Below are 144,179 nucleotides of genomic sequence, written 5' to 3'. Positions count from 1 at the left end.
CTCTAGTGCTTCCTGATTTGTTCAGTACTAAGTCTTCCCTTCTGTTCCAACTCCTGCTGCTGTGTGGTAAATTACTACAGAGCTTAGTGGCTTAGCATGGTGATCACTTTATTACGTCTCTCAGTTTCTGTAGGCGAATGACTCAGCAGAAAGGCTGCGCTGGATATTTCTGGATGGTTCTGAAGTCCTTTCTTTGGTTTCCGTCACTTGGCAACTGCAGCTGAAATTCTAGGGGTCTGAAGCGGCCGGGGTCTGAAAGCTGGGGTCTGAACCTCTCAGGTGGCTCCCTGCCTTATATCTCTCCTTCTCTGTAAGTCCCGGGGCTTTTCCAGTGCTCTCTTCACAAGAACTAGTTTGACTTCCTCATGAAATCGTGGCCTCAGAATAGTTGGGCTGCTTACACAATGATGAAGACCCCTGTCGCAGGCATTTCAGTGGATGAGGCAGAGGGATGCTCACCTTTTCTGAACTAGCTTTGGGTTTACCATCATGGCATCCAATTGGCTCTGAGTCACATGCCATTCAAATTCAAGGGCAGGGAACGTAGAACCACCTTTCTTTGGGTGGAGTGCCAAAATCACATTTTAAGAGTCTGTGGAGTAACACTGTTTTGGTCATACTTTTGAAAAAAATTATGTCACATATTCACCTCAGCTAAGCTGCCAAAATATCTAACATTTAAAAATGTGCAATAAACTCACAAAAGTTAAAAGTCACTGCCCTAAAGCTGATGGGTTTTTAAAATCTGGTATCTTCCCATCTCTCTCTCTGTCTACTTTTACACTTTCATGGCTTCTTCCTACCCACTATCATTCATCTACTTTCCCATGTTGTGTTTCCTGATTCTCCCTTGATGAGCATGCTGCTGCTAAGTCACTTCAGTCGTGTCTGACTCTGTGTGACCCCATAGACGGCAGCCCACCAGGTTCCCCCGTCCCTGGGATTCTCCAGGCAAGAACACTGGAGTGGGTTGCCATTTCCTTCTCCAATGCATGAAAGTGAAGAGTGAAAGGGAAGTCGCTCAGTCGTGTCCAACTCTTAGCATGCAGATTTCCTTTAAAAACACTGTTTGCTCTTAGTGTGGCTGAAAGGAGGAATGTCAGATAAAGGAAGCACATATATATAGAGAAAAAACACAAATGAATAATGGAAAACACAGGTAGATTCAATGATGGAGAAAACAGAATCAGTGGTCTTGAGTGTTATGTGAGGATAGATGAAGAAGATGCTGAAAAACATTGAAGGGTGAAAGAAAGTAAGGAAATACTGAAGAACAGGGAAAACTACCCCAGTGCTAAGAACTGTCACAGGCCTATTATTTACAGAATAGTGAACCTAGAGATCTGGGGTGTTTTTTGGGGGGCATCCTTAAACCATCAAATTGTGTACAAATTATATACACATGGGAGAAGAAGATCCATAGCACTTAGAACTGCAAGAGGTAAGTGGCCAAAAAATCTTCAAAATATACTGATAGAGAATGTCAGCAGCTCAGCTGAGGACATGATCACAGGCACACACAGGTAGGAGCAGGTGTGTAAGGACCATTGTACAGTGTATAGTGTGTTAGTCATTCAGGCGTGTCCAACTCTTTGTGACCCATGGATTGTAGCTCACCAGGCTCCTCTCCATGTAATTCTACTGGAGTGGGTTGCCATACCCTTCTCCAGGGGATCTTCCCAACCCAGGGATCAAACCCAGGTCTCCCACATTGCAGGTAGATTCTTTATCGTCTGCGCCACCAGAGGGAAATCCCAAAAAGATAATAGTGTTGGTGGTTTAGTTGCTATGTCGTGTCCAACTCTTGCGACCCCATGAACTGTAGCCTGCCAGGCTCCTCTGTCCATAGGATTCTCCAGGCAAGAATATTGGTAGGAGCAGGGAGTTCTGGCAATTCGAGGTCACTTGCTCAGGACTATGAGCCACCTATGTCTCAGCTGATTTTGGTCTCATTTCGGCCACACTCTGCTTCCCCATCCTGTGAGGCACCATGCTGTCCCACCTCTGCACATTTGTGCATCTGCTTGTATTTCATTATCCATTCATTCATTTGTTAGTTGTTCTTACTGATCTGTATCCTACATCTCCACCTTTATCAATTACCATGGGCCACTCTGTTCCATAACCAAGCTCTTCCTCAGAACACCCCAACCCAACACACATACATACACTACAGACTACAAACACAATATACACTCACACAGCTTTGTTCCGCTTGGTCATTAGAAATCACTTCTCTTGTGTGTGCCCAGAGGTAAACTGGATGAAATTGCCACAAACGGATAGTGTATGACAAAATCCAGAGGTTAAGAAAGTTCAGTCCTTGGAGACTGAGGGACAGTGTTTGGTGGGTTCATGGGGAACCCTGCCAGGCAACAAGAGGAAAATCTATTTTTCTATTTTCAAAGTTTGTACAAGGGAATTATATGAGTGTGTGTATGTGTGTGTGTGTGTGTGTAGAAGGCTGAGGGATAATTTTCAGGTCAAACCACTAGATGGAGGTCCTGCCTAAAGAACACACTCTAAGGCCCAGGCACTGCAGTCTGCAAGCTTCCTTTAGATGAAAACGTGAGTTGAGGGCATCTGGTGAAGCCCCAGTCTACCCAAAGGGCCCTGTAATCTTGTTTTGTTGTGGAACACACTTCCTCTCAATCTGTTTCAGTACATCTCTCTTTTCTTACTCAGAAATTGCTCCCAATATGGGTAGCTTGGTGCCACATGGTTCACTACTCTCAGACAACCATAGAAATGTTTACTTTTTTCCGTGTTTCTTTCCTTTGAATGTCAAAATGGCCAGTTTTGTCTTTTATTCTCCATTTTATTAGCTGTAAGTGCTGCCTGTGAAGCATTTTTGTTCTTTGAAAGGAAACCTTGCAAACACAGGTAATTCTCTCAATATGGGATTTTTGAGTGCAAGCAAGGCAGTAAATAAACTCAGATAAATCTGAAGGTAGCTAGTTGAGTTTTTCTGACTGATACCAATTATGCCATAGCTAAGGAACTCAGGACGGACTTAATTTTTATTGCAAGGTTACTAGAAGCAAGTGTGCATTTACTCTGCAAGTAAAACTCCATGAATTTAAACATACTACAGATCAATTTAATGAACTATAAATTCACAAATATTTGACTTTTTTGCCATCAAAAAGCTTCACACTTGAGATTTATGAGTGAACTGACAGTTCACAGGGTCTGTTTCCCTTTTGTGTGTTAGAAAGTGACAACTTTGCACTTGACAAAGAATGATTTGTTTTCTCGCTTAGCCTGATGGAGAATTTGGTTACACTAATGTTAGTCTTAGGAAATATACTGAGTGGCTTCTGAATCCCTTCTTGCTGGGCTGCCCACTGTCACAATGGCTGAAAGACTATTGAGGGCTGAAGATAGTTCTTTACACTGTCCTCAATACTCAGGTAAGGTCCATGCCACTGTTTAGTCTCCCCCATCTTTTTTTTTTTTTTTCCTAATTATTTATTTGCCTATTTGGCTGGGTCTTAGTTCCAGCATGTGCGATCTAGTTCCCTGACCAGGGATCCAGCTCAGGCCTGCTACATTGGGAGTATGGAGCCTTAGCCACTGCACCACTAGGGAGGACCCAAGTTTCCCTTTATCTCATCACTTCCTGCAAGTCAGCAGCAGGGGACAAGGTTGTCAGGTGTATGCTCGCCTCACCCACTGTCCAAGACCGGAAAGAGGGTAACAGTGTCCTACCATCCCAGCCAACTAGATGAGAGATAATTCCAGCAGGATCTACCAGAATAACTTAAGCCACTCTGAGTATTTGAAACATAGGGAACTCAACACAGGTAACTGGTTATATGGGCTTTCCTTGTGGCTCAGAGGTGTAAGAATCTGCCTGCAATGCAGGAGACACAGGTGTGATCTCTGGGTCTGGAAGATCCCCTGGAGAAGGAAATGGCAACCCACTCCAGTATTCTTGCCTGGAGAATCCCATGGAGAGAGGATCCTGGAAGGTTATAGTTCATGGGATCACAAAAGAGCCAGATAGGACTCATTGGTTACACAAGAGATAAAAGAGCTATGAAGCCTAAGAGGACAGTAAGGCAACCCAGAGATGAGCAATAGCATGAAGTCATTACTGTCCCCAGGCCAGAAGGGACAAAGAGAGAAGGTGATACCTGAGCCCAGGGGCTAGAATCACCAGTCAGAATCTGGAACCAGAGAAGGCTGACAAGAGGAATTGGAGCCATGGAGAAGATGCATACCCTACATGAGCTGCCACCCAAAGATTTTGTAAAGATCTGATAGTAAACATTTTTGGCTCTGTAGGTCCTATATCTCTGTACAGAGGTCTATCTCTGTAAACTCTTAGGGTTAATTTGCTATTTTTTTTTCTTCTTTAGATACTTTCCCTCCTCCCCTACCCCCACCATATGATAAGGAAATAAATGATTGCTCTGCTATGTAGTTGCGAACTCCTGGAGGACAAAGAACCTGTGACAGGCTTCGTTTTCTGGCTTTTCCATCTGTCTGCTGAGTCTGCCTCTGAATTTAGTCCCACTGAGGACTTGATGTTCTAGAAATGCTTGTGGCTCCCTGCATGCCCCGACATGTTGGAGTTTCCTGGAGTTCTGTACCAGATCACCTTCTTTTTCTCTTCCCCAACCCCTGACCCATGGTTGGTATTCAGTAACACTTGTAGGATAAAGAGGGCACAGTCAGACCTTCTTGTTTTTAGACCATGAGATTCTTGTTGCCTTCCTAAAGATGAGCAGTTATGAGGTCATGGAGAGAGTGTTAGACCTCACTCCCATTATACTGCTTCCTAGCTGTGTGATCTAGGCAAGTGTTTTTATCATTTTGGATTTCAAGTTTCTCATTGTGTGGGAGAATGATAATAGGAGTTGTTGTGAGAACTAGTTGAGGGACTGCTCCTAGCAAAGTGCTGGCTGACATTGAAAAGATTCTTCTCTTTTTCAAGAGTCCTGCTTTTCTGTTTAAAAAAGTCTGTTTGTTGGACAAGCCTTGTGCTGTCCTGGGGCTCTAGATGTCTTAGTGCTCAGACCCATATACCTAAGCAGGAGTAGAACCTCCTTTCCTCTAGCCATAAGGCTGAGTACCATGTACATTCCTGTCTCCACATCTGTGTTTCAGCACTTCCCTTATCTTCAATCTCTGTTGATCGAAAATGCATGCTTTGGGAACTTCCCTGGTGGTCCAATGGTTAAGATTCCAATGCAGGGAGTGCAGGTTTGATCCCTGGTCAGGGAACTGAGGTGCCTATATGGCGTGGCCATAAATAAATACATAAAATTGTCTTTAGAAAGCTAGAAACCATCAAAATAAAAATTCCAATTTGAAAAAAAATGCACTATAAAAAAATGCATGTGTTCATCCCAGGTCTAGGTACATTTCTCCTAGACTATGTTGGGTTCACTTACAACAGATCAAACTTCCTACAAAAAAATATTAGAAAGCATGGAAAATGTTTAAAACTCTGTTGTAAGGGATCAGATTGTTACTAAGGCAGTCAAGACTCAAGAGTCAAGATGACAGAGAGCAGGGAATCCCAAGTTAAGGATTCCCCTAATTTAGCATTCTAAATGTCTTGCTCCTGGAGGTCTTCCCTGAGTTCTAAGTGGCCAGGTAGAGAGGTAGAGAAGGTGAGAGAAATGTGCACCTAAGGGGGTGGGTGTGAGGGAAGAGGGTCTTCCCAGGTGGTGCTAGTGGTAAAGAACCCACTTGCCAACACAGGAGACATTAAGAGATGTGGGTTCAATCCCTGGGTGGGGAAGATCTCTTGGAGGAGGGCGTGGCAACCCACTCCAATATTCTTGCCTGGAGAATCCCATGGATAGAACAGCCTGACAGGCTACAGTCCACAGGGTTGCAAAGAGTCGGACATGACCGAAGCGACTTAGCATGCATGCACATGAGGGAAGAAGCACAGATGCTGGCAACCTTACAATGCTGGTGCTGGGAAGACAGAAATGAGAAATCAGTCTGTCAAGGACTGACTGTCCAAATAAAAGCCCAAATCACAGGAGAAACTGCATGGTGCTTGGGGATATCTTGACTTGGGATGAATCTTTGAAGGAGCTTCTAAATTTTAGTTGGGTATGTTTATATTCTGTTCCAGAACGGACTAAAAACAAGAAGACCTATAATTCTGTAGAATCTAAATTTGGCAATACATTGAAAGAATCAGAGACAAGTGTTTTGATAACTGTTGCTAAATGGCAACCCACTCCAGTGTTCTTGCCTGGAGAATCCCAGGGATGGGGGAGTCTGGTGGGCTGCCGTCTATGGGGTCTCACAGAGTCAGACACAACTGAAGCAACTTAGCAGAAGTAGCAGCAGCCTTATAATAAAATATTTATCAAATACAGAAGCAAAAATAAAGTGTCCTTGGGCACATTTGGGATGAATTTGTATAAATTTAATAAAAAACAAAATGCTAATGTCCTCTATTTGGCAGATTTTGCTCTGAGTTTTCAAGGAACCTCAGAACTTGTAGAAAAGTATTTTAAAATTAAATACATAATGACCAACTGGAAGAGTCAGTTAAAGCCATTATCAATTTATTAACCTTAAAATGCTACTTTGAAGTTTTCAGACAATTTTCTGAAAAAATTCAAAGTAAAATCATGCAAAACAAAGTGTTCAGTAGCATATTTCATGTCACAGGATTAGACCCCTGTGCATATTCCAAGAACATCTTGTTCATTTTTTTAAGGTTCATATTATCAGTTTAAAGAAGCAAACAATTGTTTAATATACACAGGTGAATGTTGTTTTTAAAATGAACTTAAATATAGTTTAAAAATTAATCTATTTTTATAGATCCAGTAATGTGATGAGACCAATTTGTTGAACAATCAATAGGTATTAAAAAATAATCAGACTCATTTTCCTCAAGAAGTCCTCTGTGGTCATCAGGCTCAGAAGTGCCCTTTGCTGACTCTGAGCTCCGTAACAGCATCCACAGGGGAAGGCCGTAGCCTCTCATCTCATAGTCCCCTTAATTCTAACCACTTGTGGACATTGAATCTCCATGGGAAGGGGATTTAAGTTCCTAGTTCTTAGAGAGACTCTGTATTGTACTTTATTAATTTTTCACCTTGAGAGCAGGAAGCTAGTAATTCTTACTGATATCTCAGAAATCACTCACCAAACAGATTGGTTGGTCCCTGGAGGAGAAAAGATATTCCACTTTTCTTGCCTGGACTCTGGGCTATTACTGCAGATGTGCTAATAGCCTTATGCTTTCCAAGTATATCACTTTTGCGTGTACCCTTCGTCGCTAAGTTGTGTTTGACTCTTTAAGACCCCATAGGCTATAGCAAGCCAGGCTCCTCTGTCCGTGGGATTTTCCAGGCATGAATACTGGAGTGGATTCCTTACCACGTGAACCACCAGGGAAGTGTCAGTTATATCACTTAAATAACCAGAAAGGGTAAAACACAAAATAAATTGATTAGAAAATAAAAAAGAATGAAATTTACAATGAAAACAGATAGGATAAAACAAAACTGAATCATGATAAGATCCTAAAAAGCTAAGATAAAGCAGTAATAAGTAATAATTTAAAAAAATAGATTAAGGACAATGACAATACAGTAAACAGTTAAAATGAAAGGAATAAAAGATTCAAAGAATAAATCAAGCTAAGCAGAGATGGAAGCAAGGACAAGTTTAGGTGAAACCGATTTAAGATTGGATGTGGGCTTGGCAGCACAGAGTTCTTTGTCTAACCCTGCCATGTGAAAACAATCTTAGCCTTACTGGCTAAGTCAGACCAGTAAATTCTAGAGGCCTCGAGAGCTAAGTGGAAAGAACTCTTGGGCAGAGGGTCCCCAGGGCTGCAAGCTGAATGCTGGAATGCAGCTTAAATCTATGAAGCGAACCCTTTCCTTAGACCTAATTAACCATATAGGTCACAGATTAGGGTGTGGATGGTAGATGTTTCCTACAGTTCATAGGGTTGCAGAGTCGGGCTTGATTGAGTGACTGAGCACACAGGCATGCAGATAGTTCCTAAGAAAAACCATCTAGTCCAATCACCTTTCTACAAATGTGTGAACTAAGGCCTACGGCGAAGAAAGAGGCGTAATTCCAATGATGAGGGTGGAGAGATGGAGGCATAGGGAACCTTTCCCAGACACATCATTTGGTTACAAGGCCTATCCGATTAAAGATCCTACTCTCAGCACCTTCCTAAATGACCTTCTTTCTTGTACATGAAAAATAGAAATTGACGCAAGTGGGCTCGCTGAGCTGCACAGCTGAGGTGGGTCCCAGAACAGGGGTTTCCCATTAAGGACACAGAAAGCCCTGCTGGCTTGGGATGCGTCAAGGCTGATGCAGAGGCGAGGTCAGTCCTGCAGAGGGCTGGGCCAGGTTTGCTGGAGCAGATGGAGACGCTTCCAGCGGGGGAAGAAAGATGTAGAGCCAAGCAAGACCGAGGGCAGGCCCCAGCTCCACTCAGCCTCTCTGCGGTGCCTGGGTGTCTGCACGGCTGCCTGTGTAGCAGAGGCCACAAGCATGGAGCTGGCGGGCTGGGTCTGGCATCTACGGTAAGACCCAAAGGGCCTGCAGGCTTCTTCAGAGCTGCACCAGCTCTGGAGTAAGGGACCGAATTCCTCCCTATTACTGCTGTAATACATTACCATAGGCTTAGTGACTTAAAGCAAAACAAATCTGTTACTTTATAGGGCTTCCCTGGTAGCTCAGCTGGTAAAGAATCTGCCTGCAATGCAGGAGATCCCAGTTTGATTCCTGGGTAGGGAAGATCCCCTGGAGAAGGGATAGGCTACCCACCCCAGTATCCTAGCCTGGAGAATTCCGTGGACTTTTGTAGGTCTAGAGGTCAGAAGTCTGAAATGATTCCTTATGGGCTAAAGTCAAGGTGTTGGGGGAGTGGGGGTGGTGAGTTTCTTCTGGAGGTTCTGGGGGAGAATAACTTCCTTGCTTTTTATAGCTTCTAGGGACTTCCTGTATTTCTCGGTGCCTGGCTCCATTCTCCATCTTCAAGGCCAACAACAAAGCATCTTCAAACCTCTCTCCTGACCTTTCGCCCCCTCCCCTTTCTCTCCTATCTCTACTCTCTACTTTACCCTCTGGCCTTCCTCTTACAAGGACCTTTAATGATTAGATTGGACCCACTTGGATCATCCAGGATAATCTTCCCATCTCAAAATCTTTCATTTAATCACATCTGCAAAGTCCTCTTTGCCAAGTAAGGTAACACATTCACAGACTCAGGGGATTAGCACATGGCACCTTTGAGGGTCTGTTATTTACCTTTCCATCAGAGCGTTCATCCCATGTCATTTCAGCAGGTGGCACAGTGTCCTGGAGAACCACCCATACTGAAGATGTGTGTTTTCCAGCTTCTGGTCCTCACCACTATTTTGGTGGGAGCTGAAGGCAGACACTGCCTGGTATCTTCATTAAATGATGAGTGATGGAGCGAGCTGCTTTAGAGCCAGCTTGTGGCTCCACTTCCTGTGAATTCTCAGAAGCCTCTGAGGATTAGCCTCTACGGTGAAGAAAGAGGCGTAATTCCAATGAGGGTGAAGAGGTGGAGGCATAGGGAACCTTTCCCAGCCACATCATTTGGTTACAAGGCCTATCTAATTAAAGATCCTACTCTCAGCACCTTCCTAAATGACCCTCTTCCTTGTACCTGAAATTTAGAAATTAACACAAGCAGGTTCACTGAGCTGCACAGTTGAGATGGGTCCCAGAACAGGGGTTTCCCATTAAGGACACAGAAAGCCCTGATGGCTTGGGATGCGTCAAGACTGATGCAGAGGTGAGGTCAGTCCTGCAGAGCTAGGGCTGGGCCGGGTTTGCTGGAGCAGAAGCCTCTGAGAATTCTCAGAGCCTCCTAGGCCTCTGGCTGTTTAGTAAGAAGGGCACTGAGGGGTGGATGTAAACTTCTTAGTATCAAACGAATTTATTGAAAATAAAAGCATCCTCAATCCTTAGGGGTACTTGATGCTAGGCTGGGCAGCTGAACTTCATTGGTCAAACCTCCTGCCTTCAATCTTTCCCAGCATCAGGGGCTTTTCCAATGAGTCATTTCTTCACATCACGTGGCCAAAGTATTGGAGTTTCAGCTTCAGCATTAGTCCTTCCAATGACTATTCAGGACTGATTTCCTTTAGGATTGACTGGTTGGATCTCCTTGCACTCCATGGGTACATAACTGTTGACTACATCCCTTTTTGCTAGCCTGCCAGCACTTCTCACTTTTTTGGTAGATTTTATTAAATTTGGAGCCCTCTAATCTCTTTCTCCTCTGTATTAAGTCCAGATAGTTCTTGGGTAGCATTTAAGATCACATAAAAAAGAAAAAAACACCTTTCCGTTCTGATTCTGTTAAGAGTTATGTTTTCTTTATTTTTTTCCTTCAAAATAAGTTTTTTAAGCCCTATTAAATATAACACATGCTGGTTTCATTTGCTGTGATTCTACAGAGATTTCCTGACAAGACAACACAGATAAGGCACTGGAAAAATTGAGATTTGGCCTATATTTTTTCTAAACCCCAATATCACGAAAAAGTCCTCTCCCATAAAGTCAGGATGTGACAATAGTAAAATGATTATTTTTAGGCTATCGAATTATAACCAGTCATAGAAGCAGGAGGTAAACTTACAAAAAGAATACTTAAAACTACCTTTTCCTCCTTTTTCTCCTGCCCTTCCTTCCCCATTCTGTCCTTCTCTTCATCCCCGTCTTCATTCTTCCCTGATGAGCACTGATGACCATACAGTAGCCTACACACTCTTCTCTGCTTAGAATTTCCAAAATAGAAAATCAGGGAGTACTTAAGGGATGCATTTATAAAGAATCTAATGATGGAAACTGTTCAAAACTTTTCCAAATAAAATTTAGTTTCTGATTCAGTCCAGATTCTTTTTCATTTAAGTGGTTGGATCAAACTTAGGACCTCTTTAAATGAAATATTAAAAAGCAAAATCCTGAGAATTTAACAATACTAGAACCTGCTGTTTTTTGTCTTTCCATTAGTTCCACAGCCAAAAGAAGACAGCTGTATTGAACATGTAAATGTGCTTTGACAGAGAGAGTTTATGCCTATTTATTGTTTTTTAAATTAGTAGACATTTTAAAGAGCTCTAAGTTCACAGCACAAGGGAGTGGAAAAGACAGTTCATTCCTGTACACTCCATGTGTTTACACATGAACAGCCAAAGTGTGCATTTGTGATCACTGATGAACCAACATAGACTCATCATCGTCACTTTGGGTTGTATCTGCACATTATGGATTCACACGTCAGGACTCAGCACACCATTTTAGTCCTCCAAAGAGTGTTGATAATTTTTGTTCTAGTATGCAACTGATTTAGTTAAACTCAGACTGGAAAGTCTGTGTAACTGGTGGAAGTTAAAATCTCCAATCAATTCTGTTAGTTTCAGATTAGTTGTTTGAGTGTATCCAGCATATATGATTTGGAGTTCTTACCCATAATTTATGGGTAAAGAATCAACCTGCAATGCAGGAGACACAGGAGACACATGACATGTGGGTTTGATCCCTGGGTCAGGAAGATCCCCTGGAGGAGGAAAATGGCAACCTACTTCAATATTCCTGTCTGAAAAATTCCGTGGACAGAGGAGCCTGGCAGGCTACAGTCCAAAGGGTCACAAAGAGTTGGGCAATATGAAGCTCACACGCTCTTCTTTAGATTTCTCCCATGCTCCTCACTTTCTGATGACCGAGACTTGTCTAGGAAGATTCCCTGGAGGAGGAAAATGGTAATCTACTCGAATATTCTTGCCTGAAAAATCCCATGGACAGAGGAGCCTGGAAGGCTACAGTTCAAAGGGTCACAAAGAGTTGGGCAGGACGAAACTCACATACTCTTCAGATTTCTCCCATCTGAAGTTGCTCCTTACTTTCTCAGGTCCTCACATGAGCAGGAGGGAGGGCTTCCTATCAGGGGGTTACATTCTGCATCCCCCTATCAGGGGGTTACATGTCATGGCTGTAACTTGTGACAGCCCAAAGGAGTAAAAATGGAAAAACTCATCCTACTCCAATCCCTTATCCCAAATTTTGATATCCCTTCCCAATTTTTCTGTTTTGTTTATGCTGCAGACACCTCAGGTAGCTTTTCTCTTTTCCTCCTATCTTTTCCCCAGTGGTTATGGTCATCTGTTGGAGAATTATTTTGTTAGGGAGTTATTCCATCACATAGAAATGGCTCTTCCCTCCATTTTGACTACATTAAATTTTTTTTCCCCTCAAGTATTTACTAAATCACATAGCAGGTTCTGGGAACACCAAGAGGTACAAAGTTTAGGCATTGAAATATGGACTTCAGAGTAGAAAGACTGAGTTTCTATAGTGGTTCTCCACCTTAGTCATCCAGCAGGGCAAGATATTTAGCATTTATTTCTTTGCCTGTCAAGGAATAATCAAAAAACATAATATGGAATGCTAAGTGGTGCCTTTCACATTAGAGGGACATAGGTTATGTTAGTTTCTCTCACTTTGTGAAGCCCCACCAAGTAAGGAAGATTACATATATGAGATAAATACAATGCAAAGAAACAGATTTCAACACAAGGTTATACAAAAGAGCAATGAAGAAGGACTATTTCCCACAATAGGAAAAGAACTGGGAGAATTTACTGGAGAAGATATGTCCAAGCTGAGCCTCAGAGGATAAGTAGGAAGGACAGACTCAAAAGCATATATTTGGGAGATGAAATTGTTACAGGGAGAGTATAGGAGTCATAAGTGGTAGGCTAAGAAGTAGAAAATGTGTCTTGGTTGTTCATTCAAGATTTGGGACTTCATTTAGATGTAATAAAGAATCATCAGAGAATTTAAACATAGGGAGTTGGGACTTAACTGTTATTATGAGAAGGTGATTTTGTCACAATGGAACTAGTAGGTGATAAGGTTAGAGAAAAGGATATTAGTTAGGAATTTCATACAGTATCAATAGCTATCATATACTGAGCATTAAGTATGTATATTACTATATGTATTTTGTATTTGTACTATCATAAGTAATCAGGTTTTTAAATAGTTGTATCAATCATGAAGATTGAAATGCTGGGCTAGTTTTCAAACATAATTTCACTTGTTTTTTGCATAATATCTAATCTTCACAATAATCTCTAGAGTTAAATGTTACAATCTTAACCTTGTTTCATAAGTGAGGAAATTTAGGTTCAGAAAACCTGAGTAACTTGCCCAAGATCACACAGCCAATAATAAACCAGGGTAGAGAACTGAGTCAAGTTCTGACTGAAACCAGTAGTTCAGGTGAGACATGACAAGGGCATGAATTAGGACTGACTGGAGAGAATCTTTTTTGTTTTCTGAATAAGGTTTGGTTTCGTTAGTCTCAGAATCATTCTTCCATCCTTCCTTCAATTCATAATGCCACAGAATTAAGCTGCTGCTATTTAGGAATAATTGCCTAAGAACCACCACTGAAACAGATGTGCCATTTATGAGAATTCTCACCTTTCCACTTCCTTCTCCAGAGGAAACCTCTGGCAACAATTTAGATCTTTTAAGTCTGTGTTTATAGTCACACACATATACATATGTAATACATATATTGTTTATATATATGCACACAATTGTTGCTAAGCAGAGCTCATAGATATGATCATAGAGAAATGTTGCTTTGTTCCCAGCGGCTCCTCTGAGCCTTATCTGAGGAGCTAGTTCTTCCCCTGCCCTGGAGGAGAGCACATCTAGGTCTCGTCCCTTCTCTACTCACTTCAAATCACAGAATACAATACTGCACTAGTTACCACGCTAAATCGCAAGTGAAGTGAAGTCACTCAGTCGTGTCCGACTCTTTGAGACCCTGTGGACTGTAGCCCACCAGGCTCCTTGGTCCGTGGGATTTTGTAGGCATGAATACTGGGGTGGGTTGCCATTTCCTTCTCCAGGGGATCTTCCCAACCCAGGGATCGAACCCAGGTCTCCCGCATTGTTGGCAGATGCTTTACCTTCTGAGCTACCAATAATACACAAATCTGGCTTTGATTTAGAGTTGAGGCTTCCTCCCTATTTCGTTTTGGCCTTGCTTCAGGAAAGGAGGCGTGGTGGTTTTTATCCATCTTGCCTCATCTAGAACTTCTGCTTGTCCTCTCCCATCTCAATAGCCTTGTTTTTCCGACTCCTCTGGGTAAGAGTATCCATTTCCTCACTTCTGACTCATAATTTGATGTCATTGTTCACAAAAGAATTCTGCCAGTCTGACAGACACAATATCTCATTGTTGTTCTAATTTCCAGTTTCCCAACTACTAGTGAGATAGAGTATCTTTATATGCATATATTTATGTATATATATATATATATACACCAATCATTTTTTCTTCTCTGAGCTGCTTGTATCTTTTTTACCATTTATTTATTAATTGTTTTTAAAAAATGATTGGTACTTTGTTATACTTTCCCTATATTATTTGTTAAATATTTTGCAAATATTTTCTCTCAGTCTGCCATGTCTTTGTGTATGTCAATGTTCTTATATAGAATTTTTAAATTTTGGGGAGGTCCAATAACTATATAAAAAAAATCTTCATGACTCAGATAATCATGATGGTGTGATCACTCACCTAGAGTTAGACATCCTGGAATGTGAAGTCAAGGGGGCCTTAGGAAGCATCACTATGAGCAAAGCTAGTGGAGGTGATGGAATTCCAGTTGAGCCATTTCAAATTCTAAAAGATGATGCTGTGAAAGTGCTGTACTCAGTATGCCAGCAAATCTGGAAAACTCAGCAGTGGCCACAGGACTGGAAAAGGTCAGTTTTCATTCCAATCCCAAAGAAAGGCAATGCCAAAGAATGTTCAAACTACTGCACAATTGCACTCATCTCACATGCTAGCAAAATAATGCTCAAAATTCTCCAAGCCCGGCTTCAACAGTACATGAACCATAAAGTTCCAGGTGTTCAAGTGGAGTTAGAAAAGGCAGAGGAACCAGAGATCAAATTGCCAACATCTGTTGGATCATTGAAAAAGCAAGAGAATTCCAGAAAAGCATCTACTTCTGTTCTTTTGACTATGCCAAAGCCTCTGACTGTGTGGATCACAATCAACTGTGGAAAATTCTGAAAGAGATGAGAATACCAGACCACCTGACCTGCCTCCTGAGAAATCTGTATGCAGGTCAAGAAAGAACAGGTAGAACAGGACATGGAACAACAGACTGGTTCCAAATCGGGAAAGGAGTACGTCAAGGCTGAATATTGTCACCCTGGTTATTTAACTAATATACAAAGTACATTATGCAAGATGCCAGGCTGGATGAAGCACAAACTGGAATTCAGATTGCCTGCAGAAATATCAATAACCTCAGATACACAGATGATATCACCCTTATGGCAGAAAGTGAAGAGGAACTAAAGAGCCTCTTGATGAAAGTGAAAGGAGAGAGTGAAAAAGTTGGCTTAAAACTCAACATTCAGAAAACTAAGATCATGACATTTGGTCCCATCACTTCATGGCAGATAGAGGGGGAAACAGTGAGAGGCTTTATTTTGGGGGCTCCAAAAATCACTGCAGATGGTGACTGCAGCCATGAAATTAAAAGATGCTTGCTCCTTGGAAGAAAACCTATGACCAACCTAGATATCATATTAAAAAGCAGAGACATTACTTTGCCAACAAAATTCATCTAGTCAAAGCTATTGTTTTTCCACTAGTCATGTGTGGATGTGAGAGTTGAACTATAAAGAAAGCTGAGCACCAAAGATTTGATGCTTTTGAACTGTGGTGTTGGAGGAGACCTTGAGAGTCCCTTGGACTGCAATGAGATCCAACCAGTCCATCCTAAAGGAAGTCAGTCCTGAATATTCACTGGAAGGACTGATGCTGAAGCTGAAACTCTGATACTTTGGCCACCTGATATGAAGAATTGACTCATTGGAAAAGACTCTGAAGCTGGGAAAGATTGAAGGTGGGAGGAGAAGAGGCTGACAGAGGATGAGATGGTTGGATGGCATAATTGACTCGAAGGACATGAGTTTGAGTAAGCTCCGGGAGTTGCTGACAGACAGAGAAGCCGGGCGCGCTGCGGTCCATGGGGTCACAAGAGTCGGACACGACTGAGTGACTGAACTATATCTTTCCTTTATCTTCCAGGTTTTTATGCCTTGTCCAGGAAGGTCTTTACCCCTCCATGGTTATGAAATATTCTCCTGTAGTTCTTATTATATGTTCATATTTTGTACATTTATCTTAACTCTATAATCTATCTGGAACTGATTTTGTATATAAAATGAGATTGAGAGGGTGAGGGTATCTAAATTTAATTCTTTCCAATGGATAGCCTGTAGTTTTTAAATGCTGTTTACTGGAAGTCCATCTTTTCCCCATTGATATGAAATGCCACTTTTATCAAAAGTAAAATTATGGATATGTTTCTGGACTCTATCTTATACCATGAAATTGCCTTCTATTCTTTTGCCAGTACTGTGGTTTTTGTTACTGCGACACAGTTTACTTTGCCATCTGGGACGGAAGAAGCCCCCTTTCCTTCCCTTACTCTGTTTTCAGAGTTCTTGGCAATTCTTTAACATTTTATCTGTACATGAATTTTAGAACTAACTTGTCACAGTGTATCTATGATCCAGTTGGAATTATGGCTCTGATTTCATTTTATTATGAATTTATTGATTGGAACAGAACTGACATTTTTATATTAAACTTTTATATCTAGCACCATGGTGTGTCTACAGTGTTCAGGTCTTTTAAAGCTATCTAAATCTTTCATGTTTATTTCTAGATTTATTTACACCTATATATTCTAGTTTCCTCTGAAACAGTCTTCTCTAGTTAGTACTGCCAGTCTTGTTTTGGCAATATTTTACTCATCTGAGAGGAACTAATTTGTTTGCATTACATAAGATTCTGTCATTCTGAGCAATGTGCTAACATTGATTCTAAGTATTGGGTTGGCCAGTGAATTCGTTCAGGTTTTTCCTTAAGATGTTATGGAAAAACACAAACAAATGCTTTGGCCAACATGATAGAAGAAAACTTGCTAAAGTCATGAAACACAGGATTGCTCCCACAATTTATTATATATAATCATTTAATGTTTTTTTGGTTCCTATTGGTAGATCCTATATGTAAAATGGGAGCATTAATTTTGGCTACACATCTTTTCATTAAAACACTCGGGGGAAAGGTGAGTACACATTTTTATGGTCTTAAGAAACTCTGGAACTCAAATATACTTGCATGTTACAATCTCCTTGTAAGTTAAAGAGAAGTAAAAATATGTCAGAAACTTTTTCAAAAGTTCATTAGAACCACTGCATAGGTACATTATGACAGCTTCAGGCTGTATAACAGCAATGAGCATCTTCTAGATTCTAGCCAAACCACTAAGCACTTTACATGAAAGTGAAAGTCGCTCAGTCGTGTCTGACTTTTTGAGAGCCCATGGGCTATATATACAGTCCATGAAATTCTCCAGGCCAGAATACTGGAGTGGGTAGCCTTTCCCTTCTCCATGGGATCTTCCTGAACCAGGGATTGAACCCAGGTCTTCCACATTGCTGGTGGATTCTTTACTACCAGAGCCACAAGGGAATCCCAAGGATACTGGAGTGGGCAGCCTATTCCTTCTCTAGCTGATCTTTCTGTCCCAGGAATTGAACCGGGGTCTCCTGCATTGCAGGTGGATTCTTTACCAACCGAGCTCTCAGGAAAGCCCAGCATTATACATATGTTGTTTAAATCTGCAAGGCAGGTATTATTTACATTTCAAAGATTCCTTCCTTCTTTCCTTTAGCTACACGTAGAGTCATTATGAGTATCCAGTGAGATACTATTTGGGAATATGAATTATATGAATGTAAAGGATTATCAGTAGATAGTCTTCATTTCAAAAGATTCCTTCCTTCTTTCTTTCAAACTTACTGAATAGTTGTGAGAGTATCTATGTCATATTAATTCAGATACTCCAAAAGTTAACATTATACTATATTTACCTCTTCATTTTCCTGTATGTATTTAATTTTTAATATTGTACTATTATTTCTCAAACAATGGAGGATAATTTGAAGATAAAATGCCTTCTTACTCTTAAATGCTTCAAGGACCCTCTCCCGCAGAACTATGAGGCATTTATTAGAATCAAATAACATTGATCTAATATTACTATTGAAACCCAGGCTCCATTTAGCTTTTGCCTGTGGCTCTGTTATTGTTGCAGATTTTGGTGCTGAAGGGACAGGCCATGATTTTCTCAAAGTAACAAGCCTGAGAACAAGAAGAGAACTTGAAAGATTTTCCCCAGTTTTTCTTCTCACTGCTTTTCAGACCATCTTTGGCCTCAGGCTTCACTGATCTCTGTCTTCTACAACCCAGCCAAGACAGACATCATGCTCTCCAGGGCTTCTTACATTTTCTTGATGAGTCTGGGAATCCATATTTCCTTTTTATGTCTATGGTTTTATCCGGTTTAACACTTGGCAGGAAGCCAGCACCAACCCTTGCTGGTTTTCTATTCAGACAAAAAACTTTCAAAAACTTTTCAACGTAGTCAAGTGGCTATCATTTTTGCTTTATACCATCTGGGTTTTTAATGCAGATTGTATATGCCGCTTCCTAGGTTTATTTTCAATATTTTATTCTTTTTAAAAAATGAAGGTTGTGTATCCATCTGTCCACCTGTAATTTATGATTGTGGATGGTGTAAGACTAGCATATGGAGGTCTCTATTCTTATTTTTCCAGAAAAATAGTCAGTTGTTTTAATCATCACTTAAGATATTCATCCTTTTATTTCAGAATTGAGCTGTCATTTTATCATACAATAAATTCTTTCACATAGTAGGTTTTATTTTTGGATTTTCTACTCCATTACACAGGTCTGTTTGACTATTTCAGTACCAATGACATAATAAATAAAGTGGCTTTATTATTAAGCTCTTGACTCATTTGTGACTTAGCTGAATTTATTCTCTGGACAGTCTTATCATCAAAGATGAGTCTCATATCCAGAGTCACTAATGTTGACTGTGGTTTCCTATTTTAATTTAGAAATATTTGCTGAATCATATTTATATATGCCAAAATATTGAAAATAAAATTCACCAATAATAATTAGCTTTTGATGATCCGGGTCATCTGGTTTGGTTGACTCATTGACAGGCAAATTGTACCTTTTTCTGTCTTTCTTTTTAAATACTGCATTGTTTTTCAAAGTTAATCTAAAAGGCTACATTATTAATGGTTGCTGCTAAGGAAAAGCAGGTGATATCTTAGATTGTCTTATTTAAGAGGTCTGCTAGTTGGATTCTGGTTCCGTTTCTTCAACAGATAATCCCAGTGGGGAACATAGGAAGGCTTCTTCAAACTTGAGATCAGTTATTCCTTTGATTTCTGTTAAAGAGGATACATTATTTATCATCACCAATGCTTCAGTTGTATCCAAGAAAGAGTGCAGAACTTTCCAGGAATCATTAAATGCCAACTTTCACAAGGGTTTCATTTTAATGCTGATTGAACTTCACATTTCAAAGACACTGACTAAAATTTGAAAGCAAATTGTATGGGGGATAAACAGAAACCACTAAATAAGGTTTCTTTGCATGTGCATATTTATATTCATTGCATCCTGTTTCCCATCTGGCCTTGACCCATTGCTGGTCCAAGAATTAAGTCTCTATGTATGTCTTAACTCTATAAACAACTAGGACTGCAATTTTGCCCAAGTCTATTATAAAGGAAATGCTTGATTTCTGTCTTAAAATAAAACCACATATCTATATGAATTGCATCTTCTGTACCCTACTTCCTCACACCTCATTCCTTATCAAGAAATAAGTTTCTCTGTATTGACTTAACCTAGAAAAACTCAGGTGGTAAGATCTGTAATTTTGCATAAATGTATTAGAAGAGAAATCTTGTGATTTATATTTTTAAAATATACAATGAACACTAAGCAGCTGGGTCAGCACATTAATATTTCTTGGAGAAAAACCATAGCAATATTTGAGCTCATCAAGCATCATTGACATATTTTCTGTATGCTTTCCAGGAAATGCAAAGCTTAGCTCAGTGCCACTACTTACATCATATATAAATAAGCCAAAAACATCCCTTTTGCACTCGTTGTAAATGTTTTCTCATTATATTGATTTCAGCAATTTGACATTTATAGCCAGTATCCTTCCACATCACAGGATGACTTTTGGAAATGCCACTTTCTCCAGAAAATAAAAGGAAAGGAAAATTTTTCTCTCTTCTACCTACTGAGTGTGAAATTTGGATCATTTTCAAAAGAAAAATGTTTGTATCCCAAAGTGATACTTAGCTTGTGTCACCTGAGTCCCCTGTATACTGTGTTTTAGGAGTGTAACAGTGTCCAGGGAAAAAACCTGAATAATTAGTTATGCCGAAATCCTTGTATTACAGCTGTGGTAAATGTTTCCAAGGAAATGTTCAGCTTATAAGGACAATGTATGGTAGACAAGAGGCTGAGGAAGAAAGACGGCTTCTTGGGACTGACAGGAGTAGTTGCTGACCTCTGCTAATGTAGACGAGGCTAAGGAGACCCTCTCTGTGATACTTTTTTGCTACTGGTGTTCCAGAGGAAAATAAAGGAAATCATTGAGCGAGGAGAGTGAAACAAGTGCAGATGCTGTCTGACTATCAAAAGTCCCAGAAGCCTCTTCAGTAAGGGTTGCAATTCTTCTTCTGGACCACGTGATCCAAACACTGTTACTTAAAGTAGGATCCATGGACCACCTACCACCAGTTCCCTGGGATGCTTGTCAAATATCCATACTCCAAGACCTGGGCCTACTGAATCCAAATGGGTGTGTGTTGGGAGTCAGCATTCTAAACAAGCTTCGCAGTGATTTTTACATGCTCCATGATTTGAGAACTTTAGCACTCATGTCTATTAGGCCCTCAAATGACCTTTGCATCCTTTTTGGTCTCTGAATCAATTCTGGGATAACTTCACAGAAAAAGGAGAGTAAAACCATTGGTAGGATATCTGGAAGCAGCAAGGAGCCAACCTAATTCTATATGAAATTAAAATCTTCACAGTATGTAAAAATAGAAAGAGACCTGAATGGGAAACCAAAATTCATGTTTGAACTCTGGCTCTGTCACTCACTTTGTATGATCATGGAAAGTAATTTCTCCTCTTGCACTCTGTTTCCTTGTTAATAAGATGATCAGAATTTTCCCGACTTCAGTCAATGAAGTATCACCTTGTAAAGAGTGTCACTTATGCTATTAGGAATAGCTTTCTTCTAATGGTTATTAAGCTTAATTAGAAAAAGGAACTTTGCATCATTATCATAAACAGAAGCCCAATTATACTATAATTAGAAAGTAATAAGTATAAAATATATAACAATTAAAAAGTCTATCCCAGAAGCTCTAAAATAATCAAATCTACTTTTAATATTATTATTACCATACTTGGGGAAGCAGTTAATTAAATGCTATTTAAGAGCATTTTCTGTTTTATAAATCTAAGTACTTATTGGAGTATCAGGCAAATGGTTATTTCATTATTTCTGAGACAAAAAAAATGTTTACACTTGAGAAGACAGTTCTGAAAAATCATCCTTGAGTGATTATAAGACAAAATATGACATTTAATGCTACTCAACTACTTAATTAAATGTTTATATTAAGTATACAGCATGTAAGCAAGAAATATTTTCCTTAATAGCATTTGCTAGCTCCATCTGTTTCTTTTTTCAAATCATTAAAACTAGACTGGAATTAAAAAATATAGTAGTTCTAGCAGGTATAAAATTCCAAATATATTCACAGAATGCTTTGTGCATCATTTTTTCAACTTTATTAAGATATAAGTGACATATAACATTGTGTAAGTTTAAGTTGTACAACCTAACAGAAGCAGAAGATATTAAGAAGAGGTGGCAAGAATACACAGAAGAACTATACAAAAAAGATCTTCATGACCCAGATAATCATGATGGTGTGATCACTCACCTAGAGTTAGACATCCTGGAATGTGATATCAAGTGGGCCTTAGGAAGCATCACTATGAACAAAGCTAGTGGAGGTGATGGAATTCCAGTTGAGCTATTTCAAATCCTGAAAGATGATGCTGTGAAAGTGCTGTACTCAATATGCCAGCAAATCTGGCATATTGAGTGGCCACAGGACTGGAAAAGCTCAGTTTTCATTCCAATCCCAAAGAAAGGCAATGCCAAAGAATGCTCAAACTACTGCACAATTGCACTCATCTCACATGCTAGCAAAATAATGCTCAAAATTCTCCAAGCCCAGCTTCAACAGTACGTGAACCATGAAGTTCCAGATGTTCAAGCTGGAGTTAGAAAAGGCAGAGGATCCAGAGATCAAATTGCCAACATCTGTTGGATCATCAAAAAAAAAAAAGAGAGTTCCAGAAAAACATCTGCTTTATTGACTGTGTCAAAGCCTTTGACTGTGTGGATCACAACCAACTGTGGAAAATTCTTCAAGAGATGGGAATACCAGATCACCTGACCTGCCTCTTGAGAATTCTGTATGTAGGTCAAGAAGGAACAGTTAGAACAGGACATGGAACAAGACTGGTTCCAAATTGGGAAAGGAGTACATCAAGGCTGAATATTGTCACCCTGGTTATTTAACTAATATGCAGAGTACATCATGAGAGATGCCAGGATGGATGAAGCACAAACTGGAATCAAGATTGCCAGGAGAAATATCAATAACCTCAGAGATGCAGATGATACCACCTTTATGGCAGAAAGTGAAGAGGAACTAAAGAGCTTCTTGATGAAAGTGAAAGAGGAGAGTAAAAAAGTTGGTTTAAAGCTTAACATTCAGAAAACGAAGATCATGACATTTGGTCCCATCACTTCATGGCAGATAGATGGGGAAACAATGGAAACAGTGAGAGACTTTATTTGGGGGCTCCAAAATCACTGCAGATGGTGACTGCAGCCATGGAATTGAAAGACACTTGCTCTTTGGAAGAAAACCTAAACCAATCTAGACAGCTTATTAGAAAGCAGAGACATTACTTTGCCAAAAAAGGTCCATCTAGTCAAAGCTATGGTTTTTCCAGTAGTCATGTATGGATGTGAGAGTTGGACTGTAAAGAAAGCTGTGTGCCAAAGAATTGATGCTTTTGAACTGTGGTGTTGGAGAAGACTCTTGAGAGTCCCTTGGACTGCAATGAGATCCAACCAGTCCATCCTAAAGGAAATCAGTCCTGAATATTCAGTGGAAGGACTGATGCTGAAGCTGAAACTCCAATACTTTGGCCACCTGATGTGAAGAACTGACTCATTGGAAAAGCCCCTGATGCTGAGAAAGACTGAAGATGGGAGAAGGGGACAACAGAAGATGAGATGGTTGGATAGCATCACCGACTTAATGGACATCATTTTGAGTAAGCTCTGGGAGTTGGTGATGGATAGGGAAGTCTGGTGTGCTGCAGTCCATGGTTTGCAAAGAGTCGGACATGCCTGAACTCAACTGAACTGAAGGTGTACAACATGTGGACTTCATACACTTCTATGTTGCCATATGATTACCACCATAGTGTTACCTAACACATCCATCACATCACATAATTACCATTTATTTTTGTAGTGAGAACATTTATGACCTAATCTTCTAACAACTTGCAAGTATATGATAATAATACGGTACTGTTATCTATACTCAGGCTTCCCTGGTAGATCAGTGGGTAAAGAATCTGCCTGCAATGCAGGAGACCCCAATTTGATTCCTGGGTTGGGAAGATCCCCTGAAGAAGGGATAGGCTACCCACTCCAGTATTCTTGGGCTTCCCTGGTGGTTCAAATTGTAAAGAATTGGTTGTAATGTGGGAGACCTGGGTTCGATCCCAGGGTTGGGAAGATCCCCTGGAGGACTGCATGGCAACCCACTCCAGTATTCTTGCCTGGAGAATCCCCATGGACAGAGGAGCCTGGTGGGCTACAGTCCATGAGGTCACAAAGAGTCGGGCATAACTGGACGACTAAGCACACACATCTATACTCACAACACTGTGCATTAGATCTTCAAAATTTATTCATCTTCTAATTGGAAGCTTATACTCTTTGATACACATTTCCTCATTTCTTCATCCTCCCAGTCCTTGGTAATGCCCTACTCTCTCAGCATTAATTACTACAGCCAAAATATGGAAATAATGAGTGTTCATCAAAAGATGCATGCATAAAGACATACACACAAAGGACTGTTATTCAGTAACGAGAAAGAAGAAAATCCTGCCATTGACAACAGTGTGAATGGCTCTTGAGTGTATTATGTTAAGTGAAATAAGTCAGATAGAGAAAGCCAAATACTGTATGATATAATTTATATGTAGAACCTAAAATAGCCAAATGTTTAGAAATGTAGAGTAGAAGGAGAGAGTACCATATTATCATTATATATAGAGAGTAATTTCTCATGAGGGCAGACCTTGTTAAGAGAAACAGAAATTTTTGGCATATTTTAAGTGGTTCCTTTTCCCTCCCACTGCAGGAAGAGCAGGGGATATTTCTCTGATATTCACTAATGAGAATGTGTATAGTTCCTGAAGGTAAAACTCATAAAAATGTGAAGGCCCCTCTGTGATTGGAGCTCCCTAGAGCTTTGCCCTTTTAGACTTGTCCAAATTGAGTCTCCAGCAATTTGTCAATTCAGTTCAGTTCAGTCCCTCAGTCACGTCCAACTCTTTGCGACCCTGTGGACTAGAGCACGCCAGGCTTCCCTGTCCATCATCAGCTTTCAAAGCTTGCTCAAACTCATGCCCATCAAGTTGGTGATGCCATCAAACCATCTCATCCTCTCTTATCCCTTTCTCCTCCCACCTTCAATCTTTCCCAGCATCAGGGTCTTTTCCAATGAGTCAGTTCTTCGCATCAAGTGGCTGAAGTATTGGAGTTTCAGCTTCAGCATCAGTCCTTCCAATGAATATTCAGGACTAATTTCCTTTAGGTTGGACTGGTTGGATCTCCTTGCAGTCCAAGGGACTCTCAAGAGTCTTCTCCAACACCACAGTTCAAAAGTATCAATTCTTTGGCGCTCAGCTTTCTTTATAGTTCAACTCTCACATCCATACATAACTACTGGAAAAACCATAGCTTTGACTAGATGGACCTTTGCTGGTAAAGTAATGTCTCTGCTTTCTAATAAGCTGTCTATATTGGTCATAGCTTTTATTCCAAAGAGCAAGCATCTTTCAATTCCATGGCTGCAGTCACCATCTGCAGTGATTTTGGAGCCCCCAAATAAAGTCTCTCACTGTTTCCATTGTTTCCCCATCTATTTGCCATGAAGTGATGGGACTGGATGCCATGATCTTAATTTTCTGAATGTCTAAAAACCAATGTACTTGTCAATTATAAATTAGATTTTCCTACCCAGGCACTGGTCCTGTGGAAGTTTCTGCCCTGATAAGTTGTGATTCTCTGTATTTGCTTGTTTGTCTCTAGAGTTTTGGGGCACTAATTTTCCCTGTGGCCTCACTTGTTTGACAGATCTAGGAAGTGCTATTGGTTTTTCAGTTTGTTCAGCTTTTACTTGTTAGGATGGAGCAAGGACTTTGAAGTTCCTTGCATGCTGATCTGGAAACTGGAAGTTCTCTGCTGGGATGTTTTAAATTGGTGAATGGACTGATCCTGGAAGGAAATGAAAAAGCTTTTGAAGCTAAAATTGGATATATGCATAGATAACATGTGTTATACAAGTGCAAGACAGAAAGTACATGAGGTCTCGCCTGGCATAAAAACTGAGGTTTTTCTAGATGACTGAAATTCTGGGGAAGTGACGTAGGTTCATCAAAGATGTAAAGTGGAGAGTACTCGTATGCCCTAACTTCACTCATTTATTGCACAGATACTGATATACTGGGGATACACAGATGAAAATATCTCTGTCTATAGAATTTGTAATTTATTGGACACTGTTGGTTGGTTTCTCAGCTTCTAGACTCATGGCCTTCATCTCTTTTTTCAAAGGTACCACCTTACTTTCCATGTCAGAGCCCTTACTCTTTTTGCTCTGCCTTTATGCTATCCTTGCCTGCTTTTCCCCTTCAGGTAGGTAAGTCTCTCTAGAGAGAGACCAGAGAAGATGCTGATGGTTGCCAACATGTCAACTAATATTCATCTTCATTGTGACGTTTTAGTTATTTGCTCTTCTCCACACAACGTGTGCACTAGTGATGGAGACTACTTCCCAGCCAGAGGGCAGATCCTGACTCATTGAAGTTAAACATGGAAATTCCATTTTCTTTTGTCAAAAATTAGTTTAAGAGAGTTTATGTGACAGAGTTGTGATTGAGAAGACATGAGAGAAAGCTTGGAGGACGGGTTCTAGGAATGGTTTCTTTCTTTCCAAGAAACAGATATGGGAAATGTCAGAATTTTTGCTCCCTTCCACATAGTCATGTCTGAATATGATGCCTGGAACTCTTGCAGCCATTTTAGCAGCTTGAGGCCGATGCACACACATGAAGTAAGGCAGAAAGAAGCAAGAGACCTACAGAGGAGTGGGACTGAGGAAATGTTATGTGGGGAGCCTGCCTCATTCTGGGACTTCAAGTTTTGTGAGATAAAAAATGTCTTTATTGTTAGATTAGGAGTTTCTGTTGATTGAAGTCAAAACTATTATTATTGTATATCATTCTTCATCAAACCGCTCAAAAGTCGATTCCTCAGGGAAGGCTGAACACCACTCCCTTCATATTAGTTCTGTTCTCTCATTTCATGCTTTTGTAGTTTCCTAGACTTTTCATATAGAACATTTATCACAATTTGTAATCATTTACTTCTGTGATTACTTGATCAATGCCTGGTATTACCATTAGAGAATTAACTCTACAAGGACCCTTGTGTCTGTCTTGTTCACCACTGTATTACCAGTGCCCTGAATAGTGTCTGGCATGCAGTAGGTACTCGTGAATATTACTAGAATAAATAGATGAATATGCAAACATCTATACTGTTCATGGGGTTCTCAAGGCAAGAATACTGAAATGGTTTGCCATTCCCTTCTCCAGTGGACATGTTTTGTCTTTTTGCCTTTTTGAGAGTGGCAAAACTGGTTTATAGCTCAACATTCAAAAAACTAATTTCATGGCATCCAATCCCATCATTTCATGGCAAATAGATGGGGAAACAATAGAAACGGTGACAAACTTTATTTTCTTGGGCTCCAAAATCACTGTGGACAATGACTACAGCCATGAAATTAAAAGACGCTTGCTCCTTGGAAGATAAGCTATGGCCAACCTAGATAGCTTATTAAAAAGCAGAGACATCACTTTGCTGACAAGGTCTGTATAGTCAGAGCTGTGGTTTTTCCAGTAGTCATGTACGGATGTGAGAGTTGAAAGAAGGCTGAGTGCCAAAGAATTGATGCTTTTCAACTGTGATGTTGGAGAAGACTCTTGAGAATCTCTCGGACTGCAAGGAGATCAAACCAGTCCATTCTAAAGGAAATCAGTCCTGAATATTCATTGTAAGGACTGATGCTGAAGCTCCAATACTTTGGTCATCTGATGGGAAGAGCTGACTCATTGGAAAGATTGAAGGCAGGAGGAGAAGGGGATGACAGAGGATGAGATGGTTGGATGGCATCACCAACTCAATGGACATGAGTTTGAGCAAACTCTGGGAAACAGTGAAGGACAGGGAAGCCTGGCATGCTGCAGTCTATGGAGTTGCAAAGAGTTGGACATGACTTAGTGACTGAGGAACAATAAAACAAACATTTATGTAAAGCTCAGTGGGAGCCAGGGGAAAGTTTTTAAGCCTGACTGGGAGAATCAGGGAAGGAGTCACAAGAGAGGTAAAAATACTAAATTTTGAAGGGGGAAGATGAATTTTACAAGCCTAGAAGTTGGTAGGGAAGAGTGGTCCAGACAGTGGGGAAGTATGTGCAGAGACACAGAGGTATGTTATAAGCCACTACATCCAAATGAATCAAACTTTCATCGCAAGAACTTTTGGTTCAGATCTATTCTCAAAATGATATTTAACAACACAAAGTATATTGTTATTCATAAAGTCTTTCCTCTTCCTTAATTTAAATTCCTGGACAGAGAAATTACCCCCAGTGTCCATCAGCTTTTCCACAGATTTCCTCTTTTTGCATAAATTCTCACTAACAAAACTCATTTATTCACCTTTTAATGGTCTGTTGGGGGAGAAATAAAGACCAACAAAGATATCTTGTGACATGTCATTCTGGTGACCTGTGGAGTTATTCCGATTAACCAGCCAAGACACTAATATTCTACAAGTCAAATCAGAGAATAGAACAGACCGTAAGAGTCCACACTGCCAAATGGGGGTAAATTCTAATCCAAGTTACATCAGATCTATTATGAGTTTGGAGGAAAGTCAAATCTTTAGACTATTATATCCAGGAAACCTAGTCATCTTCCGTCGGCACCAGCTGCTGTAGCCCATAATATGTCATGTCCTATATAACACTTAGGAAATTGTTGCAACAGCATCCAATCCTCTGCCCCTTCTTTCCAGGGCAGAAATAATTTTTCAACAGAGAAGGAAACAGCCAGTCTGTAGGATGCTGGTTTGGAATGCTGTCTTCTAGTGACAAAATACAACATGTAATTGGTCTAGCTGATTTTGAATATAAGCCACCACTGATTCTTTATGTTCAGGGTGTAACTAATTCCACAAACTAGGCCAATATCATTTGTTTATCATCATACCATGAAGCTTGTAATTTTGGTCACAATCACTAAAAGTCTCCAGGAAAGCAAGTGATGATTTCATCCACTTTCAGAAACTTTCCAAACGCAGATCTCCAATCCAGGTCTTTGTCCTGAGCTGTATGTATATATAGAGCCAATGGCCAAGTAGATCAGCTCAAGGGCAATCCAAGTTCAGTCTGTTCAAAACTGTATTCATTGTCTTGCCTACAAACTTGCTTCTGCTCTTGTGGCTTCTCTCCTTAAGCATGGAATCACAATTAACTCATTTTTCTTAACTAGAAACCCGGCAGGCATTTTGAACATTTCCTTCATTCTTTACATGCAAAGAGGCATCAAGTTCTCTAGATTTAGCCTCCTAAGTATCTCTTCATCCCCTCTCCCAGCATTCTAATTCAGTTCTTAATCTCTCATCCAGCTTCCTACAGTAAGCAGATTTATAACCTCATAAGTAGATTTATAGCTTCTAGCCTTGCTCATTTACAATTTCCTCTACACTGTTGCCAGATGGATCTTTAAAAAATGAATATCTGACCAAGGCACTCTATCGTAAAAAAAAAAAAAAAAAAAACCCTCTAAGTGGCTCCTCATTGCTTTCAAGATAAAATGTCAACTCTTTAGTGCAGCATTCATTTTGATGTTTCATGACCTGGTCCTTATCTCTGTCTCTGGCATCATGTATCTTGTCTCATCCTTGTCTATTCCCTTCCTCTACAACCTCTGTTATTATAACTAACAATAGTTACCATTTACTGAGTACTTACCCTCACTTAGGAACCATGTAAATGCTTTACATTTATATATTTTCTAAACTTCTCTGATGATGTCTATCACCTGGGATCTTTGCTAAAGATACAGTTCTTGGTTCTTAGCCCAGACCCATCGAATCGTAGCCTTCACAGAATGAGACTGGGAAGTAGCATTAAAGGCACACACACAAACATGACTCTAATCATCTGAGAATTTTGAGAAAATTCTGCTCTCTGTGAACTTTTACTTAATCCACATATAATTTAATATGATAACTATTCTTAGTCTCATTTATATATAGAAATCTGAGGCTTAAGGGAAGAAGTTGTTTTTTCAAAGACACCTAGTTAACTGATTATTATTATTACTCTTTGAACCTAGGCATCCAAACCCAGGATTTACACCATTCCTACGCTCTGCTCTTTTTTTTACTTGTAAATCAGCACATGCATTGTGATCACTCTCAATTCTCTGTGCCTCTTCTATCTTTTGAGCTGGCAAGTAATTTTCCTGTCTTTGCCAGGAAAAACTACTGCTAACCCTCATTCAACTTGGATGCCTTCCTATGAACCATTCTGTTAATGTAACACGTCATCATCTACATCCTTATCTGTTTCCCTACCAGACCACAAGTAGGCACCTCGCAAGTCCTCCTATGTCTTTAGGCTAGCAGTGTGCCTGCCATATACCTGCTATGTGATTAAATATTTGTCAAATGAATAAAAGCATGACCACTCACCTTAGTGTTGCAATTGCCTGGAGTTGAGGTTTTGTAAGTGGATGGACCTAGGGTTACTCAAGAAATGTATTTGTTTTTAGGTACTGATTAGCTATTTGTTTTTAGGTATTATTAGCTACCCCTTCAGTTTGAGCCATGCCCCTACTGAACTTACCTATTTTCGTTCTAGGAGCCTCTTAGAAGAGATGGCGTTGAGAACCCGACCCACTCCATTTGGAGTTTGGAAAAATCAAACATATGTGGTGTACCATAGTAGCCCCATCAAGACCAGATGATTGGGAAAGGGCAATGAACACCCCAGAAAGGGCCAGCATTACAAGGGAAAGAGGAGACTGGGCTGGTGACGTGGACTTAATACCAGAGTTCGGAAAACAGAGGGGTGTGCTGACATGGGCCTCGGGCACTTTTCATCCAGATTCTCAGTGCCGTTGGCACAGTGTGAGTGTGAAACTCACGGATGGAAGTAATATTTTCATTTAGTTATAAACCAGGTAGAGCTCCACAGCAGTGGCAGTGATGAAGACTTTCCGAATAGGAGGCTTGATTAGGGCCCCAAGTGTGTAGACTAAAAATCTATATACTACCAGGATTTCAGCAAATGGAAATGCCAAGACTCCTTTTTTCAGGAGACACGGATAAGGACTGGGCACAGTAGGCATACTCAACAGGTACAACAGCTTTCATGGCTGGTGGTGACTCCTGTGTTCCACCACTGGGGACAAGGCAGTGGCCATAGAGAAAGCCGAGACCAGCAGGTGAAGCTGTCCACAGGTGAGCAGACATCATGTTCATTTGTGGGTGTTGTGTGCATCTTGGTTCTACCTTGACTAGTTCTTAGTTGAAGGCAAGAAGTGAAGGGAACAGATCAACAGACAGGGGTATGCTATCCTGGCAGTCCTTAGGAGTATTTATTTGGGGCAAGAGGAAATTTGTAAGGGCAGGGGACTATATTTTCTTTTAATTTGACATATTCTTGGGTCTGATGTCATAATTTAGGTATTACAAGAAAAGCTTAGCTCACCAGGTTGATGAGGGCTGGAAATTTGGGTCACAGAATTTGGTAATAAAAGTAAACAAAGAGATCTTTGAAAATATGATCCCAATATGCTATGCTTGGGAAAATAGCATTCCCAAGCATGCTAAAGACAGTTATATGAAGTCATGAAAAACGAGACCCTACAGGTAACAGAGCAGAAACATGTCTTACTTGAGACAAGTTTTATTTGAAACACAAACTTTATTTGAAACAAAGCTTTATTCAAAAGAAGCCTTATTTGAAGAGAGAATTTGGTTTAGTACAAAAAGATGTGAAGGCATTCTGGAGACTCTCACAGATGGGCAAAAGAAGTTAGATCATACATGCATCTGAACAGAAGAGATGCTTTATTTGGAAAAGAGGGAACATGACTATAACATCTAAAAAATCGGCATTGTATATGATTACAAAGAAAAGAGAACTCTTGTGAGAAAGATGACATGTTCAGTGTTAAAGAGATTAATACGTAACTGACATGGCTCATGGTCTGTGTAGACAAATAACCTTGTCATATCTTATAAAATACACTCATTGGAATCTTACCAAAGTTAGAAACAGGAGAGTCAGTTTCTATTCTGGACACTCTGCCTTAAGATACGTAGCCTTGACATGACCACATCCCAGTCAGCATAAGCCCCTTCTAGATGGCGGGATATCTCAGTTCCGGCTTCATAGCTTCGTCGGCCATGAAGTAAGCGCCAATTATCAAAGGTAATCACATCACCTAGACAAAAGATTTTTTACAGTGTGAATATAATCTTCCATGTAAATGATTCGCTGAGCTAGAAAATGTGAAATGCAAAAACAGCACTGCCACGTGGTTCACGCCCAGAGACAATATGTTTACTTCTTTACATGAAATTACATATTTGCTTTTTCATACAAATCAGACCACTAGATGCTGTTTGCTTTAGGCCTTTTGACATCTGAACTACATAGACGGTCAGGCCTCTGTAGACACTTTTATAATCTTACTTAAACTATTATCTCTATTCAAAACTTCTGAATTGTTCTTCCTAATTGTTACTTATCTCAGAAATACTCAGAAGTATTTTCTTTAAATTGAAATATAGTTGATTTACAATGTTATGTTAATTTCTGTTATACAACAAAGTGATTCAGTTATACATATAATACATTCATTTTTATATATTTTTCCATTATGGTTTATCACAGGATATAGAAAAATTTCCTGTGCTATAGATTAGGACCTTTTTGTTTATATATTCTATATATAATAGTTTGCATCTGCTAACCCCCAAATCCCACCCCATCTCGCCACCACCTTGGCAACCTCAAGTCTATTCTCTATGTCAGAGAGTCTCTTTCTGTTTCATAGACAGGTTCATTTGTGCCATATTTTGGATTCTGCATACAAGTGATATCATATGACATTTGTCTTTATCTTTCTGACTTAAGAAATGCTTATTTCTAGTTTAAAAGCTTCAGATAATTATAAGGATAGTAACATTCTTGGTTTGTCTTTTATGTTCTTAGTATTTATGTATATTATTTCTAAGCCTCATAAAAATCTTGAAATAAGAGTATTATCTCATCTTTTCATACATAGAAAACTGAAGCTCTGAGAAGTTGAAGCACCTTCAGAAGGTTTCTGCCATTAAATGGTGAAGCTTGAATTCTAACTCCTGTTTTTTGGGTATTTTTCTCCCATTGCATTTCCATTTTACATGTTACTGCTCTTAAAAATCAATGTGGTGTTGACTGCATAACAGTGAATTTATGAAGATTCTAGTAGTACTTTATTAGATCCAAAGATCAATTAAAAAAAAAAAAAGGCACAAGAGAAAAGTATCTTCTACTTGGCCCAGTCAGCAGGAGGGAGAAATTAGGCCTTTTATTTTAGATATCAAAAGCCTTGAGTTTCATGTCACTTTATTAAGTAGAGATGGTGCAGAGAACCCACAATGCTTTCTGCTCCTTTATCCAAGTGGCTGGAATACTTCAGTATGACTTTGTTTTAGGTAGCAATATGCCTGCCAGATCAGATAAGTGCAGTGAGTAAACATGACTCATGAACTTTAGAGTGAGAGTCATGGGGATAATTTTATCTGTTTACCAAGTTAGAAGAATTAAGTATAAGCTTCAGTTTGTATTGATTGGCTATCAGAATAGAAAATATGTCATCAGTCTTCATATCAGATACGAGATTTTATTTGGCTTGTAGCTTGTCTTTCAATATTTATTCTTAGGTTAGAGGTTATTAAATTTTGATGTGTTTAAAGATTACCTAGGAGCTTATTTAATGATGAGTATTTTAAAGTCAATTTAGAGCCAGGGTAGGAGCCAGAAGTCTGCTGTTTAAGCAAGCTGGCTATACACCAAGACTCTGTTGTAAGTTGTTCCACTTGCTATGTCTGAGAAAAACTGCTCTAGATACTGTGCTCAATGCTTAAGATTGAAGAAAACCCATTCTTGCAGTTGTTTGAGGAGGTGTGTTCACTGACCTGGATTCATCTTGAAAGTAAACTTGAAATCTTTACAGTTCATGAGGTCAACAAACTCCTTCAGGGCAGCATAGAAAGGCTGAACTCTCTCGACAGGTACATCAAATATCGTGTCTCTAGTTGCATTATTGAAGTTGATACGAACCACTTGATCTTTATCGTCTAATCTATTTTTCAAAGAGAAGAAGTTAAAATATAGAAGTCACGAAGTATTTATTTGCATTTGTAAGGGTCATTTCATCTTGGAAGCTGTTTCTGAAATACAGTATTAAAGAATCCAAACATATGTACAGAAAATATTAAGGTTATCTGTGATACAAAGTATTCATTGGTTTTTCATTTATTCATTTGGCAAGTGTTTTTGGAAATCTTACCACCAAAGTGCCAGAATGATTCAAATTACTTCAAAATAAATATTTCTGAGAAATTTAAGTTAAAATTTTTATTTGTTAGGAAAATGAATTCATTCTTCATTCTTTGAAAAAGAGTAGCTTTTACATATTAAAATATGTCTATGTTATAATTCATAGATCAATCAACTTATATGTTTTATCTATTGGGGTTTTAAGTATGATTTTATTGGATCATTATTGGGAAGAAAGACTTATTTTTTTAAATTTTTTTATTTTTATTATTTTTGAATTTTATTATTATTTTTTTATATTGTAGTGGTTTTTGCCATACATTGACATGAATCAGCCATGGATTTACATGTGTTCCCCTTCCCAATCCCCCCTCCCACCTCCCTCCCCATCCCATCCCTCTGGGTCTTCCCAGTGCACCAGCCCTGAGCACTTGTCTCATGCATCCAACCTGGGCTGGTGATCTGTTTCACCCTTGATAGTATACTTGTTTCAATGCTATTCTCTCAGAACATCCCACCCTTGCCTTCTCCCACAGAGTCTAAAAGTCTGTTCTGTATATCTGTGTCTCTTTCTGTTTTGCATATAGGGTTATCATTACCATCTTTTTAAATTCCATATATATGTGTTAGTATACTGTATTGGTCTTTATCTTTCTGGCTTACTTTACTCTGTATAATGGACTCCAGTTTCATCTATCTCGTTAGAACTGATTCAAATGAATTCTTTTTAATGGCTGAGTAATATTCCATGGTGTATATGTACCACAGCTTCCTTATCCTACCCTAGTGTTCATCACAGCACTGTTTATAATAGCCAGGACATGGAAGCAACCTAGATGCCCATCAGCAGACTTTTTTTTTAAAAAGCTTGAAATGATCTGTTCTAATTCAATCCCTAATTTATAGATGGAGAAACAAAGTCACAGGGAAAGTAGAGTCTAGCTGGAAGTACATTCTTTGGATCCTTTCATCTCTATTAACTATCTTAGTGTATAGGCTTCGAGAAGACTGATACTGTATTTCACTTAGTGTTGTATTCTCAGCACTTACATAGAGCCTGGGCATAATAGGCAGTTAAAAAATATTTGTTACATATGCAACTTTGTATATTTTTTAGTACCTTTGGAGAGTACCAAGGTCTTTTGGGTATCTTGAGAGATTCTAATATTGTGATCTCTATAGTATTTCTTAGAAGTAAATCATGATCATGATAATATAACATAATACTGTTTTTAATGTAAGAAATAATAGTCCTAAGTTTGAGTTTGTTGGTTATAATTAGCAAGGTATGAGCATTGCTTAGCCACAGAGACAAAAGGAAGAAAAACTTTTTTAGCTTATTAGGAAGATGGACTTTTAGCCAGTTCTAAAATAGCAACCAACTTTATCTTTTCTTTAGGTAGAAAGAGGACAGATAGAGAAAACCTGAAGGTGGGCAAGGATGGTGATGAAGTGCCAAGAATTACTCCTGGGTCAGCTTAGGAGGTGGTAATGTGAGCCAATAGCTGACTGATTGGTCAAATAGAACAGACTCTGGCACATGTTCCAGGGCTTGGTGACACTGATTTGGGGTCTAGATTACACTTGGCTGGCTCCTCACACAGACAGAACCAGTGGTATACAAAGTATGGCTACCTGGTCCCCATACTTTGTATCTCAGATTAATAGTCAATCCTGTGAGCCAATGGCAAGTGTAATGATAAAAGCTCTGTCTAGTCAAAGCTATGTAGTCTTTTTCCAGTAGTCATGTATGGATGTGAGAGTTGGACTATAAAGGAAGCTGAGTGCCAAAGAATTGATGCTTTTGAACTGTGGTGTTGGAGAAGACTCTTGAGAGTCCCTTGGACTGCAAGGAGATCCAACCAGTCCAACCTAAAGGAAATCAGTCCTGAATATTCATTGGAAGGATTGATGCTGAAGCTGAAGCTCCAATTCTTTGGTCACCTGATGCAAAGAGCTGACTCATTGGAAAAGCCCCTCATGCTGGGAAAGATTGAAGGTGGGAGGAGAAGGGGACGACAGAGGATGAGATGGTTGGATGGCATCACCAACTCAATGAACATGAGTATGTGCAAGCTCCAGGAGGTGGTGATGGACAGGGAGGCCTGGTGTGCTGCAGTCCATCGGGTCACAAAGAATCAAACATGACTGAGCAACTGAACTGAACTGAATGATAAACTCTTAGAAATAGTCATTAACAGCAACTCTTTGCTAATTGAGTAGTGACTGAAAACTACCTATTGAACCCATATAAGGAAAGAAAGTGTAAGAAAGAAACAGGTTTTCAAAAAAGGCTCTTAGAACTTGAATTTATATATATTGATAAAAATACAAATATGACTGAATAGGCAATGAAGTGCTCTCCCCTGCTGCCCCATCTTTTCCACATAGATAAAGGATGCTCTATAGCCTGCAGTTTGCAGCTTCAGGAACAAAGAATGAAGGAAGAGGTCAGTCAGCAGAAGAGACTGTGGATCTTCAGGTTTGAGTAATACAAAGCATAGAGCTTGAGACCTTTTGATTGATGTGTTCATACTGCTGGTTTCAGACCACTTTCACAGTTTCTGAGGACCTTTTGCCTTTTCACCTTATCTTTAAAATTCTAGCCTAACTCCTCCTGACACACATCCCTTCCTCTTCCCCTGTGTTATTTTCTGTGCATATAACAATGACAGACTTCCCTGGTGGCTCAGATGGCAAAGAATCTGCCTGCAATATGGGAGACCCGGGTTCGATCCCTGGTTTGGGAAGATCCCCTAGAGGAGGGCATGGCAACCCACTCCAGTATTCTTGCCTGGAGAATCCCCATGGACAGAGGAGCCTGGCGGGCCACAGTCCCTGAGGTCGCAAAGAATCGGACACGACTGAGCGACTAAGCACACAGATCAATGACAGCCTTTGTGTCATCCTTCGTGTCACTGACAAGGAGGTGACACCTTTGAAACTTCCCTTGGGACTCTTGCATCCCAGCCACTCTGCTGATTTGTTTCTTCTTCCTCTAACACGATGTACCATGGGATACTCCATGAAATCAGAATTTCGTATTTCATGGTACACTGTATTAAGCTTTCATTTCTAAGGGTTCATCTTTTGCTCAGATGCTCAGTTGTGTCCGACTCTTTGTGACCCCATGCATTAGAGCCTGCCAAGCTCCTCTGTCCTTGGGATTCTTCCACCAAGAATCCTGGAGTGGGTCACCATTTCCTCCTTCAGGGGATCTTGGAGACACAGGGATCGAACTCAAATCTCCTGTGTTGCCTGCATTGGCAGGTGGATTCTTTACCACTAGCACCACCTGAGAAGCCCCTAAGAGTTCATACATGTGGGCAAAAATAATCAATTCCTCTCTCTCTCTCAGTCTCTGTTTCTTTTAACCTGGTGTTTACTTTCTGTGTGAGAAAATAAGACACAAATTTGTTTTTTAGCATTCTAAAAAGTGACCTAAGGGGAAATAGTAAGTAAATTTAGTTGTGAGGTGCAGAGAAGATGTTATTCTGAGGATGGAAGAATGTTAGAGGAGATGTGTGCTTGGCATCATGAGGATCAACTTAAAATGCAAAATTGGACCTTAGTAAGCAGGATATGCTATATGTAAAAAGAGGATGAAAGGAAAGTTTTGATGCAGGATTATATGCTGTTCAGTTCAGTTCAGTCACTCATTCGTGTTCAAAGCTTTGTGACCCCATGAACTGCAGCACACCAGGCTTCCCTGTCCATCACCAGCTCCCGGAGTCTACCCAAACTCATGTCCATTGCATCAGTGATGTCATCCAACCATCTCATCCTCTGTTGTCCCCTTCACCTCCTGCCTTCAATCTTTCCCAGCCCTTTCCCAGGGCTTTTCCAATGAGTCGGTTCTTTGCATCAAGTGGCCAAAATTTGGAGTTTCAGCTTCAGCATCAGTCCTTCCAATGAATATTCAGGACTGATTTCCTTTAGGATGGACTGGTTTGATCTCCTTTCTGTCCAAAGGGACTCTCAAGAGTCTTCTCCAACACCACAGTTCAAAAGCATCAATTCTCTGGTGCTCAGCTTTCTTTATAGTCCAATTCTCACATCCATACGTGACTACTGGAAAAGCCAGAGCTTTGACTAGATTGACCTTTGCTGGTAAAGTAATGTCTCTGCTTTTTAATATGCTGTCTATGTTGGTCATAGCTTTTTTTCCAAGGAGCAAGCATCTTTTAATTTCATGGCTGCAGTCACCATCTGCAGTGATTTTGGAGGCCAAAAAATAAAGTCTCTCAGTGTTTCCATTGTTTCCCCACCTATTTGCCATGAAGTGATGAGACTGGATGCCATGATCTTAGTTTTCTGAATGTTGAGTTTTAAGCCAACTTTTTCACTCTCCTCTTTCACTTTCATCGAGAGGCCCTTTAGTTCTTCTTTGCTTTCTTCCATAAGTGTGGTGTCATCTGCATACCTGAGGTTATTGATATTTCTCCTGGCAATCTTGATTCCAGTTTGTGCTTCATTCAGCCTGGTATTTCACGTGATGTACCTTGCATATTATAAATAAACAGGGTGACAATATACAGCCTTGATACACTTCTTTCCCGATTGGAACCAGTCTGCTGTTCCATGTCCAGTTCTAATTGTTGCTTCTTGACCTGCATACAGATTTCTCAGGAGGCAGGTCAGATGATCTGGTATTCCCCTCTCCTGAAGAATTTTCCACAGTTGGTTGTGATCCACACAGTCAAAGGCTTTGGCATAGTCTATAAAGCAAAAGTAGATGTGTTTCTTGAACTCTTGCTTTTTTGATGATCCAGTGGATGTTGGCAATTTGATCTCTGGTTTCTCTGCCTTTTCTAAATCCAGCTTGAATATCTGGAAGTTCGTGGTTCACATACTGTTGAAGCCTGACTTGGAGAATTTTGAGCCTTACTTTGCAAGTGTGTGAGATGAGTGCAATTGTGCAGTAGTTTGAACATTTTTGGCATTGCCTTTCTTTGGGACTGGAATGAAAACTGAGCTTTTCCAGTCCTGTGGCCACTGCTGAGTTTTCCAAATTTGCAGGCATATTGAGTGTAGCACTTGCACAGCATCATCTTTTAGGATTTGATATAGCTCAGCTGGAATTCTATCACCTCTACTAGCTTTGTTCATAGTGATGCTTCCTAAGGCCCACTTGCCTTTTGTTCCAGGATGTCTGGCTCTAGGTGAGTGATCACACCTTTGTGGTTATCTGGGTCATGAAGATCTTTTTTGTATGGTTATTCTGTGTATTCTTGCCACCTCTTCTTAATATTTTCTGCTTCTGTTAGGTCCATACCATTTCTGTCCTTTATTGTGCCCTTCTTTGCATGAAATGTTTCCTTGGTATCTCTAATTTTCCTGAAGAGATCTCAGTCTTTCCCATTCTATTTTTTCCCTCTATTTCTTCACACAGATCATGGAGGAAGGCTTTCTTTTCTCTCCTTGCTATTCTTTGGAACTCTGCATTCAAATGGGTATATCTTTCCTTTTCTCCTTTGCCTTTAGCTTCTCTTCTTATCTCAGCTATTTGTAAGGCCTCCTCAGACAGCCATTTTGCCTTTTTGCATTTCTTTTTCCTGGGAACGTCTTGATCCCTGCCTCCTGTACAATTTCTCCATCCATAGTTCTTCAGGCACTCTGTCTTTCAGATCTAATTCCTTGAATCTATTTGTCACTTCCATTGCATAATTGTAAGGGATTTGATTTAGGTCATACCTGAATGGCCTAGTGGTTTTCCCTACTTTCTTCAATTTAAGTGTGAATTTGACAATAAGGAGTTCATGATCTGAGCCACAGTCAGCTCCTGGTCTTGTTTTTGCTGACTGTATAGAGGTTCTCCATCTTTGGCTGCAAAGAATATAATCAATCTGATTTCAATATTTACCTTCTGGTGATGTCCATGTGTAGAGTCTTCTCTTGTGTTGTTGGAAGAGGGTGTTTGCTATGACCAGAGCGTTCTCTTGGCAAAACTCTGTTAGCCTTTGACCTAGTTCATTTTGTACTCCAAGACCAAATTTGCCTGTTAGTCCAGGTAGCTCTTGACTTTCTACTTTTGCATTCCAGTCCCTTTTAATGAACAGGACATCTTTTTATATGCTGAGGAAGGGTGAAAAGCCCAAAGCTGGGGAATAACCAGCTATATACTAGCTATGCATGCAGGACAAGCATTTAAACATAAATCAGCAACATCATGACTGCAAACTAGCAAATGCAAAACCTCTTCAGTGATGTCCATAAAAGAGCCCAGTGAAGACTGGGGAATCATCTATAATTCAAGTGGGGTGCTGTAGATTCTCTTCACTAGTTAAAATATTTCTCTTTGAGAGCGATATGATGTGAATGTGTTGTGAGAATATTACTATGGTCTTGCCTACCATATCATGTTTTATGAAGAAAATTTTATATCTTAAGAGCATCTTGCAAATTCATTATGTTCCTGTCTTGCTTTGGTCATTAGAAACTCAGAGCTGAAATTAAAATCTATCACCAGTAAATAGGTTGGATTATGAAAATGATAGCTAGCTAAAATTTATTCTGCTCTTTCTGAGTCAGGCATTGTGACAAGTCTGTCTGTATATTTTCTCTATAATTCCCACTGCAGTTGTTATGTAGTAGGTATTAACACTGGCTTCCTAGGTAGCTTAGCTGGAAAAGAATCTGCCTGCAGTGCAGGAGATCCCAGTTCGATTCCTGGGTCAGGAAGTTTCCCTGGAGAAGGGATAGACTACCCACTCCAGTATTCTTGGGCTTCCCTGGTGGCTCAGATGGTAAAGAATCCACCAGCAGTGTGGGACACCTGGGTTCGATTCCTGGGTTTGGAAGATCCCCTGGAGGAGGGCATGGCAACCCACTCCACCTATTCTTGCCTGGAGAATCCCCATGAACAGAGGAACTTGGCAGGCTACAGTTCATGGGGTCGCAAAGAGTCAGACACAACTGAGTGGCCAAGCACAGTACAGCACAGGTATTCATATTACTCCTTTTTTTTTTCTTTTTACTGACAATTATTCCTTTCTGTGGCTTAGCAAGCATAAGTCAATTGACCAACAGCATACAGATAACAAAAGAAGGAGTTGTGTTCATGTGACTGGATTTGTAACCACTAGGTTGCACTGCTATAGCTTAATCGACCAATATTATTTTTTTTAATCACCATTATTATTTTTATCCTGGTTTATTTATTTATTATTGATTGTACTGCATGATATTTAATTTTCTCAGCAGCCTGCAAGATCTTTTTGTATTAAATAGGAAATAAGCATCTCAAAAGAGTGAAAAGATTTAACCACTAGGAAAATTAACCCGAACAATCAGAATACTGAAACCCTTGATTAACCGAAAACTCTGTTTCATTTTCTGTTGCTAAAAACACATTTTAAGTGAATTAATGTTAAACACATGACATTCTCTAGGGATATCTCTGAGACCTTGATAATGACCAAATTCTGGAATTTCATTACCAAAAAAAATAACAAAGCCAAATTATGATTCAGATGATGGCTATTTGGTTAACCTCATTCAATAGCTAAGTGTTTTTTTTTTTTTTTTTTTTTGCCTCTGTTCACTAGCCTTGCGGAATCTGTAATCATATTGTGTCATAAAATAAATGATAATTTGTAATGGTCTTTTAAATATTTAAAACTATCATGTTAAACCTAAGAATCCTGAGAGTTTATGCCTTCTCTTTTCCATTCTCGATGACTGACCTCTTGGATGATGTTACTTTGGACCAGGATTTATTATTTTAATTCTGTCTTCCTCTCAGACCTTTCATCCAATATTTCATGGAAATATGCTGATTAAATATGCAAAAATATTTCCCAAAGAGGACTCTTCTCCACCCTGCTGCTGTCACCACCAGGACCACTTCTGTCCGAGGTACCCTCGGCTCTGACCTGCAGTCCCATAGGAGCTCCTTCACTGGACTTCTTATTCCTGTGCTTGTTCTCCTACACTATTGAGCACGGCAGCCAGGGTGATCCACTAAAAGTGTAAATAACTTTATATGAATATAGATGTCTCTCTTTTGGTCAAAATCTTTCACTAAGAGTGAAAACCAGTGTTCTTATGATGGTTAACACAGCTTTATATGAACTGACAACTGTCTGTCCTCCTCTCTTAACACTCTGCCCCACAGAGTGGCTTCTTGTGGTTCCTTGACCACACCAAGCATCTTCTTAGGATCATCCTAGGATCTTTGCTCTAGCTATTTCTGGAAACTGCTCATTTTCTGGACAAATTCCTTAACTCTTAAGTTTTGCTCAAATATCACCTACTCAGTAAAGCTTGTCCTTGAAACACTATTTCAGTTCAGTTCAGTTCAGTTCAGTCGCTCAGTCGTGTCCGACTCTTTGCGACCCCCCTCGCAGCTCGCCAGGCCTCCCTGTCCATCACCAACTCCTGGAGTTTACCTAAACTCATGTCCATTGAGTCGGTGATACCATCCAACCATCTCATCCTCTGTCATCCTCTTCTCCACCTGCCCTCAATCTTTCTCAATCTTTCAGGGTCTTTTCCAATGAGTCAGCCCTTCACATCAGGTGGTCAAAGTATTGAAATTCAACTGAAACACTATTTAATGATATAAATTTTATCCTCCCTAAGTCTTTGGCTCTACAGGCTCCCCTAACCTGCCTTACTTTTCCTTGTTTCTTAAACACTTAAAATATCTTAACATTCATTTCAATTTCCTCATTTATTTTAAAAATTTCTAATTCTCCCCTCCCCCATTAGTAAGTAAGCTTCATGAGGACAGGAAACTGTTTTGTATACCAGTGTATCCCATGCACCAACAAGAGTGAATGGCCTCAGTAAATATTTGTTGAATGAATAAATGACAATCACGTGTATATTTAAGAAAGCTGAGTTAGTATATTGGGGATTTGATTATTTATTAGATGAGTTTATTTCATATTATTTGGTTATTTCTCCTAAAAGAAGAATACAAATTCAATTGTAAAATTGAAACACCTCAAAATTCATTAAGGTCACATTAAATCAAATATGCCCTAGAAAAAACAATGTAGGTTAATTCTCAAATAAAAGGATACTTGGGTGGCCTTTGTAGATACTGTCTTGTGAAATAATGCTAAACAAAAAAAGAACACAAAAAGTTCTGTGTAGGGAACATATGATTTTTTGTCATCAGTCTGGGGAGATGTTATTGTTTCTTTCTCTGCCCTTGTGGTACAGGTGAGGCTGACCTTTGGAGATGAACATGTGATCCAGGGACAGCCAATCAGAATTCTCTGACTTCCTAGTCATGGCAATTCTTCCAGGATAGGCTTAAACACATTCTGGGCAGCGAGTCTACATCTTTGCTGTAGCTATTGGAAAATAAGTATTTTTTGTGTCCTGTCATTACCAGCTCTAAGGACAATGAAAACTTGGAGCTTCTACTGATTATCTTTAAAAATGAAACCAACACAGAGGATGTGTTGGCTGAGACGTGAAGGAAAAAATAAAAGATCAATATCAGACGATACTTTTCAACTCCTAGACTATCCAGCTTGAGTTATATTCTTTCACTTCTGAAAGGGTCCTGATTAGTACAATCACACTGAGTATAACTATGCAGAATTTATAGTTTAAAAATGGAGAATACATGAAGTCTTAGTTACTTATATTGATTAAGAACAGAAATTTCATGGAGTTTGATTTTTTAAAATTTTTATGGTGAAAAGGTTCTTTCTTTTCTCCTTCATTAGAGAACTGGGCTAAACAGTTAATATAAAGTAAAGTTCAGAAATGAGTGGATTTTTCTGTTTAAGCTTTAGGTCAATGAAGCTTTTGCTGTCACTGTTTTATTGAGATGAGAAACTTAGAAACAGTACTTACTCTATAATTTTGTGTTTGGATTGTACAGAGAAATCACAGTAATCCACTCCAATGTCTGTAAAGTCCACGAAGGTGGAGGATAGAATCTGGAATGCTCGAGGATTTTTTTCCTTGAGCTTTTGGCATACGTTGAATCCATCTACAATTTCTGACTCACCCCCAGTGACAGTTTGCTTTATGCAGTGCAGAAGCTGAACCTAGAAATAGAAACAGAGAACCATGTTTTAAAATGGCATGCACCTACATTTTTGACAGCTTTAAAGAAAGATTCATAAAGGTAATATACTTTTATATCTATCACTTGTGTCAACAGAGAAAGAGGTTAGGGAAAAAAGTTGCTTCAAATCAAAAGTTTGCTGTTCAAATAGTGTTACATTTTAAGACAAGGATGCAATCAAACAATGTTTGTTTGTAAACAAAAGGCACAGATCATAAGAGCAGTAGGGAGTGAGCACTTCCTGTTGGCTTTACAGAAGAAGTGGAATTTAATTTGGGCAAAGTAGAAGGGATAAGATTTTAGATACATAGACTAGAACAGCGAGAGCAAATCACTTGGCAGTGTTGATGGGTGTGCAAAAACGCACACTTCACTGGGTCTCAAAATATCTGGCTTCAGTAGAGGGTTACAACTGGAAATAGTAATCCACTTGGAAAAGTAATTTGGGATCTAGTCAGGGAAAGTGTTGAATGTCAAATGAAAGATTGGACTTTCTTGTGCACAGAGAGGAATTGGTAAAGGCTTTTGAATATGGAAATAGTGTAGTCAAGACTGAGTTGAAAATTATTAGTCCAGTGGTGTTAACAAGGGATACAATTTTTTTAAGGGAATAACTTGTAAGAGAGTAACTACTTGAGAATCTAATGCAATGAAAGTGAAAGTCTCTCAGTCATGTCTAACTCTGCGACTCCATGGACTATACAGTCCGTGGAATTCTCCAGGCCAGAATATTGGAGTGGGTAGCCTTTCCCTTCTCCAGGGGATCTTCCCAGCCCAGGGATCAAACCCATGTCTCCTGTTTTGCAGGTGGATTCTTTACCAGCTGAGCCACAAGGGAAGCCCAAGTCACAGGAGAGGTAGTTCAAGTATAATGATAAAGGAATGAGGTAGGATGAGGCTATGAGGATGAATAAGCCCAAGAAATAGTGGGAATGAGAAACCAAAAGGATGGGAAGTGTTAATTACTTTTACTAAGATTTAGAGAAAAATGCGTAATATGATTTTATTTTGGAAAGCTAAATGTGGTAATATTTTAAATAATATTCTTTTGAATGGAGTTATTTTCCTTGGTTATGTGATTCCTTTTAGTAAGTCTGCATGGGTGGGTGATTTTGAATATCTAAATTTAGACTGTGATTTTCTGTATAAAGAAACTATCACTCTTCAGCTGTGAAAACTTCCTTCTTCATTAAATAAAAATAAAAACCAATGTCTGACAATTTTAATAAAAAAAAAAGAGGCAAATACGATCAAATACACAGACTAGGGGGATACCAGCATAAGTGGGAAAAATATCCATTTAGCTTGGCTAACTCTTAACTTGGCTAACTCTGAGGATTGCTAGGGCAAGTGTTGCCCATTAGAACTTTCTATGATGATGGAAATGTTCTTCCATGAGCCCAATGTAGTCATCCCTAGTCCTGTATGTGTATTGTGCACATGAAATGTGGTTAGTTTGTCTGAGAAACTTAACTTTAAACTTTATTTAATCTTAATTAGTTTAAATTACAGCTTAATCCTGGATGACTAGTGTCTACTGTATTGGATAGTGCAGATCTAAAATACAAATCCTTTTTAAAAATTTAATTTTTTAAATTTAATTTTTATTTTATATTGGAGTATATTTGATTTTACAATGTTGTGTTAGTTTCAGGTGTACAGCTAAGTGACTCAATTACACATATACATATATCCATTCTTTTTCAGATTCTTTTCCCATGTAGATTATTATAGAACACGATGAATGTGTACAGGTTTTTTCCCCCCCAAAAGAATATTCTATCTTTTTTACTCTCCCTCTGCCAGCAAGCCACTCCCTCTGTCTGGAATGCCTGCCTCTAATCTGTGCCTGACTGATCTCAGAACTTCAGAAACTAGTTCACTTCTTCCCTGAACAGCCCCCATTCTGCATGACCCAGGCAGCATTTGGTATCTGTGTTTATTCAGGAAGCTCTTGCCCTGGTGCTGATTCTGCTTTTTTGGGACAGAATCTCCTCTGGTCCATCCCTTTGGAAACTGTGAGCTCCTGGAGGGCAGAAACAACATTCCCTACTCCCTTTGACTCTTACAGAGTGCCTCATCCGTAACAGATATACAATGAATGTGTGTTAAAAACCAAATGTGTCAGTCCGAAGAGGCCACATGTGACTTCTCCCAACGTGTGGCTGTGGGAAATCCTGCCTCCTTCCCAAACCATACAGAAGTTCTATTTAAAATCTAATATATACTTGATCTTAAACTATGGTGTTGGGCTGGGGGAGGAGGAGGAGACAGAGGATGAGATGGTTGGATGGCAACATCAACTCGATGGATATGAGTTTGAACAAACTCCAGAAGATGGTGAAGGCCAGGGAAGCCAGGTGTGGGGCAGTCCCTGGGGTCCCAAAGAGTCGAACAGGATGGAGTGATTGAACAACAAATGCATATTTATTCATTCCCTACAACAGCCCTTAGAATTTGATAATTTCATCACCATTCTGTAGAGGAAGAAACTGGGACTCAGGTGTAAAAACTGGCCAGCTGGTAAGAACTCTGCTAATATATGGCAAAACTAGTGTTCAAACCTTGGCCTTTGTGCTTCAAATCCTCAGACAGCAAGTTCCTTTCCTGTGAAGGCAGAAGTCCCTTTATAGTACAGTTAGTAATTCAGTATTGTGTGGTGTGTGCGTTGTGTTTTGTAAACTTAAACTTATATTTTTAGATTGATGACACCTCATTTTCTGCTATTATGAGAGAACTGACCTAAATGAATAATTGATCATCCTTAAATTGATGTCTTCTTTTTGAGCTTGAAAATATGTGCATAAACTGACCAAGTCATTATAGAAAATCATCTCATTGCCAAAGCAATGAGGGGTGAAGCAGCATGATTAAAAAGAAGATGAAATGGAAATATCAACCTCAAGTCTCTCAAACTCCAAGAAGGCAAAGCAATAACATAACTTGGTCTGTGGTAGAATCTGTGTTCTTCAAATCCTTTTTAGACTCTGCCATAAAGAAGTCACAGAATATTTCAAATATAAATCTTTAAAACAAAGGTCAACTGATGTCTTTTACATATGGCAAGGCCAACTAATAATCTTCTTTTGTTAATGTACATTTTAATGCAATCCTATGAAAGAAAAAAGATGATGGACCCAGACAACACTTTCATTGCACATTCAAAAGGTAAATATATGCCTGGTGTGTATAAAGCCCAATTTGATGTCATGTAAGTCATTCAGAACCAAAAATATTTTCTTTTTAAATGTTACTTTATGGCAGCATGTGACTTTTGGCTCAGAGACAGTGAATGAAACAACATCTGTGTTTCATTAAAGATATGTCTCCTTATCCTGCCCCATATGATTGAAATTGATCAAACTGAACTCTCAACAGGTAACTCATTATCCAGATCATTTCATCTATACTGAAAAGAATATTGATTTATTCTATTTGTTATAAAAGAACTCAAACTTTGGTTCAAAAACCTTTGAATAATTCCAAGTGGAAACTTAATAGCACAAGCAGGTACCTGAATTTCAATCATTATTTTACTAGAATCTAGACATTTCAGGAATCATTTTTTATTTAAAAAATCTATCAGTTTATTTAGATTTGGACCTTTCACTTGCTGGTAAGGATTGGTACAAGTTTGTGGCATTTTAAACTTCTTTTTAGCATATTTATTAAGTCTCTATTACATCTAAGGTACTGGGCCAAGTTTTGAAATAACATGGAAGTAAAAGATTCAATTCCTGTATTTTGTGTATTCGTAATGTATGACAGTGTCTATAAATAGTCAGCATGTTACGGGAATTATGGTAATTAGAAAGTCCAACTCATGATCCCTATGATGTGGTAAATAATTTTGATGGAGGCCTTGTTTCAAGTTCTAGTTCCCTATTACTCACCCTGTGAAAGTATTTAACCATGCTGGATACCTTCATTTAACATAAAAAGACATGATTGCTTCTGTTTACCTTGAAGGAATGCTAAAGGCATCAAATAAAGCAATATAAGTAAAAATGCTTTGAAAGAATATAAAATACAGAAAGTGTAATATAAAGTACTATGAAAATGTCAAACTTTATACTTCAGGAATGTTTATGAAGTCATTTGATCACTTTTCTGTAGGCTTTCAATTTTAACCCTGAAATAAAACATAAATTCATAAAAAATCAGGTAATTTAAAAATTCAAATAGAATCTAGTTTTCTAGTCTAATTTTAAGAACTTTATTCCCTTTGACTTCTCCAACTTGTCTTCGGCAAATGAACTGAGATGATTAGTTTGGCTTTCAACCCCCAGGGTTTTAGAAAATTTTTGGGCCACATTTAAAACAAATTATATTGTGTGTCTTCCCCTCAACCCGTTTCTGAAAAGGTGACTATTGAGGGTCATTTCACCGTCGCATTTAGTTCCAAGAAATCATGTGGTATTTTACAATCAACAAAGTAATTTAAAACAGGTGAAGTAAAATACTAGACTAGCTTAGTTAATACTGATGATGACAATGGGTAACAAAGGCATGAAGACAGTGTGTCCAGTTAATATGATGAAAAACACAGATGAATTTTGATTTTCCCCCATTTCACCTTCGTTAGCTAGAGAATTACCCCAAATTTCCACTTTCCTTATCTTTGAAGATACAAATTTCTGTGGGGCTATTTCCTTTAGTTGCATTTAGCTCTAAAAATAGGAACAAAATCTCTTTTCAAAGATAGGTTTCTGACCATTAATTTCTTGGTTTAGCAAAATGATGCTTTTGTAAAAATGCAGCTGTTTAGTAAAATGGTAATGTTGTAACAAGGTAATAGACGGGGAGGCTTCCAGAAAATCTGGAGGATCTGTGCTCCATGGTGAACATCTCCCTCCTTGATGAAGAATCGGACAGATGGGAGAGTAGATGGTTTCCCAAAACAACCAAAGTTATTCTGCTTCTTGCTTTCACACCCCTTTGTGGTATGTATTTGCAGCTTCTCCCACAAAAGGTGGCCTCTACTTCCTCACCCCTTGCTGCTGCTGCTGCTAAGTCACATCAGTCATGTCTGACTCTGTGCGACCCCATTCCTGGGATTCTCCACCCCTTGAGTCTGGGCTAAAACCTTCGACCAAAAAAGCATGAAAACGTGGCAGAGATGGACACTGTGCTGATTGCTAGCCTAGGTCTCAAGAGGCCTTGTATGTTTCAGCATGCTCTCTGGAGACCCTGCTACCTGCTATGTGCATAAACGTGGGCCAGCTGGGGCGGGGGCGGGGGTGGGAGGGGTTGGTGTGTGGGGAGATGATAGATCAGATGGGGCAGGGACAAGTCATCTCAGCCACCTAGGTCAACCAGTCCCTTGCAGACTCAACAGCAGCAGAATTACTCAGCTGAATATAGCTGAAATTATAAGTCAATGGCTGCACTTTTAAGCTGGTAAGTTATGGAGTGGTTTTGTTTGTTCATTTGTTGTTGTTGTAGTTTTTTACTGCAATAGTTAACTGATAGGAATGGTGGCCATATGACTTTGTGGGAAAAACTCTACATTGTGTCCCCTGGTTTTATTTTCTCTTTCAACTCTCCAGGGAATGTTAAATGTTCAAAAAGACCTCAAGATATACTGCTGTGGTAAAATGTCTTGGCAAAGCAGTAAGTGCCAGTAGTTACTTCCAGGGAGAAATGAAGAAATGTAAAAAAAAAAAAAAAAAAAATGCACGGAAATCTCCTATCTCTTGTGAATGTGAGGCTGTTCAAGATTTAGGTACAGAGATTCTGTAAGCTTGGATTGTGTTTGGAGAAAGATCTACATTAAGACAAATTAGCTAGTGAAACATACAATTTTCTAGGCTCAAAATACAGGAGAGTATTGGTCCTTGGCCTGCCTTGTGGAAAACATGTTGAGGCTCACCTTACCCCAGGTGGGTGATGGAGGGCTGGATAATCAGTATGAAAGCTTAGCTTCCCAGTTGTGTAAGCTACATTGTTTGCATCGATTTTGTCTTGCACTTGCCAAGTATGTCTGTAAAATACAAGAAACATATGTTTAAACAGTCTGTCACTAAGCCAGAGGAAACGTGTTAGAATGAACTTGAGACACGGGAGAAATGGAAACTTCATCTTATGAAATAATTACCATAATGACTATGAGCCAGGAAAAGAGTCTGACCTTTCTTTGTCCAAAGTAGCCTTCTCAGAATCAGCTTCTCCTCATTTCACTTCTCCTCTCCAAACAAAGGGTGCAGAGTTTATAAAGAGGTGTATATGAGATGGTGGGCTTCCCAGGTGGCCCAGTGGTAAAGAATCCTCCTGCCAAATGCAGGAGGCATAGGAGACACGGGTTTGATCCTTGGGTCAGGAAGAGCCTCTGGAGGACGAAATGACAACCCTCTCCAGTATTCTTGCCTGGAAAATTCCAAGGACAGAGGAGCCTGGCGGGCTACAGTCCATGGGGTCACAAAGAGTTGGACATGACTGAATGACTGAGCATGCACGCATGCATATGGGATTGTAGGTTATGTTTTTAACAACAATGCATTTTAAAAATGAATTATTGAGGCAAAATTTACAGAATATGAAATGGCCATTTTAAAATGAAAACTTCATTGGCATTCAGTGGCATTCAGAACATTTACAATGCTGGTAACAAATGCCTCTGTTTATATAGTTTCGAAACATTTCCATCACTCCAAACTAAAACCTGCTACCTATTATGCAGTTTCTTTCCACTTTGTCCTCTTCTCAGTCTCTGGCAAGTGCCCATCTGCTTTCTATCTCTATGGATTTAAGTACTTTGTATATTTAATATAAATAGAATCATACATGTGACTCATGTGCCTGGATTCTTTCACTTAACATAATACTTTTGAGATTCACCTGTGTTGTAGCAGGTATCAGCACTTCATTCTTTTTTATGCTTGAATAATGCTCTATTGTATGGATATATTCATTATTTGATGGACATTTGTGCTGCTGCTACTTTTTGGTTATTGTGAATAGTCCTGGTATGAATATGTGGATTTTCATGTACATGCATTTATTTGAATAACTATTCTCAATTTGTGGAGGGGTGATATGAAGGAGTAAAATTATGGGGTTATATCATAATTCTATCTTTAAGTTTTTGAGTAACCACCAAATTGTTTTCCACAGCAGCTGAACCATTTTACATTGTCACCGGCAATGTGTGAGGGTTCCAGTTTCTCCACATCCTCACTGTACTTGTTTTCTGTTTTTTTTTTTAATTATTATAACTATCTTAGGGTGTGAAGTGGTAGCGCATTGTTTTGCTTTGTAATATCCTTATGGCTAACGATGTTGAGCAACTTTTCCTTGGAAGATGGTAACACTGGGTAAATGGAAGGAAGCTGTGTCTCAAAATAAACCAAAGTTGGTCACTATATACACATGCCATTTTATTGTTGTTACAATGTCCACTTATTGTATTATGTTCATGAGTGAGTGAGTGAAAGTTGATCAGTCATGTCTGACTCTTTGAGACCCCATGGACTATAGTGTCCGTGGAATTCTCCAGACCAGATTACTGGAGTGGGTAATTGTTCCCTTTTCCAGGGGATCGTCCCAACCCAGGGACTGAACCCAGGTCTCCTGCATTGCAGGTGGATTCTTTACCAGCTGAGCCACCAGGGAAGCCCTTATGTTTATAGTCACCAAATCATTTTCAATAACTATATATTGAGCAAATCTATTCGATTCCAGGTATTGTTTTAGCATTAGACATATAGTTGGGAACAAAAAGGACAAATAAGTAAGTACGAAATCTGATATCAGATAGAGATAAGTGCTATAAAGAAAATAAAGCAAGCTAAGGAAACAAAGATTGGGGCCAGAAGAATGTCATGGTAGAAATGATGCTTTGGGAAGTACTCTAGAAAGAGCTGAAATTTTTCATTGAGGCCTGAATTAAATAAGGGAAGGAGAATGTGAATTTCTGAGAGAGGTATTTGAGGCAAGGAAATGTGAAATGAAAAGATTGGGCTTCTTCCCCATTCTCTGAGATTGAGGATGAAATTAGCTATTTTGGTCTGTGTTTTTTTTTTTTCTCTCATTTAAATCTAGGGTGGAAAGCCTGGTGTATCTTTCATTAAAGATTAAAGAGCCATCTACATGTGGCCATGAACTGGAAAGAGACCTAGTGAAAGGAGAAGAGGGTATATATAGCCTGCTGTAGCTCATTTCAAGTATGAGTCAGGCAATCCATTATATCGTCATGACTATAGCCAAGAAATACATGTTCTCTATGAAGTTCATGTCATTCCATGGCCCATATATAATACAGATTCAGACTATTGTCAACATCAGCATTCCAAGAATAACCAACATGTAGGAAGGGATTTAAGGATACAAAAAAAATATTGTATCAAGTTGTAAAAGACATAAGGTCGTCTTAGAAGATGATGTTGTTGACCCAGTCAGGAGGAAATGACTTTATTTAGATTTTCTCCCCTAGAGTGATGATAGTTTTGCATTGATCCATCTACATTCTCTTTCCTGATTGCTCCTATGATCAAGGGTAGAGGAACCGAGTTTTTCTGTGGCCAGAGCTGGCTGAGATTCAAGGTGTGAACTTCAGCCAGGGAACAGATCTTTTCTTTGACACTAACTGGCTTCCACAGAGATGAGGCTTGTGACTTGGCCTCTTCAGAGCACTTCTCCAGCCCTCTGAGCTAACTGGCAGGGGATAATAAACATTTTTTAGCCCTTAAGTGTCTTAAGCACGGTATGGGATGTATAGCCTAAAAGTCTACACTCACACATAATGATAAATCCCAGGAAAGGAGTTTGCCAGTCCCAAGCATAAAATATTCTCTTAATAGTTATAGCATAAGTCTGGAAAAATCTTAGAAATGTCATTTGATCTACCTTTCCACCTCCTTATAGAAATGAATCATGCCAGGAAGGCTGCTGCTGACTGTCTATGACTCTAAGCTTTCACTTATCCTTTTCAAATCCAAATCTCCAATAAAACACAGTAGAAATAAATGCAAACATGATCCATTGGCCTATGTAGAAAGCATTTTTTAAAAGCCCACTTGTGGGCCTTAATGAGATTAGGGTGTACCTACAAAAGCACCTCTCATTAGTGACATATTCTTCGAATTCTAAGTAAGGAAACAACTAAAGCAGATTATCAGGAGTTATGATGCAATAGAAGTGGAGGACCAGATTGTTCTAAAGCTGGGGAAGCAGGCTCAGTGTAGCATCTAGATCCAGTGGTATAGACTTGGTTGGCATTGCCCTGGGGCAGGTAATTGTCACTGAACAAATAATACTGTTTTTGCCAAAGGCTGCATTAAATAAACCTGTGTATTTTCACTGAGCTGTTCATGTCATTCTAAACATTTATTAATACTTAGAACTTTCCCTTATATTTTTTCATCTATTCAAGAGTTTGTTAAAAGCTTCTGTACATTAAAGTCATGATTTTAAGACAGTATTTCATGAAATTGGTTTGAGTGCTAATTTACTAGATTTACCCTAATTTAAATGACCATTCATAGATACCATGGTATTTCATAATATTAATAGTGTTTTGTGATGAATTTGAATCCTTCAATATGTATGGAGTACTGAAATTTTGCTTTTGGTAGATTTTTTTTCTTTATACCCTTGGTGATGAATTTATACTCTTAGTTAGTGGCTCATACTTGGAAAATCAAGCTGAATTCATTTGTAATCTTTTTCTTTTTTGAAGTAGTACTTATATGAAGGGATGTTATAAACCTGCCACCTAAATTTCTTGTCCCTAGCAGCTATAGCCTCTAATACAGCAAGTTCTTCTGGTTGGATTAAGAAAGAATGTCTTCTTTGGAACATCATTATATATCCCATTGGGTCAAAAATATAATGGTCATGTATTTTTTTTGTTTTTAAATTTTAACATGGAAAATGCTCTTCTAGTTAAACTAAAATGTTGTATAGTTAACCATCCAAAGAATATTCTATTGCTTATTGTTTCTAACTATATTTGTGACATTTCCACATGTGACTTCCTGGATGTAGTCACTCATTAGACCTCCAGTTACTTATATTTCCAGTACTATTTATTAGGCACTTACTAGTGGCCAGGAACTGAGGATACAGAATTGAATAGACTTGGTATTTGCACCTCATGAAACTGATAGTCTGTGGGGAAGACAAATTAGTGTGATTTATCTTCCAAAGTTAACTTACAGGATGTTATGAGAGTAAAGAAATGACCATCAAGTAGAGACATGAAGATTGGGTAGGATTTACCTAGAAGCATAAGGGTCATCTATGAACAAAGATAGTGGAGGTGATGGAATTCCAGTTGAGCTATTTCAAATCCTAAAAGATAATGCTGTGCAAGTGCTGCACTCAATATGCCAGCAAATTTGGAAAACTCAGCAGTGGCCACAGGACTGGAAAAGCTCAGTTTTCATTCCAATCCCAAAGAAAGGCAATCCCAAAGAATGCTCAAACTACTGCATAATTGCATTCATCTCACACACTAGCAAAGTAATGCTCAAAATTCTCCAAGCCAGGATTCAACAATATGTGAACCATGAACTTCCAGATATCCAAGCTGGGTTTTAGAAAAGGCAGAGGAACCAGAGATCAAATTGCCAACATTCGCTGGATCATCAGAAAAGCAAGAGCGTTCCATAAAAACATCTATTTCTGCTTTATTGACTATGCCAAAGCCTTTGACTGTGTGGATCACAATAAACTGGAGAATTCTGAAAGAGATGGGAATACCAGACCACCTGACCTGCCTCTTGAGAAATCTGTATGTAGGACAGGAAGCAACAGAATTGGTCATGGAACAACAGACTGGTTCCAAATAGGAAAAGGAGTACATCAAAGCTGTATATTGTCACTGTGCTTATTTAACTTATATGCAGAGTACATCATGAGAAATGCTGGATTGGATGAAGCACAAATTGGAATCAAGATTGCTAGGAGAAATATCAATAACCTCAGATACGCAGATGACACCACCCTTATGGCAGAAAGTGAAGAAGAACTAAAGGGCCTCTTGATGAAAGTGAAGGAGAAGAGACAAAATGTTGGCTTAAAGCTCAACATTCAGAAAACTAAGATCATGGCATCTGGTCCCATCACTTCATGGCAAATAGATGGAGAAACAGTGGCTGACTTTATATTTTTGGGCTCCAAAATCACTGCAGATGGTGGCTGCAGCCATGAAATAAAAAGATGCTTACTCCTTGGAAGGAAAGTTATGACCAACCTAGACAGCATATTAAAAAGCAGAGACATTACTTTGCCAACAAAGGCCCATCTTGTCAAGGCTATGGTTTTTCCAGTGGTCATGTATGGATGTGAGAGTTGGACTATAAAGAAAGCTGAGCACCGAAGAATTTATACTTTTGAACTGTGGTGTTGGCGAAGACTCTTGAGAGTCCCTTGGACTGCAAGGAGATCCAACCAGTCCATCCTAAAGGAAATCAGTCCTGAATGTTCATTGGAAGGACTGATGTTGAAGCTGAAACTCCAATACTTTGGCCACCTGATGCGAAGAGCTGACTCATTTGAAAAGCCCCTGATGCTGGGAAAGATTGAAGACAAGAGGAGAAGGGAATAAGAGAGGATGAGATGGTTGGATGGCATCACCGACTTAATGGAGATGAGTTTGGGTAGGCTCTGGGAGTTGATGATGGACAGGGAGGCCTGGAGTGCTGCAGTCTATTGGGTTGCAAAGAGTCGGACATGACTGAGTGACTGAACTGAACTGAACTGATAAGGGTCATCACAGCTAGAAAAAAATAGCTTATGAGAAGGCCCAGTGGAGGGAGAGAATATGGTCTATCACAGGATGAGAAAGAGGATGTCAACTGGGCTAGACCAAGAGGATTTACTCCTTGGCTTCCCTTCACATTTCTGATTCCCTTATAGCCCTGCAAAGTCTTACCAAAAAATCTCATTCTATTAGGGTATAGAGATGGACCCTCCAAAGCCATAATACACGGTATCACCAATTATGTAGGAGGAAGCAGAGAGAAGGAACTAGATATCTGATGGCTCTGGAAAATTTCCAAATCACAAACATAGTCAGTGGAAAGTGCAGTAGGGCAATTTGAGAACGACAATTAAGTCTGAGAGAGAATTTTCACATTCCAGCATGGCTGAATACAAGAGGTCTATGGTAAGGAGTTGGAATAGTCTGGGCCCCATAAACTCTAAAAACTTACCAAACTCCCTTCTACGATAAAGCTCCCTTCTGAGAAAAAGACCCTAAATGAATATTACAGGGACAAAGGGAAAAGATCTGGATGAAAGGAAAGGAGAAGGACTGGGAGAAGGAGAAGAAGAATATTATCAGCCATCGTTGTGAAATCTGACATAAAACAATAAATTACAGAAGTTTTCTGAATCATATCCCCTTTTAACCATTAAGGAAACAAATTTTTTTTATAAAAATGAGCAACATAGAGATGATTAAGGTTTAGTTTCATATTTGTTTTTTAGAGGGAAAGAATAAATCAAAATAGCATACCCATAGACAATATGTACCAGAAGGATATGACCCCAAAAGATGAGCATAAAATATAATTATCCCTATTTCTAGTTTGTTTTCTACATATAGTTACTTCTAATGAATCCAGAAAACTTTGGTACACTACATGGAAGAATAGCTTACATAAGAATTAGAAACTAAAAATGGGGTGATATACTCAGAAAAGAAAAAAAATTAAAAATTTTTTTAAAAATGAAGGCTAAATTAGAAGAAATGCAAGATCAAATAAGCACAACAAATAATGCCTTTAGATAGCTAGAGGATGAAAAGGAGAAGAATTTAAATGTCAAAAAAAGGGAAGAGATAAGAAGTATTGGAGAGAAAGTAACAAATTAAGAGGATAGGCAAAGAAGATTAATATGTACATAATAGATGTCCTCAAAAGAAGAAACCCAAACTAAAAGACAGCAAGTTCTAAAAACAACAATTTTAAAAATTCTTAAAATTAAAAAAATTATATTTGACACTTTACGTTGAAAGATCAGTCCAAATACTCTCTGAAAAAGTTGCCTCAGAGTAACCAACACCAAGACATAGTCTGTAAAATCAATACTCTTGAAAGAAAAAATCTGAGGGGATCTAGGTAGAAATACCAAATTACTTATAAGGAAAAGAAATTACTAATAAAATCATATGGACATGTTAGAGATGCTATAAGCCAAGAATTTGATATTTAGCCAAGCTGATTTTCAAGTATAAAGTTCTTAAGCTGCTTTCAACATGCAAGAATTCAGAGAATATTGTTCCCATGAGTTCTTCCAGAGAAATTTACAAGAGAATGGGCTTCAGGCAACTAAAGTGAATAGAAATACATTGACATAGCACTGGTGCTGAATAACAAATTTATATTTACAAATAGAATCAATTGTTAGGTAAGGAAAAAAGACATCAAAACTAAAAAGTTGGGAAACCAAACTTTAGTGATAAGGGAGTCACACTGGGGTGATCATACTTTAAACCAGAAAAATATGTAAGTGAATATGGTAGTGAATACCTTAAAATTCAAGGGACCTATTACATGGGGGAGAAAAGGAAGGTTTGTGATTGGTTAGGACTTGTAGGTGGGTTGTAGAGTGGCTGCCAGTGTTCTATTTCTTGACCTGGATGGTATTTAAGAGTGTTTGCCTTAGTAATTCATTAAAATATACATTTGTTTTATGTGATTTTTCTCTATCCATATTATATTCTACCCTAAGAAGTATTTTTTATAGTCTATTTTTAAAGGTTAATAATACTCTCAGCAATCAAGTTGAAGATGGGCTTCCTAGGTGGCTTAGTGGTAAAGAATCTGCCTGCCAATGAAAGAGATGAGGGTTCGATCCCTGGGTTGGGAAGATCTGTGGAGGAGGAATGGCAACCCACTCCCATATTCTTGCCTGAAAAAAAGCCCACGGACAGAGGAGCCTGGCAGGCTGCAGTCAATGGGGTCATGAAGAATCGGACATGACTGAGAACCAAACACACATAAATGATAGGAAGATGACAACTACTTTTAAAAACATAAACAGTTACAGCAATTTGCTCCAAAGTTCAAAAGGCCTTCGTTATGAAAAACTTAATTGTAGTCCATTGCAAAAAAATCTATTAGAATTCCATATTAAGCATATTTAATGGTTTTCTGGGGGGTTGGGGGGAGGAAAACTGCTTAATTTATTTCACCAGAGCAAGAACTGGATGATAGTTTAATAAATAATGTGAAAGATTAAAATATAAACTTCATCTTTTCTTGTAACAAGTTATCTGGTTCTTTGTCAATTGTCATTTTCCCTTTGCATAAACAGTTGGCTATAATTTGAGCTTAATAGAGGAGAAGGGAATGAATACTGATGCTGTCATTATGGTTTAGTTTGAGGACTTTCCACATAAGCCTGTCAAATTACTTCCCTGCCTCTGGGCTTGCAATATGAGTAGAAGCCACATTTGATAGTCAACAATTATTATGGCACTAGAAACTATGAGAAAATGTTAATAACAACAAACCACCGTAGTAGCATGGTGTACAGGCAAGACTGCAGACTGCTGAGTCAAGTAAACCTGAGTTAGCAACTGATCTGCTTCAGTTTCCTGACCTTTAAAATGGGGATAACGATTCTTATCAGAAGTGTCAAGATTCAAGATCATGATGTAAAGCATGGAGTTCAATACTTAGCACATAAAAGGTGCTTAATGGAAAATTATTTTCTCGCATCCCAGTAACAGCAGCTGCTGGTCTTGACATCATAGAGTATTACCAAGGAGGTAACGGGGATTGGAGAAGCAACCGCTTTATTAGGGTAGCTTATAAATTTCCTCAAGTGATTTCTAGAGGAGCATGAGACACAGAAATTATTTTTCCTTTCATTCATGAGATGACCTCATACTCAAGTGGTTTTGTTGGCATTAACTGCAAAACCTAATATTACAGAAGGAACTCCAGGGACTCACTCTTGGCTGATAACACAAACCGGGATTCACAATGGCAGAAAGAACATAGCCTGCTCTCCTGCTTAGGAAACCCTAATACTCAGAAGAGAACACATTTTAAATACCCTCCCTCCCATCCTTAAATACTGTGCTAAATTTAAAACAACTCACTAAGAAATCTCAGTGCAAATTTTTCACAAACTAGGATGAAATCACAACTCAATTCAGAACTCAGATAAGTTTTCTTTGTTTTCTTCTCACGTCTGAATTGCTTCTAGATTGGTCTTTTCTAACTCAGAAGCCATTTTTATTCAAGAAGGGTTGTGTGGTTTCCTGAAGCAACTGCTTGGCTAGAAACTTCAGCAAAATGGGTAAACTTGTTTTTCCTTTCCCTGTTCAGTCCCCACACTTTAGAAATGTTTTCTAGTAACATGTACATCAAGCAAGTAGTTGTTTCAAAGTCAGATTTGGAGGGAGTACTAATGGTAGGAGTTATTTCTAAGGGGCCAGATGCCAAAGAATATCATATTTTCACTCATACATCCTCAATCTCTAAAACAAATTAATGTGTGAAATGCTGCTGGGCTGGCTTACAGAAATGCTAGCAGAAATCCAGTGAATGCTGGATGGGAGATATACTTGTTTTCCCCAGAGGCCATTTCAATATTGCTAATTCTTAACTGGCCTGGCTGGTGTATTTGACAAACAGCCCAATAGAAACATTTGCTGTTTGATATTTTTTGATTCATCTGATGAAGACTGCATGCAAGGCACTCATGCAGATGTAGATGTCAGCAGTAAGAGTAGCATTTTACATTTTTTCCGGCAACTTTTCATCCAAAGGCCTCGAAGAGCCTGATAGGTATTAAAACACTCCCTTAGAAAAGAGAAACAAGTTCTTGCTAGAAGAGAATGATAGAACTGTGGGAAATTACATAAGTTTAGACCAGCTTCTCACCTGCAAATAGGTGGTGGTGAAGCCATGATTAAGCTCTGTTTCCTTATCGGTCCTGTGGGCAGCTCTCTGGGCAGTTAGGCAATACAGATGGTCTGGGGTATTCAGTCCTTAATTCTTTCCTAAACTTTTTGAAATGAAGTGTTTCAAAATATTTATATTTTTCCACTACAATTTGTGATCTTATAAGTTTTATTCAATATTTATATCACTTTCATGCTTGTCTCCACAAGATAAAATTTGGCTACCACCAAAATCCAGAAATTTCTTTTCTCTTATCTCTTTCTTACCATCTTTGTCTTACTCCTGATGTTACTGTTCCAGAAAAATGTATTATTATTCTTATTAGTCTAATCCTTGTTGCATGTGTTACTGCATCTTGCTTGTGCTAGAAAATAAGATTAGGAAGAAGAAAGAACTGAACTTCTGGGCTCTGATCTGGAAAGAAATCTTGCTAGCTAAGGTTGAAATTTGTGTTCTCTTCTGCCTGACTTTCTGGTGAGTTGTTCATGAGGTTAATTTTAAACTGAGGACTGATAAATGTTGATAACGCTAAAAAAGAATTTTTGATATCTTGATCAAATGGAATTCCTTAACATCATAGCTTATATTCCCTTTTATTAACATTTCCTGAGAGATAAATGTGTGTGAGGCACCAAGCTAGTTATAAAGAAAAATGGTGGCCTGATCAGGCCACCATTCCTACCTGCAAGAAGTTCAATATGACAGTAGCAATGGCAATGAGATAAACTTATTGTCAAAGGTTGTCCTGGCTAGTAGTAACAGCAAGATAACTAGTTAACACACGATGCTAATGGTAAACACTTTAAAAAATATGATGTTTAATCCTCTTCCCCTATCCCATCTCTGTCACACACACACACACATTAATTGTCCAACTAATTAGAGAAGGAACTCTCAGGTTATGGTTTTGCCTTTTTAGGGAAGACCATCTGAATTTCTCAGTGTTGTCATATATTTTACAGTTTCAAAAGACAATGACCAGCAAACATTACTACAGTCCAACAAGCAGTAGTGATATCTTACAACAGAATAATTCACTTTTTTCTACACTATATGCATTATCCATAAGAATGGAATCTCTTACAGGAAACAGAAAAGTGCCTAACTAGATGCTATGAACATATGGGAGAGAGGAGACTTTTCAACTCTCTTTTCTGGATAAGCCATTCAGAATGCAAAACTGGCTCCTAGGAAGTGGAATAAAATACTTATTAATATTTCGTTTTCTTATAATGCCCAGGATTGAGCATGAGGTGCTGCTAGAGCTGAGGCTGGGAAAAGGGTTCTCTTCCCTAGAGTCGTAGAGGCTGCTAGGGCAAGGGGAGATGTAGTGTGAGTGTGGTTAGAATAGAGGAAGAGGAAGATGAGTAGGCCAAGCAAGAAGGGCATGAAAGACCAAAAAGGAGCCAAAAACAGAGGAGGACTTGGAACAGGTTGTTTGTAGACAGGGTTAAGGCAGAGAGATGGAAAAGTGAGAGAGGTGCACGCCAGAAAGAAGGTGAAGTAGGAAGGGGGGAAAGTAATCCTAGCAAAGTGAGGAAAGAACTATGCTGTAGTTGTTCCCTTGCATGGTTTGCATATATGTTGAGTTGGCTTGTGGTGGGGAGAAGGAGCTGTACGGAATTATACAGTTGTAATTAAATATGTATGTATCAGTATCACACCTATTTATACACTGGTAGCCTGTGTAAGTTTGAGGAGCCCTGGCTTCCTTCTCTCCAGTTGCCATATTAATTGCTGAATATCACCCCATCATCACCGTGCTTTCAGCAGACCAGGAGAGCACCACCCTTTAGCTCTGTGCTACCTTTTAACTACTGTTGGCATATATTGCCTGTCTTGTTCCCTCATTTGTAATGCCAAAAGTCAAGGACTCCTTGATAGTTTATTCCTTGGTCTTATGTGATATGTATTGTTCTATGTGCTTCCCTTGTGTCTCAGCTAGTAAAGAATTCACCTGCAATGTGGGAGACCTGGGTTCAATCCCTGGGTTGGGAAGATCCCCTGGAGAAGGGAAAGGCTACCCACTCCAGTACTCAGGCCTGGAGAATTCCATGGACTTGTATAGTCCATGGGATCACAAAGAGTTGGACACAACTGAGCGACTTTCACTTACTGTTCTACATTATCTAGGGGAAGCCAACTCAACTATTTACACTAATCCACATACAAGAATTGGAGAAGGAAATGGTAACCCACTCCAGTATTCTTGCCTGGAGGATCCCATGGACAGAGGAGGCTGGCAAGGCTTTAGTCAGTCCATGGGGTCACAAGAGTTGGGCACGACTGAGAGACTAAACCACCACCACCACATACAAGAATCGCCAAAGATAATTTTGCATAAGTAGTAACCCAAATCTGGCTCAGAACAAAATGCTGGTGTGATGTTTTGCACATGGCAAAGTATTCAATTGTTGCATGGATGTGTAGGACAATACCACCAACCAAGACATTCTCTTTCATTGATTATACTTATTTTCAGATTTACTCTGTGGGATGCTTCCTTGAATGCTTTATTCTAACTTGACAGTGGCAGTGGAGTGTAATTTACAATGACTATTTCCCATTGGGTTAAATTATGTCATAAATTCAGATAATTTCTTCAATAAAGAAAAGATCCAGACAGCTATTTTTGTTCCTTTGGGGTGGGCGTCAGGGACATGGAATGAGGTTTTTGGCCTTACTTTGTAAAAACTATGTTGCTCCAAGTCAAATGTTTAAATCCTCCTGAAAATGTTATCTTTTTACATACTGCTCCACATATATATATATTTGACAAAACTGATAATGGGAGTTTCTTTACCAAATCTTATTCTTTTCTCCCAGGAAAGATTTCATCATTAAGGGAATAAGGTTACTGAGCATTTCACATGGCTGCCTGAAAAAATATCATCTAGATGATGCACAGTTAAAAAAATGACAAGTATCTGAGAAAATACACATCTGGAACATGATGTAAACTTTACCCTCAAAGCTATTGCCATTTTGATTTAGGTGTATATAATTTTATAATTATGAAATCCTCTAATAATTATTGCATTCATCTACTGCTTTACAGTCCTTTTAAACCTAGGTGAGAATTTATTCAATAAATATTTATTCCTTGCCTACTATATACTAAGACTACACAAAGTTCTGGAATCTATTATTTTTATTTATCCAGCCAATCATATAAGAATGGAGATGACAGTCAGAACCCAAAATCAGATACTATAATTCTCAGTTTAGACCCATGCAATTCAAATTTTCTGAACTAGTAACCCTATTTGAAAGGAAAAGTACTAGGTGGGTATTAGTTTCCCAAGGCAAGCAAGTGTGAAGTAGCAAGCTATTATTGTTTTTGGCATGTTAGTAAGAGTAGAAACCAGCCTCCTTGAAAAATCTACCCGGAAAGCAAAGTTTACCTTTAACATTCCCCATTTTCCTTTCTCTGTCCCGCTCGTACTTTTGGCAGTCCCTCGTCTCCATTATTTATTGCCTTCATTTATTCTTTCTGTTCACTCACCAACCAGTTATTTTTCAAACAAGAGTAAGGCCAGTAGAGAAATAAAGATATGAAAGGGAGAGACCCTGTATAAGGCAGCTACTGATTATGTTATAAAGTTAAGTCATGTCCAGGCATTACCACAGTACCAAGAAGAACATGACAACTGCTGTTTAGTTACATAACTGTGAGAATGCAGAGGTTGTAAAGAACCCAAGCTCTAACTGAGACCTGCCTTCTCTTGAACTACCCTTCCTCTCAACCAGAGGCTCTAGACCTTTGATGCAAATGAGTATCACCTGCTGAGTTTTAAAATTCCTGCTACCCAGGCCAAATCCAAGTCTTGTTTAAAAAAAAAAAAATCTCTGGAGATGGGACTCAGATTTTTTTTTTTTAATTGGCTATTTCACTGTGCAGCCTAGGTTGAGAAACATTGTCCTAAATATCTCTCCTTTTTAAAAATCTCATGTTACCCTAACTTCAATATAGAAGAGGCAAATAACTTTAGGGAAAACATTCAGTTTTCTCATTGTGTTGACAACCCCCTTCCCAAAGCAAATAAGCAAACAAAATCTAAGCTAAAACAACAATAGCAGCAACAGCATAACTGTTTTCTGTAAGTTCTTGAAGTTGAGGATTAGAAATTACCAAAAATAAAAAACAAATAAAAGAGATTTTGGTTATCATTAGTGGAAGAAGAAGTAAAATAGAAAGAAAGTCATGTCCTGGAGTGTGGTATAGTTGGAGAGATATAGGGAAGAAAGCTGCTGAAGGGGAGATTTAGTAGGCAACCTATTTGGTCAGCGGCTTCCCAGGTGGCGCTAGTGATAAAAAACCTGCCTTACAATGCAGGGGATATAATAGATGCAGGTTCGATCCCTAGGTTGGGAAAATGCCCTGGAGGAGGGCACAGCAACCCACTCCACTATTCTTGCCTGGAGAATTCCATGGACAGAGAAGCCTGGCGGGCTACAGTCCATAGGGGACTTGTATGGAGTCGGAGATGACTTTGCACACACACAATTTGGTCAGTTGCAATGATCTTGGACAAAGGAGGTGGAATTGTAGTAGGAAGTCTGATATGTTGACAACAAACCTTTAGCATTTATTCCAGTAAATTGCTCAATATGAGATCAGTGGCTGAGTTATTAAGACTTTGACAAACAAAACAAAACACAAGTCATAAATAAGGACTAAGAATCTGACCCTTAGTGTGATGGATGGGGGTGGAAGTTAGGCAAGCATAACAGAGCCCCCAAATTTGGCCACTGTAATGAAATTATGAAATGTGTTGGCATCAATGCAAAAGTCTGGTGTCAGCAAGTAAAAATGAAGTAAAACAACATAGAAAAGATTGGTTTTGAAGTGGTCCGTTTACCTCCAGTGCCTGAAAGCATCCTTTCCATGTTCTTCCTTCATATTTTATTGCTAGTGAGGTAGACTAGGAAGTCCAGGGCTTGAACAGACCCAGATTCTAGCTTTGGTTCCTTATTTACTATCTGTAGGACCTTGGGGGTATAGTTTAATTTTCTGGGCCCCAGCTTCCTCTTCAGTGAACTCAGAGATAACATCTATTTCAAAAAGCTGTGAAAAATAAAGAACAAATAATACAGTCGAAGCTCTTAATAATTTCAAGACTCTTTCTCCTTTGTCTCTTTTAACTGCTGTTATCTCTAAAGTGAAGTCACTCTGTTGTGTCTGACTCTTTGCGACCCAATGGACTGTAGCCTGCCAGGCTCTGCCATCCACGGGGTTTTCCAGGCAAGAATATTGGAGTGCAATTCCAGGAAAGAATATTTCCTTCTCTAGGGTATCTTCCCAACCCAGGGATAGAACCTGGGTCTTCCACACTGAAGGCAAACTCTTTATCATCTGAATGCGCCCGATCTCATCTGATCTCAGAAGCAAAGCAGGGTCAGACCTGGTTAGTTATCTCTAAAGGCACCTTCAATTCTTGCAGATGTAGAGCAGATAAAAATTTTGTACAACAAACTTGCTGATAGTAAAAGTAACTTCCTGGGGTAGGAATGGAGCCTAGGTAATTCTTGCTTAAACATGATAGTCATCTGCCATGAATAAATTTGTTCAAATCACTGGGAACTGAATATTTTAAAAACTTTTTAGTTTGTTTTATTTTTGGCTGCTCTGGGTTTTCATTGCTGTTCATGGGTTTTTCTGTAGTTACAGTGAATGGGGGCCACTCTTTGTTGTGATGAATGAGTTTCTCACAGCAGTTTCTTCTCTTGTTGTGGAGAACAGGCACTAGGGCACTCGGGCTTCAGTAGATGAAGCACGTGGCTCCATGGTTTCAGTTCTAGAGTGCAGGCTCAGTAGTTGTGGCACACGGGCTTTGTTACTCCATGGCATGTGGGATCTTCCCGGGCCAGGGATCAAACCCGCGTCCCCTGCATTGGCAGGCAGATTCTCATCCCCGTACCACCAGAGAAGTCTGATTGAAGATTTTTGACCTTCTGATTACCTGCAGATGAGGTCTTGCCCTCGATTAGCTGACCTAGGGGCAAAGTCAAAGACTGGCAGGGACTTGCAGGTCTGAGGCAGGAGTGGGGACAGAATGTGTGAAACTGGAGTGTGAAAATGTGTTCACTTCAGGATTCAGACTTTTTTTTTTTTAATATCCTGCAGGTTATTGGCAAGCAGGGGTTAAGCTCAGTTGTTGCTATATTTGATTTTTCAAGAAAAGTCAGACCCATATTTAATGTAAACTCTCCCAGTTTTTGACGGGAGATGACTAATTTCATTTTCTTTCAACATTATGTGGGCCAAACAAAACACATCTGAATACTGCCTGTGTGCTACCAGCCTGCGACCTTTGCCTTTTGGAGGTCCTTTTTGCTTTTAGTGCCCTCTACTCTGAGCCCAGGAATAAGTGTATTCATCTCAAATGACAGGCTTACCCTAATGAATACCCCCACTTCCAGATAAGTGTTTCCTGTTGTTAGTGTTTTATTATCCATAATTAATGTTACCTTCCAGGCAATTCTTTTGCAAATGGCCTCTTGTTCCAAAGTTAAAATCGATTATAATATTTCCTGTTACTTGCTAAAGTGTGTAGACTTAATTTTCTGCTCGTTAGTTTTATCTAACACATCTGCTGGCTGGTTTCACTTCCTCAGGGCCCAACTTCATTTTGCACCAACTCTTGGGAGGTAAAACTTAATAAACTTTCACTTTTGTAAAGCTGAATATTTTTAAAACATATTGCAGAAATAGTCTTCTACTTCACTTGTTATGGACTGAATAGTGTCCTCCCCAAATTCATGTGATGAAGTGCTGACCTTCAATGTGACTATATTTGGAGTCAGAGCCTTTAAGAAGGGATTAAGGTTAAATGAAATATTATTTTTTTGGACCAGGGATTGAATCCAGGCCCTCTAAAGTAAGAGTGTGGAGTCCTAATCACTGGACTGACAGGGAACTCCAGGTTAAATGAAATCTCAAGGATGGAGCCCTAATCCAATAGGACTGATGTCTTTATAAAAGGAAGAGATACCAAGAGTGCAGATACCCAGAGGAAAGACCATATGAAGATACAGTGAGAAAGTGGCCAACTGCAAGTCAGGAGGAGAGCGTTCGCCAAGAACCACACCTGCCAATGTACATGTGTGCTCAGTCACTCAGTTGTGTCTGACTCTTTGTGACCCTGTGGAGTGTTAGCCCACCAGGCTCCTCTGTCCATGGGATTTCCCAGGCAAGAATACTAGAGTAGGTTGCCATTTCCTCCTCCAGGGGATCTTCCCAACCCAGAGATCAAACCCAAATCTGCTGCATCTCCTACACTGGAGGTAGATTTTTTACCATTGCATCACCTGGGAAGCCCATAGCTGCCAAGACCTTGATCTTGAACTTTGGCCTTCAGAACTGGGAGGAAATAAACTTCAGCTGTTTAAGCCACCCAGTCTGTGATATTCTGTTTTGGTGGCCTCAGTAAACGAATCTTCCACCTTTAACTACTGTATCTTTGGTGTCTGATGTCATTCCAGTCATGCTTAGAGAAATCCCACTTTTTAGACTCTCATCTTGCTTCCCGTTCAAAACAGTGTAGACATTTTTATATCATCAATCAAAAGAGTCCCCTGCCTGAAAAATATATCCAACTCTCTCTGTCATGGCAGAATACCAACTATTTGGTGACTCACCCATAAAATGTGAGATAAAGGAAACCAATCCTTTTCCCGAGTTTTAAAACTTCTCCTCGTTTGTCAGCTGCTCCTGTGAGTCGCACGATGCCAACCTTCTTGAGGCTGGAGAGCCACCTGTATGCATGCTCATCGTCTTTTAAAACATCTTCGAAATCCAGAGTAGGCAGCTGGAACTCTGAGCCCCAGTACTGACACTCTGTGAGTTATGAAAAAGGAGAAACCAGTGTTAAAAACACGGTTTTAACATACAATGAGAACTTCAGAGAAGGAACTAGTTTATTGAAGCTGACCTTTGATCTATCACGGAACAGACTAAAGTTCAATCATATTAGAAATGCCCAAATTACCAGCTCTTCTTCCCTGGATCCAGGCCAGTGTACTCAGGCTTTCTGCCTGCCAGTGTGCAAGACCCATGACTGGTGTTCACTATAGCACTTTGTCAAGAGAATGTTTATCTTGTGGATGGTTCTTGATACTTATGTCCTTAGGGCTTCTCTGCCTGGACATTGCTTAGAAATAACCTTGAAATACTGTGCATTTTTAACAGCCAAGTTAAATTACTCAATTCCAAATAGAGAGAAAATGAGAATGATGTGTTAGAATAGCCTATGCCTATCCCTAGGGGTTGGGCGGGTGGGCGGTGTTTGCCATGGTAGGAACTGCCCCTCCTTTCTCTTATTTCAACTGATAAGAAGCTTTCTCTGGGGTCAACTTGTTCATGGGAGTCAGCAAAAGCTGTCCATTGAGAGGAAAAGTTGGGCCATGTTGTTTTGCCAGAGCAGGCTGATTAAAGTGGTAACAATGAGATTAGAACAATTTGGAATATACTCATAATTTTTTTGGGGGGGTGGAGGGTGTAAAACATGTTATTGGTCTTTCTTGATTCTATTAGCTACCCAATAATTTTTTGTTGGTTTATTTTTTCAATAAGCCTGATGGTGGTGTTTGGTGGTAGTGATTTAGTTGCTGAGTTGTATCTGACTCTGCGACCTCATGGACTGTAGCCCACCAAGCTCTTCTGTCCATGGGATTTTTCAGGCAAGAATACTAGAGTAGGTTGCTATTTCCTTCTCAAAGGGATCTTCCCGACCCAGGGATCGAACCTGGGTCTCCTGCATTGCGGGCGGATTCTTTACCGACTTAGCCACCAGGCAGTAAATCTTCAGGAACTCTTTATCTATGGAAGACTTGGACATGGAAGGTGACCATTAAAACACAATATGTCATAAAGTAACAATAATAAAAATTGATAAAAACAAATAAATAAAAGCAGTAAGATAGTGAAGATAAGCCACCTACAACAGTATGGATTAGACAGACTCAAAGGTGACAAACCAAACAAAAGTACACAATTTGTTGGATGCTATAGTTGAAGTACATTCAAGATACTATTCAAGAAGTACATTCAGAAGATCTGAAATATCAGATCTTCTGATCCCTCATTAATGCTCCTTCTATGATGCCAGTTATTCTTTTAAACACATGAAGTTCCCCATGTCTGTCCCTCATGCCTCAGCTATTTCTTCTAAAATCAGACAGAGCTGGTTTTTATGGGCCCAGCATGCTTGCGCTGTACCACTCTGCTCTCTAACAAGAGTTGGATTTATATGAAAGAACTTCTGTTCAAGAGGAGATCTGCTTGACTTTTGAATATTGGATTTTATGGTTTTTTGCTTTGCCACTCCTATTTGCCCTTCGCATTTACAGTCTCCAGATTGTAATATTTGATACCCATCATAAAGGCCTGTGAAAAGAAGGTGATAAATGTCATAAATACTGCTTATTGGCTACATGGATAGAAAAGTCATTTGGCTTCCCATAAAGAGAAAAGTTTCCTGGGCAAAGTATCAGCGTTAAAGAGAAAAATGATAAATCACTATCTCCTCTTTCCAAACCTTACACCTAAGTGGACTATACCTAGAATCTTAAAAAATATTGAAAACAACTTTAAGCTTATTTAGCCCCAAATGAAAACTGTAAGTCCATAGAGCATTAGAGGTAGATGAGATTTTCACATTGACTTTAGGATATCCCATCACTATGGGTTCTTATTATTGGATAGAAAGATCATCTAAACTATGGCTGAGGAGTTCTCATATCTTGGGCACTGTAATAATCTGGCTAAGGGCAAATTTTTCATTCCTGTATAGACTGCTAGATGGATTAGCTGTGGTCTACATGGTCATGTACTGCAATGTGTGATGTCTTTATTACAAAGGGTTAAGTAATTTATTGATGAGCCTTGTTATAATACTTAAAAGAAAAATTTCATGTCTTATTGAGAGAAAATCAGCCTGGAGAGATAGTATGGTCCAGACTGCAGTGTTGTCAAGTAGAACTTTCTGAGATGCTGGAACTATTTTCTTTCTGTACCATCCAGTACTGTAGCTGCTAACAATATGTGGGTATTGAGACCTGGCATATCGATAGTGGAACTGAGGGACTGAGTTTTTTCCTTCATTTAATTTAAACTGACTTAAACTTTGATTTGGGCTTCCTAGGTGGCACAGTGGTAAAGTATCCGCCTGCCAATGCAGGAGACACAAGAGACACGGGTTTGATGCCTGGGTTGGGAAGATCTCCTAGAGTAGGAAATCTCAACCCACTCCAGTATTCTTGCCTGGAAAATTCTATGGACAGAGGATACTGGTGGGCTACAGTCCATGGACTAGCAAAGAGATGCAACTGAGCAAACACACACAAATTTTAATTTAAATAGCCACATGTAATTGATACTATATGAACTAGGACATGAATAGAATAAAGGACTTGGAGCTAAAGAGACTTGGACTTGAGTCATCATATTGCCCCTTACCAGCTTGTTTCTTTGTCTTTTATCTGATCTTCCATCCCTAATAAAATAACCATACTAATATTTGCCTTGAAGGTCATATGTTAACCATGCAATGAGTTTATGCAAGGAGTCTGGTATAGTGCATAGCACATAGTAGACTAAGAAAATACATAATATAACAATTGGTATTTGCTGAATACTTTCTAGAGTCAGCTTCAATCCAAGGTGCTCTCCATACATTATTTTTGAAAATCCGTAATAAATATACATAGGAATACTGTGATTGTTTCAGTATTCCCATGCTACAGAGAAGGGAACAGAAAGCTGAGTCTAGCAGCTAATGATTTGCAGAGCTAGTTAAGCAATTTCAGGTGACTAATTCCAAAGTCTGTAATTTTAGCAACTACGCAGAAAATAAACATTTGATGCCTTGAAATACTGTTGTCACATGTATTTTTAAGTCCTATGTCTGAATGTTCGCAGCTTACTCTATCCCTTACACGGAAAATCTCCTTTCTGGATGAAAAGTAAAGCAGGGCAAGTTACAATTAGGAACACTTCGTCTGGACATGTTCAAGCCTGAGTGTTTAAAGATAAACCTTGGCTCCCAGTCAGGACTTTCAATGCAGAAAAAACTTTACAGCTAGGTTTCACGGCACAACTCCACAACAACATTGCTATTCACTGCTTTTGTGAAATGAACCAAGGCTTAAAAATCAGCTAGCTTCTTTTCAAAAAATTTATGCCAATACAAGTCAGTGATCCATGCCAGTAGTTTTACTTAAGGCCATTATCACTTTCCAGAGAGTTTTGGTGACTGCGTAGCAGGGAAATGTAATAAATAGAGATGGAAAAAAACACTTTCACAAGATGTAAATGTTTTAAAAACTTTTGTATTTTGAACACTTTGTGGATTCAAGAAGGACTGCTTAGGGTACACACTATATACATCAAAATATATTTATAGCGTATTTTAATGAATTTTTGTTTCTACATGAGTTGTTTTCCTGTTATAGAGTAACACACACATGCTCTCAAACACACATGGACATACAAACACAATATCCAATATTCTCATCTAACTCATAGAGAATGAATTATATTCTTTCAATAAATATGTTATTCTTTACATGTGGAAAGTTAACCATATTCACATAAAGACTAAAGATAAGGCAAGGCTGTTAATATAAACATCAATCTGTACTATAAATAATTTCACATTCATAGGATTTTACTATCAGGGATTGGTCACAGTACCTTTCAAGTTCTACAAAGTTTATAGTGTTCCAACTATAGCTCATATTTTGGTGGACCTAGACAGCCGCTTTGCAAAAATCAGTGACCGAGGGCCACAGTCCATCATAGAATCTGTGTCCTAACATGAGCCACTGATAGACTCAGTAATGCCAAGTGTAATTTTCAAGGATAGCATTGTGACTAACCAGTTTCCAAATTCATCATAACATCCTCAATATAAAATATTCTAGTTTTCCAAGAGAAATAAACTTCATCTTAATAAATCCAACCAGTAGGATCATTCTGTGATCTATGTGTAGATCCTATGATATCTGAACAGAAACTCTGATGTTGAAAAGGTAATTTGGAAGCATTTTCCCAGTCTCCCCCAACCATGAAACCTCACCACCAGGGACCATATGAAAACACACTGGCCTAGAAGAAATCATTTGTCAGGTGAATACATTGAAAGTAAACTTAAATTTCACACTTGGGTCTGGATACATAAACAGTATGGAAAATGACGGAATATTTAAGGCATGAACCACCCTTTCTAATTTAACTTATGGCCCTACTAATAAATACTTCCTTGAACATGTGCTTCACACATCATAAAATTTATGCACAGGCTACATGCTGGCTTTCAAGGAACCATTTGTACAAGGCTTGCTTTTCAGGGTTAAACCTCACATTCCTGAATCCTGACTTGTATTTCAAAAAAGGAAAAGACACAAAGAAGCTCTTCAGTTGAAGATTCATGAATGCGGTGTGCAGGGTTACAGTGTGTTATTTCATGAATCTAGGACCTTCTGTTCACCTGTACAGAACTGTGCCTGAAACAACTGTCTGAAACAGCTCATCTCATGTGCTGAGGATCAGCTGATGGCTTACTATCTTTTCCTGTAGATATCTTGCAGGGGCCCAGCCATAAACCAAATCTGACCCCCAGGAGTGGAAAGGCACCTGAGTGGAAATAGGGCTTTGATTCTCTTTTCTGCACTAAGGACTTGCTGCCCTCTTTGGAAAGGGCACCCTTGTCTCTTGTCTAGTGAACTCAACCTAACTTCCAAGATCTTGGTCATTTGTCCTCTTTTAGATTGAAATCTTCCAGAAGCTGACCCTAAGATGAGGATTTGAATGCAAGCAACTTACTAAGGTGAGAGTTGGACCATGAAGTGCCAAAGAACTGATGCTTTTGAACCGTGGTGCTGGAGAAGATTCTTGAGAGTCTCTTGGACAGCAAGGAGATCAAACCAGTCAATCCTAAAGGAAATCAGTCCTGAATATTCATTGGAAGGACTGATGCTGAAGCGCTAATACTTTGGCCCCCTGATGCAAAGAGCTGACTCGTTAGAAAAGATCCTGATGCTGGGAAAAATTGAGGGCTAGAGGAAAAGGGGGCAACAGAGGATGAGATGGTTGGATGGCATCATGAACTCAATGGACATGAGTTTGAGCAACCTCTTGGAGATGGTGAAGGATAGAGAAGCCTGGCATTCTTCAATCCGTGGGGTGGCAAACAGTCAGACATGACTGAGCAAAATAAACAACAATTTACTAAGGAGGTCTCCCTGGAGGCACCAATAGGAGGTGAGGAAGTAAAACAGGGAAGCAGGCCTCTGGATGGGTGGTTTTTTTTTTTTTTTTAACTTTTTATTTTATATTGGAGTATAGCCAAATAACAGTATTGTGATAGTTTCAGATGAACAGGTGAGGGTTTTGCAGCCAGGACTCAGCACTGCTGGACCTCATGGCAATGCTGTAGACTATACTTCAGATTCAGAGTTATCCTACCCAGAGACAAGGAAGCGGAGATGCACAGGCTACCCATACCCACCACTTATTGGTTGAGAGCTGTTTCTGGGGATTCATTCCTGGGTCTCCTGGCCTTCCCTGTGTGTTGGTCAAGCAGGCTCCCTTAGGCAGAGAGGACCCTCCAGGAGCATGGCAGGCTTGTGATAGGAAGCTGTTGGCATGTACGAGAAGAGCGCTGAGGAGCACTGATGCGGCCGTGACAGCTTCTGCGAGGCCCTCCTTTGGGATCTGCAAGACTGGGCTAGGATGGCTGTCTCCTGTGGCGCCCAGCACCATACACAGCTCAGTCCCAGTGCTCACCACAGTGTGCTGAAAGGATCTTTCACTTACTCTGTACATGTTTGTTGAAAGCCTTGGCTATGTGAAAGAGAACGTGTTAGTGAATAAAAATAGATGTGATCGCTGCCCTTGGGAGGGAAAAGGTGAATAAATAAGGAAGCAAAGACATAAATACATAAAACTAAACACTGTAGCAAGTGCTATGAGCATAACAAATGGGGTATATTGACAAAAAAATCACTGGAAGTGGGATGGAGACCCTACTTAGACATGGCAGATAAGAAAGGTCTAACTGAAAAGATGCTGTTTAAGCTGCATCCTGAGGGGTGAGAGAAGTCAATCATGCAAAGGGCAGAGAAAGTGTCCAAATAGGAAAGACAATAGGAAGAGGGGTGATCTCTTAGCTTATCAGAGGAACTCAAAGTCACTGAGGCTAAGACACCCTAGACAGACGTGGGTGTCGCAGATGAAGTATAAAAGTAAGCAAGGGTGGGCTAGGTGGGTCCTCATCTCTCTCTCTCTCTCACTAGACTGCAAGCTCCTTGCAAACTACAGGGATCCTGTCATTTATCTTTATTTCCTCCTGGCTGTTGCCCCTAACTCCTTCTCCTGCTGGTGTACAGTGCAGGGCTGGCACTCAACAGATTTTCAGAAGACTACTATGTTCTGTATCCTTCATAAAATATTTGCTTATTTCCTAACGATGAAGCAACCCAAAAAGAAGACAGTATCTGAGCACCCTTTAGCATTTTAAAAGATAGAGAAATCCATAAAACCTTTCCTATAGGTGATAATTTTGCCAAACTTGAAAAGTCTCCTTGAGAATGTATAAACAAGTTTATAAGTTGCTTGAAAGAAGAGGAACACATTTTTGTTCTGGACTATTAGGTACCTAGTATATTATATATGTTCAGCCCTATGACAAGAGTGACCATACAGTTGGAAAAAATGAAAACACAGGAAATTATGAAAGAGCACTAAAGGACAGTGTGATAAACATTTACAAAAACAGAAGCTAACACACTTACTAGGCACTTTCTAAGCACTTTACATGGAGTGACGCATGTAATCCTCACAACAACCCCATAATAGAGATTCTAGTACTGTTCCCATTTTATGGATGAGACAGGCATCAGTATCTTAGGTAAGTGATGCAACATCACACAGCTGATGTTAAGTCAGAGCTGGGATACTACAAGAAGAACTGGACTCCAGATATTCAGAAAAAATTTGTTGAAGGATAACAAGCACCGAAGGATGTCAGGAAGGAAGATTAATATCTCAGACTTCCTTCGAGTTGGCAGTGCAAACCGAAAATTCAATTTTACCCTCTGTTATTATTTTAACTATCCTCTTTGACATCCTGGAAAAGTTGTAGAACACCCTCTTGATGGCTTTTAATTGCACAACACATGTCTCCCTATGGAGCAACCCACTCTGGTTCTAGTCAGCTCCAAATGACACAATCTTCTTCCTTGTACAAAGTCACATCTACCTCTGTCACCTTATTTGAGGCACTAATTCAGTGCTCCAGAATCACACAGAATATGGCAGTCTTGGAGAAGGTATAAAGACAGTTACTGAACTGAGTTTTTCTTTCCAAGGCTAAATAAATAGCCCCTTTCTCACCTATATTTTTCATGTTTTATGGCTACCAAGCCCCATACCATCCTCTCTGCTCTCCTCTGGTTGATGCTTTCAAGTTTGCTGATGCCCTATAACAGCCTGGGTGTCTCAATTAATCAGGCATAATACTATAGGTGTGCTCTGGCCATACCTACACAGTGGGCTCGCTACTACATTTTTATTCATGCAGCCTAAATCTGATTAACCTTGTTTGGGCAGTCTCAAGTCTGTTGACTCAGCTTAACTTTTCAGTCAGCCAAAACATGTAAGAATTGCCCCTCAGCCAAGTCCTCATTTCTAAAGCTAGTTCACTGAGAATGTACTAAGTACTTATGTAGAAATGAGATGCAGGGACTTAGTGTCAAAAGTTTGAGGGTGACAGATCTGGATTCAAGTCAGAATTTTGACACTTTCTGTCTGCATGACCTTCGGAAAGTGATATCTTCTCTCAGTTCAATTTCTTTACCTGGAAAATACAGGGTGGAAATAACCTGCAGGATTGCAGTGAAATTTAAATGAGATGGTATCTTGAAAGAACTTGACATAGCACACCTAACTGCACTTGAACCAGAGCAGCTGAACGTGGCTGGATGAAAACATACCATGATGACCAATTTTATTGCATACTCTTTAATCTATAGTTAACTCTGTCCCATACTCCCCTAGCTGACTGTTTATCATGTTCTCTATCCTCAGTCTTCCCACACTTCCTCCTTCTACTCATGCTTAGCTGACAGCTTTGCTTCCTGTTTCAGTAAAAATTAGAAGGACTCGGAAGAGACTTCCATTCACCCCCATCACCACATCGAACAACCTGCCTGTATCTGTGTTCTTATCGTCTCTTGATGTGGTATAAATAAGTTCATAAATTTTGTGATCTCATTCTCTACCAAAAGCAAATTCCTTAAGGACAGAATCTTTTTCTGTTTTGTTCATCACTGTATCCCCAGCACAGAGAACAGCGCCTGGTACAATTCTATAATGCATGGAAGATATTCGAAAAATGGTACCTGTTATTAATATTAGTTTTTTTCTCTTGATTCCAATTTTCTAGTGGGGCAGACAGTCAAATACACAGACATTGGCCCTTGAGTGCAATAATGGCAATGGCACAGAGAAAGCATGTGTGCGAGCTTAGTTGCTTTAGTCGTGTCTGACTCTTTGTGACCTTATGGACTGTAGCCCATCAGGCTCCTCTGTCCGCTGGATTCTCCAGCCAAGAATACTGGAGTGGGTTGCCATGCTCTTCTCCAGGGGATCTTTCTCACCTAGGGATTGAACTCGCGTCTCCTCCATTTGTATCTTTACCACTGAGCCACCAGGGAAGCCCAGCGTAGAAAGAGAAGCTGGCACAAATTGCTACAAGCACACAGAAGAGGAGGAGGATGACAAAGGAATCTAATAAAGCAGATGCTTTTCAGTCAAATCTTGGCTCCATTACTTCTTCATCTCTTTTGTTTTGGACTAATTAATTTTATCAACCTCATTTTCCTCATGTGTAGAAAGTTGTAAAAATGTTGCCTTTGTAAAGTTGTTGTTAGGATTAAATACAGCAATGCATATTAAGCACTGAGCTCAGTGCCTAGCAATGCTTAAAAATATGAAGAAGGAAGATTAGCAAAGGAGTAGGGGACAAGAAGGGAGAAAGAGGGTATATGTTGCTAATTCAGACAGAGGGTTGGTGTAGGAGATAGTGAGATGTTAATGGATTCTGTATTGTTTTAGCAATAGGGCTAGAAGATTTTCTTGGCATGTTGGGTGTGTGGTATAAGAGATAATGAAGAGTTTAGATTTGTATTAATTTAATTGGAGGCTAATTACTTTACAATATTGTGGTGTTTTTTGTCATACATCAACATGAATCAGCCATGGGTGTACATGTGTCCTCCCATCCTGAGCCCCGCTCCCACTTCCCTCCCCACCCCATCCCTTTGGGCTGCCCCAGAGAAGAGCACCGATTTTGAGTGTCTTGCTTTGTGCATTGAACTTGCACTGGGCATCTGTTTTACATATGGTAATATACATATTTCAATGCTATTCTCTCAAATCATCCCACCCTCACCTTCTCCCATATAGTCCAAAAGTCTGTTCTTTATATCTGTGTCTCTTTTGCTCTCTTGCATATAGGGTCGTCATTACCATCTTTCTAAATTCCGTATATATGCATTAATATACTGTATTGGTGTTTCTCTTTCTGACTTACTTCACTCTGCATAATAGGCTCCAGTTTTATCCACCTCATTAGAACTGACTCAAATGCATTCTTTTTTACAGCTGAGTAATACTGCATTGTATATATGTATCACAACGTTCTTATCCATTCATCAGCTGATGAACGATGGTTGCTTCCATGTCCTAGCTATTGTAAACAGTGCTGCAATGAACACTGGGGTATGTGTGACTCTTTTAATTCTGGTTTCCTCAGTGTATATGCCCAGCAGTGGGATTGCTAGGTCATACAGCAGTTCTATTTACAGTTTTTAAGGAATCTCCACAGTTATCCATAGAACAGTGTACTAGTTTACGTTCCCACCAACAGCATAAGAGCACTTCCTTTTCTTTACACCCTCTCCAGCATTTATTGTTTGTAGACTTTTTGATGGCTGCCATCCTGACTGGTGTAAGATGGTACCTCATTGTGGTTTTGATTTGCATTTCTCTGATAATGAGTGATGTTGAGCATCTTTTCATGTGTTTGTTAGCCATTTGTATCTCTTCTTTGGAGAAATGTCTGTTTAGTTCTTTGACCCACTTTTTCATTGGGTCATTTATTTTTCTGGTATTAAGCTGCATGAGCTGCTTGTATATTTTGGAGATTAATTCTTTGTCAGTTGTTTCGTTTGCTATTATTTTCTCACATTCTGAAGGCTGCCTTTTCATCTGGCTTATAGTTTTCTTCCTTGTGCAAAAGCTTTTAAGTTTAATTAGGTCCCATTTGTTTCTTTTTGTTTTTATTTCCATTACCCTGGGAGGTGGGTCATAGAGGATCTTGCTGTGATTTATGTCAGAGAGTGTTCTGCCTATGTTTTCCTCTAAGAGTTTTATAGTTTCTGGTCTTACATTTAGACCTTTAATCCATTTTGAGTTTGTTTTTGTGTATGGTGTTATAAAGTGTTTTTGTTTCATTCTTTTACAGGTGGCCGACCAGTTTTCCCAGCACCACTGTTAAAGAGATTGTGTTTTCTCCATTGTATATTTTTGCATCATTTGTCAAAGATAAGATGTCCATAGGTATGTGGATTTATCTCTGGGCTTTCTATTTTGTTTCATTGATCTATATTTCTGTCTTTGTGCCTGTACCATACTGTCTTGATGATTGCAGCTTTGTAGTATATTCTGAAGTCAGGCAGGTTGATTCCTCTAGTTCCATTCTTCTTTCTGAAGATTGCTTTGGCTATTTGAGCTTCCTTTTTTTGTGCTTCCATACAAATTATGAAATTATTTGTTCTAGTTCTGTGAAAAATACCATTAGTAGCTTGATAGGAATTACATTGATTTATAGATTGCTTTGGGTAGTATACTCATTTTCACTATATTGATTCTTCCAATATACAAACATGGTATATTTCTCTATCTATTTGTGTCATCTTTGATTTCTTTCATAGGCATTTTATAGTTTTATATATATAGGTCTTTTGTTTCTTTACGTAAATTTATTCCTGAGTATTTTATTCTTTTCATTGCAATGGTGAATGGGATTTTTCCTTAATTCATCTTTCTGTTTTCTGTTAGCACATAGGAATGCAAGAGCTTTCTGTGTATTAATTTTATATCCTACAACTTTACTATATTCATTGATTAGCTCTAGTAAATTTCTGGTGGTGTCTTTAGGGTTTTCTATGTAGAGGATCATGTCATTGCAAACAGTGAGAATTTTACTTCTTCTTTTCCAATCTGTATTTCTTTTCTTTCTTTTTCTTCTCTGATACTGTAGCTAGGACTTACAACACTATGTTGAATAGTACTGGTTGACCCTGCTGCCTGACAGATCGAGTTGCCATCAACCAAGACAGGAAAGACTGTCTGTGAAGCAGGATTAGCTAAGACCATCTACTCCCATCAGAGGATTCATCTTCCCTCTGATCTTCCTCCTTTTTTCTTAATCACTCCAAGTAAATCACTTTATAACCTCCCCCTGTTTTGTCCATCATGATTATGATTAATCAATCTATTTTGGGCTAGACACTTCTGTTCCTGTGTGCATGCATGCTTAATCATGTCCAACTCTTTGTGACCCCATGGACTGTAACCCGCCAGGCTTCTCTGTCCATGGAATTTTCCAGGCATGAATTCTGGAGTAGGTTCCCATTTTCTGTTCCAGGACATCTTCCTGACCCAGGGATTGAACCCACATCTTCTGTGTCTCCTGCATTGGCAGGCAGGTTCTTTACTACTGGTACCACTGGGGAAGCCCAGACACTTCCATCATGCCTGTTTGAAGTCAGAGCTTAGACACTCTGCTTCCTCCTTTATGAGCACATGGTACTCTTCAGATGCCTTCCCCAATGTTCCTTATTAATATTATCTGTATTCATATGGTCATGAGACTGTATTTAATTTGGGTCTGGAATTTTTTTTTTTCATCTAAGTATTGAGGTTTGTACATGAAAAATATCTGCTGAGCGTTGGTGTCTTCATCGGTAATGATCCTTAACTAACCAGTAGATAACCCATCACTTTTCCCCAAGTTTGCTGATCATCCTAGCTTCAGCAAACATTTTTACAGGCCTGATTGAAATTAGGGTCAAAGTTGACCAGTCTTTTCACGCCTTCCTTAGTTTTATTTAAAGAAAACTATCTGTTAGGTAGAAAAAATTTAGCCCAGACTTCAAATCAATGTCTGAGTGAGTAAAATCCTTTTCATGGCAATAATTCCTTCTGAGTCACTCTCAAGTGTTTAATTGGGATTATAATATGATTATTCTTCAAGTAAGGGGAACTCATCAATAAGATGTGATCATGACACTGTTTCTCTCTCTCCTTTGTCCTTACTCAGATGTTCTTTATTATGCCTCTGCTATGTCCATGGCTCTTTATGTAGGAGAAGAAGGGGAGGGAAAGGACCTAACAGGATTTGAGTAGCCACAGTATGCTAGGCACTGAGCTAAGCACAGCACTTAGTTTTTTCCACTCATTCTTCACATCCCACAGCTGAGAGGCATCACCTCTTTTACATATGGAAAAAATGAGAGTCAGATCACTAATGACACAAGTCAGGTTCACAGAGCAGAAAGTCAAAGCCCCTCTGCTGATTCCAAAGCTGTTCTCCTTTCCCTGTGCTGTTTTACAGGGGAAGCATGTTCTTGGCATATCACCCTCTTTCACTTCCTCTCCTAACAAATTCTAACAAAATTCTTTTGGAAAAATGTATATGCTTCCATTGTTATATCACAGCCTTGCATTTTAGTGTTACCAGTGAAATTATGTCCATTTTCTGGACTTGCTTGCTTTCTGATCTGTATTTTGTAGTTTGACTTTGTTGTTGTTGTTTAGTGGCTAAGTCTTATTTGACTCTTCTGTGACCCCATGGATGGTAGCCCATCAGGCTCCTCTGTCCATTGGATTCTCCAGGCAAGAATATTGGAGTAGGTTGCCATTTCCATCTTCAGGGGATCTTCCAGACCCAAAGACTGAACCCACATCTCCTGCATTGGCAGGTGGGTTCTTTACCACTGAGCCAGTTTGTCTCAGGGATAAATATAAATGAGTAAATGATTGGGGAAACAAGCAGAATTTGGACAAAAGTAAGAATCCACATGCTTGTGGAGGGGGCTCTAGACTGTGGGATGATTAGAAAGTCCCAGGGAAGACTTTGGACTGTATTGTGCTGTAGAGAATCACCAGGGCTGGGGGAGGGAAGATAATGATGGGCATCCAGAGGATAACCCAGCAGGGTTGTGCAAGCTGGGGGTGAACACAGAGGCCATGTTATTTCAGTAACTCAAGTATGAGATAACAAAAGACTTTGACTAAGTGGTTAGCAAGAAGGACAACTTATACAATATTTTCCACCTATAGCTTTTTGAATGTCAGTCTTCTCTGGGCAAACAGGCAATGAACATGGAAGCTTGATAGCTGATGGGAAAAAAAAAAATAGGATTGTACTCTTTTTTTTCTTTTTCTGTAAACTGATATACTATTTAAGAAGGTCAAGAAGCCTCTCAAGGCTGTTCTCTATAGTTATCAATATTTACAGCTGCTTTCAAGGGAACCTTCTGAAGATGAAGTGAGGTCGTATGTAAAGTGAGGCGTCATTTTTCACTTAGTGTGGTGCTATTCAAGGCTGTAAGCAGGTCCCATCTCCATTGTGCAGATAAAGATTTGGGAACAAGAAAGGTTAAGAAAATTGTTCAGGGTCACAGATCTAGCAAGACTTAGGTTCTAGAGTACTTTTAATTCAGTGCTATACTGTTCTTTTGATTCAAAGCAAAGTTACAGATTGGGAAAAATACAGAATTTTGAGCAAAAGGTTAAAGTTAGAGAAATTGTTGAATGGAATGGAGACTAAAAATTATTTAACTAATTTGCTCAGCTAGAAAGTAAGCAAATCAATAGAATGGGTGAACAGCAACATCAAAATTCTTTTCAAAATCTTTTTTTTTTTCTTATGGGGATAGAAAAATTTAAGAAGAAATTAAAACTAATTTTTTTCCATGGACATTTTGAATGTTTGGAATTGGAATCTTAAAGAAATTTAAGTACGATGAAGATATCTACTACTCCAAACTATGTTTGTCCCACTATGTTCTGCCATCTTGAAGAACAAAGTAGAACCAGAAATGAGAAGTAATAGTTTTTTAATCAGAATCAATTGTCCCCCCCCGCCCCCGCTTTTTTTTTCCTGGTTGGTGAATCTCCTAATGTGTAGGCACCAGCAGAAATGACATTAAATTTATAACTTATGTGCCTGTATGTAGGTTTGGTAAAAGTGAAGCCAGCATACAAAGCAATTCGACTTTACTTCTTGAAATTGCCACACTTTAGAATTTTCTTAATTTATAAATTCTAAATTTGCAGTCCAATTGCCAATGTTACAAAACTTATTCCCATGCTGCAAGAAAAAGTAAGTCTTGTTTGTGAGAAATGGAAGTTTTTCACTCATTGGAGAAAGCCCACTCTACTTTTTCCGTTTGAAAAAAAAAAAGGAAATAAAAGAAATAAATTTACTTTAGTGTAACTCTAGATAATTACTTTTCCAAGAATAAAGAAGTTAATATATTTTCCTTAACTTTCAATGTGGTAGGTATACTGAAAAATTATGAAAAGGGAATAGACTATAATACTTCTTCCTTAAAATAGATTTACTTTAGGTTCTCAAAAATAGCCTCAAACTTTTTTAAGGCTTTTAAAGATATCAACTTTTTGAAGACATGAGCTTTTCGAAGTCCTATTTTGCACTAACATTGGATGATGATATGATAGTTTTATCTCATAAAGTTGTTAAATAATAAAAATGATTTTAAAAATATAATTAATGTTTCTTACCTAAAAATTTTTAAAAAGTAATAGATGTAGTACATAGGACTTTTCCCCCTGTATTTCTGTAATGTGTCCAGCTACAAAACAGACTTTATCTTTAATACTTTAATACATATCTCTGAGTATATGATTATGAGTTTTCTAGCTGGAAGTGTGGATGGAGATGAGAAAATGCAAAAGAAAAAGGATCTGACCTAGAGTTTACAAGTAGAACCACAAACTAGGCAGATGGCTGTGGGAACAACCTCTGGCCTGGGGGCTTCTGTTGGGTACACAACACTGCAGGATGCTTCTCAGGCTGTCAGTCTCCCATCTTGGACTCCCTGACTTATAGTCCACAAGGGATGTTAGACCCTTTAGATATTATGCCCTCGTTTATCAAGTGCAATGCAGATACTGAGTTTGATAACAGATGATACGTGATTCAGAAAAGAACAGGACATATTGAAAGTCATCACTATGGCACAGAGAAAAAGGGCAGCAAAGTATGCGTTTGTAAACTTACAAGCATTTAAGATACCTGTATTCATTTCATCAAAGCCCCAAACATATTTCTCTGAAACTTGATAGGTTCATTTCATATATGGCAGGCAAAATAGAGACTTTCTTCTTAAACATACAAAGACTTTGGACCATTCTCCCACCTGTGCATCACTGTGGGCCTGAGTGATCTCAGGAAGGGACTTTTACTAGGTCTTTCTTGGGAAGGCGATATAAATGGCAATGTGACATGGTGGCTTGATTGCTCTGATGCAGCTGTTTTAACAGAGCTCTTCTGAAGCCATTCTGACTGGTAGCTCCTATACAGTTGGAACATTCTAAGATAGCTTGGAAAAAAAACCTCCCAGTCCTTTTTATAATTACCAAGTAATAGGTGAAACAGATATCTTCACTCCATCCCTGACTTGCACTGCTAATTCCCACCTCTGGGGGTTTAAGAATGGATGAAGGATGGGGCAACACTTAGGGACATGGGTAAACTATTATGTGGGAATTGGGCATATTTATTGTGTACATTACTTGTTCATTTTTTAAAAAGATAATAATTTTTGCTTTTGGGGCAAATTTCTATAAAAATAAGCTGTGTACCAAACCAACTCTATTCTTTGCACTATAATAAAAATCTTCATCTTCAAGAACACATATGGCCCTCTATTAGAAAGAGGGAGTTCTGTTTTTTGGTTGTTTTTTTTTTTCACCACGTGCAAGATCACCACAGAGATCTTAGAGAGCCCTTAGAGCTACTTGAGAGTTTTCAGTTCCTCTTGTGGCATATTCCTTTTGAAACAAAGAAGGGAGTCATAGCTATGGACAAAAGGGTTGTAATCTGATAAAGTACATAGGTGAAGGCTTGCTCTGATAGAAGAGGGACATATGGAAATGAAGGGAAATATTCTTTTCTGACTGTACAATGTACTTAGTTTCTGGATTGCTGACAAAAGTGAGCAGATTGCTTCTATGAAACAAAGATTTTCTTCAAATAAGCACCTTTTAAATCTCAATTTGTGATAACAAATAATACTGATGTCAGAGACTAATACACAAACATTTCAGTACTAATTCAAGGAGATAGCTAGGAAAACAAGCATTCATTCTGCCACCACGTGTTAATAAAAAGAACAGATATTTAGGTTTGTATACAAAAGATCACATTATGCATTGATTCTTTTCTATTTTATTCCTATCAGTTTTATTATGGGAATTTTGCATCTTAAAGTTAGTCACCAAAAATGAGTGTGTAATTATGCCAATTTCTCATGAAAGCTAAAAAGCAATTTCATAAAAATTCTTCATATTTCCAATGTTTTATTAAAATCTTCAATTCTGTCCATCTATTTGGAAGCATTCACATGCTAGGCTTGGTTTTAAATGGGTAAAGATTAGAGGGCAAGAACCTCCTGTCCTCCAGGTTAATATCTGTTTCCCTTGAGTACAAATACTATCCCTGTGCTCTCTTCTACTTCCCTAATTTAAGTTCTTAATGTTTCTTACAGGATGATTTCTAGATCATGCTATGGTTACCCTGCTCCTGAGCATTCCCCACACCAATCCATCCAGTCCAGATGACCATGACCAAGAGTTTTCTACATCACAGATCTGATCTCTTCACCCTCTTTAATAAGATAAATACAAACCAAGAACCAAAGGGGTACACTGGAGGAGGGAAGGGTAGAATGCATTAAGAACAAAAGGAAGCTAAGGAGACATTCACAACCTCATAGGCACTTGAGAAATTATATGCATTTGGTAAAAATCATCCTAAATGTAAATGCATCCTAAAAAATGAAAATGTAAAATGCATTCTAAAAAAATAGATAAAACAATCTTCTTCTTAAACTTATAAATAATCATTTCTCTGTCCTTATAAGAAGAGAATCAGCCTGAAAAACTAACAGAAGGAAAAATACTTGACCTTGGTGCTAAGCAAACTTCCTTGCCTTCGGGTTTAGGACTGAGCCTCTTAGTAGGGCACTTAAGCCACTTCTTTGTTGCCTAGCAATTGTAACTTCATCTATATTAAACTAATTGCAGTTTCCTAAACCTACCCTGCTGTATTATACTTCTTTGCTCTTTTCTCTGTTGAGAACTTCCTTACTTTCTATCTTTGTCTAACAAATGGGTTCTTCAAAACCCAGTTCAAATATTGGGTCTTATTTGAGTCGCATTTTCTTGTCTCTTCAGAGTCCTTGTGCATTCTAATAAACCTTCTATGCATGTCTTCATGAACTTAAAATAATGTACTATACTTGTTTGTCTCCATGGCTGGTGTCCCCTCCTAGGTGGGATAAATCCTCTAGGGCAGAATCCATGTTTTTCTAAAAAAAATTTTAATTGGAATATAATTGCTTTATAATATTGTACTAGTTTCTCCTGTACAACAATGTGAATCAGCTCTAAGTGTATATATATATATAAGATATATATATATATATATCTTCTCTCCCTCTTGGGCCTCCCTCCCAACCCTCGAAGTCATCACAGGGCATCTAGTTGAGCTCTCTTTGCTATACAACAGCTTCCCACTAGCTATCTATTTTACACATGGTAGTGTATATACGTCAATGCTACTCTTGCAATTCATCCCACTCTCCACTTCCCCACTGAGTCCACAAGTCCATTCTCTATGTCCGTGTCTCTATTGTTGCTCAGTTGTGTTCGACTCCTTCGTGACCCCATGGACTGCAGCACCCCAGGCTTCCCCGTCCTTCACCATCTCCTGGAGATTACTCAAACTCATGTCCATTGAGTCGGTGGTGCCTTCCAACAATCTCACCCTCTGTCATCACCTTGTCTTCCTGCCTTCAATGTTTCCCAGCATCAGGGTCTTTTCTAATCAGTCAGCTCTTCACATCAGGTGGCCAAAGTCTCTATTGCTGTCCTGCAATATGTCTTTTTAAAACTTGGTATTGCCTTACAGTTTTCAGCACAAGATAGGTGCAATTGAATAGAAATGTATGAGAGAATGATTGTTATTCATGTTTTCCAGCTGTGACTGTCCCATGACAAGAGCTTTTTCTGGCAGATGGTCTTTGCATTTCTGAGTGCAACATCTAATGCCAAGGGAAGATTAAGGAAAAGTAATCTGCATCTTGATACCAGATTTTAAAAGTCTTTCTTCACTCTAAGGAAAGAGCAGCAGAGAAAACACTGCCACTGAGGACTAAAAACAAAGCTCTTTCACAAGTGTAACTGAGTTTGTTTACTTGTTCTGAGTATGAATGTTTGAAAATACACAATGGCAGGGAAATAAGGTGTCAAATTCTACAGGCAAAAAGCCACAGAAGCAATATTTCAAAAATGGTCCATTAATTTCTTCTTTTACCTACCAACCACACAGCTTGAGAATATATTTTAAAAATCTGATCTTGTTTTAAACCAGTAAAATATTTTCCATTGTCTAAATAACAGCCAGTTCTCCTTATATTATTCTTGTTTGCAGCCTGTCCATGTGACCTGTTTTTTCCACTGTTGAACTGAAAGTAGTATCATTTCCATCCTGCTACTGCCTGATAGTACTGAGAAATGCAAGCTATAAAACTGTGCTTGTCAAGAAATATTAATGGAGGGGGTGGCCGTATACTTTTACAATGCTTAAAAGCTTAAGCTCTAATAATAAAAAGTTGGCTTTTATTCCCTGAGATCATCAAAAGAACTTGAAGGAAATGAAAGTAAAATCCAACGGGATTACAAAATTAAGGCAGAGTTAAGGAAAAATATTTTCAGTACCAGAAGAAATCTAAAATAAATAAAAAAAATAATACACTTGTGATATTGCTATTTGACCCAGACAGTTTCCATTCAGTTATGTAATTGGAGACTCTTTGAAGAATCTAGCCATGAACTCACTGGGGGAAGGCAGAAAAAACATCTTTCCTTGGATATCCATCTGGATTCCACCAGCTAGCTTGACTAGATAAAGAGGAAAATGGGTTTCTGATGGTTTAGACAGAAAGCACTAGAGCAAAACTTTGTCAAATGTCCGAATGGTAAGATCAAGGGATGGAGGCCAATCCTTGAACAGGAAGGGAACCACATCATACCCTATTGATAACCATGGGACAAGGTGAAGCTGTAGGGTTCAAGTGGGCAGATTAGTAATCTCTCCACACCTAGGACACTGTTGTAAGTCTAGCACTGAAAATCATGCAGAGTCACTATACATGTTTGAGAATTTCAGATTTGAAAGCAATAAGGTAAAAATCTGTATCTTGGTATATGACCCAGAATCCCCAGAAGAGATGTGTTACGAAATCCAATAAGGCCGATCAGTTGCCCAAAGGGACAGTGGTCCAATATATCTGGTTAACAGTGGAAAAGAATATTCAATGAAACTTACCTTGTTAGTGTATTTGTGCAAGTCAAGATTCTAGTAAATACATAAGAATCAGCATGTTCTCAAAAGTTGCCTTTGACCACATCATCTTATGACACAAATCTTCAAAATACATAGAGAATAAAGTTGTAATGGCTTCCCAGGTGACTCAGTGGTAAAGAACCCACCCGCCAGGGCAGGAGCCTCAGGAGATGTGGGTTCAATCCCTGGCTCAAGAGGATCCCCTGGAGCAAGAAAGGGCAACCCACTCCAGTATTCTTGCTGGGATAATCTCAGGGACAGAGGAGCCTGGTGGGCTACAGCCCGTGGGATTGCAAAGAGATGGGCATGACTGAGCATGCACAAAGTATTACTAGTTCCCACTTCTCCCCAGCCCTTCTGATTGAGCTGTATTATTGTATATCTCTGAAAAGTCGTATTTAAAAAATAACTTTCTATTTTATCAAGTACGTATTTTGTATCTCAGATCACTATTTAAATCTTCTTTATAGAGAACAGATTCATAGTTGCTAAAAGGGAGAGGGGATTGGAGGAAGGATGGAGTAGGAGTTTGTGGTTAGCAAATACAAAGTATTATATGTAGAAGAGATAAACAAAAAGGCCTACTGTATAGCACAGGGAACTATATCAACATCCTGTGATAAACCATAATTGGAAAGAATATAATAAAAATGTATTTATATGTATAACTGAATCACTTTGCTGTAGAGCAGAAATTAACACAGTGTTGTAAATCAACTATACTTCAATAAAAAAGAAAAAAGACTGAAAGGAAGGGTTTTTTTTTTTTTTTTTTTTTTTTTGAAGGAATGAAGCCTTCCTTTTTGACTGTATCTGTCTAGTGGAGATTTTCTGAATATTTCTGTGGTCACAGATTCCCTTGAGACTCATATGAACTCTCCCCAAGCAATTTGCTCTGCACAAGCCTGACACACACACTCACATGCACATTCAATGCTGTGTATACTATTTCATGAGGTTCATGGATCACATAATTTTATCTGTGGATGCCAGTTTAGAAATTTCTGCCTTGTTGATCCTGTGTTTTTCTGGCCTCAGATAAAACTTTTAAGGACAAGTGTGCCGTTAATTCATCCTGCTTCTTTGCAGGAACACTTATGGAGTGTCTGTGGAGTGAAAGTTTTTGTGTTAGATAGTAAGGATACAAATTTGCTAAATTTCTTTTCTTTTGAGGTAGAAAATTCCAAGTTCTAGAATGTCTAGAACTGCTCTATGTTTCTTTCTGTTTCTACTTTAATGATCTGTGTGGTAAATCATTAAACATTCCACATAAATTACAATAATATTTTAACCAGGGTACAAGGGTTTTAATTTGTTTCTGAGCAATTTTTTTTTTACCATATGAGGTTTAAAGGTTAAAATCTGAAAACCATAGCAAGGTTACCTGGCAAAAACAATTCTTTCTGGAGTCTTTCTCTGGCCTGCTGTGAAAAGCATCTTTTCTTCAGCCAATCAGCTTTATATTCACTGTAGTGGTCATTTGGCCACATGATATGAACCTTATAACACAGAAAGCAAATATCACATAAACATATATTATGCTTCTATGTACTTTGGTTCTCTACTATTGCTGTTTCTGAAAGTTATTTAAGGTTATCAGAGAATCAAATTAGCTCTTGCTTTTTTACCTTCTGTTTTTTAACTTATAGACTCAAAAGCATAGAATAAACTTTTGACAAAAAAAGAAACTGAAAGCCAAGGAGATACAACTGAGGTCTGAAGCCCCTTAAATATCACACAAGAAACAAAACCTGGCTAGATCTGAAGTTCTTGTTTTATATTCTTAAAACTTGTGGTCCCTGAACTTCCTGTGATGATTTGAGGTCAGAGATCAATTAAGATTCCTGCCAAGAATATCAGAAATAGTAATGATGATGATGAGGTAGATAATAATAGGAGGAATAACACAATTTTGAGTGCATACTACACAATGAGCACTATAGATATAACTCACTTAGTCCTCATACAACTTGTGGGAGAAGCTATAACTAATATTCACATTTTCAGGTGAGGCAAGTAAGAGGAAATAACATGGTTAAAATCCCACAGCTAGCAAGCAGTGAACTCTGGCAGTAAAGTCCTTGATTTGAGATGAAGACAGAAGTGGGGGTGGATGACCTTGCTGGTCACACTTCCTCTTCTGATAGCCATCCTAGCAAATTTGGAAAGGAGAAACAGGCTGGGGCCATGTCTGCTTTGTGGTTTTGAGAGCTGAGCTGTCAGGAATCCTATATGAAGTCTTATACATCTACTCACGAATTTGACTAAAAATATTAATCAATACAAGCTTTTGAGTGCTCACTGTATGCCAGCCACGTGCTAAGTAACATTTTACCCATATTATCTCACTCAATCTTCACATCATCTCTAGGAACAAATCTTGTTAGTATCCTTCATTTCTAGATGACAGTAAACTGAGGTAGGGAGCATTCCTTGTATTAGAGAAATAGTTTGATTGTACCTTCAAGGCTGCCACTCACTGAAGGAATAATGAGCAACTTTGTATATTTTATTAAAGATAATAGCAGTAGGAATAAAAATAGTAATAATAATAGCAGAAGCTTTCATTTGGTGAGCATGCTGACTTGGCACCAGGCATTATGCAATCACGTTTTTTATACATGACTCAGTGTTAAAGAATCTGCCTGCCAATGCAGGAGACACAAGAGATGTGGATTTGATCCCTTGGTCGGAAAGATACCCTGGAGTAGGAAATGACAACCTACTCCAGTATTCTTGCCTAGAAAATTCCATTGACATAGGAGCCTTGTGGGCTATAGTTCATGGGATTGCCAAGACATGACTAATTGAACACATTCCTGACTCTGATCTATAATATATACATACATTAAATAAAATATAATTCATTATTTGAGTCTAGACCTTTTATTTAAGTTGAGAAGGCAGGGAGAGATAATTTGGAGATAGTTACCTTTTTCCTGTCAAACATCAAGTCTTTGATCCCAATGTACACATCAAGAGCTTCGATAAGAAGTTTCCGAGCTTTTGCCGAATCAAGATAGCAGTCAGGACACTGACAATTGTCCCGGAGCCACACAGCTGGGTAGATAGAGTCTGCACCATCCTGCCAGATGATTCGCATCAAGTGAGCTCCATCCAGCACTTCTGCCTTTTGGATGACGCAGTCCATGTTTCTGGTCCTTGGGGGTAAGCCTTGTCAGCTACCTGCTATGACAAATCAGTGTTAAAAGGACTCTCAGGAGGATCGGGTCTGAACTTGACTTCTAACAACTCAAATGGACTCTGGCTTCTGCTACTTGCTTGGGTTTGCGGTTTCACTTATCAGTGCTGGGACCTTTGTTCTGATGAGAGTATTTCATGAGCTGTAAACAGAAACACAGTGACTAAAAGTAAACAAGATAAATGCTCTGTCATGATCCAGACAGAAAGAATTCCTTGTTTTCTCATAGCACTTTTAAATAATAATTTCAGAACCAATGACACAGGCACTTTTAAGCTTGCATAAAAGCTCTGGATTTTTCTAAGGGAGAAAAATACCCCACAAATTGAAAGTGTAACTGTCACACCTGTGCTATTTTAACTGATGCCCAAATTCACTGGATCCAGCCAAATCAGGAACTTTCAAATCTCAGTTCCTAGACTCATTCTGCCCCCATTGCTAGGGATGACCTTTCACAAACTTTTCTTTTCATGAGCCAGGCTATCTGTATCTTGGTGATCCGGCAAATAGAAGCTTAAATAAGTAAAGAGTTTGTTTTTCTTGTATAAAAAGAAGTCCCAACGTGACTGTCCATTACTGGTAATGTGATTTCACAGAACCATGGGAGGCCCAGGCTACTCAGATTTTATCCTTCTGCTTTTTGCCCCATGTTTGCAAAATGACTGCTCCATCACCAATACCACATCTACATTCCAGGGAGGAAAAAGGAAAAACATCATGTGGCACTTAAGTCTACCTTATTTTCAACTCTTCCCCATCTAGCAACTTCCAGTTATATTTCGTTGGCCAGAATTATATCACAATCTAACTTTAGCTATAAGGGAAGCTGGGTAATATAACTGTTTACTAGTTACATGCTTGCTCTTCAGAAATCAATGTTTAATTAGTGAAGACGGAAAATAAGATGGACTCAACATGTATTCAGCAGCATTGATCACATCCTTTAAGACTTGCTTATACAGATATCTTCTTTAAACAGGCCATCCTGTGACCTCTCAGACAACTACCAATGTCACTTATGCCCAGCCTTCCTTATTATTATTATTTTTTACTTTCATAATTATCTCCCTTATTTTCAAGTCTGGAACTTCCAAGTGATCTTTGTATCCTCTAGTGCAGCAGGCACATAGAAAACATTTAATATTGGAATGAAAGCTTTAGCTTGACACATGAGGAGGAAAAAGAAGACTCTTTTCTGTATTTAAGTAAGATTGTACCTACTGTAGTAAAAGCTTAACTTACATAACTTGATCAAGGACAGGAAACTGCCTGTGGGTCAGATGTTTTTATACAGTCCATGAGGAAAGAATAGTTTTTATATTCTCAAAAAGTATGAAAAAATAAAACAAGAACATGCAACAGGGAAAGTATATAGCCTGTAAAGCTGAAAATATACTATCTTCCCTTTAAAAAAAAAAAAAAAAGTTTGCCATCCTCTGAGATAGAGAAAAATTGACTACATTTACTCTTTTTCTCCTTACACGTCTAGTATGATTTAAGGATCTGGTTATATTAGCCCAGATTAACTGGAATCATCACTGTCCAGTGTAATATCTACGGCAATTACCCAGGTAAGCAGCAGGAGAAAGAGGCTGGGAAATACTAGAATACAGGTGATACCATCTTAAGATCTCCTAAGAAGTAAGACAATTAAATGGAAAAATCCATCTTATTTCTTTTTTCAAACTTTCATGTGTATTGGTATATATTCGAAGTTTAACTCATTGTCAGTGAAGTGCTGATTAATAAGCTTGAAGGGCTTCCCTGTAGTTCAGTTGGTAAAGAATCTGCCGGTAATGTAGGAGACCTGGGTTCGATTCCTGAGTTGGGAAGATCCCCTGGGGGAGGAAATGGCAACCCACTCCAGTATTCTTGCCTGGAGAATCCCAGGGACAGAAGATACTGGCAGGCTGTAATCCATGGGGTTGTGAAGAGTTGGACACAACTGAGCAAGTAAACCACCACCAATGTTGAAAATGTTTGGTTTGAAAGGATTTTCATAAAACTTGAAATTTCACACATTAATTCTTAATAGATACATTGTTTGAAGGGTGCATCTTCTACCATAGTAAACACTGTTCTGTACTCACCCATGGCTCTGTGCCAAGTCCCACTAACTGTTGAAGTGATCACACCTACAGATATAGCAACACCAACAAACACTTGTTCCATTCTAACCTGACATTTTTGCTTTCTCTCCCTCTTTTTTCCTTTATCTGTTTTTTTTTTTTCTTTATCTGTTTTTTTCCTTTTTCTACCTAGCAAGTTTGAATTGGAGAGGGAAAGTGCATTTCCAAGTATTAGGGGCACAGGGCTTGCCAGGTGGCAGTAGTGGTAAATAATCTGCCTGCCAATGCAGGAGACACAAGAGACGGGTTTGACCCCTGGGTTGGAAAGATCTCCTGGAGGAGAAAATGACAACCCACTCCAGTATTCTTGCCTGTAAAATTCCATGGACAGAGGAGCCTGGCGGCCTACAGTCCAGCGCGTTGCAGAGAGTAGGACACGACTGAGCAACTGAACACACATGTGTACACAGACTCTTCCCCACCCCACTCCTCTTGGTCAAATGGATGTTCTGGGAAGGGCATCCTGAGAGAGGCCACTCAGGAGGGTGGCTGATGGAGGCTGCCTGAAGCAACTGCAAGAGAGTGGCAGAACTGGAAAGACCTGGGTGTTGCTAAAGTTAAATTGTTTGGGTATCTATGAAGGAACTTGGCAGGTTATTTCTATGCTTCACAATCCCTTTCCGAACTTTATGACAAATGTGAATGGTAATCCAAACAAAAGGAGGGAAAGGATGGGAAAAGAGTTTCCCTCTTTAACTTTTCTTGATTTATTTAAAGCTTTATTGGGATAAGTGGGATGAAAATGGAAAACGGAAAAAAAAAAATCAACGGACATTGTACTTGAAAACAAATTCTCTCCTGTAATGTACAGGCTTGTACGTGTGTGTGGCTTGTTAAAATATATTTTTCAATTTGACTTGTTAAAATTGAGCTGTGTTCCTGTGGCTGATTCATGTTAATGTTTGGCAGAAACCAACACAATTCTGTAAAGCAACTATCCTCCAATAAATAAATAAGTAAATATTAAAAAAAAAAAACTGAGCTGTGTTGAAGCATAATGACCATTCAGTTATTTGATAAGTTGTTGTGTTTCTCTGAAGAAAAAAGAAAAACCAAAACATTTGATGCTCATAGCTATATATATATATATATATATATATATATATATATATAGAGAGAGAGAGAGAGAGAGAGAGAGAGAGAGACTTCTCTGGAGGCTCAGATGGTAAAGAATCTGCCCACAATGAGGGAGACCCAGGTTGAACCCCTGGGTCAGGAAGATAACCTAGAGAAGGAAATGGCAACCCATTTTAGTATTCTTGCCTGGAAAATTCCATGGACAGAGGAGACTGGCAGACTACAGTCCCTGAGTTCGCAAAGAGTCAGACACAACTGAAAGACTAAGAACTCACGCTCTCCTCCTGGGGACCTCAGAGCTGAGTGCTGTGGCAAGCTGTCCTCTCTCTCTCTCTCTCTCCATATATATATATATATATTTCTCAGTGAGACATTTTTGCTGAGTTAAGATGGTCCTATAAAATGAAAATATTTATTTTATACCTATTTTCCCTCTTATTATTCACAATTGTAATTTAGTTCATGAAATATCACTTGAGTTTGGTGGGAGGAAGTCGTGTTAACGTCCTGAGAAAGACTTTGGATTGATGTCAGGGGGCTTACTATCTAATGGGATAGATTTCTTTTCATTTCATCCCATCACTTGATGTGTGTGTATGTGTTGTCATCTTCCTTGCTAACTCACCATATTTTCCGCCTTCAGAGTTATAGACCTTTGTTTGGGACTCCTGTTTTGCTCAATAAGTTGTTTTAGAGATTATCTTACTTCAGTCACGGGTGTGGTTTTTGTCTTCTTTAAAGTTTTACAAACTCAAAATTTCCCAGCTGGCTTGGAAAATCAAGAAAGTAGCACTGAAAGTTATTTTATGTGTTGGTCTTGGGAATAACATAAACTTAGGACTGGAGTCCGAAAGAAAAATCTATGCTATCATTGGGTTGAGTGATTTCATCTGATAGCAAGGAAAATGGAAGCTCAGAAATGCCAGGTGTGATTTTTCCAAGCACATAGTGCTGCCTGGTGGGAGAGGTTTCCCCAAACCTGGATTGGCCAATCTACAGTACACATATAAAAGTGAACACCTGCTAGTTCTAATCCAAGGGAGTGCAAAAATTCCTCAAATGCTAATTGCAACTAATTTGAATTATAGGTTTTGGGTAGGATTCTCAAGAAATTGACATAGAAACTGCATAGTTACTATATATATAATTAAAATTGATGGAGGTTAATAATATACACCAGAGAAGGCTGATTCATCTACTAGATTACTCACCGTTCAAAATAAAAACTGTCATTTTCCAACTGTTTTTCTGTAACGGAAAACTAGATAGAGAAGACTCATGTTATCAAATATCAGAATCTGTTAATGTCTTTTTCCTCTTCCTCAGGTAAGTCATCAGCCCTGCTATGATAGAACAGGATTTTCTGTGTTTGACCTTCTGTCTTTAGGTTTTAGGATTAAAAAAAAAAAATGATCAAAATGCAAGAAACAGGCAAATTGCATGGGTAAGTATATGAGATGTATGTACTAAATCATGTATTCAGCACTTTTTATGTGGTAGCTGCTCTACTGGTGCTTTCAGTTGAATAAACCTTATGTAATCCTCTGGAAAACATTGTGAGATCCCTGCCATCATTCCCTTTTACAGATGATTGGAGATTTAAGAGGTAAAGAAACTGACTTGAAGGCAGAGGAAACAGAAATCATGGCCACTACACTTGACTACCTCATGGAGAATCTATGGTCAAATAATTTTCCAGGCAATAACTTCAATTTAGCAAAAACGTACTTTCAAAATAGCAGCTAACTCTCAAGATTGTTGGTTGTTGGTTGACCTCACCATCCGACATTTCATCACTGAAAGGAGAGGACAGGAAGAAGTTTTCCAGACATTACACCATAAAGGCTTAAAATATTATTATTCTTTTATATATCAACCCTTAAGTCATAAAACTCAATTCATTTCCACTTGGTGAGGTTGAGGTTGACCAGACCACATTTGTAGTATGTGAATCTTAATATGGTTTGAGTATATACATACTCTACTCATTACTTTTGCTACCTAAGTCATTTGAAATTTTAGAAGTTGTTGCCTTTTTTGCTAACTTGATTTAATAAGTGACTGAGTTACTTAATAATTCATGAGTGTACTCTCAGGGGAATAATGAATTCTATGAAACCCTTCCTAAAACTAGTCCATTCTCTTGAGTAGGTTTACCCTTCTGCCTGCTCACTTGTTTCAAGTATCACATTTTATGCAAATATTTCCTTCCTAAGCTATTAAAAGGAAAAATTTAGCTTCAATCTGGTGACATTATTACATTCAGATTGAGACAAATTATCAATGCATTTGTTTATCAAGGTAAAGCGGAGTACTGGTCTATACAGTACTGGGCCTAGATTTTAAGAAGGTCTCTAAATCTTTGAATCAGAATATATATTCATTATGAGAAATCCTATGTTTTCAAAGAAAAGCAATTCAAAATTTCTGTCATACTTCCTCTTCAGCTATATTCAGGAAGCAAAATAATTGAAGAGGGATACAATAGCCTTAGTTGACCAGTATTCTAAAAAAGCACATTATATTCAGTTTGGGAGCTTAACAAAGGGCCACCATATAATATGCAGTCATTTCCTTTGGGCTGGACTGTGGATTGGTCAGTGAACATTTTCAGATTCCAGCCAGAACCCTTCCTCCCCCCATCACCCAGTCTACTTTTTTAGACAGTATCCCCTCTGTCCTCTCTGAATGCTTTCTGGATCTGCTTAGGGACTGCAAAGCAATTTGACTACTAGACTAAGCCAAACATAATTGGGAAGGGAAGCTGCCAAGAAGCAATCAGATCCACTGCATTCCAAAATCAAGCCTATTGCAAATGCCTGATGGACCATCCTCATCTCAGCCCACAGGGCTGAGAGACTCATGTGACTGGATTTCCAATTGGATGCCCCCTCCCCCGACCCCTAATCCATAGACCTGGATCCACAAGCTCCTCCAAATGAGAAAAAGTTGAATTCAACCATACCTGTTCTCAGATGTGCGTTAGGCCCCAAACCATGCAAAACTTACCAAGGCAGGAAAACGTAGGCTTTACTGTTCAATGTCCCTTGGACAGGGAGCCTTCGGTGCCTGTCACCACCCAGCTGAATCTGCCTGCAGTGTCCCTGTAGTGCTCTGACTTGTAAGCTTTTCTTTCTGCTCCTGGCAGCTCCACTGCTGCCCTGCCCCCAGACACAGCTGAGGCTTGCAAATGAGGAAGGATGTCTCAATCTGAAGGTGTAGCAACTCCTGAGGGGAGCTTGAAGGTGAAAAAAAAAAAAAGTAAAGAGGTTTTATGGCCTAGGGGAGAAGCAGTTAGAAAGAGAAAATCCTTTAACTCCTACTAGTTCCTGAAGCTGCAAAACCCCAGGACTCAGGGCAACTTACACTGCCTTTGTTAGACTCTTTCTGATGCACAGAGGACAGTTCTCAGGTTCTCACCATCTTATCTCCGGCCCCTGAGCTGGCAGCAGCAAGCGCAGGAGCTTCTTCACTCGTCCCACCTGTTCATGCAACAGCTTTATTGTTGCAACACTCACTTGGAGAAAAAAATTATTGAGATGTATGTTTAACAGGGAGGGGCTACCAGCTCCCCACCTGAGCAGAGAGGAGATGGTATCTCCGTGTCCATAGAATCTTCCTTAGGAGTCTCTTTGGAGGGAGCCTGACTAGTTTTCGGGAGCTGGTAGGAAGGTTGGGATGGGTCTCCCTGAGCCTGACGCCCTTCTTTCTCTGCAGCTTTGACTGAACTGACCCGCAGTGGCCAGAGAGCATGGGGCTTTTCTGAAGGCACCTGGCTGTCCCAGTGACTTGACTCTCAACACACAGCCCTTGGGGCAACAAAAGGGAATGGCCAGGGTGGGCAGCCTGCTAGGGACTCAGAGCCTGGCTGCCAGGCATTCAGATGGGTCTGAACAGTGCAAAAGGAGGGCCAGTGGGTGAGTCCTAGTCTTTAACAGGGCCCAGATTCCATTAAAAGCAACTCTGCAGGTGGCAAGTAAAGTCTAGGAAAGAGACACATGCCCTCTGCCCTCCTCCCAGCAAACACCACCCTTCGCAGGAAGGCACCCAAACAGCCTCAGCCCACAACTTGTTGATTCTTGCCCGAAGGACATCCAACCTGAGAGACTCAGAGAGGCAGGAACTAAAGAGCTAACTAGACAGAGAGAGAGAGAGAGAGAGAATGCAGATCCACTCTCTGTGGTCTCCTCTTTGGTTTCTTGCTCCGGACAACTCTTCCTTCTGTTGTAGCCACATGTTCTGGGAAACAAACTTACTCAGAAGGACAATGCAGATAGTGGAGTGCAGTTTATTACACCAGCGGGCCCAAGGCAGTCTCCTCTTAGCCAAGGACCGTGGCCAGTTTTTCTGAAAACCCTATATACCCTAAGTGTATGTGCCCAAACCCACCTCTCCAAATTCACTGAAACTAGTCTGAACAAAGGAAAAGAAAGATACAATCAAAGTTAAGCCTAGGAAGTTAACAGTGGACAATTATCAATAGGCCTGTGGTCATACCCCAATGAGCATAATAGAATTTATGATTCTATTTGGTTACACAGATAATTAGGGTATTCTTTTAGGCAATGGATAGATACTGGGCATATAGCTCAAAGTCCACAGTCCGGCCCAAGATGGAGTCCTGCTTTCAAGATGGAGCCTGTTCTGTCTGTTTCCTCCTTCACTCCAGAACTACAGTGTCCCTTCCAATAATGATGCCCTGTGGACTCTTTCACAGTAAAATTTAAACCATGTCATTTGTGGTCCCTTCCTTCCCTCTCCCAGGTCTCCAGATCAAATGACTGACACCCAGCGTCCAATGAAAATAAGGCAGGTTTTGTTTCCCACGTTTGGGAGGAGGGTGTGTGGACGTGAGGGGCACTCATCAATGTTGCCAGCATTTTAAACCCATGGTGACTGAGGTGATGGGGATGCCAGAAGCAATTAGTTAATTATACTTTAAACATTTAGAGGACATAATAGAAATACACTCCACTAACTTTTAGTTCACACTTTGTGCTTTAGTTAACAATTGCTGGAATAAATTACGTGAATTCCATTTTAGCTCTCAGAACGTAGTTTAAAAAAATACGTTGCATGAACATGGGTTCTATTAGAAGAGTAAAAGAAAACAAAACAATAATAAACAAACATGTTAATGCTTAAAGTTTAAAAACCTACACATAAAGAATTAATTTCCACATTGAAAACAAAGAACACAGTAACAAATTCTACTCCTGACTACGAGAAGCCTCTTTAAGAGTGAAATAAATACCAGTGGTTCCCTGAGGGCTCTCTCCTGTCAGTCTTAAACCTTCATAGCCTTAATTGGCTTTTGTATTTGGTCTCTCAGTGTACTATCCAGGAAGTAGCAAACAATACTAATATTCTGGGTTTCAGATGGAAAAAATGAGGCTGAAAAGGTTCATGAACTACAGAAGGTCACAAAACTTGCAAGAGGTGACGTCAGTATCAGAGCCAGAAATGCTGACATTTTGCCCATGTGTTTCTTAAGCTTTAGACTAAAGAAAATTTTATTTTAAAAGTTAATTCCCTGTTAAGTACAGATAATTGAACTTAAGTCAAACCGAGTTAGACATTAAAAACACATTGAAACTCAGTTTTTATTCTAAACAGAAATATAATGAATGATGCTTTCCTTTCAGTGAGCATGCACAAATGGAAGATGATCTGGGTTACATGAAAGACTTCTATAATGTTGTAGGATTTGATGAGATTGAGCAAGATGTAACTCAAAGATTTGAAGATGGGTGGTATTTCCAAAGGAGGAAGCCTTTGGAGCCTGGAGACTTTACTGGCAACATGCTTGTCTCATTTTTAGCATCTGGTGATGCTGGAGGTGGGGGCGTGACTTGGGCTTAAGAAAATAGTGTAAGTGGCAGGACCATTTAGCTTCAGTGAAATCTAGTACCTGTGGGAAGATTCCCCTGCTTATATCATTTCCAATTTTAAGGAAAAAAATAGCAGGATTTGTATGGATACTTCCCACACAGTTGATTCTTTCTATTTAAATTTTAGTCATTTCATAAAGGTTAAAAAAAAACAAAATATAATGATATTAAAAAGGCTATATATGTACTTCCCTATAAAGAGGAAAACCAAAGTGGCTCATAATCCCATTGCCCTCATATTACTCAGAAAAATATGGAAATATAATAAAAAGCCTTCCTTCTCCTTTTGAATTCCTTTCCCCAAAAGTAATTGCTGTTAATAACATTTTATTTTTAGTCCACACTGATTTACTACACATATATGTAACCCAGTGGTATGCTGGTAAACATTGAACAAGCAGCTCTGTGTGCCCACAAGTTTCTAATTCTCAGGTAAATAACAAAAGTGCTTTCATTATCTAGGGTCAAGGGACCCGTGACCAAGGAGCAAGCCCAGCCAGAATCTGCAAGAGGACTCAGCTGGGTAAGTAGAAGGAGCACTCTTATTGAGTAGGAAGCTCTCCTGAGTCCATCCTCAGCCGTCATAACAAATACTGTGATGAAAAATAAATATTGGTAATCATTTTGCAAACTGAAATCAGTAACTCAGCTCTGAATTTTTAGTCATTTATTCTCTAAGAACTAAGTAATTTTCAAATAAATAAGTTGTCCATGAACAGTCATTCTTAATCTTACGATGATTGATAGTCACTATTAATCTTAGAGAGTGGTGATGATATAACCAATTTGATCTTGAACATAATTTGTTTTAAATATTTGATATTTAAACTATTAGATGTTCTCTTGTGAAACATGAGTTCCACCAGGGCTTTGGGAATTCTGTATTTAGTATCATTCTTAGAGAGTAAAGGCTTCTATACTGTGCCCTTTCCCATGTAAGCAAGGTAATGCCCCAAATCCTCTAAGCTAGGCTTCAACAGTACATGAACAAAGAACTTCCAGATAGATGTCCAAGCTGGATTTAGAAAAGGCAGAGGAACCAGAGCTTAAATTGCCAACATCCACTGGATCATAGAAAAAGCAAGAGAATTCCAGAAAAGCATCTACTCCTGCTTCATTGACTATGCTAAAGCCTTTGACTGTGTGGATCACAACAAACTGTGGAAAATTCTTCAAGAGATGGGAATACCAGACCACCTTACCTGCCTCCTGAGAAATCTGTATTCAGGTCATGAAACAACAGTTAGAACTGGACATGGAACAAAGGACTGGTTCCAAATTGGGAAAGGAGTACATCAAGGCCATATATTGTCACCCTGTTTATTTAACTTATATGCAGAATGCATCATGAGAAATGCCAGGCTGAATGAAGCACAAGCTTGAATTGAGATTGCCAGGAGAAATACCAATAACCTCAGATATGCAGATAACACCACCCTTATGACAGAAAGTGAAGAGGAACTAAAAAGCCTCTTGATGAAAGTGAAAGAGCAGAGTGAAAAAGTTGGCTTAAAACTCAACATTCAAAAAAAAAAAAAAAAAGATCATGGTGTCCAGTTTCATCACTTCATGGCAAGTAGATGGGGGAAAATGGAAGCAGTAAAAGACTATTTTCTTGGGCTCCAAAATCACTGTGGACAGTGACTATAGCCATGAAATTAAAAGATGCTTGCTCCTTGGAATAGAAGCTATGACAAACCTAGGTAGCATATTAAAAAGCAGAGGCATTACTTTGCCAACAAAGGTTTGTCTAGTCAAAGCTATGGTTTGTCCAGTAGTCATGTATGAATGTGAGAGTTAGACCATAAGGAAGGCTGAGCACCAAAGAATTGACGCTTTTAAACTATGATGTTGGAGAAGACTCTTGAGAGTCCCTTGCACAGCAAGGAAATCAAATAAGTCAATCCTGAGGGAAATCACCCCTGAATATTCATTGGAAGGACTGATGCTGAAGTTGAAGTTTTAATATTTTGGCCACCTGATGCAAAGAACCAACTCATTGGAAAAGATCCTGTTGCTGAGAAAGATAGAAGGCAGGAGGAGACAGGGACGGCAGAGCATGAAATAGCTAGATGGCATCACCAACTCAATGGACATGAGTTTGAGCAAGCTCCGGGAGATGGCGAAGGACGGGGAAGTCTGGCACACTGCAGTCCATGCTGTCGCAGGGTCAGACATGACTGATTGACTGAGCAACAATTCTGGCCCCATTCCATTTGTACCACTCCCCATGGGTGATTTAATATGGGACTAGGAGATCCACCCAGAGCCCGCACCATCCCTCCATTCTAAATGATCCCATGTGATCCCAGAACCTGACATTTCAGATCTGCAAAGACTTGTGTCTGTTTCTAGGATCTATAAACTGTTCTCTTCTCTACTCCAGGGCCACTGAGGTTATACAGTTCCTTGGTATGAAACCCTAGGCCTGAGTGTTGGTCCTAGGCAGCTATACGTGTGTGTGTGGTGTATAGAGAAGCCTACATATGTTTTCTGGAGTGTGTCTGCATGATCTTTCTCCTAGAGAAGGATTAAACTTGAGATGATTGAGAAGTGGATGGAGCCATGGGCTCAGGCTGCAGACTGGAGGCTAGAGTCCAAGACTGGCTCTCCCTTCCCAGCCAACCTATGGTGCAGAAGAACAGAAATCTGGGAATTTTAAATTCAAACTTGGCCTCCTAGCTTATTTTAAAGGTTATTTTTCAAGGTTGGGGATTAGAACATACTTTATTCAACTGTTAGGTTGTCATAAGCAGTGGTGAGCTGGAGAATATTTGACAAGAGGCTCTCTGAAAACGACAACAATGACAATGACCCCATCTGTAGTGTTTTCTATTTGCCATGGTATAGATGCTCCCACCATGGCCAAATTCAAACTGCCAATGCAACATTACTGAATATGAATTTGGGAAGAGTTGCATATAGTTGGCTCTCCTGAACTGTTAACAGCTGGATCTAACACAACATTATTTATGTAATAGGGAAGAAGAAATCTGATTTCATATTAGATGTGTTCCTTTGACTTTAACCCTTGTGCTTTGTGGCCTGTGCTTAGTCATGCTGGTTCTGCGCCTTTTGTAAAAGAATGTTGCTTATAGCCTGAAATATATAGAATAGCCTACTCTTGGGGTTATGAAAATCAAGAGTGCATTCATATAGAGAAAAAAGTTGCAGAACAGAAAACAGCCTTTGTTCTGTTGGGGTTTTATAGGAACATCAGACCTGACCTACATGAATAGCTCCGAGAACAAAGGATTCTGTTCTGACACCAACAAGTTTGCAACAACAAATTGTGCCTCCATTCTCACCTTCCCTTTAAAAGCACTTTGATGGAACCCTTTGAGGAGTTCAGGATTTTTTAAGGCACGAACCACCTGGTCTTCTTGCATGGTCCTACAATAAAACTTTCTCTGCTCCAGACTCTGACTCTGGGCTTTTTTTTTTTTTGCCTCATTGTGCGTCAGGCATACAAACTTGTGTTAGGTAACATTTATATTTTAAATATTTAGCCATGTGGTGTAGGACCCTCAGTTTGTACTCCCATTCTTGGACCCTCCCCCCCAAACGTTAATGATGCACCCTAGTGTATAAAATAGTGCTGACATGCAGAAAACCTTAATAAACATCTCCTGGATAAGAGGCTTTATAGTTGCATGACTTTAGATAAGCCATTTATCTATAAATTCATCTGTACTTTATAGAATTCTTGACCAAATGATACAATTCATGTGAAAACATCCCACATGGTTCTTGGTACCTTAGATACAATCAATAAATTGTGTTGAAAGAATGAGTAATAGACTTTCAATAAATTTTCATATTTTTTTATTATCATATTTGGAAAAATTCAAGTTTTATAGTTTAAGCTGTTCTTAGGTGTTTGTAATTTTCTGCAGTTGTCTCTAGGTCAAGACAATTGCCTGTTTCTTTGAGGATTTTTCTTGGAGAATCCTTTGTGATAAGATATCTCATTTCATACAGTTCCCAAGGGAACAGTGCTCACACAATGTTACTCATTTTAGAAAGTTTGGTAAAATTCCATTTGGCTACAAGTCTGTTATCTGAGCCTCTGGGAGGAAAGGCTGTATTTTATGCTCTTACTTTGCTCTCAGCTGTATTTTGTAACCTGGGGTTACAAAAGGACTTTGAAATAATAGCTAAGATCAAGTCATTGCATATGTTATCCTCAGTGAGGAATTCAAGATGAACACAAAAAATAAGAAAGTGTAAAAGATTCAGCAGTGGCATTCTCCCTCTCATTTGCTTGGCTAATTGAATAAAGCTTAATGATGAGTAATCATTTCTGCTGAGAAAGTTGTTACCTGTGAACATAGTCCATTGACTGGTTATTGATACATTTAGAACATTTCTTTTTCTCGATCATTCCAATTGACAGATATTTTACTTTTCATGAGGGTGTTTTCTTCCTCCCAAAGTATTTCAGTATTGCTCCCATGTGCTCAATGAGCTGTTTGTTCTCCCTTCAATATTTTTTTCATCATTAACTGTGTTTTCTTTTTTTTTTTAGGTGTAATTTTTCTTTATTTTCTTTTTTTTAGCCATGTTTTCTTTTCACAGGGCCACAAATAACTCATTGTTTTACTTCCCAATTTCTCTGAAAAAGTTGAAACCGCTCTGTTTCTATAAATTCAAAACTCTGAGAAAGAAATCACTTGTAAACAGCAAAATTCTTGTCCGAGAATCTTCCTTTATACTATCAAAAACCCACAGTTCTTTCTCCAAAAGATCTCCAAAAAGGGATAACCTAGCATCAGATCACAAAGTATTGAAAACTCATCTGAACAGATGGCTGAACGGAAACCCAGACTGACCCATATGCCCGTGAACCTAAAGGCAGGGCTCAGGAAAATCATCAGTAAATGTACAAATATAATTGCAATTGAGGAGAACCTTAGACATCTTCTGATTTAAAATCTTATTTTATAGATGGTGAATCTGGAATATTTTTAAAGGAAGGAAAAACCAGATATCATTAAGGTGATATCATCTACATGTCCACTTTAGAGATTTTCATTTCAATGTTAGTGAGGATGGGTTGAATTATGGTGCATAAATAAATAACTGCAAAAGCTTAGTGGCTTAAAGCAACTGAGAGGCATTTCTTACACATATAACATGTTCATTTTATTTGGGCAGTGGGATCTGCTCAATGAACTTGAGAATCAAAACTAAACTTGGGGATTTAGACTGATGAAGTCTCTATTACCTGGCACATCACCAGATGCTGTGACAGAGTAAGCATTGATAATGATGCCTGGAAGTTAAAGACTCCCATCTGTAAGTGTCGCAAATCACCCCCACTCATTTCATTAATTAAGCAAGTCAATCATCACACATCCTTTCAAGGAGGCAGAGAACTGCAATCCAATCATATTATTGGGAAGATGAAACTAGAGGTATTTTTGAACTGTCCAAATGTCTGGAAGTCCTTATTCCTCCTACAGTCACTGAAAATTTTCAAATGTGTGAACTCATAGACACAGACAGTAAACATAAAATATACTAAGGCATAATAAGTCCTTAACAATAAAATGTTTTGAGAATGTAATTATAGGAAATGCATTCTAGGAAACTGGCATGGAACTGAGTGGCTGAAACAGTTCTTCCAACTCTCACCTGTCTGAATTAGTAAGACCCGACGAGTTGTAGGATGTGTGTGTGTGTGTGTCTGTGTTAGTCACTCAGTCGTGTCTGACTCTTTGCAGCCACCGTAGACGGTAACCCGCCAGGCTCCTCTGTCCATGGAATTCTCCAGGCAAGAATATTGGAGTGGGTTGCCATTCCCTTCTCCAGGGGTTGTTTCTGACCCAGGGATCAAACCTGGGTCTCCTACACTGTAGGCAGATTCTTTACCGTCTGAGCTACCAGGGAAGCCCCTAGTTGCGGAATAAATGATATCAAGATATTTAAGGAAAGGGTCAGGTGGAAGGTGAGGAAATATTGAAACATAGGAATTAGAAGAAGAACGCTGCCAACACCCCTCTGGCACCACACAAGGATTTGGCAGTGAAGATGGATGCCTTAATGTCTGACAGCATATATCCAAAAACATTTGAGACCCACAAATAGTTCTCCTTGCCCACCAAGCCATTTTTATATCAAAATCTGTCTTTCACAAATTTCTTTTCATAGAAGGAGAAAATGGACAGCTTAGGCTAATATGAATAGCTGCCATTTCATAGTTAAGAGTTCTTGTTCTAATTCAACAAATTGGCCTCTAGTTTACATGCATCAGTGTGGACATTGCAAGGCAGTATCTCTTGGTGTTATCAACTCTGAGAGACTAACATTTTCTGGGTCTCCAGGGCCAATACCTAAGATAAATCCACCCAGGAGATGCTGCTGAGTAAGACTTTCTCCTCACCAATATCTAAGCTCCTTTCTGTCTCGTCCTTTAAAAGAGTTCTTGCCTTCTCCATTGGAAATGTTGTCTTCAAACTATGATGTGCAAGGTGCTAGTTAACTTTCTTTTTTAATATGATCTCTTTTTGGCCAAAAGAAACTACACCAGTAACAGGCGTCCCATTGATTGCTAGGCAAGCATCTCCTCATTAAGATTTAGCCTCTTCCTGAGACCTTTTCAAATGCAAATATCCTTTGAGAGAAGCACTACTTTGTCATTAATGTTTACTGAGAGTTTCTTATGGAACAGACACTTTAATCATTGTTTTCTGTTCTATTTTGTTCTATGTTCACTAAACCCAATGAGGTAGATACTATTATTCTTATTTATAGGTGAGGAAATTGGAGCTCAGAGAAGGTTGGTAACTTGCCCAAGTTTATTCAGCAGGTAATTAGCAAGGCTGGAATTGAAATGCAGTTCTGATTTCAAAACCAGAGCTCCCTTCCCATCACTTTGTAGCAATGAAGAGACTAAAAGCAACTGCAATAATCATTTACTCCCTTATTCAACAAGCATGTTTATGAGCCTGCTATAAACACTTTGAGATGCTCCTCAGGGAGCTATTATTGAGGAACACAGACAAGAAGGAAATAAATTAATGAGATAATTTCAGTTAGTGGTAAGTGCTGCAAACAATTTACTAAAAAGGGAAGTAGGGTGTAGAGAAATTTGTGTGAAAACTTATTAGTTGTGCTGGTCAGGGAAAGCTTTTAAAAAAAAAATTATGCAGAAAATGCTCAAGCTGAAACAAGAATGATGAGACAGCCAGCCTTTGGGGGAGGATGAAAACATCACAGGCAGAGAGAACAGAAGAATGGGAGAGAGTATAAAAAATATTTCAGGCAGGGAGAAGGGCAAAGCAAAATGGTTTGAGAGAGGGGTCAGTATGGTGCCCTTGAGGAAAAGACAGGCCACCGCAGATGTACTTGATCAGACAGAGAATGCGAGGAGAGAGGTTAAGCAGATGGGCAGGAATCATTTAGGGCAGAAGATGAGAGGCAAGGAGCAGCATCTGCTCTCGGATGAGAGTAAAAGAAACAAGAGGGAAAAACTGAGGAGTCTTGGGAGACAAAGTTTTACAGAAATATTTCTTTCCAAGGACAACCCTACTTCCTGGGATTCTTAATTTGTATCCCGCCCCCAAGATACAGTGACATGTATTACAGATTCGGTTTTAGCTATACAAACCATTGCATTCCCACAAGCACCTGTTGAATATAAACTTGGGTGCAATTAGGTCAAACAGGCGTATTACAAATGGCTGTTTGTGGTTAAATTTTTTGCATTTAGAAAGATGTGTAACACACTGTTGGTGGTTCAGGTGAACACACAGCTGAAAATGGGACTAAGTAAATGGTACCTGTGGATCTGAGGACATAAACTGATAAATATACCTTTCTAAGATTTTCCAGTGGTTCCTAGATTAACTCTGGAATGTGGATCTGAATCCTACATGTCTACCTTGAAACTAGGGGGTTTCTTTAAATCTCCAGGCAAAGGGTCAAGTGATCTCAAAGATGCAACATGTTTCTTATCCTTTGCCTAAATTCTAGGAGACCCAGGGGGATCCAAGGGAACTTGCCTTGCTGTTTTCTTGTGAGTGCATGCCGGCATAAACCTTTTCCTGCAAGCCAGCATACTCTGACAAAGTAACAGATAGTTCTGTTTTCTGATTTGTTGTGTAACAAATGAAGTACTCTCCAGACTGTTTGGATACCTTAACAAAAGACTTAAACATATGTGTGGGAAAACAGATTTAGAATTTGAAAATATACTGTGGAAGATGAATTTAGAGTGTGACTGGAAGAAAATATATACTACACTGAGCTATCTGAAAGAACCTGGTCCAATGTGTGCAATTGTGGACAAATTTGCACTTGAGAAGTATATTAAGTGTCTTTTGCTCCCTTGAAACTAAATCCTAAAATCTCACATTCCTTTCTTATCCAGATGTATTTACAATACTTTTTATTTGTTCTCAGCTTTATAGGGTTCTATAACATTCTTTGTTTTTCTTTCGTGATCATTTTTCCAATTAGCTCACAAGACTCTGATGGCATTTTTGGCAGAAAGAGGGTGGCTTCTCACTCACTGCATGATTTGAGCAGTGGGAAAAGAGAGTTAACACACCATGTATATAAAACATTTGGGAAATAATGATTTGTGGGTTCATTATTTGTCTAGCCAAATTTCAATTTCTCAAAATGCTCTATTTTTTCCTACTTCTGAGAAAGTCATTTTGAGTATCAAAAGCCACTAAAAATGCTTCATCCAGACATGTGTACTTGATTTGCAAATGTAGGAGTGAATTTTAGTTTTGAGATACTTTTAGACAGATAAACTAGCGATATAAAAACATCTCAATGGAAACGTTGTTTTACTCTTTAACAGATTACTTAAAAAGGTTGGGTTGGCCCATTAATGGCTTTAAAAAAATTGACAAACACAGAGCTCTGAGACAGAAATACAAATGGAAAGCTGGAATTCATTTATTTTATAGTATATTAGTGTTACTTGGTTATTTCATGAGACCAGTCATGAATATATATAGAATGAGATTTTAAAAATATTTCATACTTCCTTACTTAATATAATGATTATTGTTATTAATTCCTATACAGTCCATGGAATTCTCCAGGCCAGAATACTGAAGTGGGTTGTCTTTCCCTTCTCCAGGGGATCTTCCCAACCCAGGGATTGAACCCAGGTCTCCCACATTGATCCAGGTCTCCCACATTGCAGGTGGATTCTTTACCAGCTGAGCCATTAGGGAAGCCTGCCTTATCAATAAATGATGTTTAAATATTTTTTATTATAACTTACCATATTTTATATACCACTAAATTAAATAACATTAATGATAAATACCGGGCACAGAATAATTGTGACATATCACATGAATATACCAATTTATGGATTTCTCAGTGAGTTTGGAAATAAAAGAAATCATTAATTGAGATTATGGCTATATAATTCTGATAATGAAGATCTTTGTTTCATATTTAAGGAAATGCTTTTATTTGTATCACTTTCTTTTTTTATAAAATGTTACATGATCATAAAATTTTAAATAATATGAAACTACATAACTAAAGCACATGACTAAAGTTCTCTCTTTACTCTCTTGTCCCCAAAGAAATGTGCCAGAGAGAATCATGGTAACAGTTTGGAGAATATATTTCCAGGTTTTTAATGTTTATATAGACTTACATAAAGGTATGCCTACACACACAGTTAATATACATGTACACATTTGTACATGAGGCATGTATAAGTTCATATGTGTACACAAGAAATGAGATTATATTACGTTCACAATTCTACAACTTGCTTTTTCACTTGGATTGTAGTAAACATTCCCTATGAGAACATGTAGTAATGCTTTACTATTTTCAACCACTGATACTGAAATATGAGATTCTGTTTTTTACTTCTGAACTTGGCAAAACTGGACAAGATTAAGTCCTGTCTTTAGGAAGAAATGGAGAAACAGGTCTAGTGGGTGGGAATGTAAATAGTGATGATATGAACAGTTCTAACAGTTTTTCTGGGAATTTAGGCAGTATATAACAAAGTTTTAATGTGCCATGCCTTTGGTTCAGAAATTTTCCTTTCATTTTCTAGCATGCAGAAATAATTTTCTTATTCACAATGATATATGCAAAGAGATATTGACTGCAACATTCTCTGAATTTAAAATTTTAAGGAGGTAAACAATGCAATAGCTATCAACATGGTGGAATGGCTACATTAACTCATATCTATCCTTTTATTTCTCACATTTTGCCAGTTGGTTGGGCTCCAGCTGTTCTAGACAGGGCTTGGCTGTAGTTCATAAGTTGGGTTCATGTCTTCTTCATGGGTCTCCTATTCTGTTTGGACCAGTGACTTGTTCTTCATCCTCTTTGGACCTGACACTTGTTCTTCTCATGATAAAAAGCAGACGTGCAAGAGAGCCAGCCAATCCACCTAAATGCTATTTGTGTTCTTGCCAACATTCCATATGCCAAAGCAAGTTCCATAGCTGAGCCCAACATGAATGCAGGGTTCATGCCATTTTCTTCCAGTCTATGGAGGCAGACAAGGGGAAGGGAGTGACCATTTGCAAATAATTTAATGAAATATAAAAATCTAAACTATTTTAAATGAATTGTACAGGCTTCCAGAAAATTTTAGGTACAAAGAAGTCCAGTCTAGTCTAGTTGAATTTAAAGCTTCAATGTCATATTCAACTTACTGCTTCTGTCTTACTCCTCTGCATCCGACTTCAGCTTGATTTAGAGCAGGAGTACATGTTATATCTCTTCATTCTCTATTTTCCCTTTCTTATTCTCTCTATTATGGAAAAAGATGGAATAGTACAAGCATCTGTACCTTAGCAGGTCACAGCAATTCTCCGTATCTCTGGGCAGTCAATAAGTCACTGGCTCAGACTGACTGGCTGCTGATACCCCTGTAAGGCAAGCATGCATATGCTGACTCTTTTGTGGGATACAAGAGGGCCCTTTGAGGTTTCCTTGTTGCCAACTTTTATTACGAGATTCTTTCTAGCTTAACTGTTTGGAACCCATCCAGCCTGTTTTCCTGGTAGTTTATCTCATAGCTTCTTGATGCTCTTGATATCTCACTGCATGCCCAACCCTTTTGGGTGTGTTACCAGCAAGATATTTCCTGTTCAATTACCATTTGACATGTTCACTTAACCTTGAAAATTTCACACACCTTTACCAAATCTCGCCACTGATGCCTCTTTCTCCTGGTTGCCATCTCTCCTCAGTCCTTTTGCCTTGCTTAAATGGGCAGTTTAGTATGTGCATTGCGTAAGCAAAGGTCCAACCCGGGAATGAGATGATAATTTCCTATTGCTGTGGAGTCCTCAGGCTCTCAGATTGTTCTCTATATGCCCTCCTCATTTGCCGTGGGGTAAAGTTAAGAGGCATCATTCCCTTCCTTACAAGAAGCTGAAGTTGGGGAGTCAGTGACTCCCTAATCCCATATACCTGTAGCTCTTTGTCTATTCAGGATGGAGGTGGCAGGGAATAGAGGAAGATGACTCAGGTAGCCAAGACATGGTTTGGCATGAGCCAGATCTACTGCTTCTAAATAAGCCTTGGAGAGAATTTGGCTCACCTTTGTTTTTTGTTCTTTTTAAAGAAGATGTGGTACACATATACAATTTTATACATATATACAATTCAGCCATAAAAAAGAATGAATACCAGTCAGTTCTAGTGAGGTGGGTGAACCTAAAGCCTGTTATACAGAGATGAAGTAAGTCAGTCGTGGTCGAGTGGTTAAGGCGATGGACTAGAAAGAGAAAAATAAATACCATATATTAACGCGTAACAGAGGAGCTTGGCAGGCTACAGTCCAGGGGGCCTCAAAGCATCGGACATGACTGAGCGACTAAGCACAGCACAGCATATAGAATCCAGAAAAGTGGAATTGATGAACCTATTTGCAGGGAAGAAGTAGAGACACAGATGTAGAGAACAGACCTGTAGACAGTGGGGGATCGTGAGAGCGGGAAGAACGGAGAGAGAAGCATTGGCATATATGCACTATCATGTGTAAAATAGATAGCTGGTGAGAAGTTGTTCATACGACACGATAAAGCAATTTTCCTATAATTAAAAAATAAATTAAAAAAATAAAATGTGGGGTACTTGTCATGTTGCCATCTGCATAGGCTCTTAAGAGTCAGTTCTAAGGAAATGGTGGAAAAGTCCGTTCCATTTCGTATTATTTAGTATGTGTGAAACTGACATTTCCAGTCAAGAGCAGAAATGCTACTAGGGAAACTGTTCCACCTGCAGGGTATAATTTGAGTGCCCTGGAAAGATCATGTCTTGGATAAAAATGCACAGGCTTAAAATTCTAAGTTGGTGGTATCCTAGGGATAAGCATTGTTTACAAAAGGACTAAACCAAGAGAGTATTTTAATCCCTTCTATTCTCAGTTCAGTTGTCTGGCACCCTGTCCAGGTGGTTCAGAATTGGGTGGCTAGTTGGAACCTTTCTGAGAGGCAAGATAAAAGGATATCATTTAAACTTACCAAGTATAGAACCAGCTATAGCCTTCCCAGAAGACATGCTCTAATCAAAACAAGGGAATCATGATTCTTTTTGACACCTTGTAAATAACATTATTGACTCTGAGCTGGACTTCTACCTGCTGATCATGATGGGGAAGAAGAAGGGTATTGGAAATCAGAGAGATCTACATTCTAAGCCAAGTTCAGAGTCTTCATCTGAAAATTGGGAATCATAGTAATGTCAGGCGAGTGTATGCTCCTCGGTTCTTTGTCTCATCATAACAAAGATTTGGAGTGACGGACATTAAAGCCCCCCTCAGCGGGTCACAGCTCTCGGGTCTTGGACAGACCGTGTCATAGCTCTCAGGTCTTGAACGGACCATGTTATAGCTCTTAAATAAATCTGTGTTACAGCTCAGTGTTACAGCTCAATTTTATTTAGATAATAACAGGAAAATCCATCTTCGAGGCGTGAGGGCACGTCGATCCAAAGATGCGAAGAGAAGATCGCCCCATCGCGCGGGAGAGAGAGAGAGAGGAGGGCTTTGGCGCCTCTTTTTATATGTTTCTCTGTCCCTGGGCCTGTCTTATGTAAATTGGGCCATCCAGGAGTGTTGTTTGTTTTACTCGAGGTTCTCACTCCAGTCCTTGAACCTTCCTTTGTTCTATTTTCGTGGGCTTTTCCCTTCCAGATCTTTTGGCCACTGTTATTCTGGACTCCTTTTCCCTATTCTAACTACCTGACAGTAATGACCTGATAGCATCATTGTAGTTAAGTGATAGAACGTATATAAAGGTCTTAGTACACAGTATGTGCTTACTAAATGGCTACTATTATTTATAAAAGCATGACAGCAGATAACTAATTGAGTTGGTACTACATATAGATGCAGCTTAGAGAATATCCTCTATGGTCTTCTAATATCTGCTATTAGTCATACCCTGCAGAAACTTTTAATTTTGTTTGAAAAACTCTTTCTTTTTACAAGTCCCAATTTTGAAGGACCTATAAATAATATTGATTATTCTTTAATATATTAGACTCTAATGCTCTAGCTAGCCAAAATTAAAAATAATATGTTATATTTTATGAAGCAAAGCCCAGGAAAGATGGTCTTGGATGACAACCAACATATACTGGTCTACAACATGATGATTGTTTTCATTTTTCATTATTTCCTTCTATTCATGCCAATGCACACATACCCAGTGCCATACAATAGTCAGCGCCATTTCTTCCCTGTAGTCACCAACTGAAGAATGGCCAGCTCTATGTATAATGCAGTTGTTTAATACGCATCCACAGATTCAAGCATGAAGAGGAAGAACCTCACAGAGCTTTGCTTGGGACTTGTTTCTTTTATACTCCAGGAAAATGAAGAGCCGATTTGTTGGAAAAGATCTTGCTGCTGGGAAGGATTAAAGGAAAAAGGAGAAGGAAGCAGCAGAGATAGTTATATAGCATCACTGACTCAATGGATATGAATTTGAGCAAACTCTAAGAGTGGAGGAGAGAGGAGCCTGGTGTGCTGCAGCCCATGGAGCTGCAAAGAGTCAGATACAACTTAGTGACTGAACAACAACAAGAGTGAATACACTAGTTCAGGGAGCACATGTGCGCCAGCATCACAGAACTTCTGGCTCATGGCCTGCTATCATGTGATTTTCCAAAATAATTTTTGACCTTTGGCATTCATCTTCAAGGGAAGCGACACACTACTTTGGAAAGATTGGAAAAAGCATGAGATCTGGAGCCTGTGGTGGAAGTCACCAGCTGTCAACCCAAATTCACTCTTTGCATATTTTCTAGCATCCCCTCACAGTTGAGTGTGCCCATGTGACTTCATTTTTGCTAATGCAGTTTGATTAGGAATAATGACTATCCTCCTAAAGCTGGCTTACAAGACTTCTCCAGTGTGTTCTTCAGTGTTCTTTCTGGTACATGATGATGAAGATTTAAAAGGCTATAATAGATCCACAAGACAGAAGAAATTTAGACCACTGATGACCACATAAAGGAGAGTTGCCCCACTGACTCAAATGATGCTCCTGGGACACCTATGTGAATGGGAGGCTTCTATTGTGTTAAGCCACTGAAAGTTCGGGGGTTAGTATCATTGCAGCTTAATCAAACTAATATATAATCAGGTAGACTTAAGCCCTAAATCTGATACTTACCTTTTATTAGATATTTAGTGTTGGACTCTTCACTTATCCTATCTTATCCTTTTACTTTGTGTGAAATATAGATACAAATAGGTCTACTACAAATTCTTACTAGGATTTCAGAAAAGGTAGGTAAAGGTATAAAACCACATTTCCTATCTATTTTGGAACTGGGAGCACAGGATGAGATTAATCACAGTCTTTAGCTATGAAGCACTCTCATCACTGGCTCATGAATGGTTGCATTTGTTTTGCTGTTTATTTGTTTATAATTATTCATTTATTTCCAATAATACAAGAAACACTTGAAGACTCACTATTTAATATAAGAACTAGAATATAGCTTAAAACTACCTTTTGCTCACCCATTATGGATAGATTACAGTTATTTGGCATAACCAAATATCAGACCAGAGGAGAAGACCCTGGTTCTTAGGTTGTGGGGCTTTTAATCTGTATGTTTAAGGAGGTTCCAGCTCCTCTGCCAATGTGATCAGATTCTAGAATAAAATGGCAAAGTAATTTAGCAAAACTTTTAGTCCAGCCCTATCTTGCTAGTTAGTAGAGGATACCATTAGCCTTTCCCTTGTAGGGTTCAGGAGGTAAGGGTCCCAATCTATCAGTTGCAGCTGTATGATGGGTGGTAGAATTTGCCTCTTGGAATGAGTATTCATGTTTATAGAAGCACCAGTCTATCACAGGGCATTTCAGGGTGCTGGGCTCTAAGCATTGAGATTAAATGTATTGACTAAGTATTTGACTGGGCTTCCCTTGTGGCTCAGCTGGTAAAGAATCTGCCTGAAATGCGGGAGACCTGGGTTCGGTCCTTGGGTTGGGAGGATCCCCTGGAGAAAGGAAAGGTTACCCACTCCAGTATTCCAGCCTGGAGAATTCCATGGACTGTATAGTCCATACGGTTGCAAAGAGTCAGACATGACTGAGTGACTTTCACTTCCACTTTCACTTTAAGTATTTGACGAATGCTTGTTTCTGTGAAGCTTTGCAGGAAGCCAGCTCTTTTTTGGGGAGATAAGCCTACAGTTGTTAGGAAAAACGCCGCGGGAGGAAAAAAGCCGCCTCTAAGGACCGGTGGTAAAGGCCTTTTATTAAGCGTCGCTCTCGGGCAGAACTCCCGGGGGCTGGTGAGTGAGGAGACAAAGGGAGTCTGCAAGGTATGAGGGGTGGGGAGGGGTTTATATAGTCCGGGCAGGCATCCAGGCCAGGTCTTTTCATATAAGGAAGAAAGCGCGGGCTACAGCGGTGGTCAGTGTCCGAGGGCTCTGTGTTGGTACCTGATTGGACCAGGCTGCAGGGGGCCAGCCCCTGGAAGTTTAGCCAGCCTCCGGAATTTGCCTTGCAGCACTTTCCCGGGGCCATGCCCCGACCTTTCAACAGTGAATTGGTCTTGAATAGTTAATATGTACTTCTCAAACCTATTATCTAAAATAGTCTCAACATTTGGCACTAGTCAAAAATCATTACTCTTATTATTATTTTGCCAACTAAATGGATCTAAATGGCATGTTTATATTATAATTTGTATTTTCCAGGTATCTGATGATACTGAATCTTTCTCTGTATGTATACGTCAACATGCGTCTCCTTAGCCTCAAAACACACGCTCATGCCTTTAACTACTTATTAGTGTCATTTGCCCTTTCCTTATGATTTCCTTTATATGTTTTTATTACCTTTTTATTGGTTATACATGTTGAAAATATCTTCTTCCAGTTCATAACATATATTTTCACTTTCTTTGATGTCTTCTGATTAACAAGTGGTCATAATTTTAATATAGTAAAATTCATTCATTTTTTTTTCAGTTACAACAATACATTTTATGTTTTAAGAAATCCTCTCTACCTTGAGGTCAGAAAGAAATTCACTTGCATTTCCCACTAAAATCTTTACTTTTGACATTTAGTTCTCTAATCCATCTGGAATTGATTTTTGTGGGGCAGGCAGAAATCCAATTTTATTTTTGGCCATATGGATAACCAATTTGCGATGGTCTTTCTATTACATCATTTGTGCTTTAGGGATTTTAGTTTGACATTCTACCTGGGTTAACATCTTACATGATATAGAAGAGACCTCATTATTTCTTCCCTTAGACAAAGTCTCCCCATCACAACTAAGCAGAAAAAGGTTCTGTCTTCACCATGGCTAATTTTTATTTTATTTTTAATGAGACTGATTAAACTTTTTGTTTCTTAAATTTTTCTGAGTGTCGATATTATTTTATTTGCTTTGCTTTAAATCATAGCTCTTTAAGTTCTTTTAGGTTGATTTTTCAGAACTGGGCCATATATTATTGCCACCAAATCCTTTCTTCTGGATCCCAATCAGTGAAGAAAGATGAATCATGTGTTTGTTGAGGGTCTCATCTCCCTCCATTGAGATTTCATCCAGGATATTCAAGGGTCACTTTGAAGAAAGAATATGTTTGAGTGTTCTGCAAAGTTGGGGAAGAACACACTGGTTTGAGAGTGAAAAGCTGCCGAGATGGTATGGTCTGCATGGTGTATGTGTATCCAGTACATGTGTGAGGTGGTGTTTAGTGAGTTCTGTGGACTCACTGATGAAATTCAGATCTCTGTGGTCAGCAAGATCTGGTGGTTTCCGATGATAGTTCTCTCTCCTCTCTCTCTCTCTCAGTTCATTCTCAGGAAAAAGTAAAAATACTACTTGACTAAGTTAGCATATAGTCTCATTTTGGTAAACTTTTGAGCCACATAAATATGGACTGCCTTTAAAAAAAAAAATCAAAGCTTATCCTTATTATTTGAAAAAGTATCTTATTGAATAAGTGGCTTACAAAGAAGTGTTTTCCACAAGCATAACTTCAATCTCTCATTTTTATTTAACAGACTTTTGCACAACTGCTGAGTAGCATTGATCTAATGCTAGGATAAGGGAGGTACTATAGAAACTCAGTAACAGAGAGAAAAAAATCTTTTTTTTTTTTCTCCTGAGCTTCAGGACAACAAAAACCAATTTGTGCTATTATCTGCAATTCAGCATACATTTAGCATACTGACATACTTTCCTCCATCTTATTTTTCAAATCAGTGTTGCCATTGAGTCAGAGTCTGTGGTGAAACCAGAGCCCTGAACTGCACTGCAGGCTGTTATAGCCACTTCACGATGACACACGACCTACAAACACAGGCCGTTTCTTTGGCATAACACTTCACTTGGAAATCCTCGCCAGAAACCCTAGTAATGTAGCGCAGCACGTCATTTATCTAAGAAGCGTTTAAATAAAGAGTTGCTGAAATCTTATCTGTCAAGATTCCAGAATATAATCTTGTGAGCACAGTTTTCTGAATGGTGGTCAAATAGTCCAGTTTTATAGTTGCTGTGGGTCAGGGGAAAAGCCTATTCAATTCATTTCAACTTGATTTGACTCGATTCAATTCAATGTAGTTCAATTCAACTGTAGTTGAACATACAATAGTTCCATTATGTGAACTTTATGAAGAACCTAATATGTACAACTCACTGTGCTGGGGAATGTGAAGAGAAACTGTTTTGCTGTATTCATTTTACACGAGGAGACTGAAAGCTCCGTGGTAGCAGTAATAAAAATCCTTCTGTTTACTTTAAGCAAAAGGATTTAGAGGAAGGGTTCAGAGGGTCATAGAACATAGAGTATTATCTTGCCATTTACAACACCCATATAAGCAAATATAGAGAAGGAAATGGCAACCCACTCCAGTATTCTTGCCTAGGAAATCCCATGGACAGAAGAGCCTGGCAGGTGACGGTCCATGGGGTTGCAAAGAGTCAGACATGATTTAGCGACTAAACAACAACATAAGCAAATAGCCATATAAACAAAATTCATACAACCATGAGTAACTTAAAAGTACACTTATCATTGAACATTTGCCCTTATTTCCAGATATTCATTTTTGTATTATATACAGCAAAATAAACAAAAAAAAGTTCATAAAAGCAGCTCTGACTATATGGATCCTTGTTTATGCTTTTTAGAATCTAGATTAAAATTTTTGAGAAAATGTGGGTAAAGTGTTAGTCTTTTATTATTTTCTTCCGTGAAGAATCTGTTGATTTGTTCTATGTATTAAGCATTAAATTGATTTATCTCGTAGCTAAAGAAAGAAAGTGGAATCGCTCAGTCATGTCTGACTCTTTGTGACCCCATGGACTGTCACCTACCAGTCTGTTCCGTCCATGGGATTTTCCAGGCAAGACTACTGGAGTGGGCTGCCATTTCCTTCTCCAGGGGATCTTCCCAACCCAGGGATCGAACCCAGGTCTCCTGCATTGCAGACAGGCGCTTTACCATCTGAGCCACCAGGGAAGCCTCGTAGCTAATGAGGTAGTTAAATATGAACAATTGAGTGCAATGTTGAAATATTTGATGTGCTTGAGTTCGTAGTTTTGATAAATCTCATAGCTGGCCATGGAGTCATGTCAGAGAAACTTGACTACTAGTGCTAGAGATTACCTAGCCAAGATCTCAAACTCAAGAATTTTATTGAAAATATCCTCAAATGCAATAAAAAGGTAGCAAGGAGACCAGGCTCAGGAATGATGTAATATGTAATATAATATAGTATAATATAATACAATGTTAAACATTATATACTGTGTATATGTATATTGTATAAAATGCATATATAATATATGTATCAATCCAGAGGTCTAAAAACGCAGGAGGGTTGAACCATTTAGCAAATTTCCCCAGCCGGAAATAGCATGCTGTATGCTGGTGATATAGTAGTTACTGTCACTCTATCTTCCCCTTTGATAAGAATGATTGCTCCTTAAAGTCCCCAAAGCATCTGATTTGTTGAGATTTGGTCACAGAGCAATACTAGCTGAGGCAGAGTCTGGGCTAGAATTACAGGTGGGCACTTGCAAGCCAGGAATTTCCCTTCCACAAACTTCAAAAACAATGGAGGAAGGTGACTTCCCTGAAAGAAATTGGGTACTGATTAGAAAAGGGATGACCAGGAACTTCCTAGTGCAAGCAAGATGGGCATCGTCATGTTGCATAGAGAATGAGGAGCAGGAAAGGACCATCGAATTTGGAGATGAATTAGATCATTATTGTTGCTGATAGATGGGGCAACAAGGAAGTGCCCTCAGAAAGCACACAGAAGATGAAATAATATGACCACATGAGGATTACTCTATAACATGAACACTTGAGGTTGGATCCGTCAGGGATAGACAAAGCTACATAAAGGAGAAAGAGTGCCTTTCAGGCTGGTAAGACAGAACTGAAACCTGATTGAAGGCATTACCTTATCTAAGAAAAGAGTGTGTCATTCAGAAGAGATGTTGCCAAGCAGAGAGACACAAGCCAAAGGAGGGAGTGCTCTGATTAGAAGGTCTAAACATCCATTTCTCACAGGCAGATGCGTTCTTATCCTGGAAGCAGACACACTGGTGTCATTATTCATTCTAATCACCAAAGCTGACCATAACACATCCAGTTCTTTGCTGATCAATGATACTTCCTGATAAATTCTACAGGGAAAGAATGTGCAGTAGGAAGAGATTGTCCAAAAGTTCTATTCTTTTTTTTTTTTCTTTTTAAAGAAAGAAAAAAGAAAGAAATAGAGTGTTTGGTTGCATTGGGTCTTAGTTGCAGCCTGGGCTTCTCTCTAGTTGTGGCACGTGGGCTACCGAGCATGTGCGGGCTCAGCAATCACGGTGCATGGGCTTTAGTTGCCCTGTGGTTTGTGGGAACCTAATTTTCCAACCAGGGATGGAACCTGCATCTCCTGCGTTGCAAGGCGGATTCTTAATCACTGGGTTACCAGGGACATCCTCCCAAACCACGCTTTAAACAAAGATCAGAACAGTGATTTAAATAAAAATTTAAAACTAGAAACTCAAGATGCATACATATAAATGTAGATATAGGCACAGATATGCATGTGGGCTTCCCTGGTAGCTCAGCTGCAATGCAGGAGACCCTGGTTCGATTCCAGGGTTGGGAAGATCCCCTGGCGAAGGGATAGGCTACCCACTCCAGTATTCATGGGCTTCCCAGTAGACCAGATGGTAAAGAATCTGCTTGCAAAGAGGAAGACCTGGGTTTGATCCCTGGGTTGGGAAGATCCCCTGGAGGAGGACATGGCAACCTCTCTCCAGTATTATTGCCTGGAGAATCCCCATGGATAGAGGAGCTTGGCGGGCTAGAGTCCATGGGTTCGCAAAGAGTCGGACACAACTGAGTGACTAAGCACATATATGCGTGTGTATAAAATTAACATTTATAAAATGTGCATAAGGAAGAAAGTAGAATTATTTAATTCTGTCACACATTCTATATATATTTTACAAGCATAGTAAAATCGACACCAACTCCATTATTTCCTGCTTTCATTTTCTCTTTTTCTCTTTCTGATTTTCCTTATCTTCATGTTTTGGCTTTGAAGGAAAGTTCAGCTGTTTACGTTCACCACCTCACTCACAGCCCTGAAACTATGTCTACTGCACTCTCACTTTTGGTTCATGCAGCTCCAGAGCTCTTCTGATTTCTTCTTTCCCAGCAAGGGAACATTTTTTTCAAGAAGAAGGAGAAAAAGGATCTTTTCATGTTTATCCCCTACTGAATCTATTCTTTAAGAACTCTTATCTCTTTATTTTTTCCCATAAAGATTCCCAAATGGACTGTGATTAGGAAACAAAAAATACTCCTCAAAGTCTCCTCACTTTTAGAAAGAACTATTTCCTCAAATTGAGTAAGCAGAATTTTCCTTTTAATTTAGATTTCTAGCAGAGTAGTAGAGCAAATTCCACATCTCTTTTTGAAGCAGTTTTGTAAAATTATTTTTTTTTTATAATTCAGGAGATTACTTATTTATTTAATAGCCGGATCCTCAGAAGGTTGCTCTACAAATATTTTGAAAAATTTTTATGCCCTGCCACCATGGGAAGTTTAAAGTGATAATGTCACTTATAAGATAATGATTAATTGAACAGTAACTAGAAAGAAAATAGCCCCTCCCCCTCCCCTCCTCTGGACAAACCATGTTAAGATTTTATCAAAACAAGTCTTCTCATTCCTGACTTCCCTCTCCAGGTCTTATTACAAACTGTTATAGCAGCATCTACTTCTCTGTTATCTATCATAGTTGCAACTGTCTATTTATTGACTTAATCTACAGTGTTTACTGAACATTCTGCTCTGTCAGGCATTGTTTTAGGCACAGAGTCTACAGCAGGAAACAGTGTAGACAAGGTCCCTGCTCTCACAGTTTTCTCCTGTTGGGGGAGACAGACAACAAAAAAGACAAATGGAATAATTTTAGTGATAAGAGCTATGAAGAAAATAAAAAGAAAATACAACAGGGAAACATGATAGAAAAAGAATGTGGCAGAGTCTCATCTTAGATATAATGTGTTTAAGTTAGCTATTGCTGTGTAACAAGTGACCTCCATGCTTACTGGCTTAAAAATAATGACAGTTTAAATTTTTCACAATTCTTCGGGTTGACTGGGTTAAGCTGAATGATGTTTCTGTTCCACACTCTGTGATGAGGCCATTCACACAACTGCATTCAGTTGGGAGCTCAGTTGGCCCTGTCATGTTCATTATGGCTTCTCACCTTCCCTGGTCTCTCTCCATGTGGGCTCCTTCGTGCAACTGTCTAACCCAACCTTAGTTGCTGGCTTCCAGGGTGCAAGGATGGAAGCTGCTCTTGGCCTTTTAAACTGTGGGCCCCAAACTAGCACAGTGTCACTTGCACCACATTCTATTGATCAAAGCAAGTCCCCCAGCCATCCAGATTCAAAGGGAGGAATGTAAAATGCCGCCTTCTGATGAAGGAAGCAGTCAAGTGTGCATGATCAGTTGCCCTTCATGTATGACTCTTTGTGATCCCATGGACTGTAGCCCACCAGGCTATTCTGTACATGGGATTCTCCAGGCAAGAACACTGAAGTGGATTGCCGTGAGTGGATGCATTCACCTGAGTTTGTGAGCAGACAGTACTTGTGTATGAAGAAAAAGGAGCCCCATTCTCCAGACAGATATCTAATGTTTAATCTAATGATTTGATGAATTATACAAATTTCCCAGTGGTATAAGGTAACTTTGAGAGGATATTTGAATATGAGCAATCACAGGCAACATAAATGAAGATTCTGCATCAGTTCTTCATTTTCAACTCTAGAGTTCCTCTTTCTTATAAGCAAAGGTCTTTCAGGTTGAAGATTCATACGTATAATTCTTTATTTTAGGACCAGTTGATTCTACCCTGCCATCAGTTAGGTTTACAATGGTGACTAGTAAACATCCAACAATGATAATGTTTCCTCCATGTCAAAACCACCAAGTGAAAAATGAAAGTGTCAATCAACCAGATGTTTGGTCTACACCATACCAAACTATTACTTAGAAAAATCAACATCCCTCATTCCCTTTAATTGTCTTGCCAGAGTATAGGGGAAGCCCTCATCAATGTAAAGGCCAGAAGCCCAGCCTTTTTGTCTTTTGAAGCCAAAGAGATAAAATTAGCCTGTTGATAGAAGCTTTCAGTCTTCAGCCAGATGCTGGGGCATTGTAACCATGATACCATTTAAAATATGTGAATTCACAGCAGGCATCCTGAAACTCTCTAAGTATCACTGTACTCTAATACATTAGACAAACCTTCCTAATACATATCTTCCAAAATTTGTATTTTCTTCTTGCTTTGAATTCTATAATACAGCAATTAATTCTGGGAAGAATTTTAATCTGATATTCAAGATCCTCAGTCTAACTACTATGTCTCTCTTGTCCTCCTGCCTCCTTATGTCTTATATACAGAGACCAGGGTTTCTCAACCTTGGCACTACTGACACTGCAGGCGGAAGACTGTTTGTAGCGGAAGACTCTATGCACTATAGGATGCTGATCAGCATCCCTGGCCTCTATGCTTTTCCTTTCATGTCAGGCTCTATCCCCCAATGCATGCGGTTCTTTCTCCTTCATAACCTTTTTTTGGGAAGTGGAGTGGATCATGTGTCAGTGCAGTTTTTTCCTTTTTACCAGGAGTCAGGAGGGAGAGAGGAGGAAAGAAGAAGCTAAACAGGAAGGGGATAGGAGAACGAGTATGGACTGTGGGTGTTAATCATTCTGATTCCATTGTATTAACGGGGCAAAGACTGCTTGCTCTTCGTTCTTTTGTGCATACATGCTAAGTCACTTCACTTGTGTCTGACTCTTTGAGACACTATGGACTGCAGACTGCCATGTTCCTCTGTCCGTGGAATTCTCCAGGCAAGGATACTGGAGTGGGTTGCCACTTCCTACTCCAAGGGATCTTTCTAACCCAGGGATCAAATCCGTGTCTCCTGCATTAGCAGGCGGATTCTCCAGGCAAGAATACTGGTGTGGGTTACCATGCTCTCCTCCAGGGATCTTTCCAACACAGGAATGGAACCTGCGTCTCCTACACTGGCAGGTGGATTCTTTACCAGTAGCACCACCTAGGAAGCCCGTTTGTGCTTTTACACCTCATGCAATAGTGTAAAATACATGCCACACCACATACCAACCCTGAGGTGCATTCATACTCAGTCGTGTCTGACTCTTTGTGACCCCATGGACAGTAACCTGCCAGTCTCCTCTGTCCATGGAATTTTCCAGGCAGGAATACTGGAGTGGGTTGCCACTTCATACTCCAAGGGAATTTTCCTAACCCAGAGATCCAACCCGTGTCTCCTGCATTAGCAGGCAGATTCTTTACCACTAAGCCACTTGGAAATCCCATATACCAAACTGGAGTCTCTTATTTGATCCTCGTCAATATCCTAGGAGATAAGGACCATAGTATCCATTTATAGAGAAGAAAACAGGCCCAGGAGTTTAGTCATTTGCCACAGACAGCCCTGGTGATAAAAGAAGAGCCATGACTCAACACCGCAAAGCAGTCTGCGCCTAAAGAGCTTCTCCTTAACACTCTACTGAAGTTCGTGTGATTTAAAAGGTATTATCTTTGAGATGGTTGGCTTTGGTTTCATCTTCCTGTTATTAAGAGATGGATCACATGGGAGAAAAAGCCAATTGAATTCCCATCTTCCCTGTGTATTTCAATTCCAGGGCTTTCATTTGCTTTTAATGGCTTTCTCAGGTCCTTCTTTTGAGAGTGAGACCTTCCAGGGCTGAGCTCAGCCCAAACATAAAACTTTGGGAAAAGAGTTAGGAAAGTCTGGTCAGCTGTTTTTGTAGGTGGAGAGGGGCTGAGAAGGGATAAGATAGAAAGTACCCTTTCTTCCATCTCCCAAATATCTTAGTGTTAGAATTTTCAAATTAGCATGTGGTCACATTTTTATGGGAAAGTCCAAAATTAGTTAAAAAAGACGAACTCTCGTTCCCTTCTTGAGCAAAGCCAAAAGCATGAGCCATGAGTACCCTGCTCATCACATAGTTGGTGAACTAGTGACAGATAAGCTGAAGACGCTTTGCACGGAAAGCTCATTAGCCATGGTCACTTTGGGGTAATCACTGGGCTTCTCCTCTTCATTCTTCCTTTGACCTTCTCCCCAACAGGGTCTTCTCCAAATTTGCAATTCTTTTCTATACAGCTCCCTTATTCATGCTGAATTTATGCAAAGATCCAACCCAGGGTTTGTTCATTCATTCATTCAGATATATTTGTTGAATTGCTATGAAGTGCTAGATTTAGTACTTGTAATTTTATGTGTGTTATTTTATTTTGTGTTATTTTATGCTTGTTATTCATGAATAAATGAAATATCATCATCACTGATGCATGTAAAAGGAACCCAATCTATGGTCAGGGTAAGCAATCTGTCCTTAGACATTTGTGTTGTGAGTGCAGAACTGAAATTCAAGCCAGAGGTTTGTCGGTTTGCAAAGCCCATGATTTTAACCACTGTGAATAGCTGCTTCCTGGTAATAAGGTAGAATGAGAAGACCCTGGTTCTCATGTTACAGAAGGAGGGGTTGGAGGAATTGGGTCTGTGGAGCCTGACCAAAGAAGCTGCCAGGTCTTTGATTAACTTGAAGTAGAGAAGGGATAAATGGGGCTGAGTCTCTGAGTGGTAGAAACCCCACGGGGAGAGATTTCAGTTCAAAATATGGTAGGACTTTCTAAGAGTTGGAACTCTCTGACAATTGAATGCATTCCTCCAGAGACAAGGGAGCACCCTATAATTCAAGCAGTGCAAGCATGTGGACTGTATAATCACTTGGCAGGGCTATCAGATTAAGGCAGCTGATGACTGACCAGGTGAACGTGATGAACTCGGCCTCCCTGGGCCATGATTCTGTGATGTCCTGGCCTTAATACCTTGAGCTTATATGACCCAGAATAAATTTCTTCACTTGTTTATACTTCAGATTCTCCATTTGTGAAGATTATTTCTATCTCTGATATTCTCAGATTATGTAGCTCTCAGACCAAAACTATGTATAGGGATGCAATTACAAGTACAGTTTTATTACTATTTTAGCCTGACAGAGGTTAACATAATGTTGAAATCTTGGGTTTCATTATCAGGTTGGCTGGCTCAGTCCTGAAAGCTTGAGCCTGAAGTCAAGGTCTTCTCCTGCCAATCTTCTCTAACATTTCTTTCTCACTTAAATCTAAAGTTTGTTTTATGTAGCTCCCTGTGTCACTGAGGAACTGTCTCCAAATACTCCTGAACTCTTGATTTAAAGACTACCTGATCCCTTCACAATTAGCACTCCTTTAGAGGGTAGGATGGGCCAGATCAGGAGAGGCTGGTAGCCAGAGAGAGAACTCTGGCAAGAGTGGGGATCAGAGAGGAGGAAAGAAGAAGTGTTGGCATAGGCATCTGGTGATACTCTAGAAAGTCACTGAACAGTTTACAGGCAAGACTTGTGAAGGACTGTTGCAAAGTTTACCTGTGTTAAATAAGTGTGATACACTCAAACTAGTGTGCTAGGTATATAATAAGTATAAAAATATTGTGTATTGTTTTATTTCTATTATTATATTATTACAACTATTATGCTCTAAATCTAGTAAATTGCACATAGTAGGTATTCAACAAATGTTTGTTGAATGAACACAAAAATGAGTGAATAACCCCTTTGAAAAATAGTGAATGGTAAGCAAAGTGGTGGCTCCATGTTTTGGTAATGGTCATATTTTTACAGAGGAAATGGGAGAACCCTGCAAAGCCAAACATCCTGTTAATATTATGTCATTATTGTGAACTGTCAGTCCAGATTTTTCACTGTGATTCTTTTCAAGGCAAAACTCTTGGAAATTAGAGAGGCTATGGAAAATGTGATTATGGAATAAGTATTTATCATTAATGTGGCCTTTGCCAATTTCTAAGCCTGAATGAGTTTTTGTTTGAGCCAAACAGTTAAAAATTCTTCTATTTCCGAAGTTTCCCAAGTGAACACAATGCCTCTAATTAGAAACGAAGTGCTGCTTATTTATTTCTTGTATTTATTGCTAAGTATATGCACAGATTAGTGTTCACTGGGCCAAACTATCTGCTTTTATGCTGAACAGGGTGAAGATCCAAGTCTTCTCTGAGCGTGTGCTGCAAGGATCACCATGCCCTCTCCTGAGTTCTTGTGCATCTGCGCCAGCGTCTCTTCCTTTGCAGTCCAGGTAGAGACTGCATAGGGGAGAAGCAGGCAAGCTAGAGAATTACTCATTGCAGAAATTTACACTTCAGGAGGTCTGTCAAGCTACAAGCAAATGTCCCCAAGTTCTCTTAGTGAAGCCCGCATACGTCTGAGCTGACACAAGGCTTGGATCCAATCTTCCAGCCCTGGCAAACTCATGACTTGGAGACTATAGCGTACTGCCAGGCAGTCAAGTTCCGGAAATCACAATTAGAGCATGGGGTTACATAAAGAAGAGCATGCTGTCACCCTAATCCTTTCCATAGTGAGATCACCACAAATGAGTTCTGGCCTTAGTCTTATATGTCTGAAAACTGGACTTTTCAGGGTACCCAGGACCAAATACGTAAGTAGTACTCAATAAATGGGCTTCTCAGGTAGTTCAGTGGTAAAGAATCTACCTGCCGCTGCAGGAGACAAAAGAGATGTGGGTTCAACCCTTCTGTTGGGAAGATCCCCTGGAGGAGAAAATGGCAAACTGCTCCAGTATTTTTGCCTGGAAATTGCCACGGACATAGGAATCTGGTGGGCTACAGTCCAGGGGGTTGCAAAGAGCTGGACACAACAGAATGATTGAGCATGCACACTCGATAGATATTAGGAATTAATATTCTTATTCTCTCTCACCTCGTAGCCCTGTTGCCAAGCTTTGAGAGTTCTCTTACTATAGCTGCCCATGTATTGCAATCCCTGGGTTTCTTTCATGTGCATCACCCCCACTCTCAAGTCACAAAGCAAAAGCACTGTTAACATTTGGAAAGGAAGGGTAAGCAAGTTTACTGTTATCTCCTGCTGTAGCTTTCATTCTCTTGGCCCAAATGAGGAGTGTTTGTGAAATAAACACATATGTGCATAGGAGTTTCTCTTATATGAATGGAAACAAACATGGCTATGGCTTCTGAGATGGCTAGAATGGGGAAGTCAGTATATATGACACATACATACAACATCTAAGGCTAATTTGAAATACATCTTTTTCATTTTAACCTAAGAATACACAAGGTGTCTCTTTTTTTATTGGGGTACAGTTGCTCTACAATGTTGTTAGTTTCTGTTGTACAGCAAAGAAAATCAGCTATCCGTTCAGTTCAGTAGCTCAGTCATGTCCAGCTCTCTGTGACCAATGGACTGCAGCACGCCAGGCTTCCCTCTCCATCACCAAATCCCAGAGCTTACTCAAACTCCTGTCCATCGCATAGGTGATGCCATCCAACCATCTCATCCTCTGTCATCCCCTTCTCCTCCCACCTTCAATCTTTCCCAGCATCAGGGTCTTTTCCAATGAGTCGGTTCTTCAAATCAGATGGCCGAAGTATTGGAGTTTCAGCTTTAGCATCAGTCCTTCCAATGAATATTCAGGACTGATTTCCTTTAGGATGGACTGGTTGGATCTCCTTCAAGTCCAAAGGACTCTCAAGAGTCTTCTCCAACATCACAATTCAAAAGCATCAATTCTTAGGCACTCAGCTTTCTTTATAGTCCAAACTCTCACATCCATACATGACTACTAGAAAAACCATAGCTTTGACTAGATGGACCTTTGCTGGCAAAGTAATGTCTCTGCTTTTACTATGCTGTCTAGGTTGGTCATAGTATTTCTTCCAAGGAGAAAGTGTCTTTTAATTTGATGGCTGCAGTCACCATCTGCAGTGGTTTTGGAGCCCCCCAAAATAAAGCCTCTCACTGTTTCCGTTGTTTCCCCATCTATTTGCCATGACGTGATGGGACCAGATGCCATGATCTTAGTTTTCTGAATGTTGAGTTTTAAGCCAACTTTTTCACTCTCCTCTTTCACTTTCATCAAGAGGCTTTTTAGTTCCTCTTCACTTTCCGCCATAAGGGTGGTGTCATCTGCGTATCTGAGGTTATTGATATTTCTCCCAGCAATCTTGATCCCAGCTGTGCTTCAGCTAACCCAGCATTTCTCATGATGTACTCTGCATATAAGTTTCATAAGCAGGGTGACAATATATAGCCTTGCCATACTCCTTTCCTGATTTAGATCCAGTCTGTATTTCCATGTCCAGTTCTAGCTGCTGCTTCTTGACCTGCATACAGATTTCTCAGGAGACTGGTCAGGTGGTCTGGTATTCCCATCTCTTATAGAATTTTCCACAATTTGTTGCGATCCACACAGTCAAAGGCTTTGGCATAGTCAATGAAACAGATGTTTTTCTGGAACTCTCTTGCTTTTTCAATGATCCAGCAGATGTTGGCAATTTGATCTCTGGTTCCTCTGCCTTTTCTAAATCCAGCTTGAACATCCTAAAAGAAGATGCTGTGAAAGTGCTGCACTCAATATGCCAGCAAATCTGGAAAACTCAGCAGTGGCCGCAGGACTGGAAAAGGTCAGTTTTCATTCCAGTCCCAAAGAAAGGCAATGCCAAAGAATGTTCAAACTACTGCACCACTGCACTCATCTCACACACTAGCAAAGTAATGCTCAAAATTCTCCAAGCCAGGTTTCAACAGTACTTTAATCAGCCATATGTATACAGATATTCCCTCTCTTTTGTATTGCCTTCCCATTTAGGTCGCCACAGAGCATTGAGTTCCGCCACACCACAGGGTAGAGTTCACTGTACTATAGCCAGTTCTCATTAGTTATCTCTTTTACATGTAATAGTGTATATATGCCAATCCCTATATCTCAATTCATTCATCAACAGAGGAATGGATAAAGAAAATGTGGGATTTCCTGATAGCTCTGTTGGTAAAGAAACCACCTGCAATGCAGGAGACCCTGGTTCAAAAGATCCACTGGACAAGGGATAGGCTACCCACTCCAATATTCTTGGGCTTCCCTGGTGGCTCAGCTGATAAAGAATCCTCCTGAAATATGGGAGACCTGGGTTCAATCCCTGGATTGGAAAGATCCCCTGGAGAAGGGAACAGCTACCCACTCCAGTATTCAGGCTTGGAGAATTCCATGGACTATACAGCCGAGGGGATTGCAAAGAGTCATACCCGACTGATTGACTTTCACTCAGACTCAGACTCAGGGCATATATACAATGGAATATTACTCAGCCATAAAAAGGAATGAAATTGTACCATTTGCAGGGATGTGGATGGACCTAGAGACTGTCATACAGAGTGAAGTCAGAAAGAGAAAAGTAAATATTGCATATTAATGCATATATGTGGAATCTAGAAAAATGCTATACATGAACTTATTTGTAAAGGTATCCCTTCTTAAAGGGGGATCTTTCATGAACTTCTCATGGCCAGACTGAAAGGGAATAGTAGTACTTACTTTTGCTCAGTATTATAGTAAGTCTGCTCCATACATTGGTTTATCAAATCCAAGAACCCTGCAAACTACGTGCCACAATTCCCACTGTACAGCAGAGGAAATTGAGGCTCCTAGAAGTTAAATGTTTTGCTTATGTTCTACAGCTACTAAATTGCAGAGTCATGATGTTAATCAGAATTCTGCCTCTGCTTTCCATGCTCCTAATAACAAAAGGAGAGAGATGGAGAGCAAAGGAAGCAATAGGAACGAGCTTGGCTAAGCCAGGGGGAGGGGAAACCAGGGTAGCAGATAACTGACACTTGAAGGGTAAGCAAAAATATACCTCAGAGCAGAGCGAACCCACTAGGTTTTCTGCCCTTTATAATTTTATCTGCAGCAGGATCATGTGGAAAATGTCAGTGGTTGACTCAGTGGGACTGCCAGCAAAGCATACGTTTTGAAAGTTGTGCAGAGCACCCTCATTTAGAGCTGGGCAAAGATCAAAGCAAAAAAAAAAAAAAAAAGATGTTCAGGAAACACATTTCCTTAACTTCTGCAGGAGGAAACTTTTCACAACTGGAAAATGCAAGCCATCACTGCCAGCCCCAAAGCATGGAGGCTTCACCTCATTAATCACAGCTGTCAGGTTCCACTCTAAACAGCAAGCTATTGACATACAAAATGTCTTGTTTTTTGTGGAAAAGAAAACAAAGGAGATGGTGTAATGTACAAGCCATTCAAGTAAATGCTGTTAAAATCAAAATAGGATGCTCTGTGCCCTTATCAAATACAAGGCAATGCAAAATTCTGAAGTCATCCAAAAGCCTCAAGAGAAAAGAATCAGAGGAAGGCAGTGCTAAAATCAAGTCCAAAGTGGGAGGGAGAGAGGAAATGGAGCCAAGAGCCGGGAAATAGGATCAATGCAGAAGAAGTTCACGAATAATGACACACACTTTTGTGGGACAAAAACAATAACGAGACATATTGGGAGAATCAAGGTCAGTTCCTGCCATTTTTACCAAAACCACCTTGGACCAAGCTTTCGTCATCTCCCATCAGCATGACCTCGTGGCAACCAAGTGGCTTTCCTGCTTCCATTCTTACTGCCCTGTGTATAATCTCCTCCCAACGTGGTCTTTTTTGTATAAATCAGACCATATCATTCTTCACCTTAGACTTCCAAGTTCCAACTCTTTGCAATCCCATGGACTATACAGGGCAGGATTCTCTAGGGGATCTTCCCAACCCAGGGTTCAAACCCAGATCTCAGGCATTGCAGGCAGATTCTTTACCAGCTGAGCCACAAGAGAAGCACAATTGAAATTTGAATACTATCCAAATGGAAATTTGATAATTGAAATGAATTATACTCGAATATTATTAATATTTAAATAGTATATATCCTATATTAATTAATACCTAAATATACCCTCTCCTTAGACTTCCAGTGGATTAAAATGATAATACTACTCAAATTTCCTATGATAACCATCTTATATTACCTAGCCTCTGTTCTCATCTCTGACCCAAAGTTTTTTAATTTCCTCTGATTTACTCTGCTATAATCCCACTGGCTTCCTCCCTCCCCCTCCATCTTCTCAAACTTATAAAATTACCTCTGCTTGAATGATTTTGTAGGAATACTCTTTCCTGTAATATTTACATTCTTGGCCTTCTACTCAAAATCTAAGGCTCAGTTCAAATAACCTCTACTTACTCAGAACTTCCTTAGTTATCTTAACTAAAATACTACAGTTCACTGCTTAATATTTATATGTACATATTGTATATACATGTATTTATTTTATTTATATACATATATATGCATTTATTTATCTCTTCCCTCAACAAAGAGGTCCTAATGAATTCATTTTATTTGCATATTTAAATATAAGATCAAGAAGGGCACAGATTTTATCTGATTGCTGTATCCTCAATAGCACCAAATACATTGTAGGCATCCAATAAATGTTTTTTGAGTGAATGAATAGATGAGTGAAAAGCAGTCCTGTAGGCTAAGTGGTTCCTGGATCAGAAATTTTTATATTTGGATTCATCCTGACTGAATAACATTTTTGGCTATGAATACTGGGCTACCATTTCCAAATGGTGGACCACCATAACTTGCCTGGGGCAATTCAGCTTCTATAACTTGGGTTAAGAGAGAATGTGATAATACTTGTGAAAGTGCTTGGAAAACATACTATTTAGCAAGAAGCTAGTTGTTCTTAGGTAGAGAACCACAGAGTAACACAAGTGTAAGGAGATACTTTGTCGTTGTTTAGTCACTAAATCGTGTCTGACTCTTTTGTGACCCCCATGGACTATAGCCTACCAGGCTCCTCTGTCCAAGGGACTTCCCAGGCAAGAATAATGGAGTGGGTTGCCATTTCCTTCTCCAGGGGTTCTTCCCCTTCTCTGATCTCTTCCCCGGGATTGAACCCACATCTCCTGCAATAGCAGGCAGATTCTTTACCAATGAGCCACCTGGGAAGCCCTAGGGAGATACTTGGTCCAATGTAAAATCAAGCAGAGAAAAAAGGTCTTTGAGAAAATTGGGTCTGCCTTTTTCAATTAAGGGAATCATATAGGGAAAATGTTCATTTCACAGACCACGTGTCATGGATCCTGGAAGAGGCTGAGAGTTAAGAAGTTATGTGTCCAGTCTCCTGCCTCCAGAAAGGAAAAGCCTCATTAGTGGTTTTGACGGCAGCAGAGGAGTCAGATTGCCTGCGTTTGAATCTTGACTCCACTCCTGTCTAGCTGTAAGACCTTAACCTCTTGGTGCCTCAGTGTCGTTATCCAGAAAGTTCAGAAACTATAACATCCACCAGAAATGATATATAAAATAATGTATGGAAAACACTTTGAGCTGTGTCTGTTCAACTATCTTCATTTTGCAAACAAAGCGACTGAATTTCAGAACATTTAAGGGACTTCTCCAAAGGTGCACAACTAACAAATGATGGGGCTAGATGTGAGTCCAAAACTTCTACCTCCCAAGTACTGTGGACAGACTGAAACATTTTAAAAGTATTTATGCAATTGAGCATATTTAACACCTGAACTAAAGGAGATCAGTCCTGGGTGTTCATTGGAAGGACTGATGCTGGAGCTGAAACTCCAGTACTTTGGCCACCTCATGTGAAGAGTTGACCTATTGGAAAAGACCCTGATGCTGGGAGGGATTGGGGGCAGGAGGAGAAGGGGACGACAGAGGATGAGATGGCTGGATGGCATCACCGACTCGATGGGCATGAGTTTGAGTAAACTCTGGGAGCTGGTGATGGACAGGGAGGCCTGGCGTGCTGCGATTCATGGGGTCGCAAAGAGTTGGACACGACTGAGTGACTGAACTGAACTGAACTGAACTGAACACCTCAACTAGACATTGGCCACAAAGTATTGTATTATTATGATATCATTTTTTCTAATAATATACATAGATATATGTGAAAAATACTAAAAGAATGCAAATAGAAATGCAACTATTGGGTGTATGGAATGGGGAATTTGAGAATTATAAACAATTCTGTTTTCTTTGTGTTTGCTGTTTGCCCTGCTATTAGAATGCAGCAGGTATGGTCCATATAACTAGAAAAAAAGTTATTTAAAAAGCAAAACAACAATAAAAACATCAGTTATTAAATAAAATTAACAAATTAAATTAGATAAAATTAAATTAAATTAAATAAAAGTAACATATCTCTTGAATGTGTGATTATACAAAATTCTTATCTTATTTGCACTGTTTTACATTTTCCAGACGATTCTAGTTTAGACTCTCATTGAGCTTTCATAGAACCTTGTACATATGCCAACGCCCTGTCTGCCACACTCAAATTCTCTTTTAGGTGTCAGTTTCCTTACATGTCTGTACACAAGTTGTCCATCTCTATCTGCAGTTGATTGGTTTTCAGGGCCCTTGTGGATACCCAAATCCAGGGATATTCAAGTCCATTATATATAATGGCTTAGTATTTGCATATAGCCTATGCATATTTTCCCATATACTTTAAATCATCTCTAAATTATTTATAATGTCTATATGTGTGCTCAGTCATGTCTGACTCTTTGGGGCCCTGTGGACTGTAGCCTACCAAGCTCCTCTGTCCATGGAATTTTCCTGGCAAGAATGATGGAGTGGCCTGGGGATCTTCCTGACCCAGGAATTGAACTCACGTCTCTGGCATCTCCTGCATGGGCAGGTGGATTCTTTACCAGTAGTGTCACCAGTAGGAGATGCAAGACTTGTGTGTTCCATCCCTGGGTCAGGAAGATCCCCTGGAGTAGGAAGTGGCAACCCGCTTCAGTATTCTTTCCTGGAAAACTCCATGGACAGAGGAGCCTGGCGGGCTACAGTCTATGGGGTTACAAAGAGTCGGACATGACTGAGCATACACTCGCCTGCTAGATTACTTATAATCTCTAATACAATATAAATGCTATGGAAATAGTTGCCAGTGTATTACTTTTGCTTTTTCCTTCTTGGAACTTTTTGGAATTTATTTTTTCCTTTTAAATATTTTCAATCTGAGGTTGGTTGAATCCACGGATGTAGAACCCACAGACTCAGAAGGCTGAGTATACTATTTCTATCCTAGTTACCTCATATGGTTGCATTTTGACAATGTCTGATGAATAACATATCCTTGAGGATTCTGACTCTGGAAATAGTACTCCTAAGGACCACCCTGATTCCAAAATTACTAAGATGATTTGCAAAATCTCCTTCTCTGTACTGATGAATGATTGTTCCATATTTCTGTATTCTATTTCTAACCAAGACTTTTCATATCTTCAGTTATTTTTCCTTTTATATTAAAACATTTATGAAGCACATTCAGCATTCATATTTCACACTCAAGTAAGTATTCTTCTTTATCAAGAAAATTTTAATAACCATCCCCTGAAAAACATCCCAAGGAAATTCTACCATACCTTCCGGGGACATTTCATATCTTTAGTGGTTTTCATGGACACTTTTATTACTTGTTAAAATAGTTTATAACTGAAGTTTCAAGGCTTCTCTCAGAAACTTTTGAGTCTGTTTCCTTAGCAAAATTGTAAATGGAGAGTTTAAAAGACAATGAAATTACATAAACTACAGGACAGCCTCTCCATGTGCCATGCATAGCACACCCACACCTGCCAACTTCTCTGAGTGTGGTTTTGGTTATTGCAGAGGCTAACACAACCTAGCGTCCTTTATCACAGACTCTATCTATGGAGTACCTCAAAGTAGGATATGCTAGTGTCCATAAGATCAAATTGTAAGTGTGAAGTTGAGTGGTATTGAACAGCGCCTCAGAGAAGGTATCAGTGAGAAATTCTGTTACCAGAGTCAGCTTCTGACTGACAGAACTCGGCATCTGAGCTGCCTTAGGCTCTAGGCTGACTGGCTTAGAGAGGACACCATAGGGAATAGACAAACGGTGGCCCCGGTGGACCCTTACCCTCCATATTCTTCTTTTTTTTTTTTTCATATTCTTCTTTTATTTGATCATATATTCCGCTAGATAATCATCAGCTTAAGAAGTGAGAACATAGTGAAGTAAATAAAACATCACAGTTTTAACTTTGGAAAAATTACCTAGGCTTTCTGGGCCTCAGTTATAATAATAATAAAGAGCATAATAGCAGCAACTAACATTTACTGAGGATTCACTCTGTGTCAGGTACTATTCTAAGCTCTTGGCATATATTAATTCCTTTCATATAATACTTTCCTTACACAGTTTGTTGTCAGAATTAAGGGAGTACCCAAGCAAAGTTCTTAGCATAGGCCCTAACCAATAATGCTAAAATGAGTTCTCCAAAAAAGCTGGCTATTTTGTTTAATAATAATAATAACTTTTTCCTACTCCAAATAAAACTCTAAGAGGCTTTTTAAACTTTCAGTTAGATGGTGTCTCAACTCTTTGTAATATCTCAGCATTACCTACAACCTAACTAGTGCCTGACACACATTGAGTGATCAACAAATATTTATTAAAGAAAGACTATCCTACATTGTATGAATGTTCTTATAAGTACATTCCTCAGGAAAGAAAGTACATAGTTTTCTTCAGATTCTTAAGATATTTCATGATCTAAATAATAAGGCACCACTACTTTTAAAAAAAAGAAAAAGAATTTTGTCACTGTGTAATAAAGTCTTAATAAGAATAACAAGGAAGCAGAGAGGGAAGATTTGTGCGGGGCTGGCTCCCTATCCTCATTTGGAAATTCTCTGTAATGCCAGCCTCTGTGTTGGTAGCCCAGGATGGTTCACTCTCCCCACCTGCAAATTCCTATTTGACCTCTGGGATCATTTACAAAAGACTGTGAGATTACTGGCTATATGTTTAGCCTTGAATGGATGATTCAATGTTAAACAATTTCATTCTGGTTTTGTAGGAATCACAGAATGTCAGCACTGGAAAGAACTTCAGACATCATCTATTTTGAGGTTTTCAAATTTGTAGCAGATGGGTTACTACTCGCCTACTTGCATGCATGCAAGACATCTCTAATTGGGGACAGCAATCTTTGCATCTGTGTTATTTAAATCCTTTTTAATATACTATTATTCTATGTAGCCATTAACAATTGACTGAAATTAGCACCACGAGAAAACCAGTTTTCCATCCATATCATGAGTCTAACATCTTCCTATCACAGCTGGGAAAATTGAGAAGATGACATTTAATACATCTGTGGGTTAGAGGTGATCACCTTGAAGTGAGTGATATGAGGTTTTGAGATAGCAAGGGTTGTGACCACAAACTACAATCATTTGAGTACCAAATATCATCTTTGCCTCTGCTGTTATCTCCTTTCCTCATCTTTCATAGAATAAAGACTGAAACTCTCTTAAAAGATCATTTACCTATTTCCCACATATTCTTGGTGGTTAAAAGCAGAGTCTTGGATGATGAAAAGAAATAAAAAATGATTGTATGAAGTATTGTTCCATATTTTGTTCATTTTTATTTTAAACAATGAAATAGTTATGCAAAGCCACAGGCCTCAAGTTACTCTATCTCAGCATCCTTGAAAAAGGCCCTGTGGGAAAATCCCATATTTAAATCTAGGAGACTTGGAGCTGTTGGCACTAATGGAGGATTGGTCACTTTCTGAACCTCAGTTTCCCCTATTGTCATAGGAGGATATTGGACACTTCAGAGGAATAGAAAACTGGATTCCTCATGCATGGGAGAGAAAGAATGACTCCCTGTTGAAAAGGAGATTATGAATACTTATTTCTAGTGTGTGTGTGTGCCCACATGTGTGTGTTTGTGTGTGTACATGTGTGCAGATATGCACATATTTAAGGTGAGGATGAAGACTTGGCTGGGGAACTATATGAAATAAAGTGCATTTCCACTTTTAAAATTATTAATGAAATAATGTAGAACTGTCTTCAAAATTATCAAACATTGCTGTAGTTCCTACAACTTAGAATGGAGCTCTCCCTCTGCATTCCAAGGGTGGATAAGCTCTGAGCCTCACCATAAACTTTTTTTCAGTTAATTCTATGCAAAAACGCTAGTGAAAATTGGAGTTTTAGGCAGACCAGCAGAGATGGAGTTTTGACACAGTCTAGATTTTTTGTTTCCTTTTGAGGATGGTAAAGGTGGCCAGGGAAGGGAGGATTGCTAAATATGCAGCGATCCTCTGCCTTCTTTATCATATACTCTAAGTAAACTGGCTTAAATCCCAGCCTTTCTTTCCTTTTGCATTGGCTCCTTTTTGCAGTATGAAAGTTATGAATATAAATTAGGAAATAAGCAAGTATTATATAAGAACATATTTATTGGCTGAATAATAAAACTTAGTTAGGGAGTTATGAGAATTAGAATTCCCTCTACTCAAAGTACAAGTTTTCAATAAGCAAACAGAAGCAAAACCCCCAAATGAGAAAGAATACACTGGTAACCTAAATCACAGGCTTTTGGAGGTGTGTCAAGACGATCTACCTACTTCTTTGTAATGGACTGCAGCGCTGATAACACACTCACACAACCAGAGACATGGCAAATCGGCATATCACAGGAGTTCATGACCACCACAAAGGTTAGGCTTCTTAAATGTGGCTCCTTTAACTTAAACACATCCCCACAGAGGCACCGCAGACATCTTCCTGCAAAAGATGATTTGCATATAGTTTCTAGCCAATACTCTTTAAAAAAACACCCCCAAAATCCAAAAGAAAAAAGAAGACAAAGAAAAACAAAACCTTGAAGACCATGGTTAATAAATAAGAAGTAAAAGGAGAAGAAACAAGCAACTTCCATCCTCTGGCAGGCATGCTGAGTAGCACCTCTGACCTCATCTGAAAAACAGGCGATGTTGACAGCTTTCAGAGCCCAGGAGAGAAGGCTGAAAGGAGCTGTGCAGAAGCTCCCTGGGCAGCTTCACTTAATCTCCAGGATGGGGAATTTTAATCAGTCCTCACTGCATAAACTGTGTCTTTTTAGATGTGGCTGAAACAGGTGTCTCTGCAGAGTTTATAAAGCCCTTCTAGGAAAGGCAGGAGGCATGGCTTTAAATTGTCCTTTCCAGGTGACAAATCAGTAACAATCACATAAATAGTGTACAAAACTAAAACCACTCAACTCTTACTTTTTTTCTTTTTCAGGATCACTTCTGATCATTCTCCAAGTGCAAATCAGGTTATAAAAACTAATAATTATAAGGGGAAAGTTAGCCCTGTGTCTGTCCCCCATCCTCCACCAGGAGGGCTGACTTGATGCCCTCTCCCGGGCAGTTGGCCCCTTCACCTACACTTTAAGATAATCGTTCTTCAGCCGACCTAGTCGGGTCCCATGGCTCCTGATGGTGAGGGCCAGCAGCTCATATTTGTCCCTGAGCCCCACGGAGATGTCCAGCGTTTCCTTCAGCAGGGACCTGGTGTGGACCAGCATCCCCAAGAAGTCCTCGTTGAGCCTGCTCTCTTGCCGGCTGTCCTGCTCCTGGCCCTGCTTGAACTTGCTTTCCAGCTCAGTGAGGGACTTGTCCGAATTGGAGTAGGCATCCCCGATCTGGTGGGACTCCCGCCGCAGGTACTTGCCATAGCTCTCCTCCCCGTCAAGGTCGTAGGAGATGCTCTTACTGATGCCCTCCAGCACGCGCCCCGCGTCCTCCACCTGGCGGCCCAGCACGGTGAATTCCTCCCGCAGGGTGAGGCTTAGCAGAGTGCTGGCCGGGCTCCCCTCCCCCTGGGAGCAACGCCGGTGGTCACTCACCCTGAAGAGCAGCTGGCATTTCTCGGGGTCGTCGTTCTCCTCGTAGTCCCCGTCCGGCACAAAGTAGTGATGCAGGGTCCCATTGGACATCTCTGGGTAGAGAGGACCGTCGAAATAGCCCTGACACAGGTGGCACAGAAAACCCATCCAGAGAAGCTTCAGGAACACCATCCTGGATATTCAGGATGACCGGGGACCCCTGGAGAAGACTTTTCGCCCAGGCGCAAGGAAGAGGAGGGGGGTCCCCTTAGGAGTCACTGCCTCCCTGCGACGGCGTCAGCCTCAGTCCCAGTCGCCTTGCTGCACCCTGACCCCCCTCCCCAGCTGGCTTCATGTGGCTGCGGCGCAGAGCCTGGGTAGCGAACCCCGCAGCCAGCAGCCCAGGATGCGCCCTCGCTCTGAGCTCCTGCGCTCGCTCGGTGGTTGGAACTCAGCCGGCTGTTTCCTGGCGGGATGCCGGCACGATGGGGAACCCCTCCTCCAGGGTTCTGGCTGGATGCTGGCTGGCTCCGTTGCCCCAGTCTGGCTCTCCCAGGTCCCTCTTGCTCCTTGGGAAATGAAGCCTGTAGCTGGAGAGAAAGGCTCTTGCCCTGTGATACGATTTCGACTCCTGGACTGGGTGGGAATGCGGAGATTTTCCTTTGGCTAATGATATCCTGAGGATCTTTCTGCTCTCAAATTACAGCTGGTTTCGTCACTTGGAAGCCAGGGAACAAGTTTGGAAAGAAACCTCTCACCAGGTCTCTGCTATTAAAGGTACAGGGTCTCTTTTTGAGGATTGGTAGGGAGACCCTGGAAAACAGAATTTAAACTGAAGGAACAAATGGGAAGAGGATAAATTGAATTCCCATAACAGAAAGGCTGTTTAACTATTAACTATTGGGAGGAAGGGTAATTACCCTGGAGAAATGCCACTTCACAATTTTAAATAAGTGTCTGTTAGATTGGATTCTGTGAGTATATCTATTTTTATCACCAACAAGTTTATGACTTTGAAGACAGATTTGCAGTGTATGAAATGGCAGTTTTGTTTGGAAATGGTTAGTTAATTAAAATGTGCAATAACAATACTTTGGAAGAAACAAGAATACAGAAAACTGACTAATGTATGGTTGCTAGTATGTATAGGAACAAAAGCTGAGAAATGGACTTTTGCCAGTTTAGCCAGTCAGTGGACAACTGAGATAATTATTTAATTTCATGAAAGCCCATCCTTGCTAAGTTCCTTCATTGCATCTTTAACCTAACACCTTTACAGCTATTGCCTCATTTGGGACACTTAAAAAGTTTTTGAAGACTAGGGGACTGGTACTGTTATCCTCGTTTTCTGTATGGAGAACCCAAGGGATAGAAGGTTAAACAAATTATTTATTGTCACAAAGATTACTGTTGAACCAGGAAGCACTCAGTATGTCACTGCATCTTTTAATTTAATTTAAGGGGGAAAAAAGTGTTTGTTTCACCCAGCCATTTTAGTTTTTGATGTATGAATTGCTTAGCAAATTGCCATCCTTAAGGACATCTCATTTGTTCATCACACATTTATTGAACATTTATCATATGCCAGAATCTATTTTAGGTACTATAGAAAGAGCAGTGAGCAAAAATAAAGAGAAATCCTTGCCTTCCTGGTGCCCTAGATTCTGGAACACAGAAAGAAGATTAACGTAAATAAATAAGAGAGATTATATGTTGAACAGGGTTGTGAAGGAAAAGACAGGGAAAGAGTAGGCAGACAGGCAGCATCCTGTTTCTATGGTTATGTCCTCTTTCTGCCTTGAAATGTAACTGAAACACTCATGTGATTTGCCTGTGTTTATACTTATCTTCCTCTCAAAGTCATAACGCACGGGTATCACTACCACAAAGCCCTTCTCCTGCCATCACGTTCAGTGACCTAAACCACCCTGGCTACACAATGAGAAGTCTGGTTAAGTAACTGGATATTTATCCATGTGATGTCATATGCATAGATTATGAGGAGCATGTTGACCGCACATTTTAATTTTTATCCAGATATCTGGCATCATGAAAACAGAGACCAAATGAGTTTCCTCAGTGTTTATGCTAACTAAAGACTATGACTTATTTTCAGTGTGTTTCAGCAGAGAACGCCAACCATCTCCAGTTGAGAGACTGGACTCTTGGACTCAAGAGCCATATTGCTTAATTCCATTTCCCTTGGCACATGGACAAATGACAGCAGATGGATTCAAATGGATTCTTGGCTTGGCCAAGAAAAGGAAGAGGAATTTACTCTGATTCACTCCACTTCTTGCACAATCTCTTCCCTGACTTACTAACCTGTTCAACTAAACAAACCTATTTTAAGCACTTACTATACTTGTCCCCTACTATGTGCACAGATACACAAGGTCTGCAATAAAAAGTTCACATGTATACACCCAGTGTTTTGCTTTTTCCTGCAGTTTCTTCATTTAAAAGACAAACCCCATGTCACAAAGTTGGAAGGAATCTTTTCGGTGCAAGTAGCTGAAAGTCCAATTTAATCAGACTAAAGGCAAAAGGAATTCCTTGACTTGAAACTCTAAGCTTCGGTTCGTTCAGTTCAGTCGCTCAGTCGTGTCTGACTCTTGCGACCCTGTGGACCGCAGCACACCAGGCCTTCTGTGCATCACCAATTCCCTGACTTTACGCAAACTCATGTCCATTCAGTTGGTGATGCCATCCAACCATCTCGTCCTCTGTCATCCCCTTCCCCTCCTGCCTTCAGTATTTCCCAGAATCAGGGTGTTTTCAAATGAGTCAGCTCTTCACATCAGGTGGCCAAAGTATTGGAGTTTCAGCTTCAGCATCAGTCCTTCCAGTGAACACCCAGGACTGATCTCCTTTAGGATGGACTGGTTGGATCTCCTTGCAGTCCAAGGGACTCTCAAGAGTCTTCTCCAACACCACAGTTCAAAAGCATCATTTCTTCGGCACTCAGCTCTCTTTATAGTCCAACTCTCGTATCCATACATGACTGCTGAAAAAACCATAGCCTTGACTAGACAGACCTTTGCTGGCAAGGTAATGCCTCTGCTTTTTAATATGCTGTCTAGGTTGATCATAACTTTCCTTCCAAGGAGTAAGCATCTTTTAATTTGATGGCTGTGGTCACCAACTGCAGTGATTTTGGAGCCCCCCCAAAATAAAGTCAGCCACTGTTTCTACTGTTTCCCCATCTATTTGCCACGACGTGATGGGACCAGATGCCATGATCTTAGTTTCCTGAATGTTGAGCTTTAAGCCAACTTTTTCACTCTCCTCTTTCATTTTCATCAAGAGGCACTTTAGTTCTTCACTTTCTGCCATCAGGGTGGTGTCATCTGCATATCTGAGATTGTTGATATTTCTCCCAGCAATCTTGATTCCAGCTGTGCTTCAGCTAACCCAGCGTTTCTCATGATGTACTCTGCATATAAGTTAAATAAGCAGGGTGACAATATACAGCCTTGACGTACTCCTTTTCCTATTTGGAACCAGTCTGTTGTTCCATGTCCAGTTCTAACTGTTGCTTCCTGACCTGCACACAGGTTTCTCAAAAGGCAGGTCAGGCGATCTGCTATTCCCATCTCTTTCAGAATTTTCCACAGTTTATTGCGATCCACACAGTCAAAGGTTTTGGCATAGTCAATAAAGCAGAAATAGATGTTTTTCTGGAACTCTCTTGCTTTTTTGATGATCCAGCGGATGTTGACAATTTGATCTCTGGTTCCTCTGCCTTTTCTAAATCCAGCTTGAACATCTGGAATTTAATGGTTCATGTATTGCTGAAGCCTGGCTTGGAGAATTTTGAGCATTACTTTACTAGTGTATGAGATGAACACAATTGTGCAGTAGTTTGAGCATTCTTTGCCATTGCCTTTCTTTGGGACTGGAATGAAAACTGACCTTTTTCAGTCCTGTGGCCACTGATGAGTTTTCCAAATTTGCTGACATATTGAGTGCAGCACTTTTACAGCATCAGCTTTTAAGATTTGAAATAGATCAACTGGAATTCTATTGCCTCCACTAGTTTTGTTCATAGTGATGCTTCCTAAGGCCCACTTGACTTCACATTCCAGGATGTCTGGCTCTAGGTGAGTGATCACACCATCATGATTGTCTGGGTTGTAAAGATCTTTTTTGTACAGTTCTTCTGTGTATTCTTGCCACCTCTTCTTAATATTTTCTGTTTCTGTTACATACATACCATTTCTGTCCTTTATTGAGCCTATCTTTGCATGAAATGTTCCCTTGGTATCTCTAATTTTCTTGAAGATATCTCTAGTCTTTCCCCTTCTATTGTTTTCCTCTATTTCTTTGCATTGGTCACTGAGAAAGGCTTTCTTATCTTTCCTGACTATTCTTTGAAACTCTGTATTCAAATGGGAATATCTTTCCTTTTCTCCTTTGCTTTTCGCTTCTCTTCTTTTCACAGCTATTTGTGAGGCCTCCTCAGACAATCATTTTGCTTTTTTGCATTTCTTTTCCGTGGGGATGGTCTTGATCCCTGTCTCCTGTACAATGTCCCGAA

General features: G+C 39.4%; 2 protein-coding genes across 4 annotated transcripts; both read right to left on the bottom strand.

The window, feature by feature from the left end:
* Positions 1-31,393: 31,393 nt before the first annotated feature.
* Positions 31,394-97,311, bottom strand: BBOX1 (gamma-butyrobetaine hydroxylase 1). 3 transcript variants are annotated; one of them, XM_043481810.1, is made up of 8 exons: positions 97,083-97,311; positions 90,598-90,854; positions 89,050-89,164; positions 67,579-67,777; positions 49,952-50,057; positions 43,858-44,054; positions 33,678-33,844; positions 31,394-31,936 (listed from the first exon to the last, which is right to left on the bottom strand). In XM_043481810.1, the coding sequence occupies exons 2-8, from the start codon at positions 90,814-90,816 to the stop codon at positions 31,776-31,778; spliced, it is 1,164 nt and encodes a 387-aa protein (XP_043337745.1). In that variant the 5' UTR covers positions 90,817-90,854; positions 97,083-97,311; the 3' UTR covers positions 31,394-31,775. The 3 variants fall into 3 exon arrangements, with proteins under 3 accessions (XP_043337745.1, XP_043337747.1, XP_043337744.1); XM_043481812.1 differs by having other exon boundaries at positions 90,598-90,851; XM_043481809.1 differs by lacking the exon at positions 97,083-97,311 and having other exon boundaries at positions 90,598-90,955.
* Positions 97,312-138,209: 40,898 nt separating this feature from the next.
* FIBIN (fin bud initiation factor homolog) lies at positions 138,210-140,338 on the bottom strand. Its single transcript, XM_043481813.1, has 2 exons — positions 139,200-140,338; positions 138,210-138,555 (listed from the first exon to the last, which is right to left on the bottom strand). The coding sequence occupies exons 1-2, from the start codon at positions 139,829-139,831 to the stop codon at positions 138,519-138,521; spliced, it is 669 nt and encodes a 222-aa protein (XP_043337748.1). The 5' UTR covers positions 139,832-140,338; the 3' UTR covers positions 138,210-138,518.
* Between the last annotated feature and the right edge of the window lie 3,841 nt (positions 140,339-144,179).

Source organism: Cervus canadensis, chromosome 11, assembly GCF_019320065.1.
Source record: "Cervus canadensis isolate Bull #8, Minnesota chromosome 11, ASM1932006v1, whole genome shotgun sequence".
Classification (NCBI taxonomy): Eukaryota; Metazoa; Chordata; class Mammalia; order Artiodactyla; family Cervidae; genus Cervus; species Cervus canadensis.
Note: the sequence above shows the minus strand (reverse complement) of the source record. Positions and strands in the feature narration are given on the sequence as shown.

Excerpts from the sequence above, each read along its gene's own strand:
- BBOX1 (XM_043481810.1), bottom strand. The coding sequence starts at position 90,816 with ATGGACTGCGTCATCCAAAAGGCAGAAGTGCTGGATGGAGCTCACTTG. Across the intron at positions 50,058-67,578 it reads CTTTATCTCACATTTTATGG|ACATACTTGGCAAGTGCAAG; the intron begins GTGAGTCACCAA and ends TGTATTTTACAG. Across the intron at positions 31,937-33,677 it reads TACTTTCAAGATGAATCCAG|GTGATGTGATTACCTTTGAT; the intron begins GTCAGTGAACAC and ends TCTTTTGTCTAG.
- FIBIN (XM_043481813.1), bottom strand. The coding sequence starts at position 139,831 with ATGGTGTTCCTGAAGCTTCTCTGGATGGGTTTTCTGTGCCACCTGTGT. Across the intron at positions 138,556-139,199 it reads AAGAACGATTATCTTAAAGT|GAAGATGTCTGCGGTGCCTC; the intron begins GTAGGTGAAGGG and ends CATCTTTTGCAG.